Source organism: Panthera onca, chromosome B3, assembly GCF_046562875.1.
Source record: "Panthera onca isolate mPanOnc1 chromosome B3, mPanOnc1 haplotype 2, whole genome shotgun sequence".
NCBI classification, from domain to species: Eukaryota; Metazoa; Chordata; class Mammalia; order Carnivora; family Felidae; genus Panthera; species Panthera onca.
Genome location: NC_138344.1, coordinates 94,154,767 through 94,298,945, shown reverse-complemented (window position 1 = coordinate 94,298,945; position 144,179 = coordinate 94,154,767). Strand labels below are relative to the sequence as shown.

Below are 144,179 nucleotides of genomic sequence, written 5' to 3'. Positions count from 1 at the left end.
TGGCCATCCGGATGTCTTCTTTAGAGAAGTGTCTATTCATGTTTTCTGCCCATTTCTTCACTGGGTTATTTGTTTTTCGGGTGTGGAGTTTGATGAGCTCTTTATAGATTTTGGATACTAGCCCTTTGTCTGATGTGTCATTTGCAAATATCTTTTCCCATTCCGTTGGTTGCCTTTTAGTTTTGTTGGTTGTTTCCTTTGCTGTGCAGAAGCTTTTTATCTTCATAAGGTCCCAGTAATTCACTTTTGCTTTTAATTCCCTTGCCTTTGGGGATGTGCCGAGTAAGAGATTGCTACGGCTGAGGTCAGAGAGGTCTTTTCCTGCTTTCTCCTCTAAGGTTTTGATGGTTTCCTGTCTCACATTCAGGTCCTTTATCCATTTTGAGTTTATTTTTGTGAATGGTGTGAGAAAGTGGTCTAGTTTCAACCTTCTGCATGTTGCTGTCCAGTTCTCCCAGCACCATTTGTTAAAGAGACTGTCTTTTTTCCATTGGATGTTCTTTCCTGCTTTGTCAAAGATGAGTTGGCCATACTTTTGTGGGTCTAGTTCTGGGGTTTCTATTCTATTCCATTGGTCTATGTGTCTGTTTTTATGCCAATACCATGCTGTCTTGATGATTACAGCTTTGTAGTAGGGGCTAAAGTCTGGGATTGTGATGCCTCCTGCTTTGGTCTTCTTCTTCAAAATTACTTTGGCTATTCGGGGCCTTTTGTGGTTCCATATGAATTTTAGGATTGCTTGTTCTAGTTTTGAGAAGAATGCTGGTGCAATTTTGATTGGGATTGCATTGAATGTGTAGATAGCTTTGGGTAGTATTGACATTTTGACAATATTTATTCTTCCAATCCATGAGCAGGGAATGTCTTTCCATTTCTTTATATCTTCTTCAATTACCTGCATAAGCTTTCTATAGTTTTCAACATACAGATCTTTTACATCTTTGGTTAGATTTATTCCTAGGTATTTTATGCTTCTTGGTGCAATTGTGAATGGGATCAGTTTCTTCATTTGTCTTTCTGTTGCTTCATTGTTAGTGTATAAGAATGCAACTGATTTCTGCACATTGATTTTGTATCCTGCAACTTTGCTGAATTCATGTATCAGTTCTAGCAGACTTTTGGTGGAGTCTATCGGATTTTCCATGTATAATATCATGTCATCTGCAAAAAGCGAAAGCTTGACTTCCTCTTTGCCAATTTTGATGCCTTTGATTTCCTTTTGTTGTCTGATTGCTGATGCTAGAACTTCCAGCACTATGTTAAACAACAGCGGTGAGAGTGGACATCCCTGTCGTGTTCCTGATCTCAGGGAAAAAGCTCTCAGTTTTTCCCCGTTGAGGATGATGTTAGCTGTGGGCTTTTCATAAATGGCCTTTATGATCTTTAAGTATGTTCCTTCTATCCCGACTTTCTCGAGGGTTTTTATTAAGAAAGGGTGCTGGATTTTGTCAAAGGCCTTTTCTGCATCGATTGACAGGATCATATGGTTCTTCTCTTTTTTTTTGTTAATGTGATGTATCACGTTGATCGATTTGCGAATGTTGAACCAGCCCTGCATCCCAGGAATGAATCCCACTTGATCATGGTGAATAATTCTTTTGATATGCTGTTGAATTCGATTTGCTAGTATCTTATTGAGAATTTTTGCATCCATATTCATCAGAGATATTGGCCTGTACTTCTCTTTTTTTACTGGGTCTCTGTCTGGTTTAGGAATCAAAGTAATACTGGCTTCATAGAATGAGTCTGGAAGTTTTCCTTCCCTTTCTATTTCTTGGAATAGCTTGAGAAGGATAGGTATTATCTCTGCTTTAAACGTCTGGTAGAACTCCCCTGGGAAGCCATCTGGTCCTGGACTCTTATTTGTTGGGAGATTTTTGATAACCGATTCAATTTCTTCGCTGGTTATGGGTCTGTTCAAGCTTTCTATTTCCTCCTGATTGAGTTTTGGAAGAGTGTGGGTGTTTAGGAATTTGTCCATTTCTTCCAGGTTGTCCAATTTGTTGGCATATAATTTTTCATAGTATTCCCTGATAATTGTTTGTATCTCTGAGGGATTGGTTGTAATCATTCCATTTTCATTCATGATTTTATCTATTTGAGTCATCTCCCTTTTCTTTTTGAGAAGCCTGGCTAGAGGTTTGTCAATTTTGTTCATTTTTTCAAAAAACCAACTCTTGGTTTCGTTGATCTGCTCTACAGTTTTTTTAGATTCTATATTGTTTATTTCTGCTCTGATCTTTATTATTTCTCTTCTTCTGCTGGCTTTAGGCTGCCTTTGCTGTTCTGCTTCTATTTCCTTTAGGTGTGCTGTTAGATTTTGTATTTGGGATTTTTCTTGTTTCTTGAGATAGGCCTGGATTGCGATGTATTTTCCTCTCAGGACTGCCTTCGCTGCATCCCAAAGCGTTTGGATTGTTGTATTTTCATTTTCGTTTGTTTCCATATATTTTTTAATTTCTTCTCTAATTGCCTGGTTGACCCACTCATTCGTTAGTAGGGTGTTCTTTAACCTCCATGCTTTTGGAGGTTTTCCAGACTTTTTCCTGTGGTTGATTTCAAGCTTCATAGCATTGTGGTCTGAAAGTATGTATGGTATAATTTCAATTCTTGTAAACTTATGAAGGGCTGTTTTGTGACCCAGTATATGATCTATCTTGGAGAATGTTCCATGTGCACTCGAGAAGAAAGTATATTCTGTTGCTTTGGGATGCAGAGTTCTAAATATATCTGTCAAGTCCATCTGATCCAATGTATCATTCAGGGCCCTTGTTTCTTTATTGACTGTGTGTCTAGATGATCTATCCATTTCTGTAAGTGGGGTGTTAAAGTCCCCTGCAATGACCACATTCTTATCAATAAGGTTGCTTATGTTTATGAGTAATTGTTTTATATATCTGGGGGCTCCGGTATTTGGCGCATAGACATTTATAATAGTTAGCTCTTCCTGATGGATAGACCCTGTGATTATTATATAATGCCCTTCTTCATCTCTTGTTACAGCCTTTAATTTAAAGTCTAGTTTGTCTGATATAAGTATGGCTACTCCAGCTTTCCTTTGGCTTCCAGGAGCATGATAAATAGTTCTCCATCCCCTCACTCTCAATCTAAAGGTGTCCTCAGATCTAAAATGAGTCTCTTGTAGACAGCAAATAGATGGGTCTTGTTTTTTTATCCATTCTGATACCCTATGTCTTTTAGTTGGCGCATTTAGTCCATTTACATTCAGTGTTATTATAGAAAGATACAGGTTTAGAGTCATTGTGATGTCTGTATGTTTTATGCTTGTAGTGATGTCTCTGGTACTTTGTCTCACAGGATCCCCCTTAGGATCTCTTGTAGGGCTGGTTTCGTGGTGACAAATTCCTTCAGTTTTTGTTTGTTTGGGAAGACCTTTATCTCTCCTTCTATTCTAAATGACAGACTTGCTGGATAAAGGATTCTCGGCTGCATATTTTTTCTGTTTAGCACACTGAAGATATCGTGCCAAGCCTTTCTGGCCTGCCAAGTTTCAAAGGAGAGATCAGTCACGAGTCTTATAGGTCTCCCTTTATATGTGAGGGCACGTTTATCCCTTGCTGCTTTCAGAATTTTCTCTTTATCCTTGTATTTTGCCAGTTTCACTATGATATGTCGTGCAGAAGATCGCTTCAAGTTACGTCTGAAGGGAGTTCTCTGTGCCTCTTGGATTTCAATGCCTTTTTCCTTCCCCAGGTCAGGGAAGTTCTCAGCTATAATTTCTTCAAGTACCCCTTCAGCACCTTTCCCTCTCTCTTCCTCCTCTGGGATACCAATTATGCGTATATTATTTCTTTTTAGTGTATCACTTAGTTCTCTAATTTTCCCCTCATACTCCTGAATTTTTTTATCTCTCTTTCTTTCAGCTTCCTCTTTCTCCATAACTTTATCTTCTAGTTCACCTATTCTGTCCTCTGCCTCTTCAAGCCAAGCCATCGTGGTTTCCATTTTGTTTTGCATTTCGTTTAAAGCGTTTTTCAACTCCTCGTGACTGTTCCTTAGACCCTTGATCTCTGTGGCAAGAGATTCTCTGCTGTCCTGTATACTGTTTTCAAGCCCAGCGATTAATTTTATGACTATTATTCTAAATTCACTTTCTGTTATATTATTTAAATCCTTTTTGATCAGTTCATTAGCTGTTGTTATTTCCTGGAGATTCTTCTGAGGGGAATTCTTCCGTTTGGTCATTTTGGATAGTCCCTGGAGTGGTGAGGACCTGCAGGGCACTTCCCCTGTGCTGTGGTGTATAACTGAGTTGGTGGGCGGGGCCGCAGTCCGACCTGATGTCTGCCCCCAGCCCACCGCTGGGGCCACAGTCAGACTGGTGTGTGCCTTCTCTTCCCCTCTCCTAGGGGCGGGATTCACTGTGGGGTGGCGTGGCCCATCTGGGCTACTTGCACACTGCCAGGCTTGTGGTGCTGGGGATCTGGCGTATTAGCTGGGGTGGGTAGGCAAGGTGCACGGGGGCTGGAGGGGCAGGCTTAGCTCGCTTCTCCTTAGGTGATCCACTTCAGGAGGGGCCCTGTGGCAGCGGGAGGGAGTCAGATCCGCTGCCGGAGGTTTGGCTCCACAGAAGCACAGAGTTGGGTGTTTGCGCTCAGCGAGCAAGTTCCCTGGCAGGAACTGGTTCCCTTTGGGATTTTGGCTGGGGGATGGGCGGGGGAGATGGCGCTGGCGAGCGCCTTTGTTCCCCGCCAAGCTGAGCTCTGCCGTCTGGGGGCTCAGCAGCTCTCCCTCCCTTTGTCCTCCAGCCTTCCCGCTTTCCGAGCAGAGCTGTTAACTTATGACCTCCCAGACGCTAAGTCGCGCTTGCTGTGGGAACACAGTCCGTCCGGCCCCTCTGCTTTTGCCAGCCAGACTCGGGGGCTCTGCTTGGCCGGCGAGCCGCCCCTCCGCCCCGGCTCCCTCCCGCCAGTCCGTGGAGCGCGCACCGTCTCGCCGCCCTTCCTACCCTCTTCCGTGGGCCTCTCGTCTGCGCTTGGCTCCGGAGACTCCGTTCTGCTAATCCTCTGGCGGTTTTCTGGGTTCTTTAGGCAGGTGTAGGTGGAATCTAAGTGATCGGCAGGACGCGCGGTGAGCCCAGCGTCCTCCTACGCCGCCATCTTCCGGAACCTCCCTCCTTACTGTGTTTTAAATTTTACTGTGAAGTAATTTATTACTTTTATGAAAGTAATTGAGTGTTTACCTATCTATTATAGCAAAGAAGAATAAAGTACCAACTGTACTGTTGGCTTGATACCAACTGTACTGTGCTAATTTGATCCAGGCACTTCTTTAAGAAACATCTGGTAGCTTTGGCTAATTTTGGCAAGAAAGAATACCTTAGCTTCATTGACACTAACATTTCCCAATGTCAAATAGAAAGTATACCGTTTAATAAATCAATTCATTCTGCAGTATCACAATGTGCTTATTCATTTCCAATTCACCCTGGAAGCTTTTTAATATCATTTCTATTGAAAGTCAAACAACCTACAGAGTCTTAGAGATTTTTCTTTTTTTTTTTTTTTTTGACAGATACATACTTTGGTAAAATCTAACCTTAAAATTTCTTAAGCACCAATGCATAAGTTTTATAATGTGGGGCCCAAACAACTGTTTTCTTATACTTGTTCATGTATTTGAAAATAATGATTTATGTTTTTTGAATTTATGTTCATGTATTTTTTTTAACTTTTTAAAATTTATTTTTGAGACACAGAGAGATACAGAGTGTGAGCAGGGGAAGGCAGAGAGAGAAGAAGACATAGAATCTGAAGCAGGCTCCTGGCTGTGAGCTGTCAGCACAGAGCTCAACACGGGGCTCGAACTCACGGACCATGAGATCATGACATGAGCCGAAGGTGGACGCTTAACTGACTGAGATACCCAGGTGCCCCCCAAATTTAAATTTTTTTATAATTAATAATAAAAATTGTTTTCTGCTTTCAATTCTTAAGGAATAAGTGTGACCAGACTTTTTTTTTTCTTTCCTCACTGTAAACAACAATAAAAAGTAGAAAAACCTATGAAAAAAACAATCTTCAGATGTTGGACAACAGTCATTGCACAACTATGATCCATGAGAGAAGGGAGAACACATAAGAGGAACCTTATAAATGCCAACTTTCTACTGAGATAAAAATTCTATTCTGCTAGGAAGGGAGAATACTCTTAAGAACCTGGAAGTCTTGAAGAGGTGAAGAGACTTATCAGAGCTTGAGGCGGGCTAAGGAAGCTGGAATTTGCACATAAAAGTATCGGAAATAAGGAAACTATGTTGGAAAAAAGTTTCAGAAATTCACATCATATCTCTTTTGAGTCTTACACTAAATATTAATCTGTATACAAATAGGATAAAACTCCAATGAGGCCAAGAAAATATCAATTTCCAGGGAATTATAAACTAAACAATTGTCTTAGTTACACAGGTGTAAGAGCTGTTCAGATTTCCACCAGTCCGAGGAGAGATATGCTGAATACTTGGAACAAGCAGTAAACACCCAAGATCAGGCTGTAGGAGGAGGCATAAATTAGCCCTAAAGTAAAAGCTATTCTCACAGATCCAACAAAACTCACCTATAAGTAACTACCTGTAAAACAAACTTCAAAACTCTTTAAAAGAAACAGATAATGTGACACATAGCCAGCCAATAAAAAAAGACATAGACATGACAGAGATGATAGCTGGGAAACTTGGTCAGGTAGTCACAGCTAAGTTTAGGGATTATTTCTACTGATTCGTTCACTGAAAATGTTTTATTTATCTTTCTCATTTCGTTTTTATTTGGTGACTGCCTCTTATAAAATTTATTATTGTATGTGTTATAATAAGCCAAATCAAATCAGTTTTTTCTCAGAGAAGAATTAAGTGGTAAAGAATGGTTTTATAAGATCTTTTATCTTATCAATAGGGCTAGGCTCTGGGGCAGGGATAGGTTTCATCTTGTATCATCACCAACTTAAGACTGATGAGAAAACATATATTAACATTAATTTTCTCTGAGAAAAAGGTCTAAAGTTTTTAAAGTCATGTGAAAAAATTCTATACTAAAACAACAGAGAATTCTCCCTACAATCATTTTTTTAGAAATATTGACTTTTAAGTTCTGAATGTTTTAAAAATCAATTTCAGTTGATTAATAAGCATACGTGTTAATGAAGATAATTTTCCACTATTGAAAATGAGTTCTGTGGGTAGCTAAACATGTTTAATTTTGGTAACTACTGAGTCTTGCTACTAATTTATCATTTGAGTAAATGGGTATAAATTAGCTAATAATCCATACAAATCCTACCATCTACAATAAAGTACTAGATATCAGGGAATTTATTGAATGCATTAGTTTCTTAATATTAGGATTTCTAGCAGCGTTCAGAAGGATCTTTTAGAAAGTGAGCTATAATTTGCATATATAGTCTCATATCAGTGTAATTACTTATTAATGCCATTTTGGCATTTGGCTCATGTCCATGCATTAATATTACTAAGTTGTTTCATTTTTATAAATATAAATTTAGGAATGATTGCTCCCAAATAATTATTGCTCCTGATAAATTCATAAACAACCTACTGATATATTTGTTAGGATTAATAATGACTACATTCAGGTTTATTTATCAACTCATGATAAATTAAAAATATGATACTGAAAGCAACAGGATCATTTGAAAAATTATGATAATAATTCTATGTAAAGTTTTCACTTATCAAAATACTACAGAATATGGGAACATTGATAAACTTGCACACAGTGGATGCCATTCATACATGCATACACTCCTTTAGAGACTAGAAAGGATACAAGAAAAAATTCTAACTCTAAAATTGGATTTCACTTTCATTCAAGTATCACTTATCACTGTCCAGATGAAGTCAGGCACTTTTAAGCAGCAAGTGATAATAATGGTCTGAATTGGTATATAATTTTATTCAAGGGTCCATTTTCAAGACCTTTATTAGCACGTTTTCTTAACAACATTTTCAAGTATTATAGGTCAAAATCAATTTGAAAATGTAATACTCTACCAAAAATTTCTAGGTGGAAAAAATTTTAAAACTTAATAATGGTCTACTTTCCAAGGAACATAATAACAATCAGGAGAGAGGAAAAAAAAATAAATTTGTTGCAGTAGGATTTAATTTTTATTATTTGTTGCTGATAAACACAGTTTCCATTTTAATTTCCATTTCTAGTCCTAGAGGAGTGTAAAAATAAACATCACTAAAAAAAGTCTTGGGAAAGACTAGACTTTTTTTTTTGAGAGGTGAGTTTTTTCCCAATTTTTGGTGTTATTATTTATTGACCTAACCACGATAATAGATGGTAATTTTTTTAAGTTTATTAATTTTTTTTGAGAGAGACAGAGAGAGAACAAGAGGGGAAGGGGTAGAGAGAAAGGGAGAAAGAGAATCCCAAGCAGGCTCCGCACTGTCAGCATGGAGCCTGATGTGGGGCTTGAACTCACGAACCGTGAGAACATGACTTGAACCGAAACCAAGAGTCAGACACTTAACTGACAGAGCCACCCGTGTACCCCAATAGTAATTTTTTAATAACCTTATTTAGGAAAGTATAAACTTTAATCCTGTAACAACTCCCTCACCCCTATTAAGACATCTTATTGATTCACAGTATCACAGAGATCCAATATCCAATGAAGGTAGAATATATGAATTGAAATAGGGAGAATAAAGTCAAGAAGATAATTTAGACAAAGACTTAAAAAGGCCAAATCTAAGGTAGGGGTGGTAAAATTGTAGAGGAAGAGAGATATTTGTGAGGCATAGAAATTTCAACTTGGAGGAAAATCCAAAATATGAAGAGCATGACTGATTAATCATAGAACTGATTCATTTTGGAACCAGACGATATCATAGAGTTCAATTATCCAAACTCTCACAGAGTCACAGGTGAGAAAGGTGAGGAATGACTTAGAGAATCCTGCACAATCTAATTTAGCTACTTAGAATCAGAACTGAACTATCAATGAAGTCAAGTGTCTGGTAAGAGTTCTAGACCTAGCCTACTTAGAACTCTCTATGTCAAACTTAGTTTTTTATATACTTGAAAATTTACTCACTTAAACACATATTTTTTAGTTTAACTCATCACTTTTTTAGACAGTATACAGCATTACAGAAAAAGTGCAGCTCTAATAGGAATTTTTGGTTCATACTCAGCCATTAGCCAGTAGAGTGACCCTTATATGACCTACTAACAGTCCATATTTTTTTCATGTGAAAAATGAATTTAATGAACTTATAAGGCCATGAATTACATGGAAGTCTAAGATTCAATGCATAGATTTTATAAAATTGTATAAGTAAAAGCCTCTGTTATATAAATGCCCATTGCACATCTTCTTCACAAGAATATAATGTTCTAGACACAGAGTGTATTTCTAGTAACCAATGCCTTCTTAGGTGTCACCACCAATAAATGATACCTCTGAGATAACAGACATTAATTATACTATCATAAAAATAATCCACAATAGGAAAATCATTATTTGTATCATAATCCTAACATATGAGCAAATATTGTAGAAGTACTTCTTTTTTTAAAGGAAATTGTTTTGCAAAAATAAGCAAATTGGCTTCTAAAGACTAAACAAAAGCAGAAGAATCTTTCATCGGATAAATGGTAAAATGGCATGGGCAATGGGGAAATAAACCGCATTTTTATAGTTTTTGTTTCCTCAAGGTAATGGAAAGAGATAATCTCAACGTCATTATTTTGAAAGCATCGGCCTGGCAGGCACTTTCCCAATATTTAGATTTCATGACTTGACTACTCCTTGAAGGATTAATAGGCAACTGTTACATGATTTTTTTTCAAAACAAAGACTACAGCCGCTTAGACTAAAAAAGGAGGGAAACATAAAAAGGAACCTTTTCCTTTTTCCTGTAGTGTATGGTTCAGTCACAAGGGATACACCCCCATAGATGAGGCATTTTCTGAGCAAGAATATTTCTATAAAATAGGTGAAAACTGCCTATGGATATAGTGGAATTACTTATTCAAAAGTGATAATGATAAAATCTAAACTATGGTGTCCTTTATAACTGGAAGAAAAATGCCATTTTCCACATGGAATTTTATCCCTAACATTTTAACAATATTGAGGAAAACAAAACAAATCAAAAAGGTGAAAAAAATAAAGTGACACATCATCATGTTGACAACTACTGCAGGTTCTTTAAATTTTTTTTAGTAGAGAAGCTAAATGTTTCTACATTTTCTCTAAAATAATAAGAGGAATAAAAAGTACCTTCCATTTTAAGAGCTGGAGGCCATAAGGCCTAGTGAAAGGCAGTGACATAGGATCAGAGCTCACTGTTTAGAGCTCAGGCTCTGGTATCAGATGGTTCTAGATTCGAAAACAGTTCTTCCCATTTATTATTGTGCAACTTCGGAGAAATAATTTATCTATAAATGTCCTCATCTACAAAATGAGAACACTGCTACAGAGAAGATTAAATGAGATAAGGTAGAGAGACTTGGACAGCACATGCACTTAATAAGTGTTTGATATGATAATGATGATGATGATGATGACAAAGGACAGTAATATTGATATAGGTTACCCATCCAGTAAGGAAAATCATCTTGAGGTTAAGAAGGCAGCTGCAAAAAGACTAAAATTTATGCTCTATAATAAGGAGTACCATTTTTCCTCTGTCTACTCAGATACACATTTCACAGGAGAAACCTAACGTCAAAGTGAAAGAATAAAATGACACATGCTGTCATTTTTATATGCATGACCTATCTAGCATTATTAGAATTTGTGTGCGATGGAGGGGATGTGATGGGGAAATAGAATCCCCTTCAATCAGTGCACCATCATTTGAATGTAACCTTCATACCTCCAAATACTTTTTACACGTAATTTCAGAGGCACTGGATTTGTGGAGAAACTATAGGCTGTAGCTACAACTGGGTTACACGCAGACTGGCTGCAATGTTTAAAACTATAGTCACAAAAGGAACTGGTGCTAAAGAGGAGAGGGCAGGCCAATTGTATGCCAAAGTTAAAGGTTCTGTGACACAGAGGGGAACCGATAACCTGGGAATGTGGGTGGCTGGTAATTTGGGGTGGGAAGAAATATGAACAAGAAGAAGAAGGATACCTAAGGGACATAAAATTTCTAAGATTTGTCTCCTCAATAAGTGAATCCTAGTTTCCTTAACTTGACCTGTATTCAAGGTTCCCTGTAATCCTGGTCTTTTATATCCTTCCAATGCTTGCTTGGTCTACTTTACTTATATTCCAGACAAATGAACTAATTTTATTCTCTAAAAAGCACCTCTTCTCATGCCCTCTCTGCCACCAGAAACTGTCTTCTCTCAATGGTGTGTGCTCAAATCCTATCCAAGACTGAAGACTTAGATCAGCTATTACCTTTTCTATGATCTTTTCTTTTTAAAGTTTATTTATTTATTTTTGAGAGAGAGTGCATGCGTGCAAGTGGGGGAGGGGCAGAGAGAGAGAGAGAGAGAGAGAGAGAGAGAGAAAGAATCCCTCTGCGCTAACAATGCAGAGCCCCACTTGGGACTTGATCTCATGAACCATGAGATCATGACCTGAGCCAAAACCCAGAGTCTAATGCTTAACTGACTGAGATACTGATGAGCCCTGATCTTTTCTATGGTCACTTCCCACTCCCTTCTTTTTCCTTGTCCCCACGGTGACCAAAAAGTTAGCCAGGAGGACCAATTTATGCCTTTGTTAAATCCACGGCATTCCACTTAACTTTTCTTAAGATACTTAACATCTTTTACCTGTTCTGTCCTTGAAGACCATTTTTACATAGATAAATTGATAAGTTAGTAAGTTGATAAATAAGAAAAATAAGAAATGATTTGGGAGGATCAAAAAAGCTCCATAGAAGAGTTGTAACTTGACCTAGGCCTTGAAAAATGAAAATGATTTGGACTAATAGAAATGAGAGAGAAGGTTGGTCCGGGTGAAGAGAACAGAATGAACAAAGCAAATAGGAAAGGCCAAGTGGTTGCCAGAGAATAGTTAAAATAACCTAGAGTATTGGCTGGAGAGCCATGAGATACATTAAAATAAGAATTTAGGGTTAGATCTTGCTCTTTAATAACAGAACTGTATATTTTGTTCAATCTTGCTTGCCCAGTGCTTTGCAGACTGTTGTCTCACGTCTCTTATTTGCTGTCTCAGCATCCATTTTCCTTTAGATCTTCCCTTTTTTTTTTTTTTTTTTTTTGGTTCAGCCATGATCCACTGAGAATGAGTGATTATCTAAAACACAAATCTGATCATACCATTCTCCTGTATAAAACTGTTTATTCTTTGTTGAAAATTTCATTGTATCAATTTAAACCCAAATTCCTAAATGGTACACACATTAAAATATTAGGTCATGCATTATTTTCCAGCTTACTGATTAGCATTTCCCAAACTACTGGTTTTAGATACTTTGCTTTTGAGCAGTCTCCTTCTGTGTCACAGAAATCATATTGATTATTCAAAAGTCAATTCTTGCCTTTTTTTCTTTGCGAAGAAATTCCTGATACTTTTACCCAATTAATCCAAGAGCCATTAGGTGCTCCCACTTCTGTCCTTAAAACCCTGCATATGCATCTGCTGTTCAACACATTTTAGTACTTATTTACTAACGTTTTCTTCTTTTACATTCTTCTTCACAAACATAACAGTTGTTTGTATTTATTTTTGATGTTCCAGCACTTAGCACAGACCAAAGCCTCAATATGGTAATAAATGTTTGTAAGAATTTCTTTTAATTTCATAAAATTACCCTTAAAAATTTGTCATATAATTGACACATTAAATACTGAGGTTGAGGGAGATTTTCCTGGCAGGTGAAAATAGAAGCCGCTAGCCCAGTTATAGTAGTGGAGAGTCTGGGAGAATCACACTAACTAGCTATTCTGTTGCTACTTCGGTGGGAATGTAAATTGGTGCAGCCACTATGGAAAACAGTACAGAGGTTCCTCACAAAATCAAAAATAGAACTACATATGATCCAGCAATCCTACTTCTTTGTATATATACATAGGAAATGAAATCAGGATTTTGAAGACTTATCTTCACTCTCATATTCACTGTAACATTACCCTAAATAACCAACATATGGAAACAATCCAAGTATCAATCAACAGATGAATGAATAATATACAATGGAATATTAGCCTTAAAAAAAGAAGGAAATCCTTTCACTTACAACCACATAGATTGACCTCAAGGGCGCCATTCTAAGTGAAATAAATCAGAGAAAGACAAATACTGTATGATATCACTTATATGTGAAATCTAAAAAAAAAAACAAAAAAATGTTTAATTCATAAACAGAGAGTGATGGTTATTCAAAGTGGTTGTTGAGGGCTACAGGAGGCGGGTGAGGAAAATGTTGGCCAGAGGGCACAAACTCTCATTTATAAGATGAGAAGTGTTTGGAGATCTAATGTGGTTGTATGGTTATTATAGTTAACGATATTGTGTTATATACTTGAAAATTTCTAGGAGAGTAAACCTGAAATGTTCTTACCAAAGAATGGAAATGATAATTATATGAGGTGATGGAAGTATTAGTTAACAGTATGGTATAATCATTTTGCAATTTATAATTGTATCAAATCAATGCATTGTATACTGTAATTTATACAATACTATACCTAAATAAAAAAGAATTTAAAACATTTGAAAGAGAACATTTGTTTTCACTTAGATATAGATGAGTGTAAAAAATTAACATCTATAATGGCATTATAAAATGGAAACCTTTTTGAAGTTCATCAGTCCAACAGAGTACACGTTTAGGTCCAACTACATTTATTAAACTTAATAATTTAAAATACATTTACTGTTAGTGTATTTGGGCACATACCCACAGGGATGATATGCAAAACTCCTTTTAATTACCTGAAAGAAACTTATTCAAAAAATGAATATTGAATGATTTTCACTTTTTCTGATAGCTTGCTTTTACATAGTGTCCCCCCACTACAAATCAAGAAATAGTCTAGACAGAACACAATTTTTGTCACACAGATCACAGTTTTTGACACTTTTGGTCAGTAAACATGTGGAGGTTTTCCCCGTGCAAAACAGTTTGCCAGTTGAGTATCCTACAATTCAACTTAATTCTGACACTCTCTACCCAGATATAGCATCAGATCCCACAGGTAAACGCTCTGTCCAGAAGACTGCCCACTGCCAACCTTCAAACATTAGTTACTTGCTTAGGTTCTTACCTGTGCTTCTGACCAACCTGCTATAAACCGAGGTTCCCATGAACCCTCTCCTTTGTTTTGATTAATTTACTAGAATGGCTCACAGAACTCAGAGAAATATTTATTTACTAGTGTCAGAGAGAAAGAATCCCTGTTCCCTCAAAGGTCCTTCAAGCTTATCTAAGAATCAAACTGACATGAAAAAAAAAAGAATTAGATTGACATGAAACAGATTAATAGGAGAAAATAAAATATATTAGGCATATGTACATGGAATCTACAAAAGACATGGAAATTTCAAAAACAGGCAAAATGAGGTATATATGTTATTCTGAACTAAGCAGAAGTGGGTAGGGGTCTGCAATTTCAGAGGAAAGAAATAAATCTTACAGGGCGATAAGAAGAGCAGATGTTTGGTAATGAGACATTTGCCCTACCATACAGATGGGTCATTCAGATAAAATTTATCTGTTAATACCTTTTATTCTGAGAAAGAGCCCCAATTTAGATTCTTCTGTGCAGTTAAGGGAAGGACAAAAGTTTCTCTTGAGTGCACACAGTCTCAAGTTCCTTCAACTCAGAATACTCTATGTGTCAAAGTGGCGCATTCTGCGGGGGGGTGGGGGAGGCGTCTGTCCTGAACCCCTTCACTAGATCACCAGTTTGTTATAAAAGGATCTAATTCAGAAACAGCCAGATGGAAGAGGTTGTAAGGTTGGGAAAATATCTCTTTCTTCCCTTATAGGCTCTTTGGCTGGTCTAATAATTAAATTGATATAAGCTAGATTAACAGGAAAAAAGCAAATGTCATACATACAGGAGCCCTATGAAAATATGAGACCCAAAGGGCAGTCAGATAATTGATTGAGGCTTATCTAACATCCTGAGCTAAGGAAAGCAGTAGTGGTCTGAGAATACCAAAGGAAGGAAGGCCCTTCATAGAAAGGCAGAGGAGATGTTTGTCAAACAAAGGTTGCTTTGAACAAAGGTTCAGCAGATAAGTTTTTTAGGTAAAAAGGTATCTCTGGTAATAGCTCTCTTTTGGGTACAGGTCCAATTTCCAATATAAATGTAGTCAGTTGAAAGCAAGGTAAAGAGCTTTCCCGGATGATTTTTTATTTATTTTTTATTTTTTTATTTTTTCTGGTTCTGATTGCCTTTAGCTCAAATAGTCTTTATGCCAAAGAGACATATTTTGGGGAAGCAAAATCTGTTACCTATTAAGATGCATAGGGGAGAGTATATGGGAATGGGCATGGAGCTTTTTTGCCCTCTCCAGGTACACCATTCTTCTAGCACCTTCCAGGTTGTGTTCACCAACCTGGAAGCTCTCTGAACACGATCCTTGTGGGTTTTTAGTGGAGGTGTTATTACACAGGCACGACTGATTAAATCATTAGCCATTGGCAACTGGACTTAATCTTTAGCCTCTTTCCCTTCCCCAAAGGTTGGTGGGGGGGGGGGGGGCAGGGACTGAAAGTTCCAAGCCTTTAAGCATAGCTGATTCACTCTGACAACCAGTCCCTTTACCACCCTCTCCCCTTCTTTAGGCTACCTAAGGGCTTTCCAAAATTCACCTCATTAATGTATCAAAAGACACCTTTATTGTTCTTATCACAGGTTTTTAGGAATTGTGAGCCAGGAACACTGAACAAAAACAAGATAGGTATGAGAAATACATTTTGGTCATCTGAATGACCAGATATGCATTTCTTACAAATCTCAGTATTATAGTCCGGTGGCTGGTCTTCAAACACAGATCTTTCACAGTAAAATAATCACGAAGTGAAGAGATACTGGTACATTACTAGAATCTCAGTCGTTAATAATTATCCAGTCCATCATCATATCTTACAAAAATATCTCCCATGGCAAGGCCACTCAGATTTGCAAGTTTGATCTGCTCAGTTTCCAAAAACAGGAGTGGTCTCAGCAATATAGAGCTTCGTGCCTTCAGGAATTTGGTATCACACTCGAGCTAAAAGACAATTTCATCTCTTGCTCTGAGTCTCTTTGGAAGTATAAATGGAATATTCGATTTTTCTCTTGACATAACGTGGAACTGTAAAAAATTTCTAGACATAAGAGATTCCACTTTGAGAAAAGCTCCATTTTCCTTCCTAAAGCAAATGGCTAATGAATTCTTGAAGTGGGCCAAAAGGCCCTTGGATGGGTCAGAAGCAACAATTGTTTATAAGAAACCAGGCAACGGGCATTTTGATCATACAACTGTTGGTTGTGGACTTTCTGAAGACAAAATAGTTAACTAATGCAAACCAGGAATAGTTTCTTTAGTTAGCACCAATAGAATAGTCGATCAACATGCAATCAGCAGGTCAGCCTCTTAGTACCAAATGACAATATTTTTTTCTTTTCTATTCAAGTCACATAATTGCCCCTTTCCTTTTTCTCATAAAAATCCCTTGCTTTCACCCCACAAGTGGGACACTCTTCTGGTTAAGTTTCCGCTGACAGTTGTGCTCCCTGAACTGCAAACAAATGCCTAGGTAAACGCCTTTGTTCTTTTTTCAGTTTTGTTTTGTCCTTTCTTGGTTGACAATAACGTAGGGGCCAAGGGCAGGCCGCCCCAAGTTGGGCCTCTATGGCACAAAGATTATTTTGAATTTGAAGGGATTCAGGTCAGGGCCCCTCAAAATATGCCACTTTGGTATGTGGACTATTTTGAGCTGAAGGCAATTGCAACTCTGCAGGCTGAAAAGAAATTTTTGCTCCTCCTTTAACTACATAGAAGAAATTGGAGGTCTCTCACTGAATAGGGTTATTCCCAGAGATAAATTTTATCTGAGTGACCTCACCTGTATGGCAGGGCAAATATCTAATTATCAAACATCTGCTCTTCTTCTTAGTGCCCTGTGAATTGCATTCCTTCTCTTTAAAGTCCCAGACCTCTGCCCCCTTTCTTCTTAATTCAGACTGACATATATACCTCATTTTGGCTGTCTGTGGAATTTCCATGTCTGGGTGGATTCCCTGTATGTACAAAATTAAATTTGATTTTCTCTTATTAATCTGTCTCATGTCAGTTTGATTCTTAGTCCAGCTAGAAGGACCTCAAAGGGGAAAGGAAACTCTTGCTACCCAAAAATAACATAACCCAGTTATTCATTCCCTTCCCTTGGCTACTATTTTTCCTTCTCTCCATTTATATCCAAACTTTTCCACCTTTGGGAGGGACATTCAGTTCAGCTGCTATGCTGGTCTAGGTTACAGGCAGCAATTAAAAGCAAGTGCCTTGCCCTCTGTTCAGTCTTCTTCATAAAGAATAAGATTACCTAGATACAATTAGTGGGCTATTTTTACCACCAGGCAATATAGCTGAATTCACTGTTAATTCCAATTTGACATGGGGTGAAAGCACATCCTGTCCCATAAAACCCTTAGGAATTGTGACATTAATGTTAAAAGTATAGTTAGTGTTTCTTGCTTAGGAAACATCTTTGCTTCTAAACCCTTATAGCTGCAACTCTGGTCCGATGACCACTGCATCAGTTAGGAAAAAAAGAAGTTGAGATGATGTAGGAAAGAAAGTATGAAAGTATACCAGCACATTCCCCACCCCTTCTTCCTCAGGAAAAACAAACAAACAAAACAACAAAAAACCAGAAATCTATCCAATGGGGAAACTCTTTACTCCTCTCATATTTGTGTTGGGTGTGAGCATACACTCATGAAGGTGTGTTAGTCAGACCTTTAAGCTTTTATCTTCCCCTGTTTCAGACAACCAATGTTTTAATTGCCCATTTCAATTTTCTGTCAACCTATCTAACTAGTCTGAGGAAGACATTTCTCTGCCAAGTGTTGGATATTTATCCACTGTAAAGTGAGTTCCTCAATCTGAAGAAATGACAGTGGGCCATCCCAATCATTATGGTATCTTCTATTCCACTTCTTTCATAATATTTTGAGTATTTGCATTATCACCAGGTAAGCAAAGGCAGTCTAGAGTCAGCATCTATTTTAGTCAAGGTCTATTTGTAGTCCCCTTTCCCCACCCCAGGGTTACCAGCATCAGTCTGACTTTCCAGCCATGGTCAGACCCTTCCCACCAGCTATCTGCAGTTTGTCTCTTTTGCTCGAAGATGGAACTGTTCTTACTGGTATTTTGTGCCTTGAGAATGAAAGAGGACTGTCTAGACTTAGCCCATCTCTGCATTGCTGCAGCACATCCATGCCAACTCATGTCATGAAGCAAGGTGGCCAACTCAAAGGAGCACAGGGGAATAATTACTTGTTAATTCCAGTCACCTTCCAAACCTGGAAGGGAGTTCTTCTGATGGGCATTGACATGTTCTATTTTAATGTTCTATTTTAATATCCACAGTGATTTCCATAGGACAATGCCCCATATGGGCATCCCTTTAACAGGTCAGGTTTCATTGCCCTCTTGCCTTCACTGACTGACCATATGGCCAGGTCATTGGTCACTACACATGAACAAGTAAAAACCCAAACATATGGGCTTTTACCACTGTTCATCTTTCTACTGCCGCTAGGAACACAGCATGAGATTCAGCATACCAGACTGATTTGTTTTTACCTTCTTTGATCAGAGTGGTGGCCTTCCAAACAGTATGTCATCTGTTCAGTTTAGAACCGCCATCCGTAAACCAAGCAGCTCTTTGTTGCTCAGTTGCAGCTGTTCATAGCTGTCTATGTGGCAGTCAGTTCTGGCAGCTCCTCGTGTAGCTCCAAAGTCAGTCTGAGGGGAAAGAGTCTCCCTGCTTCTGAGTATCTATCTGCTCCTTACATGCTCCAGGCAGCATGATCCTATATAAACCATTTCCATTATGGAACTCCTCCGGGTACTGTCAATCCCATTAGAGCCAGTTTCTGACATCCCTCAATACATCATGGGTATTTCAGGTTTCGAGATCATTTTATGCCCTTCAGTCATTGGGGTAGCTTCAATTGAAATCCAATAGAAAAGTAGTAAATATCCTTCAAATGAAAATTGTCTAGGCCAAAGTACCAGTATTTGTTGTAGGAGGAATTCGCATGCTCTTGCCACAAATCCCAATCTATGCTCTACACAGGGTTATGGTACAGAGAATTTGTCCCCACAAACACTCCAGCTTCTACTGTATACTCTGTGGGTTCAAGCAATCTCACTGGTTCCTATATTCAATTAATATTGCTGGAAGGGCAAATTTATATGCCTTCTATTTTACAATACTAGGTAGGGGAAACTTTCCCCAGTCAGGGAAAGTGTCCATCCCCAAAATACAATCAGGTAAAAGAGACACAATTTCTTTACATAATATCTGCTTAAACATTCCAACTATCATAATCTTACCAAACATTACATTTGTACATTCTCTCAATCTAATTATAGCACCAGTGAGGGCTTCACCAATGGGCTTACTTCAGTTCACGGAAGTCCCATATCAACAAGTTCTGGAAACTTTTCTCATCCAATTCTTGACCATTTTACCCAATCCTGTGCAAAAAGCTTTGTGTGCCCAGTAAGATGTGGAGCCAAGGGACTTTGGCCCTGTTGTTAAGCTTTATCTTGATTGGCCTTCCTAACCAATGCCCCAGACGATTGCTGGTCAGTTTACTCATTGTAGTTCTTGCCTTCCTGCTTTTTAAATTTCTCTAAACTGTGGTAAATAGAGCTGACTTGTTTGGGGCCTTTTAGTGGGAGGGGACCAGCAGGAGGTCCGTCTGGCCCACACAGCCTTTGGTAATAGTGTTTTAAAACTTTTACTTTAACCCCATCAATATCTGTTTTATTTATCACCTTTCTTAATAACCATTTAAAGATTTCCATTCTATTAGGATGAGTCTTGTGACTTTTCCCCTTCTGTTTCCTCTTTATATTACCCCATCAATATTTGCTTTATTCATCTTATTTCTTAATAACTTTAAAACATTTTCCACCTTTTTTTTGGAACAGTACCTTGACTTTCTCCTGGACCTCTCATGATTCTCTTGTTAACTAACCTAGTATTTTTATTTTATTATTTTTAACCTAGTATTTTTATTAGCACCTGCAAAACTCTTGAGGGGAAGCTGAGACACTAAATATGACCCGTTTTCAGTTTTGCAGCAATAAAGTTACATGGGGATGCGCATGTGAAAGAAGCTCCTTTAAACCACAGTATTTACCTTGACCTGGGTAATGGATATTTTCAATGGATGAATATCCTGGTCATCATAAACAAATCCTGCTTGGCTTGCATAGGAAGCATATCAGCTGCTTCATCTGGGATATTCCATTTGACATGTATAGAGGGAGTTGGGCAGTCCCCCTTTCTCAGGAGAAACATAATCTACATGCATTTTATCCAGCCTACCAGGCTGGGTGTTCCCTTGGGAACTATCCCCCAAATTATTAGCCCCCAAATTAGTGCAGGTAAATTAAGTATCTGATGATCAAGTGATAGAAAAGCTTGATGGCAGGTATAAAACCTGGCTTTTGAATTGAGTATAACCAGGATAGCAATTGATAACCTTACTACGGTCTATTCACTGAGTCAATACAGAATATTTGAAAACACATGATTGCTATTTTCCCAGACATTTGAGGGATTTTCTAAGTGTGAAATAGAAGGATATTCTACAATGTGCTATTTGCTCTCACTAAAATGGGGTTGAATTGGTCAAACATATTTCCATTGAGATTTAGGAATAGCTACTATCAAAAAATGGTGCATTACTGTTTTTTATAGCTCACTTTTATTCAATAAATTATTTGCTATCTACTAAAATCAATTATAGGAATAAAACAATAAATAAAACTTACTCTGTTCCATGAGAGTTTACACTTGAGTGAACATAATGTTGATACAATACAGTAAACAAAAAATGCAGCTGATTTTCTGGTTTAATCAACTAAAACCTAAAATGGATTTCCATCAAAACTATTAAAATAAGGTTTTTTCTATTATGCTTCCATTTTACATAAAACAATGGACCATTGAAGGAGATAAACAAATGACATATCTTTAGAAATATCAGGAGAGGGGCACCTGGGTGGCTCAGTCAGGTAAGTGTCTGACTTCAGCTCAGGTCATGATCTCACGGTTCGTGAATTCGAGCCCCACATGGGGCTCTGTGCTGACAGCTCAGAGCCTGGAGCCTGCTTTGAGTTCTGTGTCTCCCTCTCTCTCTGTCCCTCCCCCACACATGCTCTGTCTCTATCTCTCAAAAATAAATAAACATAAAAAAATAAAAAAAAAATTATATTAGAAATATCAGGAGAAAATAAAAATTAAGTAGACATTTAATGTGTGCTTTTTCAAGACTTGTGGTATTGTATTTGACTACATATAGGATTGTAATAATCATTATCATCAGGGTAATAGAAAAAGGAAAGAAAAAAAGAAAATGAAAACCTTTGGCTGAGTTTCACAATTGAATCCTACAATATGATAATCCCTGATTCTGAGTAGAGAGTCCACAATACTTTATTTTTTCTCCTAGTAACACAGGACAATTATAAATCTCAGAGGAAATGCATGAGGAAAAAAATGCGTCATTATTATTTTTGTTCTTATGGTTATCCCCTGATTCCTGCACTTCTAGGATTCCTTTCAAATTAGAGCAGATACTCTACCTGTGCCCATTCCTTCACTGCTTCTTCCTCACCCTCCATGAGCTCAGAGAAGGAACTCTGCTTCAGCCGTAGAGAATGAGCTTTGATTAATCTCAACTAATCATGGTTGTCTCACTCCTGTAGTGAAATTGTTGGTTTGGACATGTTATGTCACATAATTCTGACCAACGAGCTATGAAGGTTGGTCTGTTAGAAGGCTTCTTGTAGGTTATCCTTGTACTTAAAAAGTATTCAATATGAGACAATCTCTAAGTCTGGACATTATGATAAGGTGATGGTTGCAATTATTGAAACCATCTCTAAAGGGGCTAATTGAAGAGGAAACATCAATTCATTGTGGTCGGCAGCATGTAAAAACAGGAATCACCTGATTTCTTGACAAAATTTTTGTGCCATTGAATGTGTGACTGCCCTTCTTTCAGATCTCTTGTTATGAAAAATAATAAATTCCTTGTGTCTAAGCAGCTTTTAATCAGAGTCTCTTATTTGCAGCTGAATGAATCCTATATCATACTAAAAGATCATTTTTCAAGCATGGATAAACTTTTCCAAATATATAAGTCTCTCATCTTCCCTAGTTCTGAAATTAGTTATGTATCAACCTTTTTTCTACATTCCTTTTTTTTTCCTGGTCATGCACATTATATTTGGGAAATCTTAACTCGATACAGAAAACTAAATTATTTTTATACAGTACAGAAATTCTACCATGGATATCATCATTACTATTCACTTATAACATCTGATTCATTGCAGAATTATTGATTTTAGACGAGATCTATATTTAAATAATCCATATCTTATCTATAAAGCTTTTTGCAGTAACTTAAATTTAGACATGGCAGGTTAAAATCTGATAATCTACTCTTATCCTCAATGATACTTGCTGTAAAAAAACACACACACACTTCTTTAAATTAATATATGTGACAGAAATCCTTTAGGTTTATCATGAACTTATTTTTTTCTTATAATTTCAGAGAAGGAGCACATCTGACCATGATATTACAGATAGATTTGCATACTAAAAACCATAATTTAATTATTTAATTATTTTTGTCTGAATTACTTTTGTTTAAATTAATGAAGCATGAACTGATACAAAACTATTGCTATGATTCCCTATGTATGATTGGTGCTTTCAAAAATTAATTATGTTCTATGGGCGTCTAGTTAAGCTTCCGACTTCGGCTTAGGTCATGATCTCATGGTTTGTGGTTTTGAGCCAGCATCAGGATCTGTGCTGAAGTCTCAGAGGGTGGATCCTGCTTTGGATTCTGTCTCTACCCTTCTCATGCTTGCACTCTGTTTCTCTCTCTCTCAAAAATAAACATTAAAAAATATAAAAATAAAGAATTTTAAAATTAATTATGCTCTAAGCATGTACAGAATATGTCAAAATCCCTGGAGAATCAAAAGGCAGGAAATCACCCTCTTGCTTACCTATTTATCCTCAACACAAGTTACAAAGATGACATCACCTTTACTTTATTGAAGAATTTACACAAGAAGGGGGAAACCCTCTTAATTTGGGATTTTTTGCTATGAAATTTCTGACAATGAATATTTACAAATTTACTATAATTTGCATTGCTTTGTATTTTATTCCTATATTAAAAATACATCACACAAGATACTCTTCAACAAATGAAAAATATCTCTAAGAAAAAATTCTAACATCATTAGGCCATTGGTATCTTTTTTGTTGTTGTTGTTATTACATTTACTGTAAGGAAGCAATTATACTGGCCATTATAAAACAAACCAAAAAAAAATCATTGTCTCACAATTAGTTGCACTAAAGATCCTATGGGAAAATGCAATTTTAATTCAGACTTTAATACTCACATACAGAATATTTTCCCTAGTCATCTCTTAGAAATACATTCAATTGAAAATTATGTCTGTGTGCATAAGCCTTACTTGCTCAGTGACCTCCTGGCTCCATGTTAAACAACTCTCTTTGCAATGCTTATACTATTTTACTCTCTCCAATATCACAAACAATGACAAGATATGTTTTGCCTTGAAAAAAAGGAAGAGCAGTCAAGGCAGATAAAATAATACATGCAAATATACCAAATAATCAAAGAGCATGGAGTGTTTTGTTTGGTCATGCATGCACTATTTTAATGTGAATTATATTTTATATCAAATGTGTGCAATAAAACTCCATATTTCTATTCTTGAATACTTAATCATGTATCAAACTGTAACTTTTTTGATTTGATATATTACATTCCCAACCAATAAGAATATCTAAAATTATAGCAGTCATAACAATTGTCCTCTTCTTAAAGCACAGAATGACATAGTGAGTCTTAGGAAATAGCTACACTCAAAACTGCCATACCTACATATTGAAAATTCTTAGAAAGCACTTTCAAGAGCAAATTTGATGCCCTTGGAAATGTCAGGCATATGTGTTAACTCTAGAAGTCATAGCTGCACGCAGATGATAAAAGCAAACATGAGAAAAAGCATTCAAAGTGTAACAACATACATAACTTTTCTAGCCATTTTGAAATGGTAATGAGCCACGACTCACTAGCAACTTGGAAATTCCCTTTTCTTGTTTTATTTCCTTCTTTCTTTCTTTCTTCCTTCCCTCTGGCCCTTCCTCCCTCCATTCCTTTCTTTCTTCCCTCCTTCTTTCTTTCATTTTTTAAATTCATTCTCTTTCCCTTTCATTCTTTCTCTTATTGTTTCTCCTATTTCATCTTATTTCAAGATGCACTGAAGGTAGATCTCAAACATTCAATGAACATATGAAAATACTTCAAACAAAGTAATTCAACATTGATTTACACACACAATGAATATTTACTTGGAGACTGTCTTGTCCCAGATAGTTTGTCACTGGTGCTAACATAGTGATCAAATACAGGTGGCGTCCCTTATGAAAATTTCAAGCTAGAGGGGACAGATGTTTGTTAACCTTCTAATTAATGTCTAGTATCACATTGATATAATGGTTCTTAAGGCAAGGGACTCTGTGAAAGTATATAAAAAAGAAATCTGACCAGACTCATGGGTTATTGGCTTTATTGAGGAAGAAATACTTCAACTACAAACAGTAGGCTTTAAGTAAAGAGACATGATGGAAAGTATCCAATCAGTGGTATAGTACGTCCCAAGCCCTGTGCTTCTGAAGGAGATGAGTGGGCATTTGAGAAAGCAGTTGCAAGAGAGAAACAAGATAACGCTTGAGGAATTTTGCAGGCAGATTAGAGAAGAAGGTATACTATTCTATGAGATAATTCTAAAGTGGCTAGCACCAAATATACCTTTTGGGGTTCTTGCTGATTTTCTCATTATACTCCTTCATTCAAGAATGCTAAAGCAATTGAGAAACATGCACATAAGTATGACAGGGATAAAATATTAACTCCAATAACCAATTGGAGAACACAACTGGAAATTCCTTCTAACTCCTTGCTATAATGTGGAATTGTGCCATTCAAAAAGAGATGCAGAAGTCTTAACCCACCACCTCAAATATGAATTTATTTGGAAATAGGATCATTGCAGATGTAGTTAAAATGATGTCTTATTGGAGTAGAATCGGTCCTTAATCCAATGTAATTGATGTCTTTATTAAAAAGAGAGACAGAAGACAATGCCATATGAAGACACAGAGACACACAGAGAGACCATCATGGGATGACAGAGGTAGAGATTTAGAGTGATACAGCTGTAAACCCAAAACTCCAAGGATCAATGGCCACCCCCAGAAGTTAGGAAGAAGGAAGGAAGAATTCTCCCCTGCAGATTTCAGAAGGAACATGGACCTGCCAGCACCTTGATTTCAGACTTCCAGCCTCCAGAATGGCAAGGCAGTAAATTTCTGCTGTTTGAAGACACCTGATTTGTGGTAATTTGTTACAATGGCCCTGGGAATCTAATTCACTACTCTTGTCTGTCAGGTCTCCACCTCTCACTTCCCCTTGAGAGGAACTTGCATTTATTTGTTTGTGGGAGAACTAAAGAAAGCGTACAGATGGTGTGCAATATGTGTACTCAGTTTTATTTCCAGTCTTCTCAAACAGATAAATACATCATCCTTGGTCAAGAGCAAGGGAAAGAGAATGAAGGGAGGGTAGAAACCACCCTCTTGTCTTCCAAGAGGACGGAAGTTTCCCTTTGATGGCCTTGGCTAGTAATAAAGAAAGGATGGGAATTGTTTCCCTTTGGTGTTACAGTCTTCAAGGATTTTGTGGTTTTACCTAAGGTAATTAGAAGAGTTTGAAGATTTTTTATGTATGTTTTGTTTTGTTTTGTTTTGGGAGAATTACAGTGTAGAAGCACACAATTAAATTTTCATTTTGAAAATGGTTATTTGTCTGCAGTGAGCATAATGGATTAGAGCACCCAGAGGGAATGTGGATAACTCAGTTTTAACAGAGAGATACTGGGAAACTGTCCTAAGATCATTTTATTGGAAATGAAACCGTTTAAGAGAGATTTAAATGCAAAAATCTTCACAATTTGATGACAGATTGAATATGACAGTGAGTTGGAGATATTAGGTATGATAAATTAGGGAGGAAATTTCAGCCCCTCCCCCCAAAAGTGGTAAAAACAAGAGCAAAACAACAAAAAAAGGAAACAGAGCATGAGATTAATTACACACAGATTGCATGGTCCATGACTCACTCTTTCTTTCTTTCTTTCTTTCTTTCTTTCTTTCTTTCTTTCAATTGTTTAATATTTATTTATTTTTGAGACAGAGAGAGAGAGAGAGAGCGCGAGTGCATGAGCAGGGGAGGGGCAGAGAGAGGGAGACACAGAATCAGAAGCAGGCTCCAGGCTCTGAGCTGTCATCACAGAACCTGACGCGGGGCTTCAAACTCACAAGTCATGAGATCATGACCTGAGCCGAAGTCAGATGCCTAACCAACTGAGCCACCCAGGTGCCCCCATGACTTTTTCTAGATGTGGGCCATATTACCTCTGAGGTTTCTAGGAAATTACACAGAGAAGGAACCACGTAATTTCTTATAGGTTGAAAGTGAATCATTTGTTTGAGAAGCCTAAGAATTCCCAATATTGAGACCCAAATGATAGTTTCTCCATAGTTCTCCATAAAAAGAACATTTTGTAACTCAGCAAATAACATCCTAGCCAAAATCTCAGCAATAACTATATCAGCAAGAAGCCTATGCTCAGTTCAATCCAATGGTATAATTTTAAACAATCTTAATGTATGAATTTTTTTTGCAATGTTTTGTCAATTTGCATTAGCATTTATTCTGTCAGTGAAGTGTTAAGTTACAGTGGGGTTGGAGGTGATGGCCTTGACAAGAGAATTGAATCTAACTCTCCTGTGTGATTAAGTGACTCACCAGACAGTTGAGCTGGATGTAATGCTGGCCATTTGCTTGTGAAAGTTGAGAAGTTTAATAAGAACATGCATTGAGATGCATAACAAGAACAGTTTCTAGGTAGAAGAATGTCATACCACTGTTCAGAAGATTTTTAAGATAACATCTTTGTCTGGGGAAGAGATTCTTAAAAAATAATAAAGAAAAAAGAAAGAATGAAAGAAAAGGTCATTCTTCAGAACACAGATTAAACAAAATGGAGGCCCTAATGTTCTCTGAATGGTAAAAAATTGTACCTCCAAAATAAATAAGTAAATAAATAAATAAGGCAACTTTTGTGTAAAAGAAAAAAAACAAATAATTACCAGGGAAGGCAGGTGACAATGAGGCTTAGATAAATGGGACAAATATTTTTGGTAGTTTGAATGCTTAACTGGATATGTAAATATTTCCAAAGAATAAAATAATCTGATTTTCTAATATAGGGGCCCAGGGTAGTCTACCCCAAAATGTTACACTTTGGAAAATTGATTATTTTTATTTATTTATTTATTTATTTATTTATTTATTTATTTAATGTTTATTTATTTATTTTGAGAGAAAGAGCATGAGTGGGGGAGGGGCAGAGAGCGAGGAAGAGATAGAATTCCAAGCAGGCTCTGCACTGACAGTGTGGAGTCTGACTTGGGACCCGATTTCACGAAATGTAAAATCATGATCTGAACTGAAATTAAGAGTCAGATGCTTAACCAACTGAGCCACTCAGGCACACTCCCTTATTATTTTTCATGAATTTATTACCCCAGCCAGAATTGTGTTTAAAATTCCTTATTAACTGACACTCCCAAAGTTCAGCTTCCTTTGTCCTACTAATTCCTTACAGATTTACTGTCTGTCTAAAAATTATTTAAAAATCCCTGCCTCAGTCATTTCTTTAGGTCTTAATTTCAATATTGGGCCTCCATAGACATGTAATAAAATTTGTTTATATTTCCTGTTAGTTTGTCTTAAGTCATTTTAATTCTTAGTCCAGTTGGAAAACCTTGAAGGGTAAAGGAAGAATTTTTCCTTCCCTTATAAAGGTAAGGAAAATGAGAAACTGTTTTACATATCAGATAACTTGATTTCATACAGTAACATCCCAGTGCTTGAATGAATTTGGTTTGTTTATTTTTAATGTTTATTATAAATTAATAATATTCTAATGGTCATTATGAGTAGACAAATATATTTTCAAAACCATCTATATAAGACAGTTGGATACGTTGGATAGATTTCTTTTAGTTACAACTAAATATTCAAGTAAAAGTAGGTTAAATAATAGGTCTTTGCTTTCTTATATAATGAAGTCCGGAGGAAAGGTCATTGCAGGGTGAGTTAATTCAGGGCTCAATGGCGTCCCAGTGTTTTTCAACTTTCTTCTCTGCCATACTCAGGATGTCAGTGGTGTCTCACTGTTAATGCACTATGACTTCCCTGGCAATTCCAGGCATCACATGCAGATGTAACACCACCCAGTGGAGTGTTGGGCATTTTCCCCCTCATCTGTTTCTTTTATCTAGCAAGAAAACCCTTCCCAAGAAGATTTCAATCTCATCTCATTGGTAAGGATCGTGACACCCATCCATGCATAAACCAATCAATGGCTGGCTAGACTAATAAGAACTTTATGACTGACTTAGATAATTCATTATTCACTCCAAGGCCCCAGGGTAGGTGAGGGCTATATATGTCTCCTGAGACACTGATTGCATACCAGAAGACTACTCACATAAAATTAATGTGTTTCCAATGAGGAAGAATAGAAGCAGAGGATATACCTACTGGGTGGGCAACCAGACGTGGCTGCCACAGTGTGTGAAGGCATTCATTATAAGAAGTAAGGTAGAATGCAAATTGAAGATTTCATAAATGTTTTATTTTTTTCTGTTGCAGGGGAAAAAATTTGACCATACCTGCTGGTTTGAGGAAATAGAGAAAGAATGAATGAAATCCAAAGAGAAAGAAAGAATGAATCCAAAGGAGAGAAAATGGATTAACTATTATTCTAGGAGAGTAGCCAGGACTTTGAAAAAAAACTAAAAAGCTCTTTGGTGATTGCTATTGTGTTGCTGTTGTTTTGCAGTACACAGGGGCCTCTTGCTGATGGGAGGTCAAATTCAACCAAGAAGGGGCAGAATGTATTCTTTGTGTTTCTAGGAGTTGTTAGAAAATTGCCAAAACTCTAAAATGAATCCAGAAAGATTAGGAAAAAGGACGATGATAGGAAATCTCATTAAAAGTTGATTACTGAGCCTTTTAAATTAAGCTTCTCTAGGATGTAAAAACCTTAAAGACAAGTTATCCTAGTCTAACCTATTTTATATTAAATTATTTATTTTCATAGAAATCCATTCAAAATTAGAGTTATTGCATGACACAGTTTCTCTGGATATGTCTTGACTTATACGGGCTGGCCTGGTATAATTACTAATAGCTCATATTTTCTTTCTCTTAATTTTGTCCTAATTGGATGATAAATTTTATGCTTACCTTATCAAACCAAGGAAAATGTTCAGATGCCTATTAACTAAAAACATGACAAATGTCCACTATGCTGTCAGTGAAAATGTTACTATAAGTCAAATCAAGTTTCATATCCTGACAAGGGATTAAACAAGAGTCAAGAGTCATGCGGGCTGCCCCACTGGGCAGGAAGGAAATTCAGTGCAAACCATCATGTCTTTTTTTCTATAATGGATGTCACTTTCTAATGGGTTACTTTGGTATACTGACCATTACTGCCTCTTATCAATAACATAACATCCTTCTTTTTGTTTCTGAGATGTGGAATGTTCTCAGAAATCATTCATATTCCAGTCTCATGAGATTTTCATCAAACTTTTAATCTATAGTAATCTGATTTATGTATTAAACTAAATTTCTCTGTTGAACTGCAACCTAAAAAAACCAAAGGCTATGTAATCTAAATATATCCAACTTACTCTTGCATATCTCAACATGGATGTCTTTTATTATTCATTCACTGTTTAGAAAAATTCCATTCCTTACAATTGTAAAAGTGGTTCAAGATTTTCTTGCCGCCACCACTAGAATACAGAAATGGTTGTATTTTTCTCCTTCTTCAGAAAGATTATTCTGGTGGCAATGTGGAATTTAGACTACTAGGTATTTCCAATCTGAGAGAACCTGTCTTCTCTGAAGAAGAAAAGTTGTCTGCCAATGGGTAAATAAAGTAGAAGTTGGTTAGAAGGCACAAAGAAAACATGCATCTAGAAAAACTAGTAACAAGAGTGGAGGAGGGAATTAACCAAGAATAAATTTAAAAACTTTCAGAGGATAACTGGTAATATCATAAATTTGTGGTGGCAATAAACTACTTCTTTGGGGGCATATGATTGTGTGTGTATATATGTATATATATACATATACATATATACATATATACACACACACCCAACCTGGAATAAAAGTGATCCAGACAGATCCTGAGATAGATTTAGAGTGAGTTGTTTTCAGAGTGGATGTGATGAAATCAGGAAGAAAGGAATTTGAGAGAGATCATTTAAGTGGTTGATAATAGTATTGGGCTCTAGAGAAGGTAGTTTGCTCAAAGGTGGCTAATCATGAAAATGTGTAGAGATCAAAGGACTCGGGTCCTGCAGAACACGGTGAAAGGGATGAGAAAATTGGACTTGGAGGAGATTATTGTTGGTTGTTGGACATGGAAAAAATTTAGAAAAGCAATACTTCTAAGAAAATCTCAGTTCATCTCAAGAATGGTGTGGGCATGTACTGCTGAAGTTAAAGGAATAAGTTTACTGTTATTTGATGTGTTAACAGAACTAAGATTATTCTTAACCTTGGGTTCAGCTTTGGATAGACTTTGGGATGTGTACTTTCTGGGGAGAGTCCATAGCTATCATCAGCTTTTCAAAGGTTTTTGTAAGCACCAAAATGTTGAGACTGAATCAGATTTTTAAATGAGGCTACATCTAATGAAAAATGTTATTTCCAAAATATTGTGGTTTTTCTACACATGGGCTATAAGTATCTTATTTCTTGCCTGTGACATATTACCTGCTCTAGCTTTATTAGTTACTCCTAACAGGTTTCTGGAAGTAATTTTGAGCACAGTCTAAGACATAATTTGCTTTGCTCTTTTTTTCTTCAACACACAATTTTATTTTTCCAGAAACATGGCATTAGACTTGTTAGAGAAAAACAATCACCTTTTTTGAAACATTAAATTTTAGTGAGATATGCAATAAGTTTATTTATGTGAATATACTTAATCAGAAACTATCCAAAAGTATCTTATTGAACATGGATCTGAATCAAAGAATTTATGTTCTCCTCTACTTAAATTAATTGCCTAAAGAGTTAATTCTGAAATAAATTAGATGTTTATAAGATGATATAGGAAGAAATATATTAATTAGAAATTTCCTAGAGATATATCCTCTTCATCTGATTCTAGAACTTTTAAAGACTTTCCTTCAAGTTTCAAAACTTGGTTTTATGTTATTGTAATTCACTAAAATAATAGATGAAAATGAAAACCTAGATGAATATGGAATATTACTTGAAAATATCTAAGACATTTCTTATTGTCTACCTTTGTGGAAGAAGAAATTTAGGATGAATTTGGATTTTATAAGCTGTTTTATAATGGGAAGAAAATGATTCTCATAAAAGGGAATGAAGTGATCATTTGTAAGCTTGAAATGAAACATTTAGAAAGCTTACCTTTTGCAACGAAAATGTAATCCTAAAATTGACAGTTGATTGATTTTACAAATACCTCAGTGTATGGAAATCCATCAGGAAAATGACAAAATGATAAAAGAGAATGTTGCACAGGAATATTAGTGAAGATTGAAACTCCTGCTAAAAAAGCCATCCTACCGCTGAGAACATCATTAGAGCTATTAACCAACCAGTATGCAATGCCAAACCCACATACTTGCAGTGATTGATTACAAAGTAACTGAATTTACACTTTGTGCACTGGGCCAAAAGAACAGAAATAATATAAACTTGCTACAAAGTACCAAGTTCCTTATATAAAATATATATCAAGGAAGCTTGTATATTTAATGCAATGGAAAAATGAAATCCTTCCAAAAAAAAAAAGTCACCAAGATTTTTAAAGAAGAGGAAATAAAGTAAGACATAAACAGGAATAGGGACCAGTGATGGGGGAAGGACAAGAGCACCTTATATATTTTATTACTTATTATTACTTTGATTGTAATACCTAAAATCAATTGAGCACTTTCTACTTGTCACCATTCTAAATATTGTGTATATGTTCATCACCACAATTCCACAAAGTGTTAATGTTGGCTCATTCTACAAATAAGGAATCAAAGGCAAAGAGCAGATAATTAACTTTCCCAGTGGCATATGGTCAGTAAATGGCAGAACAAGGATGTGATGCCAATCTAATTGCAGGACAGATGTTTTTCACCACTCTACAATGATGGGCCTGATCACTGTCTACCCATAATATAACCTTATGTTTCAAATATTTACTGTCTCCTAATCTAAGAAATTTAGGAAAGAAGAATGACTATAAATTGTACATTACTGGTATGTTTCTAGATGGTGTTCTTGTTCTTTCCAAGGATACAGAAAAAAAAAGTGTATAGTAGAAATAATAAATTCATTATAAAATATCAAATTCTTGTAAAGAGTTATGCATCTATGAGTAAGGCAAACTGGGTGATATTTACTAAGAAGCAATACAAGAATTTCCTACTTACATTAAATAGTCCAAACCCAGGTCCTGATTTAAACCCACTAATCTCAACTTTGCCACTTAAAAGTTGTGGGAACTTAGATGAACCACTTAACTTCAATGAGCTCGTGTGTTAAATGAGAACAGTAAATTAATTTATGTAACAGGGTTGCATTGACAATTCCATGAGTTAATCTATGTTGAAAGGTTAGCAAAATGCCTTACAAATAGTAAGCAATTAACACAACCACCATAATTACAAACAATAAAATTAGTCGTTATTTTATTTTTCTGTTGTAGTTAAATATGCATATGCAAATAATTAGGTTCCTTCATGAGGTAAAGGATGTCTTTTACAATAATATATCAAATTCACTAATTTTTATCATTTGTATCTTTTAACATTAAGATTAAGAGTAGTATAATAAAATGGTCAAAAGAAAAGAGCTCTAGACTATTAACATATTGCTAACATGCACAAAACGTACACAATTAGATTATTATCATAGACTTGAGGAATTTTTGTACCAAAAAAGAAAAATCTTTTGTGCCAAATAAGAAAATTTGATATTTAACTTTTAATGAAATGCGTATCTCATTTTACAACATAGATAAATAGATCTTGCCAAGTCATTCTACAAATTGTTCTACAATACAGACTTAATTAAATAAACAGACTTGACTGGAAGTTAATGTTTCCCCAAGCTAAGCTTCATTTTTATGCTTTTTAGGCTTATTTTAAGAGTATTTCAATAAAAAAATAATATTTTAATCTGTACATAATGACAAAAACTGACATCAAGTAGATCAATTTAGTTACATTTCTTTTACATTGCTCTAAACATTTCAGCCTTTGAGTTCTACTAAAATTAAATATTAAAAATATTCACTTTATTTATTTATTTTGAAAGAGAGAGAGAGAGAGAAAGAGAGAGAGAGAGAGAGAGAGAGTGAGTGTGTGTGTGTGTGTGTGTGTGTGTGTGTGTGTGTGTGTGTGTACCAGTGGGGGAAGGGCAGAGAGAGAAGGAGAGAGAGAGAATCTCAAGCAGGCTCCACACTGACAGTATGGTGCTTGAACCCATCAACCATGAGATCATGACCTGAGCCAAAGTCAGACACTTAACCAACTGAGCAACCCAGGTGCCTTGAAATATTTAAAATTTTATCGAACATTAGCTTGAAAGAACTTTGTATAAAAAATGCCTATACAGGATATGTCCTCTAGCCTATATTTTAATATATTTATTTCAGGCTTTTTGCCTTTTACTTTCACTAGTGGAACATCAGACCAAGTTTTGCAAATATACAAGTAAACAAAATACCATGCTCACACTATAATAATTTATTCTTAATCCTAAACCCTGCTTAATCTCTATTGTACCCAAAGCCATCCATGAACTGTATTTTATATTTTCAGTTTCTTAAAACCTGAAATGCTTCAATGCAGTTTATGCCTAATATCAGTTTATGTTTGGTGCTAAATTTACACTAAATCTGAGAATATGACTCAGTTTTAGCAAATAATGTCAATCTACACATCACAGAGAATTACAAAGCATTTTTATGACTCATGTTTCTAAAACATAATTTTGTCCCATAAAATTATTTTGTAGTCACATAGATACAACTTTAAACTTCCCTTGACCAAAACAGAATGGTGTGAGTAGCACAATGACAAAGGTGATAAAATTTGATCCAGCAGGTAATCTATTTTTTTCTATTTCATAATCAAAATACCAAAATATATATTGTTATACTTTTCTACAAAAATGTTCAAACACTGTCTAGTTGACCTAATGTGTACATGGTGGACAGAAAACACACTAGGAAGTGTGGCTCATCATTAACTTATGTTTTCCTGTCATTTCCTAGTTTTAGAGTAGCCAAAGATAAACATTAGGATTATGTATAGTTTTAGTTAACAAAAAATCCTGTCAAATTTTTATTCAATTTAGAGTTAAATGGAATGAACAGCACATTGATGCTTAATAAGATAAAATCACCCACCCATGACATTAATGAAGGTTACAATTGAAATGTATGGTTTTTATTTATCTTGTAGTTCATTAATTTAATGAGTGAAAATCAAGTTTTGAGCAAGATGTCTAATTTTTATAACAAAAACTACCCCTAATTATTAAGAAGTAAGTAGAGAGTTAGACAAACAACTAATATGCATAGAGATATGGTAATCACTCTTCCAAAATAAAAAAAGGAAGTTGTCTAAATAATCTGTAATTCTATTCCTTAACGTTTGTGTTCTTTTTATAATATATATTTAATGCTGACATTCCTTCCTAAGAACTTATGCTGCACTAATGAATATGCCCTCACCATGGTATAAAGACATTGGTATGCATATTCTTTTACATTATTTTAATAGACGTCAGTTATTTTAAATGGGGTAGGCCTTTTTAGAAGCAATTATGAAAAACAGCAGTCAAGATGACAGAAAAGGTCTGCTAGCCAGAAATAAAATGAGTAAATCATTCTTACTGTGGGCTAAATTTGTATGCTATACCAAAGTCAGGAGGCTTGGATTTCTCTTCTTTTTATGATGGATCCACCTCATTTCCTTTACATTTGCAGGCTTCAGTTCCTCACTGGGGGCCCACTGAAGGGCTCCCACTCAGCCTGCTAAGTCCCAGAACTGAAAGGGGATTCCTACTGGAGGAAGGCAGTATATGAATGAGCTGCAAACATCCTCCTCTCCCCATCTCAGGTACTTTGCTCCTCAGCCAAGGAGTCAGTACACCCAGGAGGCACAGTCTACTGCCTTTCCAGGCCACAAATCTTCCTTCCATTAAATAACACATTGTCCTGGGGACGCCTGGGTGGCTCAGTCATTTGAGCATCCAACTTCAGCTCAGGTCATGATCTCATGGTTTATGAGTTCAAGCCCCACATTGGGCTTTCTGCTGTCAGTGCAGAGCTCTCTTTGGATCCTCTATTCGCCGCCCCCCCCCCCCCCCCCCCGCGCCCCACCCACTTCTCTGTCCCTTCCACTCTCATACTCTCTCTCAAAAATGAATAAACATTTATTTAAAAAAATAACACACTGTCCTCAAAAATAAATTATGTAACAGAGAAGTATAAATATTACTTCTAATCCTACCGTGCGGAGAAACACTTACTATCTTGGTGTATATTCCAATTGCCTTATACTACACACATGTGCATGCGCACGCGCACACACACACACACATGCCATATAATACGCCCCAAAATATTGCTTTAGGTTGGATTCTCCTATAAGCAGACCCTTAGTGAGATTGGGAGAATAAATTGTTTTATTTTGAAGGTGAAGCCAGGAGCACCCACAGAGGAAAAGAGACATGCAGACCGGAAAAAAGCCCATGGTGGGGAATTCATGGATAAGTTACCACTGTGGGAGACCAACGCTCAGTCCTGCTAGGAACCAGGTCCTGGAAACGATAGTAAATGTAGCTTAGAGTTGAGCCACCCAGTGTGCGAGGAACCCATTGTTGGCTGTAGGCTACCCTCCATGGTGTGAGCTTCCTGCACTTCAGACCTGCTCTGCATTTTCTAGACCCAGAGAAGGCCCTCAGGGAATTGGAAAAATCAGTTGGACAGTGTCCATGGATGGTGTGGAGGGTGAATCCACTATTCCGATAGAATAATCCAAATTGTTCTTACCTTGCTTTATTTTATGAGCCCTCATCTCAATGTAGTCTTATCTTTTTTAACATAGCTTTAATATTCTTATCAATAGAAGAACTTTATAACAGGCTATTACTATTTATTTCCTAGTTCCTACTATAGGAGATATAAATCTTCCAAACATTTACTATTTTAATTAACAATACACCAACTTTTTTATCATTTCTTTAGAATAAAACCTTAGTAGAATAGTGGAGTCAGAGTTTGCACATTATAAATTTTGATCAATTTTTCCATCCTAAAAGTTGTACTGTTTTATTTCCCACAAATAGAATTAAATGCATGTTTCCCCAAATCTTTTCCATTTTTGTGTTTTATCAACCTAAGTTTTGCATTCTTTTTTCTTTTAAATGTGTACTACTCATCTGATGAAAGACCAATTGTTCACTTATTCCTTTACCACATTATCAATCAGGACACTAGGTCTGCCTTTTTTACAAACTATGAAGAAATTTCTGTGCCTTCCCTGATAAAATCCTATAAAATTTGAGTAACTTAATACCACAGTTCTGATATTCAGTGTCTTCAGCTATAAGATGAAAAGGTGCCACCACACTTTCTCCAACTAGATTTTTCCAAGGCAAATATTAGTGACTGATCTTGCTGGTTGGGCTCTTTTGCTGAACCCAGAAGTGCCTTCAAAACTTTTACTCAAGGTGTTCAGGCTTCCCCATGTTGCTGAGGCTGACTCTACAGATAAAGCTTAGATGTCACCCTCACATAGATAACACCCAAAGCACATGTGTTGTTTTCAGTCTTTCACCTTTTATAATTGTACACATTTTTTAAACAAAAAGTACCTTTTATAATTGCATATGTTTAAAAATCCAATGCAAAATGTGTCTTCCTAGGCATTAACCAAAATTCTGCTTTAAGATTTTATTCATGAGTATTATGCAGAAACATTTCTAAGCTGCTAGTGTGAATATATGCCACTTTCACTGGGATGTTCGTAAATAGCATCTAAGCAACAGTTACTTGCTTTAACATTTTTAAACTCTAACATACCCCTAAGCTTTAAGAACATGCAGATGTTTTGAAAATAATCTGTTTTACTGTTTCTGGGTAGAAACCTATCTGGGGATAGGTGTTAAAGTTATACTTTGTACCCTAGGAATTATTTTATTAATTTAAGTTGCATGATCCAAAATATCCTGTGACAGTAAGGAAGTTTCTGTCAAAATGTTTGTTTACTATTCATTTAAAAAGCCATAAATTCTACTAAACTGGTGTTACTTTTGATGTCACTAAAATTAAATAGATTTAGTTAGGTGCACTAAGAGACAGATTAGGTTTTACTTGTAGATCTTCTCTGCCTTTTGTACCTGGGTTAAGTACGAGAGCAAGGCAATTGGCGTAAAGCATTTATCTGAGTTAATTAATACATAGCTCAAAACTTTTACAATCCAACAACATAATGTATGACCATTCATATAGATAGGTAGGTAGGTAGGTAGGTAGGTAGGTAGGTAGATAGATAGATAGATAGATAGATAGATAGATAGATCCTCCATTTCAATCAGCTAACACATTCTCTCCACAAAATAAGCTCTAAATTCAAAAGTCAGAGTACACTCTCATTATAAAACTTAACTCAAATAGTTGAATTTCTTATCTCTTCAATTTTTTTTTCTTTTTAGTTCTCTAAGGTTCAGTACCTGAAGCCTCTCCAGTATCAGTTAAAATTTTAAATTGATTTCTCTTTTTCCTGAGTAAGAACTCTTTGAAGCCACTCACTCTAAAACAGCCAAATGACAGAATAAATACTGTCCACTCCTGAGCAGAAGTACTTGACTTTATCAGAAATAGATAACTATAACCAATAAGAAAAAGTCTCACTCTCCCTGGTAGTGAGGTCTGAATAATCCGCAGAGCCCTTTCCCGGCCCTGCTCTTGGTTCTACCTAAAACGGAAACTTTCTCAAATATGTCACTCCACCTGTCACTCTTCCTTTAACAGGGATGACCTAACACCCATCTGCTGTATGCCAGAAATGCCATGTTATTCTTCCATTGCCAGCATTCCTTTGGAGAAAAAAAAATGTCTTTTCTTAAAATTCTGTTTGTGATTATCTAAGCTCGGTTGAAATAAAAGACATCAATTTGACAGAAGGGTCAACCTGTATATGGAAGATTTTTCCTCTATTAAATATATTATTGTGTTATTTCCTTTGTAAAATAGCTCAGATAATTGTGCTTTAAATAAAAAGATTTACAGATAATAAACACTCAGTACTAATTAATACAATCTAACCAGAATAATGTTTTGATATTGTTCTGTTTTGTTTTAGCTACTACAAACTTGTCCCTCTACATCACACTCCCCCCCCCCCCCACACACACACACACATACACTGTGAGGCATTGGTTCATGTGATTATGGACGCTGAGAAGCCCTAATATCAGCAGTTGGCAAGCTGGAGACCCAGGACAGCTAATGGTGTAGTTTCACTCTGAGTCCAAAGACTTGAGAACCAGGAGAACCCATGATACATGCTCTGGTCTGAAAGCTGGAAGGCTTGAGAAACCAGAAGAGCGAGTGTTTCAGGTATAGTCTGAAGGCAGGAAAAGATTGATGTTCCAGCTCAGCAGTCGGAGAGGAAAAGTTCCTCTTTTTTCTTTTTTCTTTTTTTTTTTTTTTTTTTTTAATTTTTTTTTTTTCAACGTTTATTTTATTTTTTGGGACAGAGAGAGACAGAGCATGAACGGGGGAGGGGCAGAGAGAGAGGGAGACACAGAATCGGAAACAGGCTCCAGGCTCCGAGCCATCAGCCCAGAGCCTGACGCGGGGCTCGAACTCACGGACCGTGAGATCGTGACCTGGCTGAAGTCGGACGCTTAACCGACTGCGCCACCCAGGCGCCCCTCTTTTTTCTATTCTTGGGAAGATTAGCCCTTTTTTGTTGTGTTTTGTTTTTCTGTCCAGGCCATCAACAAATTGTGTGAGGGTCACCTACATTAGGGAGAGCAATCTGCTTTACTCAGTCTACCAATTCAAATGTTAATCTCATCCAAAAACACCCTCATAGACACACCCAGAGTAATGTTTCAAAAATATCTTAGCACCTTGTATCCCAGTCAAGCTGACACATGAAATGAATCATTGTACCATATCTCATCTGACCTGAATGAATAATCAAGTGGAAAATAAGGACCTCACTTTTTTTTTCCTGATGTGAAGAAAGTTTTGTTATTGTTGCTGTTGTTTTTTTGGTAGTTTCAAGTTTTTGTGTAAATTCCAGTTAGTTAACATATAGTGTAAGATTGGTTTCTGGAGTAGAATTTAGTGATCTATCATTTACATGTAACACCAGTGCTCATCCCAAGTGTCCTCCTTAATGCCCATCATCCATTTAGCCCATTCCCCTGCCCACCTCCACTCCTTTAGCCCTCAGTTTGTTCTCTGTGGTTAAGAGTCTGTTTTAAGGTTTGCATCTCTCTCTTTTTACCTCCTGTGTTCATCTGTTTTGTTTCTTAAGTTCCACATATGAGTGAAATCAAATGGTATTTTTCTTTCTCTGACTTATTTTGCTTAGCATAATACTCTCTGGCTCCATCCACATTATTGCAAATGGCAAGGCTTCATTCTTTTTTTATGGCTGAGTAATATTCCATAGTATATCTATACCACATCTTTATGCATTCATTAGTTGATAGACATTTGGGCTCTTTCCATAATTTGGCTACTATTGATAATGCTTCTATAAACATTGGTGTGCATGTGCCCCTTCAAATAAGTATTTTTGTATCCTATGGGTAAATACCTAGTAGTATAATTGTTGGGTCGTAGGGTAGTTCTATTATTTACTTTTTGAGGAACCTCCATATTGTTTTCCAGAATAGCTGCACCAGTTTGCATTCCCACAGTGTAAGAGGGTTCCCCTTTCTCCATATCCTAGCTAACATGTTATCTCCTGGGTTGTTAATTTTAGCAATTCTCACAAGTGTGAGGTGATATGTCATTGGAGTTTTGATGCAATAGCACTTGTAAGACAGGGTCAAAGAGAGCTTCACTGTAATATAAAGGGCAGGAGCTGGGCAGAGTGGAGGTGGGGGAGACGGTGGGATGGAGGGGTGGGGAACAAAAAAGAAGCACAAAGCTCAGATCCTGGTTACAGAATGCAGCTGCTTAGACTCACCTTAACTTCACGGGGTGCCCATGATTAAAAACAACTACACCCACAAAACAATCTAGATGCAAATTACAGTACTCTCTGACCAATCTGAGGTTTCAAATATGTACTGCAAGGCAGATCTCCTTTGAGAAGGATGACCCAGTACTTAAAGATATCCTTGTTTGGTACCATGAGTGAAGAAGCATCAATGTCATCACTGTAGTTAATTTATCCACCCAAGCCCCAACACACAATGGTGAAGCTTTCTCCACATTAGTGTTTAATTACGTACCAAGAATGCTGACATAGCTAACAGTATGAAGCATGGAGAAGGGCTGGGGAGAACTGAGAGAGGCTCTCTGTGAGCTAGTCTGCTAGTGTGGAAGCTGTTTTCCTGCACTGGCTCGCCCTGCAGGGCTTGAGAGCTACCTACAAAGCCATTCACTTAAAGTAGATGCACTGCTAAAGTGACTTTCCTTTCAAATCTACGGATTTCTTACTGTTAGAAACTTTTTATTAAGTACAATATTCACATTAAAAAGTGCACACCTAGTAAATATAAATATGAATTTTTCACCACCTGTGCACATCCCTGCAAGTGCATTCAGATCAAGAAATAGAACATTACCACCCTACACAACTCCTTATGCTTCCCAGTCACTAACCGCCCCCTGACAAGGGGGCAACCATTATTCTGACTTCTAAACAGATAGGTTAGTTTTACCAATTTTTGTATTTAACTTAAATGGAAAATATGCTAAATAATTAAAAATGTTTAAAAACTTTTTTAAATATTTACTTTTGAGAGAGTTAGAGACAGAGTGCAAGCAGAAGAGGAGCAGAAAGAGGGAAACACAGAATCTGAAGCAGGCTCCAGGCTCTGAGCTATCAGCACAGAGCCCAAAGCAGGGCTCAAACTCACAAATGGTGAGATCATGACCTGACCTGAAGCCAGACACTTAACCCACTGAACCACCCAGGTGCCGCTAAAAATGTTTTTAATAGTGTATTAAGAAATCAAATACCGTATTTTGAACCTGCACCCTATCACAGTCCTTCAACAAGCTTCTCAGCCCAGATTATTTTCCTTGCTCTTACATAGTGTTCTCTTCCTGCAGACTCAACACAGCATCCTAACTCTGGTGTTTCTTTCCTTTGTCACTTGCCTATTGCAGTTCCTGTTTCCTAAAGGGCCAACTGGATCTCCCCAGTTGGTGAAAGTATCTCACTAACATTAAAATTGATCTTTGTCCTGATTTGACTTTAAGTCTACTGATAATATTTCTTAGTTGGCTTAGTTGTAAGTCCAGACAACCCTTTCCCCTCACTCATTTCATCCAACCCGAGGGACATGAGCCTGAATGAAATGGGAGGAATCTTGTTCATCTGAGACTGAACATGAATCACTCCTTCCACACCTGATTAGGGTATATGGGACATATTTAGTAGTTATTAATAATGATCATTAAAATCACCGTGAGTTGTTAATGGCACATTGATGTGATAAAATAGCAAATAATAATAATTTAGGGTGATATTTATCCAACCCATCCTCCTCATAAAGACTTGCCTATAACGCCAAAGTTCTTAAAAGCATAAGGTATGTTAGGCAAGACCAAAGGCAGGTAGTAGTAGTTTACAATCCTTCATTAAGAGGTGATGTGCTGAAATGAAAAAAAATTACCATGAGCTACAGACCTTCATGCCTGTCAAACAAAGAAAGTACTATTTATCTAGATGAGGTAGTTCCAGAAATGATAGAAAAGACTCATAAAAGACCTATATTTGCTCTCTCGGAGCAAATAAAGTATAAGAAAAGCTGACTTTCACTTTTCTTCCTATTAGAGTTATGCCTTGCTAAGTGTCTCCAATCTAAGCTTCCAGGAATAAATGGATCAAAATGTGTATATGTGTGTGCCTGAACAATCGTTTATTATTAAAATGTTGAAAATCTAATTTTTGTGTTTCACTGGTGACTAATAGCAAGACTTGTCTAGGCACTTCTATTGTAAAAGAGGCTCTCATTCATTCCAGCAGATAGTAGGAAACTGGGACATGTAGGGAAGAAAAAGAAAAAAAAGATTCACAATACAGAAAGTTAAAAAAAACTTTCCTGTCAGGTATCACTCAGACATGGTATCTTTGAGAAAGCAAAAGGAGACTATGCTTGGATTCATGATGGTAAACTTCTCCATAATTTTCGCCATCTAAACTTATGGAACTGCCACTTTCATTTGATTTTTTTTTTTTATTTTTTTTTTCAACGTTTTTTATTTATTTTTGACACAGAGAGAGACAGAGCATGAACGGGGGAGGGGCAGAGAGAGAGGGAGACACAGAATCGGAAACAGGCTCCAGGCTCCGAGCCATCAGCCCAGAGCCTGACGCGGGGCTCGAACTCACGGACCGCGAGATCGTGACCAGGCTGAAGTCGGACGCTTAACCGACTGCGCCACCCAGGCGCCCAATGATTTTTGTAGCATTAGTTGTGCATACCAACTATTTGGCAATTATCCTACTGTGTCTTAAGTTTTTAGTTATCATTTCATGTGCACACATCCTTGTCTCTCAAATTTTATTTCCCCACATCTATTTTCATTATATCTTCCCATACATCTGGCACAGAGAGCAGAGTTGAGTATTTGGTGAATTGACTGGATCATTTTTAATTCCCTAGAAAAATGTTTATTGATTTTTAATCTGATCCAGATAAAGTCAACTGAAACCTAGAAAACATATTTTCAAACAGAAGGTTGTGAAAACACTTCTGTTGTGAGGACTTCTCTACAGTATTAATTTAGTAATGTTAGTCCTCTGCTCGTTCAAAAATTTCAAAACTATTTTGCCTGCTGCCTGTTGGCTAACTAAATTAGGTAAAAAACATGGAAGCCACAGTCTAGGTTTTACTTGAGTTTAAATCTAAATTAAAACTGAGGATGGTGCTTAAGAACTAGAGAAAAAAATCACCATTCAGAACAGTGAGATTTAACAAGTTTGGGGCTGACAGATCCATGCAGTTGTACTCAGGAGATAGTGCCTGATCCTCTCTGGGCCGCTGATTGGATGAAAAATGGCCACTGTTATACTTAGGAAAGAATGTGTGAACCTTGATGTACCAGATAGTAAAATCCTTTCCATGAGCCATTTTCCAGGAGTTCTTCAAAATACGATTTTTTTGTTAAATATTTATATATTATTTCTATTAAATATGTCAAAGCAGAAAGGAGAGGCAAAGTATCCAGGCCAGCTCCTACTATAAAATACTAGTCATGAAGACTTTTTGTATATCTTCTACATTGTTTTAAAACCTGCATATAAGCAATTTTTAGAATTCCAATGTACATTTAGACACATTTCCAATATGCTAACATTTGGTTTAGTTCATTTAAAGATTTTTTTCAGGGCACATTAAATTGTTAAACCTATCATAAAATTAGCCAGAATATGCTGATTAGTGTGGATGGATATATATGTAAGAAATATTTTCTCCTATTCTATAGATTATCTTTTCACTGTCATGAAGATGTCTTTTGAAACACATTGTTTTTTGTTTGTTTGTTTGTTTGTTTTTTTAACTGATGGGGTCTAACTTATCTAGTTTTCTTTTTATCACTTGTGTTTTGGTACTGTATAAAAGAAACCATAAAGCTTTACTCCAATATTTTCTTCTCTAAGAGTCTTATTTTTAGTTCTTATACTTAGATATATAATCTATTTGGAGTTCAATTTTTATATGGTTTGAGGTAGGGCTCCAACTTTATTCTTTCACATGTATATAGCTATTGTCCCAGAACCACTTTACCAAAAAATCTGTCCTTTATTTCTAATGAATACTCTCGACACTTTTATCAAAACCCAGTTACCCAAAAATAAAAGAGCTTATTTTGGAGTTCTGTTATATGCCATTGATCTATATGTTATGCCAGTTCCACATTGTTTTGGTTACTGTAGCTTTATCAGAAGTTATGAATCAGAAAGTGTGAGCCTTCCAACTTTATCTTCTTTCAAGGTTATAAATGGCTATTCTGAATCCCTTGCATTTCTATATGCATTTTAGGATAAAAGCTTAAGAATACATGAACAAAAAAATAGCCATGATTTTGATAAGCAGTAGCATCAGATTTTTAGATTAACTTGGGGAGTATGTTATCTTAACAACTTTAAGTCTTCCATTTCATGAACATTTGTGTCTTTCTCTTTATTTAGACCTTTAATTTCTTTCAACATATTTTGCAATTTTCAGTGGATAAACCTTAAATTTTTTGGTTAATTCTATTCCTTACTATTTATTATTTTTTAATACTATGGGATGTTTAATGCTTGGGTAATATTCCTCTTAATTTTTTAAAATTATTAATTGCTAGTGTAAAGAACCACACTGATTTTTACAAGTTGATCTTGTATGTTGCAACTTTACTGATATCCTGTATTGTTCTACTATTTTTTTTTATTCCTTGGACTAGTTAGGATTTTCTATATAGAAGGTAACATCTGCAAATTAACATAGTTTTACTTCTCTCTTTCGGCTGTGGATACCTTCTATTCTTTTCTATTCTATTCTATTCTATTCTATTCTATTCTATTCTATTCTATTCCATTTTTGCCTATTGTTCTGGCCAGGATTTCCACTACAATGTTGAGGACAAGTGTGAGAAAAAGCATTCTTATTTTGTTCTGATCTTAGGGGAAAATAATTTATTCTTTCACTGTTAGTATGATGTTAGCTATAGGTTTTCATTGATACCCTTAGTCAGATTCAGGAAGTCCCCCTTTGATTTCTAGTTGGTTTAATCTTTTGATATAAAAGTATATTGGATTTTATCAATTTTTCCTGTGTCTATTGGAATAATCAAGTAGTTTTTGTCCTTCATTCTATTAATATCATATGCTGTATTGAATTAAACCAATCTTGCATTTTAGGGTCAAATCCCATTTGGTTATAGTATACAATAATTATTATATGTCCCTGGATTTGGGTTGTTAAGATTTTGTTGAGAATGTTTACATTCATATTGATAAGGGATATTGATCTGTAGTTTTTATTTCTTGTGATTTCTATGTCTGATTTTGGTATCACGGTTAATACTGGCCTCAGAATGAAATGGTGAATGTTTCCACTCTTCCACTTTTTGGAACAGTTTGAAAGTGACTGGCATTAAGTCTTCTTTGAATGTTTGGTAAAATTCACTATTTGAGCCTACATGTTCTGTGTGAGAAGTTCAGAGATTACTAATTCAACTTATTTACTAATTATATCTCTTAACTGATTACAGGTACTTTTAGATTCTCTCTTACTTCATGGGGTCATTTTTGTAGCTTGCGTCTTTCTAATAATTTATCGTTTTCTCTCCTTCCACTTCTAAGATCAGCACCCGTAAGTCGGTGTTCTTAATGATGTCCTATAGGTCTCTCAGAGTCTGTTCAGTTTACTCTACCTTTTTTTTTCTTTCTGTTACTCAGGCTTAACACTCCCAACTGACCTAATTTCAAGTTGCTGATTCTTTTTTCTGTCAAGTCAAATATATTGTTGAGACTTCTAGTGATTTTTTTCATTTCAGTTATTACATTTTGAACTCTAGGAATTCCATTTGGAATTCCATCCATTCCATTTTATAATTTCTGTATCTTTATCGATATACTGTATTCAATGAGAAATGTTTCTCATACCTTAGTTTGTTAGATATGGTTTCCTTTGATCATATGTGTAGAAGATGATTTGAAGCCTTTTTCTAGTAAAATCAGTATCTGGACTTCCTCAAGGACAGTTCTATTAATTTTTTCCCACCTATAAACAGTATTTAACCTGATTCTTTGATCATCCATATTTATTATTAAATTATTATTTATTTATTGTTGCTAAAGTTTGGACATTTTCAATACTATCATGAGGAAACTCTGGAAATCAAATTGCTGCCTTCCTATTTGTCGTTACTGTTTATTGTTTTTGTTGCTGCTGTTTCTATTTAATAGCTTTTCTGAAATAATTCTTTCATGTCTTTCTTCTCTGTTGTGTGTGCCCTTTGAAAACTCTGCTCAGTTGGCTTAGAGGTCTGCTAATGACTGGACAGAAATTTTAATTGTTTTGAATCAATATGCTGTCCACTCTTGACTAAGGGGTTCCATGTGTATCCTAGGGCATTTCTTTAGTGTCCCAGCAGTTTGTAACTCTGTATGTGGCTTTTCTTCCACTTGAACAGGGTCTCAGGGCCAGTTGATGGCAAGAAATTAGGGCCTTCTTAGGAATTCCCTGGGCAGGTGCATAGTCCTATAGATGGATGTTCTCTTCTATATACCCAGGATTGTGTTAGAGCTTTTCAAAGCTCCCCTAAGGATAACTAATTCCCAAGATCTTCCTTTTAAGTTTTTGGCCAGCCTTGGGTTTTTCACAATGGTTGTTTCTGCCTAGGATGGCTGCAATGTTAAACAATTGCTGTTGGTTACTTCCAACAACTTAATGGTAGGGCTTTTACTGTTGAGCTAACTCTGAATTAGGTCAAATAACAACAGCCCTGTAAATAAGGTTTTTTTCCAGGGAGCTATCAGACAAGTCAAATAGCGGCAAATCTCTGGAGATGGAGCTTCTGGAAGAACCCCTAATCCAGTCCTCTTTCCAGCAGCTGCTTGGCTACTGCTTTTCACAGATATTATGGTTGCAAGGATGCTGATTTTCAAAACATGTATGGATCTGAAGAAAGGGGAGTGGAAACACAGCAAGTTAAATTGCAACAAATTTCATATATCTTAATGAGATACAGACATCTTTCTAGAATAAATCCTCTTTGGAGTACTGAAAATCTTAGGTCACTTTCCAGAGTTCTGAAAAAGATTATTTTGACATTTTTTGGGTCATTGTGTCACTTTTATGGAGGAGTAGAGTTTCATAGATTCCATCTTTCCAGAAGTCTCCTCAGTGACTAACTTTTAACTAACCAAACAGGGCAGCAGTTGTGCTGCATGCTTTCTCAAGCAGGTCACAGAAGGATCTGCCTGATGCTCTCTTGGATGCCATCCTTTGGAACCAAGAAACAATATTGTGAGAAAGCCCAGAACCCATAGAGAGATCAAGTATAGAAAATCTGGCCAATGGCTTTAAGCGAGACTCCAGCTGGCAATCAGCAGCAGCTACAATTATGTGTGTGAAAAGCCTTCAAGTTGTTTTCAGCCACCATATCACTACATTTGCATGAAAAACCCCAAACAAAGACCTCTTATGAGCCTAGTCAACTCTCAGAAACTTTAGTTATAATGATAATAGTAAGGAATTATTGTTTTATGCCACTGAATTTGAAGTTACATAGTTACAGATTATCAGAACAGAGTTGGATACTAGGAGTAAGGCTATGAAACCAAACTTTAAGTATGTATCACTGGCTTTGAGACCTGGTGGCAGAAATGCTGGTAGGTATTGAAACTGTTGGTAGAATAATCCTAAAGGGACTTGACAAGGCTTTTGATGGGTACCTAACAAAAAGTGAGAAAAATTGCTATTGGAATTGCAATGGAAGAGTCCGTTGTTATGTCCTGGCAGAAAGTTCAGCAACACTGTTGCCTGTGGTAACACAGAAAATGTACTTAATGAACTGGACATCTAGCTAAAATAGATTTCCAGGCAAAGTGTTGAATGTGCCACTTGGCTTCTTCTATTTGAGAATAATAAATTAATTAAGAAGGAAAGAGATTATTTGATGAACAAATGGTTAGACATAAAGGAGCTGAAATTCACTGGTTTTGAAATAAAACTGTTTCTCATTCCAAGAATCTCCAGATGGCAAACAATTTTCAAATTCAGAAATAGCTTCCTGGCAAAGATCAAATCCAGGACACTGCCAGGAAAACATAATCTATAGGCAAAGCCAAGATAGTGTGACTGTGAAATCCTTTGTTAAGATCTAAGAAAGACTTAAATTGGTGCCTGAGACTCAACCAAAGGACAAAATGCCCTCTACGGATTTTGAGGGTTTCCTTGCAGATCCCCTCAAACAATAGGGCCTCTAAGAATCTTAAGACTATTGTCCTTTACAGCCTTTCAGGGAGTCCAAGGTAGAATAGGGTTTATTTCAAAGAGATTTGTGAATGGGGTTTTCACCAATGACATGAACACCAATACAATTCACAGAACCCTACAAAGTATTTAAGGCAATTGTATCACTGGAAACACTACCGTATTGGACTAAAGGAGACAGAAATGGTACAAAATGAAAATAGGCCTTTAGATACCTTAACTTCAGTGGACATGAAGCATATTTACAATAATACTCAACTGCAAGCACGAGAGTCTTTTGGTGGGAAATGAAACAATATTCTAAAAGCTGTTAATATTAAGACCCCCATAGAGTGCAGCCAAGACGAGTCTTGGTGGGAAATGAAACAATATTCTAAAAGCTGTTAATATTAAGACCCCCATAGAGTGCAGCCAAGACATGTAGAAAATTTTTATCAAGAAGTAGGGCTGAGCCATAATCTAGGAACTGGAAACATGTGTTTGAATTCTTTTCAGCAGAATTCTATTTTCTGTGGACCACTGGTCTCCAATTTTCATCCTTTATGAATGCCAATGTCTTCAGTAGTTGTGTTATGCCTGCTCCAACACTGTACTTTGGATATTTGGGGGACAGATTAGTTCTCTCTTAGTTCATGAATCTTCATACGGAGAGGAATAAAGTTATCTACACTTGGACATGATTGAGATTTAAAAAGCCTGGACCTCAGGGGTGCCTGTGCCGCACAGTTGGTTAAGCATCTGACTCTTGATTTTGGCTCAGGTCATGACCTCATGGTGTGTGAGATCGAACCCACATGGGGCTTTGTGCTAATAGTGAACAGCTTGCTTGGCTTCTCTCTCTCCTTCTCTCTCTTTACCCCTTCCCCACTCATTCTCTCTGTCTCTCTCTCTCTCTCAAAATAAATAAACATTAAAAAAAAAACAACCCATGGACCTCAAATCTGAACCTAATGCCACCATAGATGCATATTTAGGGGGCTATAGTAAGGTAAATTTTGCTTACAGGAGAATATGAATTATTTGTGGCCAGAAGGAAGATTATGGTGGATCGAAAATATGTCTATCAAATTTTAACACTCTTTCTTTCACAAAAAGGAGTCTAATTCCTCCTCCCTTGAAAGTGAGGTGTCATTAGTGACTTAATTCTGATGAAAAGCATGCAACGAAATTGTTATATAATTTCTGAGACTAGGTGATAGATTTTTTTCCACCTAGATTTCTCCCTTATGATGTGTGCTGTAGGAACCCAGTCATCACACAGTGATGAAGTCCAGGCCACATGGGTAGGCATATGTCATTGTCTGGCTGGTAGTATCAGTTGAAATCCCACCTAGCAGCATTAATTATCAAACATGGAAGTGATGTAGACTTCAAGATGACTCTAGTCACAGTAACCATCTGACTGCAATGTCATGAAGAGACCTCAAAAAAGAACTTGGGGTGCCTGGGTGGCTTAGTCAGTTAAGCTTCTGACTCTTGTTTTTGGTTTAGGTCATAATTTCACAGTTCATAGGTTCAAGCCCTGCATCAGGCTCTGTGCTGAAGCGCAGAGCCTGCTTGGGATCATCTGTCTCCCTCCCTCTATCCTCCCTGTACGTTCTCTCTCTTTCTCTCTCTCTCTCTCTCTCTCTCTCTCTCTCTCTCTCTCTCTCTCTCTCTCAAAAATAAATAAAAATAAACATTAAAAAAGAAAGATGGGGTTCCTGGGTGGCCCAGTCAGTTAGGCTTCTGACTTTGGCTTAGGTCACGTTCTCACAGTTCATAGGTTCAAGCCCTGCATCGGGCTCTGTACTGACAGCTTAGAGCCTGGAAAAACTTGATAAAACTAGTCAACACTCAGAACTGTGACAGACAAATAAATGACTTTGTAAATTTAACATCAGTAAATTTGGGGTGGTCTGCATGCATTAACAGATACCCAGAACTCTTTTAACATTACTTTTTCTATGGAACCTTTGCACAACACATATCCTCTCTCACTTTCTCCATACGTTAATGTAGTATATGTGCATGTGTGTGTATGTCTATACAGATACATACATATACACTTATGTACTTATTTATTTTAATCTTACAAAAGTTTAAATTTTTTATGAAGTAACAAGTTTTCCTTTACAGGTTCTATCTTTGTGTCTTGCTTTTTAACAAGTCTGTATCATTTCAAGACTGTAAATAAAGTTATGTGTCCTCTCTTCTAGTATTTTATTTTATCCTAATGTTTAAATCATTGATCCATCTGGAATTTATTTTGTTAAAAGACATTTGGTAAGGATCCAGATTTTTAAGAATGACAAGGCAACATGTACTGAATAGTTTTATTCCTGCCAGTAATAAGATTGTAAGCCATGAATTTAGAGGCACCTGTATAATCCCATGCACTAAAATATTCTTCCCAATTCTTTATTGCTTCAAATTGTATTATTATTACTCAATTCTTTTCTTATAAGGTTTTGCTCTTGGAAACCTGTGAGAGAAAAATGTAAGTTGGAAGCTACAATCTACATGTTAGTGTGAATAAAGGATGTGAGCATAGTTATGGTATAAATATTGTTAAAAAATTTTGAAGCCTTGGGACTGTAAAAAGTAAATGGGAGAGGGAAACCACTTGGGGAGTAAAAGTGAAAACAAGTATTAAGAAACAGAAAGTGGGGGGTGCCTGGGTGGCTCAGTTGGTTAAGCATCAGGCTCTTGATTTCAGGTCACATCTCAAGGTTTGTGGGTTTAAGCCCCATGCTGGGCTCTGTGCTGGTGGCACGGAGTCTGCTTGGGATTCTCTCTCTCTGTGCCCCTCCCCTGCTCATGGGAGCATATGTTTCCTTTCTCTCTCTGTTCCTCTCTCATAATAAATAAATTAATTAAAAAAACACATTAAAAATTAATAAAACTTAAAAATGTTTTTAAAGAAAGAAAGTAGTATCACCTGTTCAGAAATGAAAAGGCTTCTAATAAAATTAATGAAGCTTCAGATTCACAGACATTCACTTATACAGGCAGCATCCAAGTCCCAATGACAGGGCCTAGCAATGAGTTCACACATTGTTTTTATACAATTTGCAGTCTCTTTTGCATTTCTACTTCCCATCTTTCACACTTTCCCTGAGGTCACACTTTCCCTAAGGTTAACTTGTTGATTCTTTTGATGAATCAAGTGATGTATGGGAAAATATTTTTAAAGATTAAAGAGATAGATGTCATCCTTGAGCATAGCCTTTTTCTTAGTTTATATATACAGGATGTGTTGTGGTATCATGGTGAACTTCCACACGGTGATCTTGAAAACTTACTAAATTTTCTAGAAATAACTTGGTAATACCATTTAATTATGTTAAAATGACCTATTCAAATGAATTTTTTTAAGACACTAGCTTTTTTTTTTATTAAAATGCATGCAAAAATAATTTACTTCATTCCATAAAGGATATAGGTAGCTTTCAAGTAAGACGGTGAGGAAAGTAACGTATGCTCTGCTCCTGAACACCTTTAAATTGTCTTTAGAACTATTTTAAAATAAGAGTTGATGCCATTTCAAGGAGAAATAAAAAAACAAGCATCTTTTAGAGTTAGTCAGAATTTTACAAACCCCCTTACTATCCTGTAAATAGTTAAAAATTCCTATTTCTTTGAAATTAATACTTACCAAAAATTGGAAGGTCATGGGTTTATTTAACTTATTTTAATTCATGTTGCTTCAGGCATCATAGATTTTTTTTTTTTTTTAATGCTGGTCACTGGCACTATTTGTGGCTAATTCACATTTTGCTGCTTGAGTGACTGATGGGAAGTCTTATTGTAAAAATATTACTTTGTCAAAAGTAGCAAGCTTTTATGACCAATTAGCTCCTGGATGTTGATCTCCAGTTAAATCAATAAGTAAGGTTGCAGCTGCTTTTGCTATAGCTCTATAGTAGTAGTTCATGAATATATAAAATAGAATAATAAAATGGACAACCAGGAAGTAAATCTATCTGTCCATATTAGGATATAATGTGTTTTTCATTATTAAAGTAATACGAAGTATATTTATTCTTATGGCAAATGCTTAAGTAATACAAAAATCAGAACATAAAAATGGTATATATAAAATCATTAAGAAAACAAATCCAAAACTAAATAGACTATATCTCTATAATTTTGTCACACCTATATGCTAATTCAATAAATATGCATTATATATATATGTATATATATGTATATACATATATATACATATATATATATATTAATTTAGCACCCTAACAAATTTTTTAAGTTTATTTGTTTATTTTGAGAGAGACAGAGACAGTGCAAGTGGGGGAGGGGCAGAGAGAGAAGGAGAGAGAGAGAATCCCAAGGAGGCTCTGGGCTAACAGCACAGAGCCTGACATGGGGCTTGAACTCACAAAGCTGTGAGATCATGACCAGAGCTAAAACCAAGAATCAGACACTTAAATGACTGAGCCACCCAGGTGCCCCACGCATTCTATTTTGTAAGCAAGAAAAAACAATGACTTTTTGAGACAATCTTTAGTTCTTGTTAACCTATTATATTTCAAATCTACTAGGCACTACAAACTAGATTTCCATTCTGTTTTATGTTGCAGTGCCCTACTATATATACATGGCTTATTAGGTCAGTGAGGGTGAAGAATGGAAATTCCAGAGAGTTTGTGATAACTACAAAGTTAGAAGGCACAGTCCCCAAGATTTTCCTTATTTCTGACATCAACTCCAAGTTTGGGGGATTCCTGCAACCAACTTCACGTTTGATATTTCACTATAAATACTCACAGAACTCACTGAAGGCAATTATGTTCATGGTTACGGTTTATTACAGGGAAAATGGTTATTTTTGTTACAGATTAAAATCAGCCAAGGAAAGAAGTATATTGGATAGAGTCAGGGAGAATTACCAAACCATGGAACTTCCACTGTCCTCTCATTACTGAGTTAGGATACATTACTCTTCTAGCATTAATTTGTGACAATAGGTATAGGAATAAACCAGGAGAACTTGTCCAAGCCCCAGTGTTCAGAAGTTTTCTGAGACTCCATTATGTAGCCATGATTGATTGACTGTGCATATGCTTAGCGAAGTCTCCAGGTCAACTAATACCACTTACTCAAAGACCTACATCGCATTGTTATTCTTTCTGGCATTGTCAGCCCTCAACCTAAATCACATTGCTAGACCATCTACTATCACCAAATTCCCCAGGCAAAGAGAAGACACAAGAGATTACTTCCAAGAAGCTTTGACCAAGACCACATTCTTTACACAGGGACTAAGGTGATCAATCATATAGTGATTTACTATGTATTCCAAATAATAGGGCATTTTATTTCTGATCTAGTCTTCAATATTCACTGATATACAGTAAGGCCAAAATATGAATGGGTTAAAATGTTTGACAGGTGAGGCAAAGCTTTTAAAAAAGCCTTCCAAAGCAGTGCTTTATCAATTAGAATACTTAATTCATAATTAAATAACCCCTACAGCTAATTCCTAAGGTTGACTGTTCATTTTATTTAAGAAAAAAAATCTGTTCAAGGGATAAAGAAGTTGTCCATTAAACATATAAGGTTCGAAATTCATTTAACGTGAAATACAATGGGGTGTTATGATGTAAATTATTAAATAATACCAACATTTAACTAAATATTTGCTTCATGCATGTCTGTAAACCTAGTAAACCACATAAGCTACGTGCTATTGGCAAGCAACTTGGTCAGTAGGGGAGATAATAACATTGCTTCCAATAATTATGTCTTTTAAATACATGGACAGGGACTTGAAACTAAAGTACAGGAAGCCCATGTACTCAGTACGTGGGAAGGTAAAACTAACACATGAACCCCAACCTCAGATCAGCGTTCCTAAAATTTTCAGATTGGACTAAGCCCTTTTAAGACAGAAGGGCTTTTAAATACATATATAGATTGTTTGTATTGATTCATCTTTAGTATAGCAATTTTATTAGTATGTTTTATTATAGCATCTTTATTATTTATTATAAATTATATTTTTTATAAAATTACTTAAATATTTATTATTATAAAATTACACATCAATTACTATATCAAACTGATTAATGGCTTGTAAATTTTGCACAAGTATGAATCCTAAACATGTAAACAAGTAAAAAGTTACTAATTAAAGTCAATCAAATTATAATGCACATATTTATGTGTTATTTCTTCCTGATTTAATCCTCACCCATTTTTTCCAATTTTCTGGAACAATGTAAAAAAATCAGTCATTTGCAGGGAACTCATCCTATGGTACCCACGCATGAAGGTAAGTGTACATACTCAGTTCCTATATCCAAAAATAAACACATACATACATACATACATACACACAATCAGCCAAAAAAGTAAATGCATTAGATACCTGGGACTAAACATTTAAAATCACCTGACTATATTTGTATTCAGAAAATGTGCATTTGTCAAATATATAAAGGCACCATTGTGAAACAGGTGCATGAGAGACAGGCAGCATGACCACTTATTAGCCATGACAATAGACACAATCAGCTGACTTTGAAGACAAGGCCAGCCATAACCATGACTCTTACATTCACTACTCAAGTCTAGGAAAATATCAAGTTGTTCATCTAGGCTATCAAAAATTTTGAGCTTACAGCTCCCAATGTGAAGTTACTAAGAAACACAGATGAAAATGACTGTTCATCATCAGTGGATGCTTCACACCTCATTGAAAGCCCTAGAGGGAACATGATTTCTGAATCACAATATACTGTCAAATACAAAGTGATGAAACACTACATAATGACTCAATGATCAACAATGCAGACAGTTTCAGCAGCAGGAGAGGACATCGAGAGCGCATGTCAGTATTAGTATATTAGACTCCAGTGCATAGTCCTCTTTGAGAACAAAGTCCAGGATTAGCTCTTTGTGTAATGTATGTATTATGATACTAAAGAAGGAAAGAAAGTGCTGCATTGAACTGATACATAGGACTGTTCTTTTCCAGTCTTTGCATGAAGGCAGAAGATACTGTAATTTGATTGTCTAATGTTAATTCTAATTACTGCTTTGATAGATATCTAATTAACAAGTACAGGGGTATATTGTTTTATTGTGCTTCATTTTATTGTGTTTCACAGTCAGTGCATTTTTTTTTTTTTTTTTTTTACAAATTAGAGGTCTGTGGCAACTTCATGTTAAGCAAGTTTATTGGTGTCATTTATCCAACAGCATTTTTTCACTTTCTGTCTCTGTGTCACATTTGGGTAATTTTCACATATTGAAAACGTTTTAATTATTATTATATTTGTTATGGTTATCTTTGATCAGTGATTATAATTCGCTGAAAGCTCAGATTATGGTTAGCAATTTTTAGCAATATTTTTAAATAAGGTTTGTACTTTTTTAAGACCAAATGGCATCGCACACTTAATAGTATAGTGGACACATAGTATGCTATAGTATAGTATAGTATAGTATAGTATAGTATAGTATAGTATAGTATAGTGTAAACATAACTTTTATATGTACTGGGAAGCTAAAACATTCATTTGACTCACTTTATTACAATATTCACTTTGTGGTAGTGGTCTGGACCTGATCTCCCAATATCTCTGAAGTATGCCAGTATAGTATATTGCAGACCTCTTACATAGAGGTTGTGGGATAAGAAAAAGAAACCATGGAGGAAAGAATTCTTCACAAAGATGAATCATGAACTCTAAACATATTTGCCTCCTTTCTAAGAGCTGTCTAAAATTCTCTCCCACCCATCCCGAAATTTATTCTTCCAGATTGTGCATTATTAGCTTTAGCCAAGTTTGTCACTTCTATTTTTCCTGGGTATGCACAGCTAAATGGTAGCAGACTGGAGTCAATTAATACTGGCTCATGAGAGCTGATTATGTGCATCTGTCTCCATCTTCATGTTCACTGATGCTACATTGGTGACTGGAATTAATGGTGGAGCAGGAAGGTAGGGGGATACTCAAACGTTTGGAATTGATGGAGGGGAATGCTTTTAACATTTAAATAGAATATTGTGGCTCATGCGTTTTTCACAGGGTCTCCTCTAATATTCAAAAGGCTAGGGAAATGGAGAATCTCAATCCGGCTCCCATCTTCTCTTCCCACCCTCTGATTCTGTCCTACAACTGTGAGGGGCCCCACATATAAGTGTGGTAGGGTGATCAACATTTCCACTTTGGCTGGGACTAAGGGTTTTGGAGGATATAGAACTTCAATGCTATAATTGGTACAATTCCAGAAAACCATGATTGGTCGGTCACCTTTTGGATGAAGGAAAAAGGATTATGCAAGCAGGCCCTGAAAACAACGCAACTTCTGTTGGTCAGAGAGTTCTAGGGTTTTGCAAACCCAAAGCATGACCTAGACAAGTGTGAGTGACTGTGTGATGGCACATGAACTCTGTTTGGCTCTATTCCTTTTACTTCACAGACTCGTTTTTCCCAGAATTATGATAGATTCGAGGCATGTCACAGTAGAAGCAGATACAAAGATGTTTATAAAGTAGCAGATATTGAAAGTATGTTCAAGCCCTCCTTATTTCTTTTCTTCAGTCTTCCAAAGACTTTCTTCCTGACCTCTCTGTGTCCATTTTTTGTCCTTGCCAGTCTGTGGACCATATTACATATAACACGATTGATAAAACCTGTGTAAAGCTCTTTAATGGTCTTGAGCAAAAGAGGAGAATCCCTAATTTGGTAAAATGAGCCCGGCACGATATACCAGGCACCCCTCACACACACACTACATTCACTTTATGCCACCCACCCCATCACTCATAGTCGTACAGGCCTTACTTTTGTTCCTTAAATGTTTCAGATTCTTCCCTGCTTCAGAGCCTTTGCACATGCCAAGCCCCATGTGCCACAGTAACTATATTAAGTCTCTTTCCTAATAAAGTTGTCCCTATCCATTCTTCAGTCTAGTTCATGGCCTCGTCCCAGGCTGTCAGGGCTCACTCTGCTTTTCCTTCTGGGCGCATTTTGTACTTAGATATGATGATATATCATTTGAGGAGCATCCAAATCCTCTCCTGCACCTATAAACTCAGTGAGGGCAATATAACCTTTTTTGCTGCTTCTTTTCCATATTCAGGCTTAGATAATAAATAGTAACTATTTGAGGAAAATGGGAAGGTAGAAATAAAGGAAGAAAGTAGAGGTAAGCAAGCTTTAACATAATGTGGGAAAGTTCTCTAAATTGGGAGTTTAAAATTTTTTTAAGTTTATTTATTTTGAGAGAGACAGAGCATGAGCTGGTGAGGGGCAGAAGGAAAGAGGGAGAATCCGGAAGAAGGCTCTGTGCAATGACTGAAGTGGTACTAGAACTCATGAAACCATGAGATCATGATCTGAGCTGAAATCAAGAGGTGGACCCTTAACTAATTGAGCCACCCAAATGCCCCTAAATTGGGAGTTTTAATAGTTCTATCTGATACGGACATTTTGTAAAACCTCAGTCATTTTGAGGATAGGAGTTGTTTTGTCACAACATATTTGATTCCCTTTTAAGGAGAAAGCATTAGCAGATTAGTATATTTACACTGGAAAGACTTTGTTTCATGATGTCCTGGATTTATGAAATAGCACTGAGGAATCATAACAAAACTACGGAAATTCAAACAGAAATTATAGAGTATTTGAAAATTCTCTTCCTTTCATTTTCCTCCTTCCCACATTTTGATCCTGATCATAATACTTTTATAAAACCCCATACCAGAAGGTAAAAAAGTATTACACTCATCCTCAGTAAGATGTAAAAGATTAATAAAGCACAGTTATTCTTCCATATAGTTTCTAGCAGCTGTAATATTTGAAAATGCAAATTGCCTTAAGTTGAAAATTTCAGTTGGTATTTCAATTTTGTGGATACCATTTTGATAATAAGATCATTCCATATGGCCAAATAAAACTGCCCAAGTTTTGTGTTCCTAAGGCAATTATCAAGCAATATATACAATAGTTACCTCTTCTAATGAGAGTTACTCTACTCTCATCTCTTTGAACCTTATCAGAGAGTTTATGCCAAGAAACCATTTTACCTAGAGAAGGAAACCACATACCCTTTGAGAAATAACAGTTCATCTTTAAATGCTGGTGGGAAATAAGAGCTGTAAAATCATTTAGACAAACTAGACAACAAATATATTGTATAGCTGGAGACACCTTTCTTATATAAACTCTAGAAAATATGTCTTTTATACCTACGACAAAGCCTAGGGCAAAAGATCTATGCCTAAGATGGGCAGCGGGGAAAGAAAAGGGCCTCTAGGCCCAAGTGGCAAACACAATTCATTTCCAGGTAGCCCACAGGAGAATATACCTAACCCTCTGCTCTGCGCATGTGCCAAGTTGTGCCCACAAAGGCGTACACTGTTGCTGTATCTATGGTGGGGACGTCCTGAAAGAGAGTCTTCCTGCTGTCAACGCGCCTCTATGGTTCCATGCGGGAAGATGGACAATATTACGAAGGCGCATGCGCAGGTGTGAGAACGTGCGCTTCCTTCTCTTCAAGGTTCTCCGAGTTCTTGCTGTTGCCATGGGCCGCAGACCAGCTCGTTGTTACCGGTACTGCAAAAACAAGCCGTATCCAAAGTCTCGTTTCTGCCGTGGTGTTCCTGATGCCAAGATCCGCATCTTTGACCTGGGTCGGAAGAAGGCAAAAGTGGATGAGTTCCCACTCTGTGGTCACATGGTGTCTAATGAATATGAGCAGCTCTCCTCTGAAGCCCTGGAGGCCGCTCGAATTTGTGCCAACAAGTATATGGTGAAGAGTTGTGGCAAAGATGGCTTTCATATTCGAGTGCGGCTTCATCCCTTCCATGTCATCCGCATCAACAAGATGTTGTCCTGTGCTGGGGCTGACAGGCTCCAGACAGGTATGCGAGGTGCCTTTGGAAAGCCCCAGGGCACAGTGGCCAGAGTCCATATTGGTCAAGTCATCATGTCCATCCGCACCAAACTTCAGAATAAGAAACACGTGATTGAAGCCTTACGCAGGGCCAAGTTCAAGTTCCCTGGCCGCCAGAAGATCCATATCTCTAAGAAGTGGGGCTTTACCAGGTTTAATGCTAATGAATTTGAAGACAAAGTGGCTAAGAAGCGTCTCATCCAGGATGGTTGTGGAGTCAAATATGTTCCCAATCGTGGCCCTCTGGACAGGTGGCGAGCTCTGCACTCCTGAGGTCTTTGACAGCACTGATTCCTTTGGCCATGCTGGCCTCACATGCTCACCAATAAATTTTATTTGCTGACAAAAAATAAGTATTTTTTGGTATTTTAAATATTTTTAAATGTTTGTCCAATTTTTAGAATACAGACCATGAGAGAAATAGTTTTATATTAAAGGCGAGTTTTAATAGCAAATGATGCTTTTCCTCAAGTATGAATGAAATAATTTGTATGCAATTTACAGAGAAAGTTACTGCAATTCTAATCCAAACACTTTTAATTTGGAAGAGTGTAAGGAAATATGTCAAAGGTTTTGTTTGTAGTGACATAAGTTATGCTGCTATCCTTACCTGGAATAAAAAAATAGCTAGAAAACATCCAAGATTTGTAGAGAAAAAATTGTTATTGTTTATGGAAAATAAACAATAGGGATGACAATAATGATATTTATTAGTGATACTTCAACTGCAATCTCTTTGAAACTAAAAAAAGCCTATTCTTAAACTTGTTGTTTATGTTTTCCTTATAAATTTCTGCACATTGATTTTAGAATTTCGTATCACCTCCAATTATCACCATTTGGACAGTTGGTTGTGACTGCAAAAGGTTTCCTCAGACAAGCCTTACATTATTTCACACTCAGGAGACAACAGTCCAATCTTTTCTTCATTACAGAAAGGTCATAGGTTGACAACAGAGTTCACATTGCTTGTATCGAAGTCCCAGTAGAACCACCAGAAAAGAGAAAATGACACCAAATCAACTATCTGTGCTTTAAAAGGACCCTAGAGAGACTTTACAATCTATAGGTGCTTGCTCTACATTAGAGTTACATTGATCATACAGGTGGTTTTGTTGTTTGTTTTGTTTTATTTTTGAAACTACATAAGCTAAAATTACTGGGTCTGTGTTATATTTTAAAATTCTGGTTCCTTATTTAGTCTTCTGAATCTCAATCTTGCCAACAGTGACCTCACCTTTTTGAAACTAACCAATCGTTTTCAGGGTCAACATACTGAATGAAAGCAACAAAGGGAATACTGAACAGTATTGAGATATGCACTTATTAAAGTATTTCCATTTACTTAAAAACTTCCTTTGTCAATCCTAAAATTTTGCATATGGCAATATTTTTTTCAGGGTCCTGCCGTAAGATATGTCCTACTTGTATATTTTAAAGCAAGGTTGCTGTATTAAGCTATAATATTTTCCATATTATATATAAATGAGGAAGATAAATAGTAAGTAATATGAATATACATACAGTGTTCTTTCACCTAAGAAGCACTTTCCTTGATGTGTTTTACTTGATGCTTTAAAATTCCTCAAGGTTTCTAGGAAATAAAGTGCTGTGCATATCTTCTGACTCCTATCCAGTCTCGTTTACTTTTTGCCACACAGTCTTTCAAAATGAAAACTTGTATTGAAATGTGAAACACAACACAACGAAACAGTCCCTTAGTTACCTGTTTGTTTGTTTTTTTTTAATTTAAGTTTATTTATTTTGAGATAGAGGGAGAGAGAAAAAGCACATGTGTGAGAGTGAGTTGGGGGGAGGGGCAGAAAAAGGAGAATAATTCCAAGGAGGCTCTGCATGTTCTCAGTGCAAAGCCAGATGTGGGGCTTGAACTCAGGAAATGTGACATCATGACCTGAGCCGAAATCAAAAGTCAGACGCTCAACCAACTGAGCCACCCAGATGCCCCAGTTATTATGTTAATATAACAATGATGCGGCATTTAAAATATTTTCCAGCTTCATTATTCACCCTTCTCTTTGACCTCAAACTTCTCAAATGTCTTGACCTTCAAACTTGGAACTCTGTACTTGCTAAATACAGGGAGGGAGCTAAGGAAAAGCCAATAAACATCTTTAGCTATGATTACTTATGCATATAGATAGGTAGATGAGAAGAAAGTGAAAGATTAAAAATTTTATACTAAAACCTGGTAGGTAGGTATCATTAAGACTTATTATTTGATTTCTCCTACAGTTTTCTATGATAAGCTATTATATACATTTTATTTCCTTTAATGTTGATAGAAGAACACTTTCACTTTTTTAAGCAACAATGCTATTATGTCTCTAAGTCATGATTTTATTTTTTCAGTATTTTTCTGTTTTCTGGTCATTGTAGTTATTGACAGATTGATAAGACAACAGTTGAGGTGAAGGATGATTTGATTATATTTTTTGCAGAGCTCATCATTATTTCTAAATTTCTATTCAAAATGTAAATTTTAATTTGGGAACATATTATGTATTCATATATTCATGCACCACTTCAATGAAACAGAACTATCTGCTTTTTTCAAAAAAAAAAATACAAGTACAGTTAACTACATTCAAGTAAATGTTGCTCTCTAAAACTCTCATTTGGTTAATGGAGTTTCCAGGTTTTATGGAAAATAGTGACTGTATCAGAAGATGATGAAAACTTCAATTGGACCATGCATCATTACCAACTCAGTTTTGAAAATGACCATTATATAATCTACCATTTCTCCCCCTGCTTCAAAATATCCAGTTCTACGAAGCATACATAGCCTGAAGTCCTTAATTTTTATAAAAATAAACACTGTGGCATGAATTGGATGTCACTAACACTGGCTTTTAATTTCCATTTTAGCAGCTTGCCTATCCTGACAAAATTCAAGTAAGTCTTTCTGATTCTTAGAGTGTCACCATGGACCTAAGGATTAAGCTGGGAGATCATTAAGCTCCAATCACCTCTTGCTTTATATAAATGACATAGGTTTGGGGTATTTCTTAGAGTAGTGACTTTGGTGTTTTCATAAAAATACCTACTTGTTTTTAATAAGGAATGCAGAAAATAATGAGTAAAGTCAAAGTGAATTAAATTACACCATCAATAATAATTCAAAGTGAAGCCATTGTCATGCTTAACAGTGGATAATAAGGGAAGCTCTGACTGGATTTGAATCTCAGTTTCTCCACATACTTGGGCAAATTACTTAGTATCACCATTACTTAATTTTCTCAACTGTAAAATGAAGTTAAGACACTATAGATTATAAGGTTGTTTTAGGATTGAATTAGATAATTCACCGAGAAAATGAGTAAGATTATGTCTTGCACATATTAAGTATACAAAATTAGTGTCAATTTATAAGTTAATATTCATGTTATCATTACTTCATTTGCTCCTGCATCACTGCTTCTCAGCCTCTGATTTTTGCTGCTTGTAGTGTTATTATTTTTTCATAATTTACAACACTAATACTATTTGGCAACCATTATTCCCTCTAGTCGTCTGATCTGAGTTCTTGATTTAATTGGATTCAATATTCTGATTTTAGTTTTTGTTAATTTTTATCTTTAGTTTTGTAATTTCCACTTTCATATTCTATTTGGGTGTCTATTCTTGGGGTCCTTTTGAAGAATGTAATTGGGCTCTACCCATTATCCTTTACTATTTATTACTCACTTATGGAGATTTGCTTTATTTCCTTTTTCTTCCCCACAGATTGTATTTTTTATCTAGTTTACCCACATTTTCCATTCAATATTTCTTTCTTCCTTCTTCCTCCTTCTTCTTTTTCTCATTTTTTTCAAAAGAATGCTTATATGGCTTATCGTGCCATTATTTTCATACTGCTTACGTGTGATAATAGACTGTTCTACCAGACCTCCTATTTAATCTGACAGATTATTAAGTAAATTTCTCTAGTCACGCTTTCACAAAGCTTTTGTTACTTCTTTCTTCATTTAGTCTTCTTTTTGGGTGCCGTAGTTTGAAAACTGGATATTGCTACCTACTTTTCCATGGCTTCAGGGTGAGAAGCTAGGGGAAGGAAGGAACTAGAAGGGTTAATTATATCCAATAATGGATGCTGGACTCTGATTCAACTTCTGAGATCCGATTAAATATTCTGCACCCAAGCTGACTCCTTGAAGTCAGGTGTGTAGCCCACCTTTCCTGCTGTGGTGTATTTCTTATACTCACCCCTGCTGCTGTTCAGTGCTGAACACTGGAAAATGGTGAGCCCAAGTGTGAGCATCTTTGGTGTTGGTTGGGGTTCCACGTGTCAATAGATTTTCATATAATTTTCTTTTGTGTATTAATTATAACCTTAGTACACTTCTTTCCATATTAGGGCATTAGTGAGACATTTTTGAATTTCATGTTTCTTTAGAAATGTTTCTAAGAGTTTTGAGACTTTTGAAGAGGTGAATTTCATTAATGGTCATTAAATAGTTCACTATTTCTCTTCACTCCTCAAAATATGAAATTATAGATAATTATTTAGCTAGAGTTCTTTAATTTAAAAAATACAGCTCTGGGATATTAGATGAGAATACCATCTCCATTTTATGTCATCTTTTCTCCTAAATTTATGATATGCATATGACATGACCTTTTTATTGGTAGCTTTTGACTGTATTTCTTCTCTCCTGCTCTAAGAAGCTGAAACTACTAGTCTAGGCTACACTAAAGGAATATACAGGAGATTTGAGTAGGATAGGTGACAATTTTAATAATTATAAGTGAGAAGTTATGGATGAGCCTTATCTATCATTAAGGAAATGCGCTACTAAAAAACAGCAACAGGGTAACAAGGGAGCACAGGAGGTAGTTTTTCTTGGAAAACAAAAATTTTTATGTTCACTTCAATGTTTCTCCCGTCAAACCAGGAGAAACCATCTTGATGAAAAACTCCACAAACCATTCTAGTAAATGCCTGAATTACTGAAACTTAAAAGACATTGAAACTGCACCAAAATAACAACATAAAGAAACTTCTATACCACTTTCAAAAAACTTCTTTACCACTTAACTGTGATCCATCTACTTTTCTACCCCATATAAGCACCTTAAATATGAACATACTTTAAATTTCCATTACACACACACACACACACACACACACACACACACACACACACACTATACACATTCTCCAGTTGGTAGGAATTTAATTTATACATACAATGGACTGCTTCAATTTATAACAGTACTCTGCAATTGCATGCCAATTTTTGAGACAAAACTGGATTATTAATAAAATTGTAATTTTCTCAGTTTCATATGCTTTTCAACATATTATAAAATAATTGAAAGTTAGCAAAATAAAATAGTCTAGAAAGTTCAAGCCTACTTTATCTCAAAGAAAAGTTGAGATTTTGGAAATCTGATTCTTAACTACAGATAATGACATTTTATCTGGCAAATATCACCAGTACTTACTTACTGACTTAGTGAATTTGAGTTATATGGAGCTCTAACTTCAGAAAATCATTTGAAATTACATAACAGATTTGAAGAGGCTTCTGCCCTAAGACCCAGTATTACTACTTTTATTATTTTTTATTTTTAATGTTTATTCATTTTTGAGAAAGAGTGCAAGTAGGGGAGAGAGAGGGAGAGAGAGAAGGAGACACAGAATCCAATGCAGGCTCCGAGCTGTCAGTGCAGAGCCCCACACGGGGCTCGAACTCACAAACCATGAGATCATGACCTGAGCCAAAGTCAGATGCCTAATTGACTGAGCCACCCAGGTGCCCCCAGTATTACAACTTTTAGATATCTATGTTAGAAAACTATGATGATGCATATGCAAGAGCCTTCATATCACTGTTAAAAATAAGAAAAAAAAAAAAAAAAGAAAACCAAAACTAATTTCCATAAAGAGGACAATGAATGTATCTATTGGGGTATATTTACAATGGGAAACACCATAAAGAGTGAAAATAAATAACCTACCACACAGCCAACAACATAGATAAGTCTCAGAAATAAAATGTTGAGTGAAAACAAGAAAATAAGACTCTAAACAGTGTAATGTCTTTTTAAAAGCTCAAAACAAATATAACTAGAGGAAATATTGTGTGCATATGAAGAAATATGTGATAAATCTAGTTTTCTAAGGAAATACTAACTCACAGAAATAAAGGCTAGGTGTTTGCATGGGTGAAACATCGCACGGCACAGAAGGATTTAGGATGGTCTGTAAAGGATACTCAGATTAGATTAGATTCAGTAATACTAGTGTTGTTCTCATTTACATTTAGGAGTATAAGTTCGAGGATACTTCACTTGCTTCCAACTAATAAAATATGGCAAAAGTGATGGGCTGTCACTCTCAGGACGATGTTACAAAGAAAGTTCTTGCAGCTCATTATCTTCAGTATGTCAGGGCTAATAAAGGAACTTTCCTCTTCCATATTTATTTGATAAACAATTTGTCAAATCACCACATTCAACTGCCCTTAAAAAATCATAATGTGATTTTTATTGAATTTATATTAACTCTACAGAGCAATCTGGTGAGAAAAAACATCTTTATGAAAAGGAGTCTTCCTGTTTATGAAGTAAATCTGTAAATTTATTAAGTCTCCTTTAATGTTTTTCAATACATTTTTATAATTTTCTCCATTATTGTTTTGTACATCTTTTGTTAGATTTGCTTTTAGATTCTTTATGGTTTTTTGTTGACATTGAAAAGATCATCTTTCTTATATTTCAAGTGTGCTCTTTTATTAACTCTTTCTGCTAATTCGCTTGCATATTTCTTACAGACATATCATCTGCTAATATTAATGATTTTGTCTCTTAGTCTCCAATATTTATATTTTAATACGGTTCTTATTCTTTTTGTACTAAAATCTTCAATATAATGTGAATAGAAATGGTAGGAGCAAACAATGTTCTCACATTAATCCTGAATTTAAAGGAATTGCCTCTAACATCTCATCTTTAAAGATGATATTCCCAGGGTGCCTGAGTGGCTCAGTTAGTTAAGTGTCTGACTTTGGCTCAGGTCGTGAACTAGCAGCTCATGGGTTCAAGCCTAATGTTGGGCTCTTTGCTGACAGCTCAGAGCCTGGAGCCTGCTTCAGATTCTGTGTCTCTCACTCCCTCTGTCCCTCTCCTGCTCATGTTCTGTCTCTCTCTCTCTCCTTCAAAAATAAGTAAACATTAAAAAAATTAAAAGATGATATTCCCTCTGTTTTTAAGAGATACTCTTTATGGAGTAATGGAAGCTTCACCAACGTTCTTTTTGGCAAGAGTTAGTTTCTTCCACTTGTTTTCTTCTTTTTCTCTTTCAAATCTAGAAGTTGAATATATTGAATGGTTTTGTATATCTGGTGACATTCAGTTTTCTACAGTAATAAATAAATATTTATTACACTACTTTTTTGTCATGATTAACCACCTTGCATTCCTGGAATAAACCTAATTCTGTTGTGTAATTTTTTATATGCTGCTGAAGTAAGTTTGCCATTTTACTATTATTATATTGGTTTCAAGGATAGTCTTGCCTCATACATAGAGCTAATATGTGTTGTTCTCTCTTTTCTATTTTAGAAGAGACTTATGATACTGAAATCATTTTCCTGGAAGGTTTATTAGAATCTCCTTTTAACCATTTGAGCCTGGTGTTTTTTTGTTTTGTGTGCATGTGTTGGGAGATGATTTTAACTATTGATTTAGTTTATTTAGTGATTTCAGAAATATTCTGACTTTTAATATTTTTGTGGTGCTACATATTTTGTAGTATTTTTATTTTTATTTTTAACCATTTGGCTACTCTTCAGAGAATTGAAAGTACCAAGTAGCAACATGATATAGACAACAGAGGCACCAGCTCTCTTGTCACAATAGAGCAAAGTAATGCACTATTTGACAGAAAAGACCGCAGAAGTAAATCACTGGAAGAAAAAATATCTAAGGAAATACAAGTTGAAAAATTTCCATTTACCAATAACCAAAGGAAAGTGGTACTCAATGTGATATAACAATCCCCCAAAATACCTTTCTATTGAGTCCCGTTTCTGAGCATGGAATCATAACACAGATGGGGTTGTCTACCATAGACTGCCCAGGCTGATCCTGGGCCACTCTCACTGACTTTAGAATGAGAAATGTTCTCATCATTATGGAGCAAAGATGAAAAGCGAAGCCTGCTGTTTGGCCGCTGTGACATACGGATGCCACAAATCCACCATGAAAAGCACTCATGGTCCATCCTCTACTGAATCTCCATGGAATGCAGGATGCCAGAAAGAATCATCAGAGAAGAGGCAGCCTCCTTCTTCCCAACATTGGGACTCATTTCTCACCACCAGCTTACAGCCTCCTGGGGTTTTCAGATCAGATACAGATGTCAGTGGGTCCCTTGTCTTCTGTTATCACAGTCTCAGGGCTCTGTCTATATATCACTTTTAAACTTCCTCTGTGTTATATAATCGTGGTTGCTGTAACCTTTTACTTCTATATTTTTGATTGTAGAGATTCTGCTCTTTTGTCAAAGCTGGAAAATTCTCATCTATTATTTCTGCAGACATTGCTGTTCTAATTTCACTATTCTCTTTTTCTGGAACTCAGATTAAACATATGTTAGATCTTGTATCCCCCATGTCTCTTAATCTTTCTTTCATGTTTCTGTATCTTTGTTTCTTTGCATGGTATTTGAATAATTTCTGCATATCTATTTTCATGTTCATTATTGTTTCTTTTGCTGACTTCAGTCTGTTGTTGAACCCACCCATGGAGATTTTAATTTCTGCAATTGCATTTTTTATTTTCAGAAGCTATATTTAGTTTCTTCTTAAAAGAACATTGCTCTTTTTCTTTACATTGCTCTTTTTCTTTATTTCATATTTATTTCTTCATGATTATTATATATTATTACTTTATATTTTAAAATTAATAATTTCATAAAACAGAAATCATAGGTGGATCTAAATTTATTATTTGTGGTTTTGTTTTCATTCATTCCTATTTCATAGTGGCTTGTTTTCTTTTCATTTTTTCTTTTAACAATTCTTTTTATTGTTGGATTATATATTTTTTTTAACGTTTTTATTTTTGAGACAGAGAGAGACAGAGCATGAGCAGGGGAGGGGCAGAGAGAGAGGGAGACACAGAATCTGAAACAGGCTCCAGGCTCTGAGCAGTCAGCACAGAGCCCGATGCGGGGCTCAAACTCACGGACCATGAGATCATGACCTGAGCCGAAGTCGGATGCTTAACTGACCAAGCCACCCAGGCGCCCCTGTTGGATTATATTTTGCTTAAATTATTCTGTGGTATACTAAAGTATATGTTGGATATTTTTTCTACCAGAGAAGATTTATGGTAGATTTTGCCTATTCATTGGGATGTTACCATCCTAAAACCAATTTCTTTCATCATGAGGAGTCAAGAACATGAAGTTATCAGGTTAAGCTTTCTGTCTTTTATATGCAGTAGGCTCTGTAAGGATTATATATTGTTTTATGTTATACTCCCTTTGCATGTGATAACCATTCACAGTTCCCTGCTCCAATTTCAACTTGATCTTGTTTGTTTGTTTCTGTTTTTGTTCTTTTGAGATTTCTTTATTTTCTAGTGAACTTAGGAATGTAACTAAAGGTAAGAATACAGACAGAATCTAGTTATATTTCAGTGGGAGGTTCACTTAAAGTACATAGTCTTCCTTACTTAAATGAAAGTCTTGTGATATTTTTTGATCTGGGGTATGTCCCTCGAAAAATACAATTGTTGGGGTGCTTGGGGTGGCTCAGTCAGTTGGGCGGGTGACTCTTGATTTCAACTCAGGTCGTGATCTCACAGTCATGAGATGGAGACCTGAGTCAAGGTCCTCACTGAGCATGGAACCTGCTTGAGATTCTCCCTCTCTATGCCTCCCCTGCTCGCGTGTGTGCTCTCTCTCTCTCAAAATAAATAAATAAACTTAAAACAAAAAAGTAAAGAACAAAAAAGATACCTATCATGGTAACTTGACCTATAATCATATTAATATATACAGGCCTCATAAAATATTATAGTCTTTCTAATTTCATCACCTACTTACAAAATTATATCTAAAATACTGTGTACAACATGATGGGTTTTTATTGCATTGTCGTACATAAGCAGAAAATGTTGTCCAGAATTCCCGCCTTCATAGGGTCTTGATAATAGGGAAATTTGCATAGGATTTGAAAGGCAGAAGTGAAGCAACAACAATTATACTCACAAAGTTGGTGCAGAGCCCCGGGCATCACTGAAGTTCATTAATGTGACTGATCTGCTGACTCACCTCACTGAAGGATGTCAACAATCTAACATCAGTTCTTCCAGCCTCTATAGATCTTGCCTTTTACTTTCTCTGGTACCAGACCAGGCATGTGTACAGCTGTGCTGAAAGGGCAGTGTCCTCTGTTCAGTTACCTTGTTGGAGTTTGATGCACTGACAGACCTGGATTCTAGACTGTTCTTGTAGGATTCAGTTGTCCTCGTGGGTTCCATTTGTCCTGTGGGATCAAGTATATCCTTACTTCTCTTTTGCCTCTAGGTTGTCCAATATGTTGGCATATACTTTTTTGTAGCATTCTCTTATAAACCTTTATATTTCTGTGGTATCAGTTGTTACCTCTTCTCTTTCATTTCTGATTTTTTTTTTTTTTTTGGTCCTCTTTCTTTTCTCTTGATGAGTCTGGCTAAAGGTTTACCAGTTTTGTTTGTCTTTTTGAAGAACCAGTTCTTGGTTTCACTGAACTTTTGCACGAAAAGTTTCTAGTCTCTTTTTTATTTATTTACAGACTGATATCTATTATTTCCTTTCTTCTACTAACTACCCATACTTCTCTTCACTATGCATTTAGATTTTTTTCTGCAACTGCCTGACTTTCTGACTCATTGTGACTTTAGGCCCACACAAGGACAGAGACAACAGCTTTCAGTAAATATCCTCATTGTCCCTGGTCAGTGACTTTGGTGAGTTTTATCTAATCACCCACTACCTCCCTCAGAACTATTTTTCCAGCCATTCCTATTAATATAATTTTTATAGTACATTTCTTATTCTATATTACTCTTAGTGTTTCTGCTTCCCTGAGCAAACTCTAGCTAATACAGAAATAATCATTAAAATCAAGAAAATACTGAAAACTATTTTGGCATAGTTGTGGAAAAAATAAAATGTTTTTGAATATATATTCTTGTTTGGATCCTGGTTCTGCCCTACTCTTTCCCTTTCACCTAGAGCAGTTGATTGAAACTTTCAGAGACTTAGTTGCCTAAACTTCAAAACAATTCCAACTGTAAAATGATTATTATAACAATTATGAGAACATGCACTGAGCACAGTTTCTGGGGCACAGTACGCTCCGAATGAATGTTATTTATTATTATCATCATTTATTATTAACTTATTAGAACTTGAAAGGATTTCGCTGTATTATTAGCTATGCTCATTAATATAATCACTCTGGCTATGAAGTGAAATATAAATTGTACCTAATTTTAATTGCATAATCCCTAAATCTCTTGATGTGATCTTTAAAATTTATGTTTAAAGTATACATTGAACCTACTTTTTCTATGTATGTCCAACCATGATGAAGTATCTGATTTCCACGTATGAAAATGTTTAATGATCATCATACTATGATAGGTTAATTATGATTTTCTATATGCGAAGACACATATAATTTCTGTGAAATAATTATTGCAGCTTATGCCATTGGGCCATATTTTAACTTTTTACTATCTGTTAATCTATTGCTTAAAATATTTAGATATAATTTAAATTATATAAGTGATTATTTGTATGTATTAGAAAAGGAGCATTAAAAAGTATTTATTTTTATAGCAGTATAAAAGATAAAATAATTTACTATCTCCAACTTATAAGTTGCAGCAGCATATTGCTATATATTATTTTAAATTTAATAAATCACAAACAGTTGCGATTAAGCTAGAGGAAGCATTTTTACTGGTGATCAGGTATTTTAAAGAGATACATTAAAATGTAAGAATGAGCTGCATAAATTAAAGCCATAAAAAAGCATAGAGTCCATTCACAAGATCATTGTCTTTCATTCTGGACTTTAAGCCTACCAATGCAACTAACTTACACAAAATTACAAATTTTCATGCTAGATTCTTATTTATAAACATCTTCTCCCTATCTTTCACACAAACATTTGAGGTTGTCAGCAAGTCAACAGTTCTGCAAATTTAGTAGTTTCATATTGCATCCAATCTAATCACTTGCCAATCAACTAAGAGAATAAAAAAAGAGAATCACTTCTGGAACAAAACTTTTTACATATGAACTATTTTTCCAAAAATCTTTAATATTTGACAAATCAAGCATTATGTTTTGAACTTTGAGGACAAGAATTACTAGACTGCTAAAATGTTACCATGTAACAAGAAGGAATTAGAATTTATTTATAGAAGACCTGGTTAAGCTTACTCCTAACTGATTACAATAATGCCTCTGAGGAGTCTTATAACAAAATGCAGTTTGAATTATATAAAGAGGCTCATTTTTAACCAAGAAAAACTAATGCATGTTAAAACTTTATGCAAATATGAAGTAGGTATGTGGAAGCTAAATTGTATTATGTCTTAAGATAGATGTGCTATTAGATCAAATATTTTCAATTTATAGGTAAAATCTGCACAGTTTGAATACCTGAAGTGGGATGTGGCAGACTGACACAGAATGAAATCTGAAAATAGAATCACTTAAATGGGGTTCCAGTTCCATCAAAAAAGTAGAACACTATAGAGAATATGGAGACAGGTAATACTTAGGAAGCAGGCATTATAAATGATACAATTTTAAGAAAGTTTAAGCAACATTATAGGCTGATGGAGAGAGGCTATGGAAATTTCAAGACCAGTAAGATTTAGTAATCTCAGTGCAAGAAACATTGATCAAAAGACATCAGGACACAAATCCTGAGTACTGGAGTTAACCACAGGATTTCAACTCCTGAAAGTATTATCAAGACTAAGAACAGACCCTCAGGTCTAAAAAAAAAAAGTAATAGACTGGGTATCAATATGGAGATTGATCAACTTGTCAGAAATGGTATAAATGATTAAAATGGTGTTCATGATCATGGAATGTATTCTTGCCCGTAAACTTGGATAAATAGAGGTCCTTGCTCCAGTCCACATATTGCACAGATTTCCTGGTTATACAAATGCAAGAATCTCTTTAGTGAAATTATCTCAGAATAGAATGGTAGGGAATGGACTTCTGGGGAAGATGAGAGTAGAAAGATTCTAAATTCACCTTGTCCCATGGATACATCTAGATTACACCCACATTAGCATAAATAACCCAGAAAATTACCCAGAGACTGGCAGAACACTCTCCACAACTAAATGTAGAGAAGAGGCCATATTGAAAAGGGTATGAAGGGTGGACACAGGAGATAAACTAACCCATATGACTGTGGGAGGGAAGGACACCACAAGCATGGAGAAGGGAGGGGTATAGACCCCATACCAGGCACCGGGAAGATGAATCCCCATAACATTTGCCTGCACTGGTAAGATGAATCCCCATAACATTTGCCTTTGAAAAGCAGAGGGGCTTAACTTCTTGAGTTTTTATAATCAGTGGGGGCTTAACACCTGGAACTTTAAAAGTCAGCAGACTCAGCTATGGGAGAGTCAGAGGGTGATGGGAAATGGATTCTTTGCCCTTATGAGACAACATAGTAAACAGCCTTGCTGAGATGCAGTAGAAAAGCAGCAGTTTGAAAAATGCCTGGGGTACATGGGAGGGAGATTTGTTTATTAATCTCAGGGCTGTGCTGGAGGAGATGTGATCTTTAGGAGACTTCTCTAAGAACAAAAGAGCTGGTGAGCACCATTTCCCTCCCCTGCCTAACTGCCCAGACTAGAAACATGGACATGTGTGGGAACCAGTGCAAACTCTCTCCACCTAGCTTGTTAACAGCACACTCGGTCTTGTGCTCTTCTGCTGACACACCCCCTCCAACAGCCCTCAGCATGAGTCCTTCCAAAGTGGTGCCACAAGTGTGGCAGTTCGCAAGCAGCACCATTCCAAAGTGACTCCTGCCCTGGACGGAGGGGAAGATAACCACAGTTCCACTGTGGCTCCAACAGTGGGCTGGGGTTGGCCATCTGTTCTGACTCCAGAACCCCCTACTAATGAAAGCTTCTCAGGAAACAACATAGGGAGAGCACTGTCAGTTCCATGTGACCAAAACCCTGGCAAATGCCTATTCTGACCCACCTCAAGACAAAGGAGATTCTGATTGGCCCATTAACAACACAGGGACCAAACTCTGCCCACATAAGGCAAAGAGAGCCATTGTAGATAAATGAACTAAAGGCAAATCCAGCTTAGCCACAACAGTAGGGCACCTACAACAGCACAGGAGACACCTTGAAGCTCCAGTTTCTGGTGAACAGTGGACACTGTACTCCAGAGCACTATAGAACTTCTCCATAAGGCCAATACTTTCAAGAGGAGAAGGCATAGCTGACTTTCCTAAGACAGAAACAGACACAGATAGTTACACAAAATGAGGACACAAAGGAGTATGTCACAAATTAAAGCAAAGACAAAATACAGCAAGAGAGCTAAACAAAATGGAGATAGGTAATATGCCTGATAGATCATTTAAAGTAATGGTTTTAAAGATACTCACTTACTTGAGAAGGGTGGAAGATCTCAGTGAGACCCTCAAAATAGATAGAAAATAGAAAAAACATCAATGAGAGTTGAAGAACTTAATAACTGAAATTAAAAATACACTAGACAGAGGTGCGCATGGGTGGCTCAGTCACTTGACCATCCAACTCTTGATTTGGGCTCAGGTCATGATCCCAGGATTGTGGGATTGAGCCCCACATTGGGCTCTACACTGAGCAAGAAGCCTGCTTGGGATTCTCTCTCTCCCTTTGCCCCTCTCCCTTGCTCTCTCTCTCATTCTCTCTCTCAAAAGGTAAAAAAAAAAAAAAAAAAAAAAAAAAAATACACTAGACAGAATCAGTAGCAGATTAGAGGAAACAGAAGAATGGAAGAATGGATTAGTGACCTGGGGGACAGAGTAATGAAAATCAATCAAGCTGGACAGGAGGAAGTAAAAAGACTAATGAAAAAAGGAGATAGATGCATGAGCGGTTCAGTTGGTTAAGTGCCCTACTCTTGATTTCGGCTCAGGTAATGATCTCCTGGTTCATGATACCAAGCCCTGCATCAGGCTCTGTGCTGACAGCAGAGGGAGAGAGGACTCTCTCTTTCCCTCTCTCTCTGCCCACTCGTGCTCTCTCTCTTTCCCTCTCAAAATAGATAAATAAGCATTCTTAAAAAATGAGAATAAATTAAGGGAACTCAGTGACACCATAAGCATAGTAACATTTGCATTATAGGGATCTCAGAAGGAGGGGAGAGAAAAGGGAGCAGAAAATCTATTTGAAAAATTAGTAGCTGAAAACTCCTCAAATCTTGGGAAAGAGACAGAAATCCATATCCAGGAAGCAGATAGCTCCAACAAAATCAACCCGAGGACATCCACAACAAGACTGATAGTAATTAAAATGGCAGAAAGTAGGGATAAAGAGAAAATTTTAGGGGCGCCTAGGTGGCTCAGTTGGTTAAGCGTCCGACTTCAGCTCAGGTCATGATCTCATGGTCTGTGAGTTTGAGTCCCGCATCAGGCTCTGTGTTGACAGCTCAGAGCCTGGAGCCTGTTTCAGATTCTGTGTCTCCCTCTCTCTCTCTTTGACCCTTCCCCATTCATGCTCTGTCTCTCTCTGTCTCAAAAATAAATAAACGTTAGGGGCGCCTGGGTGGCTCAGTCGGTTGAGCGTCCGACTTCGGCTCAGGTCACGATCTCGCGGTGTGTGAGTTCGAGCCCCGCGTTGGGCTCTGTGCTGACTGCTCAGAGCCTGGAACCTGTTTCAGATTCTGTGTCTCCCTCTCTCTCTGACCCTCCCCCGTTCATGCTCTGTCTCTCTCTGTCTCAGACATGAATAAATGTTAAAAAAAATAAATAAATAAATAAATAATAAACGTTAAAAAAAATAAGAGAAAAATTTAAAAGCAGCAAGAGGAAAGAAAACAGTTACATACAAGAGAAATCCCATAAGGCTATTAGTAGATTTTCAGGAGAAACTTTGGCATGAGATATTCAAGGGCTGAAAGAAAAAATTCTGCAAGCGAGAATAATCTATATGTCAAGGCTAGCATTCAGAATAGGTGAAGAGATAAAGAGTTTCTTTCCCAGACAAACAAAAGTTAAAGGAATTCATCACCATTATATGAGTCCTACAAGAAATGTTAAGGGAGATTCTCTGAGTACAAAGGAAAGACCATAAACAGGAAAAAGAAAAGTAGGAAGCATAAAAGCAATAAAATTAGGTATATCTCTAAGAATCAGTCAAGGGACTAACAAAAAAAAAAAAAAAAAAAAAAAAAGAACATAAAGTATGACAACATCTACCCAAAATGTAGGAGGGTGGGAGAGAAGTAAAAACTTAGTGCTTCTAAAATGGGTTCAAACATAAGTGCATATCATCTTAAGATAGACTATTATATGCATAAGATGTCATATATGAACCTAATGATAACTACAAATTAAAAGTCAGAAACAGACATGCAAAAAACAAAGAAATCCAAGTGTACCACTAAAGAAACACAGACAGCAAACATGAGAGAAGAGAGCAGGAGAAGGAAGGGAAGAACTATAAAACAACCATAAAACAAAAACCAAAATGTCAATAAGTACATATCTATCAATAATTTCTTTGAATCTAAATGGAGTAAATGCTGAAGCAAAAGATATAGGGTAATGGAATGGATAAAAAAAAAGCAAGATCCATCAATACAAGAGACTCATTTCAGACCAAATACACACGCAGATTGAAAGTGAAGAGAAGGAAAAGCACTTATCATGCAAACAGAGGTGAGAAGAAAGCACTAGAATAGCAGTACCTATATTGAACAATATAGACTTTAAAACAAAGCCAGTACTAAGAGACAAAGAAAAACACTACATAATTTTAATGGAACAATCCACCAGGAAGACATAACAATTGTAAATATTTATGTATCCAACATGAGAGCACCCAAATACCTAAAGCAGCTATTAACAAACTTGAAGTAATTGATAAAAAAACAGTAATAGTAGGCGACTTTAGCAGCCCACTTACATCAACAGATAGATCATCCCAAAAGAAAATCAACAGGGAGAGTGGCTTTGAATGACACAATGGACCAAATAAATTCAAAAGGTATTTCAGAACATTCTATCCCCAAACAGTGGAATACACATATGTTCCAAGTGCACATTGAACATTCTCCAAAATAGATCATGTTAGACCAAAAAACAAGTGTCAACAAATTAAAAAGTTTGAAGTCATACCATGCATCTTTTCCAACAATGCTATAAAACTAGAAATCAACTATAAGAAAAAATCTAGAAAGAACACAAATACATGAAAGTTAAACAACATGCTACTATATAATGAATGAATCAACCAAAAAATCAAGGAGGAAATCAAAAATTACATGGAGACAAGTGAAAACGAACACAGTGATCCAAAATCTTTGGGATTCAGCAAAAGCTATTTTAAGAGGAAAGTTCATAGCAATAAGACCTACCTCAAGAAGCAAGAAAAATCTCAAATAAACAAGATAACTTCACACCTAAAGGAGGTAGAAAAGGAATAACAAAGAAAACCCCAAATCAGAAGGAAGGGAAGTAAATATTTCAGCAGAAATAAATGATATAGAAATTAAAAGACCAATAGAATAGATGAATGCAACCAGGAGCTGGCTCTTTGAAAAGATGAACTTAGTTGATAAACTTTTAGTCAGACTCATTGAGAAAGAGAGAGAGAGAGAGCTCAAATAGATAAAATCAGAAATGAAAAAGGAGAATTAACAACTAGCATCACACAAATACAAAGGATTATAAGAGAATATTATGAAAAATTATATGTCAACAAACTGGACTACTTAGAAGAAGTGAATAAATTCCTAGAAACATATAATCTCTGAAAACTGAATCAAGGAGAAATAGAAAACTTGAGCAGACATATAACCAGTAAAGAATTTGACTCAGTAATAATAAAAAAAAAACCCTCCCAAACAACAGAAGTCCAGGGCAAGAAGTTTTCACAGGTGAATTCTAACAAATACTTAAAGAGGTAATAACTATTCTTGAACTATTCCAAAAAATAGAAGAGAAATAATAGCTTCAAAATTCATTCCATGAGGCCAGAATTATCCTGATACCAAAACCAGAGAAAGACACTACAAAAAAGAACTACAGGCCAATATCTCTAATGAAACTGGATGCAAAAATCCTTAACAAAAATATTAGCAAGTCAAATAAAATATACATTAAAAAGTAATTTACCACAATCAAGTGGGATTTATTCCTAGGAATCAAGGGTGATTCAAAATTCACAAATCAATCAATGTGATATAATACATGAACAAGAGAAAGGGTAAAGAACATATGATCATTCAACAGAAGCAGAAAAACAATTTGGCAAAGTACAACATCCATTCATGATAAAAGCTCTCAACAAAGTAGGTTTAGAGGGAACTTACCTCAACCATAATAAAGGCTATATATGAAAAAGCCCACTGCTGACATCATCCTCAATGGGGAAGAACAGAGAATTTCCCCTAAAGTGAGGAAGAAGACAAAGATGTCCACTGTCACCACTTTTATTCAACAGAGTACTAGAAGTACTAGCCACATCACTGGGACAAGAAAAGAAATAATAGGCATCCAAACTGGTAAGGAAGAATTAAAACTTTCACTATTTATAGACGAAATGACACTATAAATAGAAAACCCTAAAGACTCCATCAAAAAACTACTAGAACTGATAAATTCACTAAAATAGCAGGATACAAAATCAATATATACAAATCTGTTGCATTGCTATACACCAATAATGAAGTAGGAGAAATTAATAAAACAATCCCACTTATAATTTCCCCTTAACTAATAAAATACCAAGAAATAAACTTAACCAAGGAGGTGAAAGACCTATATTCTGAAAACTATAAAACATTGATGAAAGAAACATAAGAGGACACAAGCAAATAGCAAGATATGCCATGCTTATAGACTGGAAGAACGAATATTTATAAATGTCCATATTACCAAAGCAATCTACAGATTTAATGCAATCCCTATCAAAATGTCAAGAGCATTCTTCACATATGTAGAATAAATAATCCAAAAATTTTGGGGTCCAAAAGACCCCAAACAGCCAAAGCAATCTTGAAAAAAAAGAGTGAAACTGGAGACATCATAATCCCAGATTTCAAAATGGACTACAAATCTGTAGTGATCAAAACAGTATGGTACTGACACATAAACAGATACACAGATCAATGGAATACAAGAATCCAGAAATAAACCCATAATTATATGGGCAATTAATGTATGAAAAAGGAGGCAAGAATATGCGATGGGAAAAAGTCTCTTCAACAAATGGTGTTGTGACAACTGGACAATAATATCCAAAAGATTAAACTGGATCATGTTCTTATACCAAACACAAAAATAAACTCAAACTGCATTTAAGATCTCAATGTGAGACCTGAAACCATGAAAATCCTAGAAGACAGGACAGGCCATAATTTCTCTGACATTTCTCTAGAAATGTTTCCTAAGGCAAGGGAAACAAGAATAACAAGTAACTATTGGGACTACTTCAAAATAAAAAGCTTCTACACAGCAAAAGAAACAACCAACAAAACTAAAAGACAACTAATAAATGGGAGAAGATATTTGCAAATGACATATCCAATAAAGGCTTAGTATTTAAAATTTATAAAGAATTTATACAACTCAATACCAAAAAACCCCACAAATAATCCAATTAAAAATGGGCAGAAGGCATAAGCAGAAATTTCTCCAAAGAAGACGTACAGATGGCCAACAGACACATGAAAAGGTGCTCAACATGACTCACCATCAGGAAAATGCAAACCGAAACCACAATGAGACATTACCTCACATCTGTCAGAATGACTAAAATCAAAAACACAAGAAACACCGAGTGTTGGTAAGGAAGTGGAGAAAAAGGAACCGTCATACACTGTTGGTGAGAGTACAAATTGGTTCAACTACCGTGAAGGGTATAGAGGTTCCTAAAAAAATTAAAGACAGAATTACATTAGAATAAGTAATTAAGCTATTGGGTATTTACCCAAAGGATGTGAAACAGTAATTTGAAGATATATGCACCGCTGTATTTATTGCAGCAGTACTTACAATATCCAAAATATGGAAGTAACCCAAGTATCCATTTATAGATGAATAAAGAAGAGGTAGTATATGCACAGTGGAATATTATTCCACCATAAAAAAGAATGAAATCTTGCCATTTGCAACAACATGGATGGATATGGAGGGTATAATGGTAAGTGAAATAAGCCAGTCAGAGAAAGAGAAACACCATATGATTTCACTCATATGTGTAATTTAAGAAACAAAATAAATGAACAACAACAACAAAAGGGACAAACCAAGAAACAGACTCTTAACTACAGAGACAAACTGGTGGTTACCAGAGGGGAGGGTCAGGGGATGGGCAAAATAGGTGAAGGGGATTAAAGAGTACACTTACATGAACAGTACTGAGTAATACATACAACTGTTGAATTACTATATTGTACACATGAAACTAATATAACACTGTATGTTAATTATACTGGAATTAAAAACCAAAAGGATTGTAGGGAATGGATTGGTTCAACTTTCCTAGATAAAGCTAAATTCTTTTTTTCAAAAAGACTTCAATGTGCACTTCCACCAGCAAAGAATAAGTTCCCATTCTCAAGTGTTCATCATTTCTTGACTTTTCAAAATTTTAGACCATCTCATAAATTTTGAAATAGTACAGAATTATAATTTTAATTTGCATTTCTCTGAGGAGCTTTTTATATCTTGTTTTTCTTTAACTATTTTATTACCATAATTAATTATTTTAAAAATTCAAATTAGTTAATATACAGTGTAGTCTTACCTTCAGGAGTAGAACCCACTGATTAATCTCTTACATATGACACCCAGTGTTCATCCCCAAATGTGACCTTCTTATTTAGGGCACATTTAACCCTATTTAACCCATACCCCCATCCACCTCTCCTACAGTGACCCTCAGTTTGTTATCTGTATGTAAGAGTCTCTTATGGTTTGCCTCCATATCTCCTTTTACATTATTTTTCCTTACTTACTTCTATGTTCATCTGTTTTAAATGCTTTTTGGCCATTAATTTTTCTTCGGTGAAATGACATATTCTCCTTTTGCCAGTGTTCTGCAATGCTGTTTGTATTTTCCCTTTAAATTTAGATTTTTTCTAAATACAAGACTTTTATTTATTTAAATGTTGCTTTTGTCTCTTGCTTATTTGTGGATTATCTGTTCCATCACTTCATGGAATTTTTTGGTGAAATAAAGTTTAGTGTATTTAGATTTATGAGTCATTTCCTTTATTGTTTTTACTTTTTATATTTTCTTAAGAAGTGTTTTTTATTTCTTGATTCTAAACATATCTATATTTTTCTTCTAATAGTTTCATAAGTTTGCCTTCATTATTAAAGTATGCATTAATCAGTCAGTGGACATTTGGGTTCTTTCCATAATTTGGCTTTTGTTGATAATGTTGCTATAAACAGAAGGGTACATGTGCCCCTCTGAATCAGTATTTTTGTATCTTTTGGATAGATATCTAATAGTGCAACTTCTGGATCATAAGGTAGTTCTATTTCTAACTTTGTGAGGAACCTAGAGCACATCATGGTAAGCGAAATAAGTCAGCGAAAGAGAAATACCATATGATTTCACTCATCTGTGGAATTTTAAAAACAAAATAGATGAACATAGGGGAAAGGAAAAGGGAGAGAGAGAGAGAGAGAGAGACAGGCAGGCAAACCATTAGACTCTCTTAACTATAGAGACCACACTGAGGGTTGCTGGAGGGGAGAAGCAGGAGGACATATGTTAAACAGGTGATGGATATTAAGAAGGGTGCTTGTGATGAGCACTGGGTGACACATGTAAGTGATGAATCACTGGATTCTACTCTTGAAACCAATATTACACTGTATGTTAACTAACTAAAATTTAAATAAAAACCTGAAACATTAAAAAAAATAAAGGATGCAATCTGGAGTTAACTTTTGTATGTGACATGAGAGGAATCTAATTTTGATTTTTAAAATATGAATTATCAGTTGTCCTCTATCATTTACCAAATAGTCTATCATTTGTCATTAATTTATGTACCTAATTCTGGGTTCCTTCTTCTCATCCATCAAACTATCTTTCTTCTTGTGACTTTATAATAAATCTTGGTAACGCAGGTCTCTTCACGTTTTTACTTCTCCTAAATACCCTTGCACTTCCATATTATTTTTTTTTAATTTTTTTTAATGTTTATTTATTTTTGAGACAGAGAGAGACAGAGCATGAATGGGGGAGGGGCAGAGAGAGAGGGAGACACAGAATCGGAAGCAGGCTCCAGGCTCTGAGCCATCAGCCCGGAGCCTGACGCGGGGCTCGAACTCACGTACCGCGAGATCGTGACCTGGCTGAAGTCGGACGCTTAACCAACTGCGCCACCCAGGCGCCCCTGCACTTCCTTATTAAATGAAAAATCATCTAGTCAATTGTGAAGAGAACAGGTTGGGATTTTGATTAGAACTGCATTTACTCTATAAACCAAGATAGATAAACATGTATGTTATAAGTCTTTATTCCATGCTATATATCTCCACTTATTTTTATTTCTTAAGTCATTCAATGAAGGTTTATGATTTTTCTATTAAGAAAATGTATATTTATTTCAAGAAAACATACTTGTATTGCTATTATACACTATATCTTTTAGTTTGCATTTTCTAATCTTTTATTACTTATATGGAGAAACACAACTGAATTTCATATATTGACCTTTTAATAAGTGACCTTGTCCTCTGTTTATTCTAATGATTTAAACTTTGGTTCTTTTGTACTTTGTATTTCATACATAGGCAGTTCTATCTTCTGCAAATTATGATGGCTTTTTTTTTTTTTTTTTTCAACGTTTTTTATTTATTTTTGGGACAGAGAGAGACAGAGCATGAACGGGGGAGGGGCAGAGAGAGAGGGAGACACAGAATCGGAAACAGGCTCCAGGCTCCGAGCCATCAGCCCAGAGCCTGACGCGGGGCTCGAACTCACGGACGGCGAGATCGTGACCTGGCTGAAGTCGGACGCTTAACCGACTGCGCCACCCAGGCGCCCCTATGATGGCTTTTTAAACAATCCAGTCTTTATATATTTTCCTATTCTTAGCGTGCTTACTAGAGTTTCCAATGTGATGTTAAATAAAAGTGGAAAGACGGGATGCTTTAGCTCAGATCCTTCAGAAAGTAGAGCTTGGGAGGGTACTCCTTATGTAAGGTGAAAGCTCACAATGGAAGAGTGACAAATAAAAGGAAATGAAGCAAATAAGAGGATAACCAACAATAAAACAAAACAAACAAAAAAACAAAATGATGTGTTACAGTGACCCACGAAGAGACCTAGTAGATTAGTCATTAGATGCGTTAGCTTGATAAGTGGGGTTATCCCAGAAAAGGAAAACTACATGTCAGAATCTTGTCCAGAAGAGAGAGAGAGAGAGAGAGAGAGAGAGAGAAGAATTTAGCTCCTTTATGTTCTTCAATTTTCACTGGCCAAGGTCCATTAATGACTGAACTTCTCATGTGTATTATCTGGTGGCTGCACTGGAAGCCAGATCCCATGTCTTATGCTACGTGGTATTTTGCCTAAGTCTGAAAATGGAGAAGTATTAACCAAGAGGGAAGAAAAGGGTCAAGGGACTCTGAGAAACCCCACAGGCTTGTAACTTAGTAGAGCAAACATCTTTATTCTGTCCTTGATTTTATGGTCTGATCTTAACATTTACCTTTGCCTTTATATTTGCTGCATGATTCAACAGATACATCATATCAGATTAAAGAAGTCCTTTCTAGACAAGGCCGCCTGGGGCAGAGGTACCACCTATGGTGCTGGCTGCTGCTTTTTATTTACTAGTAAACACTGTTTCCCCACGGGACAGTCTGGGAGCACACAGCCCCCTCCCCCCCCCCGGGCCCCACACACACTCAATCACTGACACACGCGCTCACGCACACACATATACATACACGCTAGTGCTCTTGTCTTCACAACTGCATCCCCAAATCGACAGCGCGAAGCTACTGCGGTTTCTCTTAACCTCAGCATCATGGAGAGAAGCAGAACCGTTGTGCATCAGGGAGCGCCTGGTGCCTGTGCTGCTGCCTTGGGTACATACATAACGCAGCAGACTGCTCACCCCATCAGATATTAAAGTGTGTCATACAGAGTAGCAACGTGAGGAACAAGGAAGCCAGTAGCAGCTGAAGATATCACAAAAGGGCAGTAATATCTTCATTAGAAAATGAAAAAGAGGGGAGGAGCCAAGATGGCAGAACAGCATGGAAGCTTTTTGTGTGTCTCGCGTCCATGAAATACAGCCAGACCAACACTAAACCATCCTACACACCTAGAAAAGTGATTGAAGGATTAACACGACAATCTGCACAACCTGAACCACAGAATAAAGCAGGTATGTGGCACGGAGAGGTGAACTTGGGGAAAGAGAAGCCAGCGGTGGGCAGGGGGCCACTTTTGAAGGCGGAGAGAGGATGGAGACTGGGGCTGGGGAGAATACGGGAAAGCACCCCTTGCCAAAAGCAGCTGGAGAGAAAGTGGAAAATTGGAAACAGTCGCAGGGACTAAACTAAAAAGGGAGAAAGGAGAAAGGAGAAAGGACAGGGTTTAAATTCCATTAAGGGAATTTAATTTAATTTCCCAATTAAATTTACAATTTAAACTGTAAACAAGGGGAGCGCAAAGGCTGTAACTCTGCAGCTCCATAACTGGCGATGCTCTGGTGGGAAGAGCGAATCCTGAGGAACAGAGTGGGGTCCGGGAGGTTCTCAGGCCACACGAGGAAAAGCGGTTCCACTACTGGAAGGACACTTGGTAGAGACTGTTGAAGCCACCTGGTCCCAGCAGACCCCAGAAAACGGCCACATTCACTGGTGCTGGAACAAGGTCATTAAAAGTGAACCTGATGCCAGATGTGTGTTGTGATTTTCCATAATCCCTGAAAAGCTGCTGCTACACTCTCACGAACGTTTTCTGGGGCGGGCTGGCACATGGCCGCAGTCTTTGCGCACCAGCAGCAGCAGGGTCCAGCAAGTGTTCCTGGGTGCAGCTGACATTCAGCCATTGCTCATTCAGCCACTGATTGGTGAGACTCTCCTGCAGAGGGACAGAGCAGGTCAACTGCAGTCCTTCAGAAGTAAGGGGCCAGGTAAAACAGTCGCATCTGAGACAAAACGTGGGAGAGAGGTACTGCCTAGGGTTTGGTCACGGACAGTGAAGAAGCAGGGATTGGACAAAAGCTGAAGACAGAGGACAAGTGTCCAATTGCTGGTCGGGGAAAACAGACTGGGTAGCTGGGTGGCGCCATTTGCACCGTTCCCACGCATGCGCATACGCACCTAGAGTGCTGCAACACTCCACCCCAGTAGGCTAGCAGCGCCATCTAGTGGAGAATGGAGCCGTTACACTGAGCCCCACCCAACTGGGCTAACCTGGCTCTTCAAGAACACAAGTCTCACCGCCTACTTAGTTTATGGACTATAAAGTGCTACATAGTCTGACTTGTAGGGAAAATGAGGTAATTTCAGTCCTATTTCAATCTGTTAGCAGGTCCATCTATTCAATTTTCTTTCCTTTTTTTTGGTCTCTTTTACACTACATTTCTTTTTCTTGAAACAGAAAGAGAAATAATTGATTTTTATTTTCAATTTTTATTAAAAATATTTTTCTTTAATTTTTTTACTATATTTTTCACTTTTGTGTAAATTTTTTCAAATTCTATCTTGCTTCCATCATTTTGTTTTAGTCTACTTCACTGTATTCATGTTTTCAAATTTTCAAATGATTTCCTTTTTTTCTTTTTGATTCTTTTCTTTTTCTTGAATACACCAAGAGAAAACTCATTTTTACTCTCAATTTCTATTAAAATATTTTTCTTTAATTTTTTACTATATTTTTTGCCTTTATCTAAATTTTTTCAAATTCTATTTTACCTCCATCATTTTATTTTAGTCTACTACAGTATATTCACTTTTTAAATTTTCAACCAATTTCTTTTCTTTCTCTTTTTTCTTTTTTGTTTCTTTTCTTTTTCTTGAATACAGAAAGAGAAAAATTCATTTTTATTTTTAACTTTTATCAAAAAATCTTTTAATTTTTTTCTACTATTTTCTTTACTTTTGTGTAAATTTTTTCAAATTCTATTTTACTCCCATCATCTGATTTTAGTCTACTTCAGTGTATTCATTTTTCCAAATTCTCCAATGATTTCCTTTTTTTTCCCCACTTTTTTTTTCTCTAATCCATCAAATCACTTTCAACACCGAGACCAAAACACACCTAGGATCTAGCATCATTTATTTGATTTTTTATTGGTGTGTGTTTTTAATTTTTTAATTTTAATATTTTTTAATTTTTAAAAAATTTTTCTACCTGATTAATTCATTTTTCTCCCTTCAAAATGACAAAATGAAGGAATTTACCCCAAAATAAAGAGCATGAAGAAACGACAGCCAGGGACTTAACCAACACAGACATAAGCAAGGTGTCTGAACCAGAATTTAGAATCAGGATAATAAGAATATTAGCTGGAGTCGAAAACAGATTAGAATCCCTCTCTGCAGAGATAAAAGAAGTAAAAAATAGAAAGAAATTAAAAATGCTATAACTGAGCTGCAATTATGGATGGGTGCCACAGCGGCAAGGATGGATGAGGCAGAACAAAGAATCAGCAATATAGAGGACAAATTTATATAGAATAATGAAGCAGAAAAAAAGAGGGAGATTAAGGCAAAAGAGCACGATTTAAGAATTAGAGAAATCAGTGACTCATTAAAAGGGAACAACATCAGAATCATAGGGGTCCCAAAAGAGGAAGAGAGAAAGATAGGGATAGAAGGGTTATGTGAGCAAATCATAGTGGAAAACTTTCCTGACCTGGGGAAAGATACAGACATCAAAACCCAGGAAGCACAGAGGACCCCCATTATATTCAACAAAAACCGACCATCAACAAGGCATATCACAGTCAAATTCACAAAATACTCAGGCAAGGAGAGAATTATGAAAGCAACAAGGGAAAAAAAGTCCCTAACCTACAAGGGAAGACAGATCAGGTTTGCAGCAGACTTATCCACAGAAACTTGGCAGGCCAGAAAGGAGTGGCAGGATATATTCAATATACTGAATCAGAAAAATATGCAGCCAAGAATTCTTTATCCAGCAAGGCTGTCATTCAAAATAGAAGGAGACATAAAAAGTATCCCAGACAAACAAAAATTAAAGGAGTTTGTGACCAGTTAACCAGCGCTGCAAGAAATTTTAAGGGGGACTCTCTGAGGGGAGAAGAGATGAAAATATGTGTGTGTGTATGCATATATGTATACACATACATATGTATGTATATATATACACACATATATGTACGTATGTGTATACACACACATACATATATATCAAAAGCAACAAGATTAGGTAGGACCAGAGAACACCACCAAAAACTCCAACTCTAAAAGCATCATAATGGCAATAAATTCATATCTTTCAGTACTCACCCTAAACGTCCATGGACTCAATGCTCCAATCAAAAGACATAGGGTAACAGAATGGATAAGAAAACAAGATCCATCTATATGCTGTTTACAAGAGACCCACTTTAGCCCTAAGGACGCCTTCAGATTGAAAATAAGGGGATGGAGAACCATCTATCATGCTAATGGTCAACAAAAGAAAGCCAGAGTAGCCATACTTATATCAGACAATCTAGATTTTAAAATAAAGACTGTATCAAGAGATGCAGAAGGGCATTATATCCTAATCAAGGAGTCTATCCACCAAGACCTAACAATTGCAACCTTTTATGCACCTAATGTGGAAGGACCCAAATATATAAATCAATCACAAACATAAAGAAACTCATCGATAATAATACCATAATAGTAGGAGACTTCAACACCCCACTCACAGCAATGGACAGATCATCTAATCAAAAATTCAACAAGGAAACAATGGCTTTGAATGACACACTGGACCAGATGGACTTAACAGATATATTCAGAATATTTCATCCTAAAGCAGAATATACATTCTTCTCCAGTGCACGTGGAATGTTCTCCAGAATACACCATATACTAGGACACAAGTCAGCCCTAAGTAAGTAAAAAAGATCAAGATCATACTGCTCATATTTTCAGACCACAATGTTATGAAACTCGACATCAACCACAAGAAAATATTTGGAAAGGTAACAAATACTTGGATACTGAAGAACATCCTACTAAAGAATGAATGGACTAACCAAGAAGTTAAAGAGGAAATTAAAAAGTATATGGAAGTCAATGAAGATGATAATACCACAACCCAAAGCCTCTGGGACGCAGCAAAGGCAGTCATAAGAAGAAAGTATATAGCAATCCAGGCCTTCCTGAAGAAGGAAGAAAGATCTCAGATACACAACCTAACCTTATGCCCTAAGGAGGTGGTAAAGGAAGAGCAAATAAAACCCAAAACCAGCAGAAGACAGGAAATAATAAAGACTAGAGCAGAAATTAATGCTATCGAAACCAAAAAAAAAACAGCACAGATTAATGAAACTAGAAGCTGGTTCCTTGAAAGAATTAACAAAATTGATAAACCACTAGTCAGTTTGATCAAAAAGAAAAAGGAAAGGACCCAAATAAAATCAAGAAGGAAAGAGGAAAGATCACAACCAACACAGCAGAAATACAAACAATAATAAGAGAATATTATGAGCAATTATATGCCAATAAAATGGGCAATCTGGAAGAAATGGACAAATTCCTAGAAACATATAAACTACCAAAACTGAAACAGGAAGAAATAGAAAATTTGAACAGACCCATAACCAGTAAGGAAGTCAAATTAGTAATCAAAAATCTGCCAAAAAACAAGAGTCCAGGGACAGATGGCTTTCCAGGGGAATTCTACCAAACATTTAAGGAAGAATTAACACGTATTCTCTTGAAACTGTTCCAAAAAATAGAAATGGAAGGAAAACTTCCAAACTCTTTCTCAGAAGCCATCATTACCTTGATTCCAAAACCAGACAGAGACTCCACTAAAAAGGAGAACTATAGACCAATTTCCCTGATGAATGTGGATGCCAAAATCCTTAACAAGATATTAGCCAACCAGATCCAACAATACATTAACTAAATTATTCACCATGACGAAGTGGGATTTATACCTGTGATGCAGGGCTGGTTCAATATCCGCAAAACAATTAATGTGATTCAGCACATCAATAAAAGACAGGACAAGAACCATATGATCCTCTCAGTAGATGCAGAGAAAGCATTTGACAAAATACAGCATCCTTTCTTGATAAAAACCCTCAAGAAAGTAGGGATAAGAAGGAGCATACCTCGAGATCATAGAAACCACATATAAACAAGCTAACGCTAATGTCATCCTCAACAGGGAAAAACTGAGAGCTTTCCCCCTAAGGTCAGGAACAAGAAAGGGATGTCCACTTTCTCCACTGTTATTCAACATAGTATTGGAAGTCTTAACCTCTGCAATCAGACGACACAAGGAAATAAACAGCATCCAAATCGGCCAGGAGGAGGTCAAACTTTCACTCTTCGTAGATGACATGATACTCTATATGGAAAACCCAAAAGATTCCACCAAAAAACTGCTAGAACTGATTCATGAATTCAGCAAAGTTGTAGGATATAGAACCAACACACAGCAATCGGTTGCATTCCTATACACCAACAATGAAGCAACAGAAAGAGAAATCAAGCAATCGATCCCATTTACAGTTACACCAAAAACCATAAAACACCTAGGAATAAATCTAACCAAAGAAGTGAAAAATCTATATGCTGAAAACTACAGAAAGCTTGTGAAAGAAATTGAAGAAGACACAAAAATACGGAAAACGATCCCATGCTCCCGGATAGGAAGAACAAATATTGTTAAAATGTCAATACTACCCAAAGCAATCTACATATTCAGTGCATTCCCTATCAAAATAACACCAGCATTCTTCACAGAGCTAGAACAAAAAATACTAAAATTTGTAGGAAACAGAAAAGACCCCGAATAGCCAAAACGATTTTGAAAAAGAAAACCAAAGCAGGAGGCATCACAATCCCAGACTTTAAGCTATACTACAAAGCTGTAATCATCAAGACAGTATGGTACTGGCACAAGAACAGACACTCAGATCAATGGAACAGAACAGAGAACCCAGAAATGGACCCACAAACGTATGGCCAACTAATCTTTGACAAAGGAGGAAAGAATATCCAATGCAATAAAGACAGTCTCTTCAGCAAGTGGTGCTGGGAAAACTGGACAGCGACATGCAGAAGAATGAACCTGGACCACTTTCTTACACCATACACAAAAATAAACTCAAAATGGATGAAAGACCTCAATGTAAGACAGGAAGCCATCAAAATCCTTGAGGAGAAAGCACGCAAAAACCTCTTTGATCTTGCCCGCAGCAACTTCTTACTCAACATGCCTCTGGAGGCAAGGGAAACAAAAGCAGAAATGAACTACTGGGACCTCATCAAAATAAAAAGCTTCTGCACAGTGAAGGAAACAATCAGCAAAACTAAAAGGCAACCGACAGAATGGGAGAAGATATTTGCAAATGACATATGAGCTAAAGGGTTAGTATCCAAAATCTATAAAGAACCGATCAAACTCAATACCCAAAAAACAAATACTCCAGTGAAGAAATGGGCAAAAGACACGGATAGACACTTCTCCAAAGAAGACATCCAGATGGCCGACACATAAGAAATGCTCAACATCACACAACATCAGGGAAATACATTTCAAAACCAAAATGAGATATCACCTTACACCTGTCAGAATGGCTAACATTAACAACTCAGGCAACAACAGATGTTGGCGAGGATATGGAGAAAGAGGATCTCTTTTGCATTGTTGTTGGGAATGCAAGCTGGTGCAGCCACTCTGGAAAACAGGATGGAGGTTCCTCAAAAAACTAAAAATAGAACTACCCTATGATCCAGCAACTGCACTACTAGGCATTTATCCAAGGGATACAGGTGTGCTGTTTCGAAGGGACACATGTACCCCCATGTTTATAGCAGCACTATCAACAATAGCCAAAGTATGGAAGGAGCCCAAATGTCCATTGATGGATGAATGGATAAAGAAAATGTGGTATATTTATACAATGGAGTATTACTTGGCAATCAAAAAGAATGAAATCTTGCTTTTTGCAACTATGTGGATGGAACTGGAAGGTATTATGCTAAGTGAGATTAGTGAGTCAGAGAAAGACAAAAATCATATGACTTCACTCATATGAGGACTTTAAGAGACAAAACAGATGAACATAAGGGAAGGGAAACAAAAATAATATAAAAACAGGGAAGGGGACAAAACAGAAGAGATTCATAAATATGGAGAACAAACAGGGTTACTGGAGGGGTTGTGGGAGGGGGGATGGGCTAAATGGGTAAGGGGCACTAAGGAATCTACTCCTGAAATCATTGTGACACTTTATGCTAACTAATTTGGATGTAAGTTTTAAAAAAATAAAAAATAAAACAAGTTATTAAGAAAAAGAAAAAAGAAAATCAAAAAGAACCCCAACATTATGTGATCCTAGCTCTTGTGCATTGGGGAAACAAGGATTGATAAAGGAAGACTTCTACTTCATTCATTGTAAAATATCAAACATGATGGATTTGACAGTCTTTTTCCCCTCGACCTCCCCCACAGTATTCTGAGATTCATCCTCCAACTTCTCGAGCTCACCCAAGCCTATTGACTGAGCCAAGAAAACAGACTCTACCCTCCTCCTCTTCTGACTCATGCCAAAAAGTCATGTAGAAATTCAAAACATGTCTCATATCACAAAACTTAAAATGGAAAACTTTCTTGTCCCTGACTTTGAAATATTCTTTAGTATTCTGACATTTGTGTAATCAAGTGAATACTATTTAAAACAAAATCAGGGGGGCCTGGGTGGCTCAATCGGTTGGGCGTCCGACTACGGCTCAGGTCATGATCTCGCGGTCTGTGAGTTCGAGCCCCGCATCGGGCTCTGTGCTGACAGCTCAGAGCCTGGAACCTGCTTCAGATTCTGTGTCTCCCTCTCTCTCTGACCCTCCCCCGTTCATGCTCTGTCTCTCTCTGTCTCAAAAATAAATAAACATTAAAAAAAATTAATAAAAAAAATAAAAATAATCTGACATTTGTATAATCAAGTGAATACTATTTAAAACAAAAACAAAAACAAAACAAAAATAAAGAAGTCCTTTCTATTCCAAGGCAGAGTTTTTATCAAGAATAAATGTTACAGAATATATAAAGATGCCAATTAAGCATATAAAAAGATTCTCCATATCATATGTCACCAGGGGAAGGCAAATTAAAACAATGAGATACTACTACACACCTATTAGAATGGCCAAAATTTGGAACACTGACACCAAACACTGGTGAAAATGTGTAGCAACAGAAACTATCAGTGGTTGCTGGTGGGAATGCTAAGTCATATGTGACTTTGGAAGACAGTTTGGTGGTTTCTTATAAAACTAACCATACTCTTATCATAAGATCTAGCAATCATTATTATTATTATTATTAACAGAACAATTATTAAAAACTTATGTTCACACAAAAATTTGCACATGATGTTTATAGAAGCTTCATTCATAATTACCAAACTTTGAAGCACCCAAGATGTCCTTCAGTAGGTAAATGGATAAATAAAACTGCAGTACATCCAGACATTAAAATATTATTCAACATTAAAAAGAAATGAGCTTTCAAGCCATGAAAAGACATGGAGTAAACTTAAATGCTTAATACTAAATGAAAGAAACCAGTATGGAAAGTCAACACAGTGTATAATTCCAACTATATGACATCCTGGAAAAGGAAAAAATATGCAGGCAGTAAAAAGATCATTGTTTGCCTGGGGTTGGGTTTGGGAGTTGGGGTGAGGGGGAATAGGTGGAGCACAGAGGATTTTTAGGGCAGTGAATATACTCTGTATGATATTATAATGATGGAATCATGTCATTTTATATTTGTCCAAACTCACAGAATGTATAATAACAACAGTGAAACATAATTTAAGCTAAGAACTTTGGGTTATTATGATGTGTCAATGCAGATTCATCAATCGAGACAAATATTCTACTATGGTGGTTCTGTTGATCATGGAGGAGTGTATGTATGTGGGAGCAGAAAGTTTGGGGAAAGCTCTGTAGTTTCTGCTCAGGTTTTCAGTGAACCTAAAACTGCTCTAAAGAAACAGTATTTTAAGAAATGAATGTTGGGTTTTATCAGATTAAGTTTACATTATATGCATATTATTTGGGGGCACTGATTTTTCTTCCTCTGTGAAATGAGTATTTCTGTCTTTCGTCATTTTTCTGTTGAGCTAATTGTGAAAGGTTTACTGATTTGGATTAATTCTACGTGTATACCAGATATTAATCCACTATCAAGTTGCCAGTTGAATTTAGCATCTCCTTTCAATTACATAAATACTAGCTATATTACAAAAGTGGCATCACTGACTAAATGATGGATTGTTGAATACATGGCGCTAGAACAATTAATAGCATATAGTCTAAAAAAATTAATTAACTTTTCTTAACTGGGATTTATTCATAGAAGATTACAAAAACACATACAGAATTTGAAGACTAATTACAAAGAGAAAACATCACCCAGATTTAGTCATAAACACTGCATACCAAATTCAACTCCTGAAACCAGTACTACACTATGTGTTAACTAACTAGAATTTAAATAAAAATTTGAATAAAAAAAAAGGAAGAAAGAAACACCATCAGTGTCTTAGAAATAACCTGTTCATCATTAACAGATCCCATCTCTTCCTTTCTTCCTAAAGGGACCCCATCTGGATTTTTTGTAATAATTTATTTCAATTTTTCTATCAATATTTGTATCTATAATCATTAAACTACATAGACTTGCCTATTCTTATTTCTGTAAACAAAATGTTGATGCTTCCATTGTTTACTTTCATTCATCAAACCTCAGGTCCCCTTTCTTTTCCTTGAATTGTTTCTCATGAAAGAACACTCTCCCTACTATAACAGCCTGAATAAAATTATCTCCTTAATGCATTTTGCCTTTCAACACACACACACACGTCACCTTAAAGGATGACAGGGGAGGAAATGTTTTAGGCAAGAAAAAAAAGTAGATTTAGTTATACCAATAATGGCTTTGGGTGGTTAATTGTGTGTGGCATTGGTGTTAAGAGATAGTTTGCAAAAATAGGTAAAAGTATGATTCCCATCAGATATAAATATGAATGCATGCTAGATATATTATTTAATTCTTAATGAGGAAACCAAGAAATGTTATAATGGGTTCAACATAGAATCTAAGGAACAGACACATTTCTAGATCAGGAGTATTAAAATGAATGTATAAATGGAGGTAAAATGAACTTCTGCGGCGGGAAAGGGAAATCAACTGAACTACTGCTTGACAAAGCCGAGTTTCCATGGGATGTTTTTCCTTGCTCATGGTTATCTACAAATCATGGATTTGTAAAATAGCTCCCATAAAAGTAAATCCCATAAAGCTGAATATTGTCCTATAGACAATGCATAATTTTTTCATTGAACCAGTTATTTTTCCTACAGTGACATCAGTCCTTTTGTCCTGTTCACTTACAGGATCAATATTGTCACATTTAACACAACAGATGACTACTGTGATGAACACTGCAATGTTATTTTTCTTCCTTTTTGTTATTATGTCTCCTTTCAAATCACTGGAATGTCTATGTTAGTCTTTTTCTATTACATTTTATGTTCCACTCCCTGTGCAGCATGTCCAACTGCATTCTTTCTTTTTTTCTCATAAACCTATTCGGACTTGAAGTTTCCTCACACAAATGAAGAGTTTGTAGTGGTTCAGTAGCTCAAAGAAGCAGAGAGAGCCCCTCTTTGCTTGACAAACGATGTATTTAAAGAACAGACATGATATCCATTATTGTCTGATTGCTATGTGAATTTGTGACTTGGGCATTTAGAGGTGGTATTTTTTTTTAAATAATGACATACCCTTGTGCTGCACTGTAGGGCTTCTGTTTCAAGACTTCTCTTGTTTATCATTATTTGAAAGCCCTGTTTAGAGCTGAAGACATTCAGGGAAAGGTTTTTGTATAAGCAGTTAAAGCCCGCTTCTGAATTTTATTATAAGTCCTCATTAACTGAAAACACCAGTTTTACTAATTTGAGAACTGTGTAGGAACAGATTCCACTTCCTATTCACCATACATCTAATACCCTTCCGAGTCAATTTCCTCATATTTTAGTTGTTTTTATTTGTTTGTTGTTTTAAATATTCAAAATCCGTTTTTATCCCTGTGTGGCAACAGAAGTCATATGCACAGAGCTCATGAATTTCTAGGTGCAGTTGGATAATGCAGGGATTGAGAGACAGCATGGATAGCATGGATTTTATTTCCCATGTCTACCACCTAGTAGTTATACAAATTCTTGAAGTGTTATTTTCTTCTTATATAAAACTAGAAACAAAGCTAAATGAGACAGTTCTTGTAAAGTGCTTCATACAGTGGGCATTTAATAATAAATACTAAATAATTATTAGCTATTATTATATCATAATTCCCTGCTTTCCCCTTTCCCTTGCTCTTGGGTCCTTCTATATGCTTGAAAACAAACTTAGAGGGTGAGTGCTACTGGAGAAAATAATAATAATCGTTGATATTTACTGAGAATTAACTAAACACAATTCAACATACAAATTATTTTTATGTCTCTAAGTGGAAAATTTTCCCTGAGTAAAAACAAATCTTTTTCATAATATTTTAAAAATAACAACTTGAAAAATAACTCACATACTGTATAATACACACATTTGAAATACAATTCAGTGGCATTTCAAATACTGAGTGAGTTATGCTGCCATTACCACAATCAACTCTACAACATTTTCATCACCTCCCTGAAAACCTCATACTTACATTTCTTCCCAAACCCCAGCCCTGGGCAACCAGTAATCTACTCTCTCTTTCTCTATGTATATAGATTTACCTATATTGGATGTTTCATATACATGAAATCATACAATATGGGGCCCTTTATGCCCAGTTCCTTTCCACAAAGCATAATATTTTCAAAGTTCATGTATGTTGTAGTAGGTATCATTACTTCATTTTTTATTAATGGATATTATTTCATGGTAGGGATATACTACATTTTGCTTATTTACTTATTAGTTGATAGACATTTATGTTGTTTCGAGTTCTGGCTGTTATGAATAAAAATGCTGCAATGAATATTTGTGTACAAGGTTTTGTGTGGTCATATGTTTTCATTTCTCTCAGGTATATGCCTATGAGAACTTCCAGATCATAAAATAAATCTATGTATAACCTTTTATGTTTTATTAAAAATATTTGACATACAAAAAACTGTACATAACTAATGTATACAACTTAATTAATTTGGAGATAAATGTATACCTATGAAACTATCATCACAATCTATGCCACAAAACTGTCCATTACCTCCAGAAAGTTTCCTCCCACCCTTTTATTTATTATTATTGTAATAATTATTATCATTATTTGGGGATCAGAACCCTAAACATAAGATCTACCTCGTTACCAAGTTTTTAAGTATACAACACATAGGTGATGTTAAATAGGAAGAAGAAGATGAAATAAAGTTCAGTTAGATTAAGATTGCTAATATTTGAATTTAAAATTGGGAGTTTATCCTGAATTTTTCAGGATTCTTATATGGTTCATAAATGAAGAAGAAGAAGGCAGGAAAGTCAGAACCAGAGAGATGGCTTTTCCATGAGAAAGATTAACTGGCCATTGCTAACTTTGAAGAAATGGGGGGGGTGGGGCTCTAGAAGGTGGAAAGGTCTAGAAAATGGGTTATCTAATAGACTTCTGGGGAAAAAAACAAAACAAAAACAAACAAACAACAACAAATAAACCAGTTCCAGCACCTTGATTTTACCTTGGTCAGATCCAGTTGAATTTCTGACCTTCAGAATGATATAGGATGATAAGTTGGTGTTGTTTTAGGCCACTAAATGTGTACTAGTTTAGTATAGCAGCAATAGGAAACTGATGCATATGGCTTGAATTAGAATAGGGCTAGGTGTATAAAAAGGAGTGAAGAGTATGGGGAGATTTTTTGGAGCTAGGTTCTATAAAGCATGGTGATGGATTAGATTGGGTGGAGGTTGGTGAACAAGATATAAATAAAAACTTTCTTCAGGATTGGGCTTTTAAAAAATCCAAATGTTTAGCATAACCAGATGTTGGCAAACTTTTTTTTTAAGTTTATTTATTTGAGAGAGACAGTATGTGTGTGAACAAGGGGAAGGGGCAGAAGAAGACAGGGAGAGGGAGAGAATCCCAAGCAGGTGCCACACTGTGAGTACGAAGTCTGATGTGGACCTCAAACTCAGCAACCATGAGATCATGACCTGTGCCAAAATCAAGAGTCATACGCTTAACCAACTGAGTTACCCAGGCACCCTGGCAAACTTTTCTGTAAAGGGCCAGACAGTAAATATTTCATGTTTTATGGGCCAAATGGTCTCTAGCTACTCAATACTATCATTGCAGGTGGAAAGCAGTCATAGATAATATGAAAACAAATGGGCATGGCTAAGTCAGAATGAAAGTTGATTCACAAAACCAGGCTGCAAGTCAGATTTAGCCCACGCTGTGTAGTTTTTCAACCTTTGATGTAGACTATCAGAGCATTATGTGAAATTTTCCATTTTCTTAAAAAATAAATGTATGCCACTTCATAGAGATGGCACCAACATCACAAAAGGAGAACAAACCCTTCATTATGAAAGACGTTGTGAGGTAAACCAACGGATTGTAAGTGTGATTTGTTACTATTACTGGTAGTAGCAGTAGTTCTAGTTAACATTTGTTGCACATTTAGCCATAAGAATTTTTTATGTACTATGTTGTTTAAGCTTCACAAAACCCAATGAGCTACTTGTTATCATTATCCCTGGTTTTACAAACGAGGTAACTGAGGATTAGGGTATTCGTGAATAACAAAGGTTGAGGAAGAATATCTATTTCTTGTTAAACAACATTAATAAGCAGTATTGTGATTTCAATCCAAATGTGCCAAACTGAAGTCCAACCAATCCCTTCAACATTGCACTGTAGTTTGTGTCAATATTACAAGGCCTCTTGGTCAATCATCACTGAGAATTGTGTCAATGTTTATTATAAAATATATAAATTTTTGAATGCTCAAAGGATGTTTAGATAAGGACCTAATAAGATTTCCTTTTAAAATCACCAAACCTGGACTTGTGAAAGCCTCATATCTGACTCAGGTATATTTTTAAATAGACCTAATTAGGATATAATTACTTCTGGTCTGTGTAAAGGATGAAAACACATTTATTTCCACTGTGTATAAAAGACATACCCATGGGGCACCTGGATGGCTCAGTTGGTTAAGCATCTGACTCTTCATCTCAGCTAAGGTCTTGGTTTCAGTGTTCTGAGTTCAAGCCCTGCACTGGGCTCCGTGATGGGTGTGGGGCCTTCTTAAAAACAACAACAACAACAACAACAACAACAACACAACAACAACACACACACAAAAAAAAGACACGCACGTCTGGGAAGTATATTATAATCCTAGATACTGTTTAACTGTCAGGAAAAAAGGGAACATATCTTAGCCTGTATTACCATTTAGTGCCCTCAGAATCATTTCATCTATTTTAAGAACTATTCTGCTTTAAAACATTTCCCTGAAGAGAGCCAAAGCATAAGAGACTCTTAAAAACTGAGAACAAACTGAGGGTTGATGGGGGGTGGGAGGGAGGGAAGGGTGGGTGATGGGTATTGAGGAGGGCACCTTTTGGGATGAGCACTGGGTGTTGTATGGAAACCAATTTGACAATAAACTTCATATATTGAAAAAATAAATAAATAAAAAGAGAAAAAAAAAATAAAACATTTCCCTGCTTACCTCTTTTGTTTAAAAGAAGACATTCATGTATTTCTCAACTAAATGTTTCAAAAGCCTCTCTGAGAAATCAATCTATTACCCAAGTGAAACTTACAATTAATATGGCTGATTTTAGATTAAAGGATATTAACCCTAACTGTCCAAGTGTATTGACTTTTAGGAAAAATTTATCAGTGGAATTGATTCTTCTCTACTCATCTCTTAGAATAATATTGAAAGAATAAGGTAATGTGCCTGGGTGGCTCAGTCTGTTAAGCGTCTGATTTCGGCTCAGGTCATGATCTCACAGCTCATGAGTTTGAGCCCTGTGTTGGGCTCTGTGCTGACAGTGCAGAGCCTGGAGCCTGCTGGGGATTCTGTGTCTCCTTCTCTCTCTGCACATCCCCGCCCCCCTCTCTCAAAAATAAACATTATTTTTTTAATTGAAAGAATAAGGCAATGTAATCATATATAATTTTTAGGTGAGCAGGATTATGACTTCTAATATTAAATGAAGTAGCAACATGAGAGGCTGCTGACTAGTCAGGGCTATAGCAGTTTATAGAAATCTGGTATACAGATTTTACCTACAACATCAACACAAAATGCTTTCCCAAGAATTTTTTATGAGGAAACAAACCTGTGAAAGAGAAAATCTAAAGCTCAGTATATTGTGATTAGTGATGTTAAAACAATTACATAGTTGCCTTCAGTGGAGTTTTCCTATTTGCAAACTTTTAGACCCAAATGCTTTAGCATCTTATTCATTTCATTGAACATAGAAATCCTGCATTTGTCTCTTTTGCCAGAACAAATTCCATTGTTTTTAATAAATATGAGTAAGTGCCAGAAATTTCTGTGCACAAAGTTTTGGTTTTTTTCTGTTAATATCAAAGTTTTTTTTTTTTGTTTTTTTTTGTTTGTTTGTTTGTTTGTTTGTTTTTTGAGAGAGAGAGAGTGAGCATGAACAGGGGAGAGCAGAGAGAGAGGGAGAAAGAGAATCCCAAGTATGCTCCATGCTGTCAGCACAGAGCCCAATGCAGAGCTTGAACTCATGAACTGTGAGATCATGACCTGAGCTGAAATCAAGAGTCAGATGCTTAACTGACTGAGCCACCCAGGCACCCAATACCAAAGCTCTTATACACAAGTTTTTGACATCATTAGCATAGTACAGGAAAGAACTTTTGATAGAATAAAATCAAAGAGTTTTCTTTCAAAGCGGTATTACTATTTTAAAGAATACCTTTGCTTTGAGGTCAACTGTGGCTTCTGTCTATAATATCTTTCAGCTAAAACCTTTAAATCATTTTTTTTCAGTTTAAAGTGTAAGTTTGCTTGTGCAAGTCTTTTATAAGAACAAGGGAATTGGAGTGGAAAAAGTAAAAAAGTGAAGATAGGTGACAATACTTCACTCTGTAGTTAATCTGAGGGTTAAAAACAAAAACGTAAAGCAGCCTGTATTCCTACAACCTAAAGACTGGGTGGCCCAGAAGGATGAAATATGGTGAAGTGGTCTACAGTGAAGGTGGGTTTGAGGGGTAAGTTAGATTTTAGTTCTAAAAAGATCTAGGTCAGGGTTATTGTGAAAGTAACTAAGTGAGAAATATCAATCAGACAAAGAGTATTTGATAGCTAATATGGAAACAGCAAAACCGCTAGATAAGCAGAGGAGGAAAAAACATTGTTCTTGTGCACAGTAATGGCTCAGCAGCTTTCTAGTACGCTAAAACTAGCTGTAATCACACATTTTCGTTTGCTACTCTCTATCACCCTGATGGCCAATTTATCCACAGTAGCATATTTACAGGCCTGTTTACAGAATTGAAATTCTTCACCAGAGCCGATGCTACATTGCCTTAGAGCACTATAGGATTTAATTGAACCAGCACGAAAGAACTGATGAATGGCTTTGCTTTGCAATGAAGAAAGTCGTGCAGGGCAGAATTTCAATGGAAGAGTCTAGCCAATACTTAGTAGCTGGGATACAAAATTGCCTACTATTGAAGTGTTATCTTTTCTCTTTCTCTCCAAGCTTACATGTGCTTAATTATTATTTTCTTTGCCACATCCTCTTGTTTTTCTTTCTGTTACGTTTGCATTGGCCCTCAGTTCAAGTCTATGTGGCAGGGCCAAATCAGAGATAATTGCAGACCTCAGCCTTTTTACTTTACTATGCCTCATTAAAATATCCCCAAAGAATAGTATTTTCAGATGGCTGCCGCTCATGGAGTTACTGAAAAGGAACATTGTAACACAGCTGTAACCAAATTATGCATACCTTATACATACCTTATCGTTGGACTGCACAAACAGTACACAATTCATTTGTATCCTCTTAGGTTCCTTTTTTATGCCTGTTTCTTTTGGCCATTTGTTTATTTAAATCTTTTGTTCTCCTCTTCAGGTTGTTTTCTGTATTAAATATTTACTATTTCATTGCACTTTTCCCTCCTTACCCATGCTCATAGGCACAATCCCCCTCTTCTTATCCCTGATATTGTTATTTTGTCTTGCTTCTCTGTAGTGATATTTATTTATTTATTTAATTTTTATTTAAATTTTAGTTAACATACAGTGCATAATTGGTATTGGGAGTAGAATTCAGAGATTCATCACTTACATACAACACCCAGTACACATCACAAGTGCCCTCCTTAATTCCCATCACCCATCCAGCCCATTCCCCATCCACATCCCTCCATCAATCCTGTTTGTTCTCTATTAAGAGTCTTTTATGATTTGTTTCCTTTCCTCCCCCTTTCCCCCTTCCCATATGTTCATCTGTTTTGTTTCTTAAATTCCACATGCGAGTGAAATCATATGGTATTTGTTTTTATCTAATTGACTGATTTTGTTTAGCATGATACTCTCTAGCTCCCTGCACGTCATGGCAAAGGCAAGATTTAATTCTTTTTGATGGTTGAGTCATATTCCCTTGTATAGATACACCACCTCTTCTGTATCCATTCATCAGTCAATGGACATTTGGGCTCTCTCCATAGTTTGGCTATTTTTTTTTTAACGTTTTATTTTATTTTTGAGACAGAGAGAGACAGAGCATGAACGGGGAAGGGGCAGAGAGAGAGGGAGACACAGAATCAGAAGCAGGCTCCAGGCTCTGAGCCGTCAGCCCAGAGCCGGACGCGGGGCTCGAACTCACAGACCGCGAGATCGTGACCTGAGCTGAAGTTGGAGGCTCAACCGACTGAGCCACCCAGGCGCCCCAGTCTGGCTATTTTTGATAATGCTGCTGTAAACATCATGTGCATACACTCCTTCAAATCTGTATTTTTGTATCCTTTGGGTAAATACCTAATAGTGCAATTGCCAGCTGTTAGGGAGTTCTATTTTTAGTTTTAAGGAACCTCTATACTGTTCTCCAGAGTGGCCACATCAGTTTGTATTCCCACTAACACTGTAAGAGGGTTCCCCTTTCTCCACATCCTCACCAACATCTGTTGTTTCTTGTGTTGTTAATTTTAGCCATTCTGAGGTGAGGTGGTATCTCATCATGCTTTTGATTTGTAATTTCCCTGATGATGATGAGTGATGTTAAGCATCTTTTCAAGGGTCTGCTAGCCATTTGGAAGTCTTCTTTGGAAAATTGTCAGTGTCTTCTGCCGATTTCTTAACTGAGTTATTCGGTCTTTATAGATTTGTCTCTTGGTAAGGTCTTTATGGATTTTGGATATCAACCCTTTATCAGATATGTCATTTGCAAATATCTTCCCATTCCATAGGCTGCCTTTTAGTTTTGTTATGGGGGTATTTATTAAAAATCTCATAAAATGCATATTTGTACAAAGTATCTCCTGAAAATCAACCATTTCCCAAAAATGTGTTTCTAGTCTAGGGGATTCAAATTTTGATCATCTTCCTTTTCTTCCATTATACTTTTCTCTTTCTCTTATTCAAAAGAATTGTTTTCATTTTATTTCACTTGTTACCATGTAATAAAAACTAACTAGTACTTATATATATTTTTTTAATGTTCTAATACTCACTTGTTGCTTTTATTTATTTTTTAAAAAAAATTTAGAGTTTATTTTTGAGAGAGAGAGAGAGAGAGAGAGTGTGTGTGAGCATGAGTGGGGGAGGGGAGAGAGAGGGAGGGAGACACAGAATTTGAAGCAGGCTCCCGGCTCTGAGCTGTCAGCACAGAGCCTGACTTAGGGCTTGAAGTGGGGAATGGCAAGATTATGAACTAGGCCGAAGTCAGATGCTTAACCAACTGAACCACCCGGGCGCCACCTCACTTGTTGCTTTTAATCTTGCCTCCTCGGATTTTACTGAATGACTTAAAAAGTGATTAACAGAAATGATATTCCTCAATTTGGTGATTACATAACTAATTCATATGTATTTGTTTTCTCACCATCTCACTGATCTTTCTCTCTCTCTCTCCCACTCTCACTCTAACTTCCCTCTGCCTAATTTTCTTCTCCTAATATTTCTTGGTCAATTATGATTTTCTTCTACCCCTTTACTTTTATACTTGTCTCCTACCAGTTGTATCTTGATTTCTCTGCCTTTTCATTTACCTGCCTACACGAGACTTCACAAATTACTACCATGATTTTATCATGCAGTTTTTTTTTTTTTTTTTTAACATTTTTTATTTATTTTTGGGACAGAGAGAGACAGAGCATGAACGGGGGAGGGGCAGAGAGAGAGGGAGACACAGAATCGGAAACAGGCTCCAGGCTCCGAGCCATCAGCCCAGAGCCTGACGCGGGGCTCCAACTCACGGACCGCGAGATCGTGACCTGGCTGAAGTCGGACGCTTAACCAACTGCGCCACCCAGGCGCCCCGATATCATGCAGTTTTTATGTATGTGTTGTTCACATCACACTTTCTGTTTTTAGCACACAAATATTCAATCAAGACATAGTTACTACTGAACATGTCCCCTAGTCATTTATATGACTCAATGGAGCCTCGTGGACATTTCCTCTTTCATATTTATAAAGACATCCATCTAATAATCTGGTCAACTTTAGGAGTAGAGGTAAGCATGATCAAAATGACATATAATGCAAAATGCCCTTTCTCTTTGACTTGGAGATTATAAAAATTACTTTTGAAGATTGTTTGATCTAATGTTAAGAAACTCACTTTGTATGTAACCTTGGGGATTTCCTCCTAAACTAGCCTATTTTTTTTTGATGTGGCCCTTGATTTATATCTTCCCTGCAACTTCCTTTACTTCTTCCTCTATTTTTTTTTCTAGAGGAATGAACCAGAATATGATGGATGCAAAGCATCAGCTTAGGGAGAGCTGGCATCCTTCAAAGTTAGGTGTTTTATTTTGTTTTTCATTTTTGTATTGTTTTAAGAAACATATACATCTGAAAAGAAAGAGAACAAGTGAAAAAGTGAAGTATGATTTTAACCAAGCAAAGAAATATTTAAGATCATAGAGGCAAAATAGATAAGAACTCCAACATGTTAGAAATTGGGGAAAAAGCAATGCATGATGATTGAATGTGGAACAATACTTTCTCTTGATTACTTCTTTCCTACTCAAACTTGCTTGTTTTTCTTGGAATGTATTTTTATTTCTTACTTTACTTCTATGTAAAATTAAAAATCGATACATGTTTCTCCTGAATCTTGTTACTTGTAGTAATAAGATTTTTAGTCAGGATATTTCTTGGCTAAAATATCCTACCAGGAAAATAGGATAGTCAGTACCTGTGAGATAACAGAAAATATAAATATTGGTCTCTGCCCCTGGTTCCTGGCACAGAGCTCCTAAAACCCTTATAAATTGCTAAGTGATAAGAACTCTAAAAGCATCTCTTATTTTAATATTAGGTATTTGGCCCTGTCCCTGAGTCAGGGCTCCTAAACCCTTGTAAACTCCTAAGTGATAAAAACACTAGCAGCATTTGGTTCTAATGACTTGACTCTGGGTGGGCTGTGGGATGGCTCCCAGATCAAGGATGGTCACCAGAAAGACCAAGCCATGATTAGAAGCTTAGAATTTTCAGCCCTAACCCCAATCCTCTAGAAAGGGAAGAGGGGCTGGAGATGAAGTTAATAATTGGGAGGGGGAGGCACCTGGGTATCATAATTGGTTAAGTGTCTGACTCTTGATGTCTGCTCAGGTCATGATCTCGTGGTTTGTGAGTTCAAGCTCCACATCGGGCTCTGTGTTGACAGCACAGAGCCTGCTTGGGATTCTCTCTCTCCCTCTCTTGCTGCCCACCCCCCCACCCCCACTCAAAATATAAATAAATAAATAAATAAATAAATAAATAAATAAGACTTCAAACAAAGAATTGATCATGCCTACATGAGGAAGCCTCCATAAAATCCCAACAGTACGGGGTTCAGAGAGCTTCCAGCTTGGTGAACACACCCACTCTGGGTGGGTGATCCACCTCAATTCCACAGAGACAGAAGCGCCTGTGCTTGAGACCCTCCTAGACCTCTCCCTCTGTATCTCTTCATCTGGCTATTCATCTGCATCCTTTATTATATCTTCTTAATAAACTAGTAAACATAAGTGGTTCTCTGGGCTGGATGAGCCACTCTAACAAATTCATTGAACTGGGAAGAAGGTGGAGGGAGCCTCTGATTTATAACCAGTTGGTCCGAGAAGATAACCTAGGCTTGAGACTGGTGTCTGAAGTTGGTGTGTATGGTGGCGTTGGGAAGGGGGCAGCTTAGCGATGGGAATGAACCCTCTGCTTGTGGGATCTGCTGTTATTTCTGCATAGCAAGTATCAGAATGGAGTTAAATTGTAGGACACCCAGCTGACAACTGCCGACAACGCTTGTTGATGCAGGAAAGAACATCCATGTACTTAGTGTCAGAAGTCAAGTGTTCTCTGTGAAGGTAAAGGTGACACACAAGATGAAGAAACACATAGTAAGAAAGAGCTGCATTTTACCTAGGAGGAAAAAAACCGAGAGTTTTTACTTTGTAGTACCACAATAACAAAAGTAACAAAATGAGCCAAACTTAACTTCTGATCCCACAGCAGTGTGTGTGTGTGTGTGCGTGCATGTGTAAAGGGATGAGAAAGGGATGGCACAGATGAACCAAAGACAGTTTTCTGAATGAAGGATGAAGCTCCAATGGAAACTTCGTGAATGAATGGAAAACAAAGCAACAAGCTCAGTGTGATTTGAAGGGGTGTGGTGGTACCTTTAATACAGGATATGAAGCAGATTTCAGTTGGATACAGTGAGTGAGTTCATGGCGGACAGCATGGAAAGCCAAGAGATTCCCCAAGGTATGGAGAGAGAACAAATCACCTTTAATTAAGGGGAGTTAACACATGTAAGAAGAAACTGTTACAGGCACTATGCTACTTTGTATATTTTTTTTTTTTTTACATTTTTTATTTATTTTTGGGACAGAGAGAGACAGAGCATGAACGGGGGAGGGGCAGAGAGAGAGGGAGACACAGAATCGGAAACAGGCTCCAGGCTCCGAGCCATCAGCCCAGAGCCTGACGCGGGGCTCGAACTCACGGACCGCGAGATCGTGACCTGGCTGAAGTCGGACGCTTAACCGACTGCGCCACCCAGGCGCCCCTACTTTGTATATTTTATATGTCATTAAATAACTCAGTGAAACAAACATCCCATGAGTGCCTATTAAGAACTGTGCTGGATAAGGGCACAAGGATAAATGAAGCAGCTTTCCTACACTTGAGGACTTTGTAGCTTCCTACAGGGAGCTAGACATACATGCAGATAGTGAATACATGACATAATTTGATAAATTCTACATTTCAGATAAAGTGCACAGAATACTTTGGTTTGTTTCTTTTGTTTCTGCTGAGATAAAGATGGAAAGCTTAAAGCATGAGGTTGAACATGAGTTAGATCTTCAAGGATGGGTTTCATCTTGGTGACAGAGATGAAACAGTACCCTAAGTTAAAGGTATATAGAGCACTGAGACATAAATGGTCAGGATCTAACTGGAAAAATGGAAGTAATTACCAGTGTGTTAGTGAAGAGTTTGTTGCAATTTTGTAGAAGGAGGTGACTGGGACTAGATTATTATGTTGCATACTTTATTTGGACTTAGAGTATGACTTTGATCATAGTTATGTTTTAAGAAAGTTACATATATGGGGCGCCTGGGTGGCTCAGTCGGTTAAGCATCCACTTTCAGCTCAGGTCATGATCTCATGGTTCATGAGTTCAAGCCCCACATTGGGCTCTCTACTGTGCACACAAAGCCCACTTCAGATCCTCTGTCCCCCTCTCTCTCTGCCCCTCCCCCGCTTGTGTGCGAACTCTCACACACTCTTTATCTCTCTCAAAAATATATAAGTTAAAACTTAAAGAAAAAACTTTAAAAAAAGAAACTTTTATATATGGAGTAAAAGAAAGTGACTCAGTGTGTCCAAACTTAAATGGATCAGAGATGTAGTCTCAGGCTTAGACATTGATTGCTTCAAATTACTCTTTTATTTAGATGTATATATAAATATGCCTGTGTGGTTCCCAGTAATAATGTATTTTCCAATTCCTGTGGGAGAATACTCTGCATAATATTTTAATATAGTCTTGTGTATACTTTACATAGACTTTATGCAAGATAGTAAGTACAAGGAATTTTCTTTCCTTGAAAGGAAATGGATATATTTTAAACTTTAATAGAGGTTTACTTAGAAAATCACAGATGTGTTGGGACTCCCTTTGAATTATGAAATTCTATGAGACATAAAACTATTTTCTCTTAAAGATCAGAAGAAAATCTGAAAATCTTTTGAGCATTTCTCAACCCAAATGTACATACCAAGCAATATGGCAAATTGAAATACTTAAAGTTTTCATATATATTTGCTTGGGATGTATGTGATTGCTAAGAAACATGTGCAATAGTTTTGGGTTGAATTTTCTCACAGTTTTATTTCATGGCTGTTATGCACCCCTCCATCTGAATAGAGTACTTTCTTGTGGTTAAGCAATATAGGGCAGTTTGCAGGATAAGTATCTCATCAAGATCCTGGCATGAAAAGAAGACCAAAAGGGGGCAATGCCTTGAATAGAATAACTCCCAACAGATAGATATTGATTACCAGAGAGCCAATGAACAACATGCCAAGCAGCAAAAATAATTCTCTTACAGCTGTGTCACACACAAGGCTGAAATACAAAATCCAGAACAGAAGTTGCTTTAAACCATAGAGCCTGCATGTAAGCAGAAGGCATTTTTACTGAAGTGCTATCATTGGCCTGTTAGAACTAGAAAGGGCAGACCAGGCTTTGGCTTATGAACCAAGATATGAGAGGGACTAAAACAAAATCTCTCTCATGTGTGTGAACAACTGTAATGATAAGCAGGCTGGACCTGAGAGAAGTGACAGCTGTGCTCTGAAGTCCTGGAGGTCGTGTGAGGTACAGAAATGACTCCAGGAGGCACAGGCAAGAGGGTGAAACTCTACTAAACCCTTTCCCCTTCCAAGAAATGCCACTCAATGCCTTCTTTGCATTTGGTTTCTCTAAAGATTTTGTTTGAAGAAAGGCTTCAGAGGCTAATTGTTGTTTCTTGGAGAGCACTGGTGTAGACGGGACAACGCCCAATGCGGGAAACCTAATTCAAAATATTATAATGTAAAGAGGTGACATTTTCTCACCTCTTAGGTTTACACCACTGGGACTATGAATTCTTTGGAGAGACAAATGAAGGACACTTGAAGAGAAAGTCATGCCTGATCTCCTTACCCTATATTGCACTTTTGAAATATTTACAATTTTGTACAAAAGAAGAAAAAAAGTTATTAACTTGTAGAGGTTTTTTCCCCCACTCAAAGTAAAAAATAATATCCAGAATTACAGAAGTAAAGCTAAGGCACTTGTATTTGTTTCTTTATTCAAAAGTAAGCAATAGAATCTTGTCAGTTTTTATCCCATGAAAATGTTCGGGATCCTCTTTGTCAATTACAATTTTTTATAGACACACACACACACACACACACACACACACACACACACACACACCCTGCACACAAGCACAGACACTGACAGAGGGGGAATAGCTGAAGTTAAAGCCATAGTCTTATAAAAAAAAAATTACAGTTTATTTCCTTCTCAAAAGAGCACTTTTCAGGCATGCAGCAGGGTACTAGGGACATAGGGAAATAATGGCAGAAAAATATTTGGTCCCATGAAAAATAATTTAAGACAAATTTGTAAATATAAAGCATGTGAAGCATAAAATATTCCACACTATTCATTTTATTCATTGAGCAAAGCTACTCTCATGGTTTGATGTTAAATGTAGGGGAAAGGGCAGGAACCTAGAAGGAGTCATAGTGAAGACATGCATTTGCTCTAAGGGCATGAGCAAGGTGGGTGTGGCAGAAGGACAGGAACAGCTCTCGAGGGAAATGGAAACGGGAAGTAGATGAGGTCTGTGCTTCAATCCCATGACTCCAGTCCCTCAGCTGCTGCCCTCCAGACCTAGTTTTCTGCTACAGCTTTTCAGGTCTGATAAAATTATTACTATTATTCAGATATACATGGAGGAAACCATGGGCCTTTTCCCCAAAAATGTATTTGTTGAATGCATATTCAAACATTGGTGAGAAAAGGAACAGGAAACCTATCTCCTCCGCACCTACTCTGTGCCAGATACTTCTCAAGAGCCATTTCATCTTATCTTCAGAGTTCCATGAGATATGTGTTCTTGTCGCGATTTTACAGATTAAGACTTTGAATTTCAGAGAAGTCTCTTGCCCAGTGCCACACAGTTCATAAGAAGCAGAACCTGGATTTGAGCCAGATAGAAGGTTCCTGTTTTATGACACAGGGCCAGTCAAAACCAAATACAATTAAAAACAAGAATAATTCTAATAACCGGTGACCCAAGCACTGTTGGTGGCCGGTTGTAAGGACATTTGGTGACAGAGCTATCCCTCTAATCATGTTATATACATTTTCATCTCTCCGCCTCATATACTGTATTGCTCTGAGGAAGAGATGTGTTCACAGAACAACTGGTAGTGGGCTACACTTCTAGAAACATCCACTACAATTTTTCAAAGTCTCAGTACAGGAGAAAATTAAAATGGCATGTTGTTCATATTGCTATTTTATTCTTAAATTAAGTTTATACATAATTGGTGGGTTGAAAAAATAATAATAATAATAATAAATAGTAATAATAATTAAAGAAACAATGGATTAGGCTTCTGTCAGGACAGGATTCTTGAATGCTTGGTGGTTCTCTCTCTGGTACAAAATTGAGCTGACATACTTTCATTAAATATAATAATTTCCTTAAATTAAAAAAAAAATTTATGCAGTTCCAAATTACTTTCCTGGGTGTTTTCATCTTGAGAACAGCAGGTGAATAAGAACAAGTTCAAGCCTATTTTTATTTTCCAGTAAATCCCAAATGCCTTAGCTTTGCAAGCTAATAGAATCCAAAAAACATGCTGATCTTGGCAGGAAGGAGAGTCCTGAGAGAGACCAGGCTGAGTGAAAGAACACAGCTCTGGGTTTTTACGAGAAAAAATAAAAGCAATCAATGTAAATATGAAAACTTTAAGGCTCTTATATTCCTAATTCCAAAATTTGAAAGATTATGTTCTAAATAAATTAACCTGGATTTCTTTTTAACCTGGATCAAGATGCATGCCAGAGTAAAACCAGTTGAAATGATATAACAATAAACACCAGGCACATACAGTACAATGAAGAAATAAATAAAATATGGTCATTGAAATCAATATGTATATTTAAATCAAAGCCATGACTAATTGTGACACCATAGGAATAATGCAAAACCATTCTTTATTATGACACTGACAGTCCAATTTCTGGAATGATGCTACTTTGTTGAGAATGGTTGAGAATGTGTTGCTTTGATTCTGCAACACCAAGAAAAACAATCTTCCAAAAAATTATTTATTTATTTTATGCTCCTTTGGTTTTATGTTCCTAAAGGTAATTGTCATTGTGAATAACCCTTTTTCCTCATTTTGATATTTGCTTGTTCAATTATTTGAGTGCAAGGAAATTTCTTGTAATTACAATATAAATAATAGATTTTTAGAATGAACTTAATTTCCCACTGGAGTATTGAATGAATGATTGATATTGTGGGTTTTTGCCTCATATGTAGCTTGGAGCCCTGAAATTCTATGTTCTTGCTATACTAGGAATAATTCATCTATTAAAAACAACACATGACTTTTAAATGGCAAGGGAAGTCTACCCATTACATATTTTTAAATGCATAGCAGGGAACCATTCAAAAGAAACTCCTTTACCTTTTGACAAAGATGACAATGATGATAATAAAAATGAAATTTCTCTTTGGAAGAGCCTTGTGGGCTCTTATAAATAGATATGTCTTTAATAAAATACTTATAGACTAAGTAATATTATAAGTGTCCATAAGAGTCACGATAAAGCAAATTCTACACCAATAGCCAGATGCAACATGGAGATACTTCAAGTGAGACAATGCATCTCGTCTCTTCAACCTGTATTTGGGGCATATTTCAGGTTGTAAAGAAAAGTGGGGAGCTCAGCTCATAGCTCATGTTTCAAAAGCTGAAGTCTCAGCTCAACTTGGGGCTGATCCTTACCTTTCAGACAGATGACAGGGGAATAAGCAGAGAACACAACAGAATGGCCTCTGAAGCCAGGGAGGTACAAGGGTTCATGGTGCTTCTCCAAATAGAAGTTACACTTTTATTATTATCTTATGTTTTTCAAAAACAAATGAACCAGCGAATCTCTTTTTGTAGAGTTCCATGGTACACATTCAGAAATTTGCTACATATATACTATCCCTGCCATCTAGAAGTAAAACATTAACATTTACAAAGGGATTTTCACAGCACAGCAAAGTAAAAATTTTTCAATGCACCAAGCTACATATGAAGTAAAAGTCAGTAACAGCAATCATTCATTCAATAGTCCAATGGGAAATTAGGTTTACTCTAAAATTTTTATTTATTATTATTTAGGCTTACCTTCAAGAGAATTTCTTGGAGAAATTGCAAAGAAAATTTATTGCACCCAAATAATTTCACAAGCAGTAAGTCCATGAGAGCTTACAGAGATAAAAAAAGGGATATAATATTTGATTTCTGGATTTATGCTTTTTTAGGCTTTTGGGACATTCATATTGATATTTGAAAATGGTTATAGATGTTCAGTTATAGAACTCAAGATTTGGTTCAACAATCAGTTAACAAACATAACTGAATGTCAGAAATGTGCCTGGCAATCTGAAGGACACTGATACACTGGTGAGTTGAATAGACTTGGAACTCTATATAGTTTACAGGCTAGTGGCGAAGGCAGGACAGTGAACACCAAACTTGAGCAAAGTCCTTAAAGTTTTAAAATAATTATACATTGTAAAATTTCTGACAGATTGTGAGGCCTACTTCATCTAGGAATTATGAAAAGGCATCTCTGAGACTCTAACATTTATGGTGGGACCACAAAGAGACAGACATGGATTAGTAGTGTTCATATGTATGTTACATGATGAGTCCCCAAGCAGAGATGGGATCATCCAGTGATAATGTTCAGTGTGAAGGAAAATAAAGGGCTAATAACAGATTCCTTGACTAATACCAGTATTGCATGTTGGACAAACAGTAAGTACAGAATTAGTGGTATCACCAAATTTAACAAAACAAAACAAAACAAAACAAAACAAACACTACTGAAAAGAGACAATGGGGTTTTACAAATAGAGATTGGAAAATAATCCTAACAACACTCAACAGATAAGTATGGAAGGGGGGTGGATGCTAAAGCTGGATAGCAGTGAGTTGAAGAGATGAGAAAGATAAGATGGTGAGTACAACTATTCTTTCCACAAAATTGATTCTGATGACAGCGACGTTGCTGTTGGTAGTAGTAGAAAAAAGATTGACAGGGGCGCCTGGGTGGCTCAATCGGTTAAGCGTCCGACTTCGGCTCAGGTCATGATCTCACAGTCAGTGAGATCCGAGCCCTGAGTCGGGCCCTGTGCTGACAGCTCAGAGCCTGAAGCCTGCTTCAGATTCTGTGTCTCCCTCTCTCTGACCCTCCCCCATTCATGCTCTGTCTCTCTCTGTCTCAAAAATAAATAAACATTAAAAAAAATTTTTTAAAAAAGAAAAAAGATTGACAAAATCTTATTGTAGTCCTTAATAGAGAACAAACTCTTTAACTTACATGCATTAATTTAATTCTCAAAGATGCAGTTTGTTCACACATGAGGAAATTAAGACATAAAGAGTTTAAGCAATTTGCTCAAAGGTCATAAAGTTAGTAAATGGAGGGCCAGGAATTTTATCCAGGCAGTCAGAATCCATAGTCTATGTTCATAACCTTCTATGCCACTATAGAAAGAAATGTATGAAATAACAATAAGTTGAATTCACAATATGCTATGCATTTTACACACAGTATCTTAATTGATATTCAAAACAATACTACATGGAGGGTAAAACTGATATTCCCACTTTAGAGTCAAGGAAACTAAAGTTTAGGAAGGCTAGATAAGTTAAATAAGAATGGAAGTCATATTAAGGTCCATCTAATTTCTTATCCATTCCTATTTACTGTGTCTTCAGACTGTCTCTTAACTCCAACTTGTTTTTGACATGTGAACAAGTTCAAGTATGGCTCATATTTAACCCCCCCCCCCCCCAACACACACACACTCACTCCCATAATGTTTATTTTCTTTAGCATGATATTTAGTGTTTATCTTTCCTAAGCTTTGGTTTATCTAACTGAATTGCTGTACAAGTATAAATTATGATTCTCTGAATGGACATTAAGTCTCCGCATACCATCATGTGTCAATTACTCTTAGACACTGCAAGGCCATTACAGATGTGTAGTAGTTACCATATTATCAAACATGCAAAAACAAACCAACATAAATGAGGCAATGGCTATGATGAGTGACTATGTAACACATTTCTGAGCATACAACCATGAGGTATTACTTAGTGCAGTATTTTCAAATTGGATGTTAATAAAATCTTAGAGAATTCTACTCCTTCCTTGTAATTTTGAAATGAAACCTAATAATCAGGGAAATTGACCATAAATTTCTAAATGGAATTTACTTTGTTCTTTGAAACCCAACCATCAGTGATAAAATGTAAGAAAAGAAACTGATATATACGGAATTTATTTTCAATAGATGAACCTTTGGCCATTGAAAAAATCCCCTGAAAAACTGATCAAAGCCCTAAATTCAGTGTTAGCATTGAAATAATTTGGTTTGACATGAAATTATTACTTGACTTTTTAAACAACCTATAAATAAGTCTGTATTTCTACCCAGACAACAAACAAGAGAGATAATACAGTGTATCTGTCAAACATAAATATGCTAGTGATAATTAAATTGTCAAATGCACAGTTTAACAAGGTCATTGATTTCAGATCTGTTAAAATGGCATTCTTTACGAGAACATTTGGACAAATACTTAAGCATAGAAATTATAGTACTGATCATACGGTATATATTTGTCCTAAAGGTTTTATATATTTATAGGTATGGGAAAGGAAAGTCTACAAATACAGACTCCACGAACTCCTGAGGTCCCACATTTGTTAAGCAACTGTTCATTGTTGGTTCATTCCCACTATTAATTTGAAAGTCAAGTATAACAGAGTCATTACAAGGAACAGGGTGGATACTGTGGAATCTTTAACTTCTGTTTTTTGGATGAACAGGGTGAAATAGTGTAGAGTCACATTCGAAAACGTCACTGAGTGGTGAGCTAGACAACCTAACCTCTTCAATCAAAACATAACCAAAATTTCATTAGACCCAACAGTTTACAGTAGAAATGGCATGGGTTTTAACTTTGATATTTTGCAGCTGTATACTCTCAGCTAGAAAAGCTTTTTGAGCTTCAGTACTCCTATCAGTGAAATGGGATAGCAATAGCCACCAGAATTGTTATAAGATTTACAATTTTGATAAAAACCTAGCACTGAGGTTTGAATATTAAATGTTCAAGGGTAGCTACTATTGTATTTTAACCTAGTAGTTTAATAATTTCAATGTTACAATTTTTCAGTTACACATACATATTTAAATGTACTCTCATACTGAGATAGAACATTAGAACCCATTTTTAGCTGCTGTTTAGGATTTTGAATTGACTTTTTAAAAATAACCTTTACATTTTGAAATAGTTTAAGACTTAGAAGTAACTGCAAAAATAATACAGAGTTCCCATGTACCCTTCAATCAGCTTCCCCAATGTAATGTCTTCCATAGTCAGAGTACACTGTTACGACCAGGAAATTGGATGGTGTTACAATATCATTAAGTCAGGTAGCTTTGAATTTACTTTTAATGTGTATCAGTTTCTGAATTATTCTGCAAAATATAATATATTCCAAATGCATGACCAATTGTATAAATCAAGTTATCAGCCAGATTAATATATGTAAAGCAACTATAACCAAGCTGCAGCCAAATATTAAGCCTACTTTGTAAGAATCTAACCAGATCAAATCACGAGTCAAAAACATTATTTTGGTGTTTCCATTTCAATAAATGATGCTTGGTATCAAATCTCAGCATGGTACTTACCAGCTGTATAACTTGAATAGTTGTCTTAACTTCCCTTTGCCTTATTTTCCTTATCTGTGAAAAGAAGATCATAATAGCATACTAAAACATATTGTTCTGTTTGTAAAATTAGTCAGCATATGAATGCTGATAATTTACCTATTGTCTTTACACGCCATACTATTATCTCCTCTGCTCTGTGATGCTGAGACAAGAAATCTACAAGGTACACGTCCTGAACTTTCATGCCAAAGAAGGCCAAACACACCCGTGCCTATTGTTTCACCAATGAGCATATGGTATATACTTCTCCTGGAGATTTTATGTATTTATGGGTACGGGAAATGACAATCGGGTAATCTCCCCTAGGAGATTAGAAAGTGGAAATGTGGCACTGCTAAGGAAGATACTCCCTTTTTGTTTTTAAGTCCTCCTCAGTATCACTTCACCAGCCAGCTGATAGCAGTATTATCTTTCATTGTATCCCTTTGTTAATCAGAGTGACATCTTACTCCTGCCTCCTCTCCCAGGGTGTGACGCAGCCTCACAGTAAACATCTGATAGACCACATCTCTTTCTCCAATGTCTGAGCTCCTTGCCAATGAAAAATAGGATTCTAGTAATCTCCAAACCTCAAGTAGTTGCCTTGCATGGGGATGATTATTTTGCCCAAATATATCCCCATCATCTCTCACTGCCTTTAGATGTATAACTAGTGTTGGATCCCATCATGTTCTAGGAAGGACAAGTGCAAAATTTGACTTAGAAGGAAATATCTTATACCCCAGAAGAACTGTACAACTTTATAATCTTTTATATGCAGAATCCTGAAAAATATATGTGGGAATGTTAGGTAGAACAGGAACAAATATACCTTTGATTTATCCAATTTATAGATTTACAGACACGTGAACAGAGATTTTGGATTTAATGTATTACTCTGAACAGGTCGCTTAAACGTTTGACTGAAACTGTGGGTCAAAGGGGCCTAATATTAATAAGGCTAAGATGCCAACACTTCCCTGGCATACTATAGAGGGAATAATCTTAAGGCTCATTTTTTAATGAGACTGCAGAAGTGGATTTTATCATGTGCATTCTGTATATATACTCCAAATCATATCCCCTGAGGGAAAGAAGAAACTTTCCCTTCCATAAGTCAGTAGGAATTAAGGAGGCACCAGTATCCTTGAAAAGCTCTGTGGATGTTTTAAGTTCCTCAACTTAGATATGGTGAGAGTTGTTACCATTGAGATGAGCTCCTTGGTTTCAATGAGGATAATGAGACCTCAACTGATAAAATATGCAAAATGTCTAGTAGAATATCTGTCATAAAGCAAGTGATCTATAAATGTTAACTAACTTTAATCTTATATTCTTTGCTCCCTGATTGAAGAATATCACCTTCCATTATTTTTGCAGGAATGCTATTATGGTCCAGTAGTATGACCAATAATAAAGATATTCATTGGATGTATAATGTACTTTATACAAATTAAATTATACATCCATATATTAACATTTCCAGTTGAAAAATGAAAAATGTTTTTGCCAAGTTCAGGTAAAAGAACTGAGTATTCAACTATATGTTTTCTTTTCTATGTTTTGTCAAAGTAATAGATACTTAAATAACAATCACTTATATGACTAGTTGAATTTCCTCCCTTGATCTATGGACAAAAGACCTCTTTGTTTTCACCTATATGAATTGTTACATTGGGGGCATCTTGAAAATGTGTGAGGGCATCTTAGTGGATACAGTGACAGAAGTGAGGTACTACTGGAATTTAGTGAGCAAGAGCTAGGAATGTTATACCTCCTCCACAGCAGAGAACTGTCTTATTTTCAAATATCTTCCCATAACTATAAATCAGTAACTCTTACTTTTTAAATAAGTTTTATAAAAATTCCAGGATTATAGGGGGAATTTGTTATAAAGAGAACATTTAAATGGAATAAAGGATAAAATAGATTGAAGACATTTTCTCAAAATTATTGGACAATTTATCCACTCGGAGCATACTATTTATTTTATGTATGGTAGCATTAGCAACTATAAAAATTGAGAAGATTTCAGCCTAGTAACTGTTACTGCAAAAACAATAAATCCTACTGAAAATATATTTAACAGAGAAACGTAACTTTGCTGTAACACACTTAAAACCAAGTATTTTTAAATTGGCAGGGACACATAAAACCTAGAGATATCTTTGAGTTTAATCAGTTAATTTTATTGTAAAACATCTTATATTATTTATAGCCTATTTACTTAGCACTGTGACTATGATGAGAAGATTATTTATTGAGATGATCCTTTAAAGTATACGCACTGGAGCTTTATGTTTTTAATCATAGAGGCAGATTATATTATTCATAAATTTCATTTAGAGTAGCGAAAGATGGTATTTGTGTGATTGTACATATACAGATGTACATGTAATTTATATTAATGTTTGTAAGGCCTTAATTATGTATTATGCATAGGGTTAATAACTGCATTTATAATCTTTGTTGATTCTCATAACCAACATTTTGAAATTGATACTTCTATTGCTCATTTAGTTGTGGGTCCTCAAGTATTGGTAATCAAATAGATATTTTAACATAATATCAAAACTGAACTCCTATACATTCTCCTCAAATTGACCAGCTCAGTTAAGGAAACTCAATGCTTCAAGGATGAATGTACAAAAATAAAACACCAAAACCAACAAACCAAACATACAAAAAAAAAAAATGTAACAACACTTCAACCTATCTTGACATCGGTCTCACTCTTATAACCCATAATGCTATTGACTATTGACTCTGCCTTCAAAATATATGCAAAATACATCCAGAGTCCAACTCTTTTCATCACCTCCAGTCTACTCTGGCTTAAGAGTGTCTGTCTTTTCTGTCTGTCTCTCTCCTAAATTATTGCCATAACCTTTTAACTGTTACCCTTGCTTCTACTCTTTTCTCTGAATGTCTATTTTCAATATAGCAGTGACCCTTTTAAACACAAGTTTTAAAGTGCCTGGGTTGCTCAGTCAGTTAAGCATCCAGCTCTTGATTTTGGCTCAGGTCATGATCTCATGATTTGTGAGTTCGAGCCCCACATCAGGCTCTGTGCTGGCAGTGTGGAGTCTGCTTGGGATTCTCTCTACCTCTCTTGGCCCCTCCCCACTCACTCTGTCTCTAAATAAATAAATAAATAAATAAATAAATAAACAAGCTATTAAAATTTTTTTTCAGTGTTTCTTTATTTTTTGAGAGACAGAGCATGAGCGGGGGAGGGGCAGAGACAGAGGGAGACACAGAATCTGAAGCAGGCTCCAGGCTCTGAGTTGTCAGTACAGAGACCAAGATGGGGCTTGAACCCACAAACCATGAGATCATGACCCAGGCCGAAGTCAGACACTTAAATGACTGAGCCACCCAGGCGCCCCAATAAATAAATAATTTAAAACACAAGTCAGATCATCACCTGTTCTTGATCAAAATCCTCCAGTGGCTTCCCATTCTCTTTATCTTGGGATAAAAGCAGAAGTCTTAATAAAGTTTACAAGACCCTATATCATTAGCGATGTGGCCTCTGTGATTTCATATTGGATTCCTCTTCCTTGTCCTTTTGCCATTTCACTATGACCACACTGACTGCACTTCACTATGACCACATACTATAGTTCCTCATCCATATTTTAGAGCCTTTGAATTGACTATTCCATCTATCTGGAACTCTCCTCCCACAAGGATTGTTCCTCACCATCAAGTCTTTGTCAAGAGTTTGCTCAAATGTTCTCTTTTCCTTGGAGGGCCTGGGTGGCTCTGTTGGTTAAGCATTCGATTTCCGCTCAGGTCATGATCTCACGGTTCATGAGTTTGAGCCCCATGTCAGGCTCTGAGCTGTCAGTAGCTTGTCCTGCTTGCCCTCTGTCTCTGTCTGTCTCTCTCAAAAATAAACATTAAATTTTTTTTAAATCTTCTCTTTCCTTGAATCTTATATCGACTATTCTACTTACAAATGTAAAGGCATACTCTTCCCCGCAGCATTTCTCACAATACTAGTACCCTAGATCCTGTTTCATGTTTTTCCACCCCATAGTATATACTTAGGTTTGTCAGAGCAAAACTTGTACTGGACAAAGTTAAATAGGTATGAAAGACTTTATTCAAGGCTATTACAATAGGAGAGAGGGACCAGGATGCTATCTGAAATTCTATTGAAATAAAGGGCTTGAGAGTCTTGAAGAACTGGGTTGGAAAGGATCATAGGCCATTTGTGTTTGCTAATTGACTTTACATTAGAGATAAGTAAAACTTCTCATATCTTCATGACAGGAGGTAGTTTTACAACTTAGAGCAAAGTATCCACTAAATATAGGCTCCTGCCCTATCAGGACACTAGGAAATAAAGGCATTATCTTCCTTGATTATTATGATGATAGTTCCCAGGTCTTTAAAAAAGACAGTCCTCTTCAGGTGTAAAACTCCTCAGCTCTTAAAAATACTTACATATCAAATGGGAAGAGAAAGAATTTACTATGAGAAATTTTCTAAAGCGAATGCCCTAAGGAAAAAAGGAGTGGGACCTTAGTGTTTAGTCCATCTGGATTCTGCAAGCGCCTGAGTAAGAAGTAAGTCAGGGTCCTAGAGACAGAAAGATGCCTATCTAAAGTTTAGCCAAGCTGAAGGAAGCATTAAGGTCATCCTGATAGGGTTTACATTGTTGGTTTTGGTTTTGGTTTTTGTTTTTTCTCCACCTAGAATGTATATTCTCTAAGTGCCATGTTTTGTGGTATTCACCTCTGTTTACAAAAAAAAAAAAAAAAAAAAAAAAAAGTCCTGGAGAAAATTACTCCTGCTGGATGGGCCTAAGGCAGATATAATTTGTCCACTTTAATATGTCACAACAGTTAAAGCAAAGAAAAAAAATTTTATTATGAAAAGATATTTAGGTAATAGACTAATGTTACAAAGGATCAAGTTAGGTTAAGTTTATAATGGTTGTAGACTAGATATGCGTAAATATGAGCAGGCATGTTTTTCTTAAAAATCTTTTCCACCTGTGTGTCCTGCTTTTCTGACCTACACATATTTCCCATCATACTGGAAATTTAAAATGAGTGTGTATTTTTTCTCCTGCTATAATATCTTTTTGTCTTTTCCTTATATGTTTTACAACTATTGATGATCTGAGCACACTGATCTAGTGATGGAAATGCTTTTATACATGCCAGAAGATTTTATTAGTGCAACTCATATAAGCAAATGTAAACATTGCAGTTTTATCCTACAGTGTGGCCCTATGTTTGGACTGTGCAGAATGTGGTGACAGAAGACAAGGAGGGGTGATTGTGAACTGTGACTTAAACTTATCTTTAAAAAAGGCAAGATATAAATATTAAGGAAATTATATATTCCCACAAGATTCTTTTATTACTGAATGAAAAAAGAGATATCTAAATCAACTAAGCTACACTCAGTTCAAAAGAACTCAATTAATATCAGGAAAGAAGGAATTATGTGACCCGACTATTTTAGGTTTTCTTTTGAAATCTTGGTATTTAGATTTGCTTAGATTTTCTGTGGTCATCTTGGTATCATCATAACATGTAAGTATTAACAAATAGGGTGCAGGGGCGCCTGGGGGGATTCAGTCAGTTAAGCATCCGACTTTGGCTCAAGTCATGATCTCACCGTTTGTGGCTTCCAGCTCTGCCTTGAGCTCTGTGCTGAGAGCTTAGAGCCTGGAGCCTGCTTCAGATTCTGTGTCTCCCTCTCTCTCTGCCCTTCCCCTACTCATTCTCTCTCTCTCTCTCTCTCTCTCTCTCTTTCACTAAATAAACATTTTAAAAAATTTAAAAAATAGGGTGAAAATAATATTTTATTAAATAAAGTATGTAGCTTCCAATTGTTCTATTTATGAAAAACAAAGGTCTATTGCAAATATTTATATTTTGACAAGCACCAACTGTTCTATGATAATTTGAGCTTAGAATATATGGAAAGTGTTCACATTAACAGAATTGTACCTTTATTATTATATTTTAGAGTTTAAGGCCTGGGAGGAAAACATCATGTGTATTACAATTTTGAAACAAATGACATTATTAAACCTGAACAAATCTTCTTCGTCAAAGTTCTTAGCATTTTACAAAAAAGAAAAATAAGACCCCAAAGGTTAAATAGTTTGCATAAGGTCATATAACAAATGGGAAAAGGGACTAGAATAAATGTTTTCCAATATAGTACTTGGGTAGTTATTGGATAAAGCTCTTGATAAGTGCTGGAGTACATACCAATGTGTGACCCAAGCTTATATCAGTAATAACTTTTCATTTATTTTGTGCTCCATATTACTTTTAAAACCTCTCTCTGGTCCTCAATAGAAGAGCACATTTCTTTCAGAGAAATTCATATTACCATTGTCATATAATATTATCTTCATGAAACAAAGCCATCCCTATTATTCAAATTTTCAAATGCTTATATTCAGAGTAAGCATATTCCAATTACTAGAAAATGGTTAACATAAATGTTTCTTTTTTAATTGGTCTTAATTATTAATTGATGATCTATAAATACTCAAAAGAGCTTTTATTTTTATTTTTTTTTAGAGAGAGAGAAAGATAATCTTAAGCAGGCTCCATGCTCAGTGCAGAGCCTGATGTGGGGCTTGATCCCACAACCCTGGGATCATGACATGCCCCAAATCAAGAGTCAAACCCTCAACTGACTGAGCCACCCAGGTGCTCCTCAAAAGAGCTTTTAAGCGAGAACTACACTTCTCCTTGAGAAAGGAGGGATTACAATATAATTTGACCTTTCATGGAGTATTAATCAGTAAAGTTGCCTCTTTGCTACTAAAAACAAAAAGAAGCTAAGCTTTTAATTCCGTAATTTAGCTTGAAATGAATTTCAAGCCCATTTTGAAATGCCTCGTTTTAACTTTTTTTTCCTTCTCAGAAGCCTCTTAGAGAACACCCTATGTGACTGTTATGAGGAAAACTTCAAATCATAACATTGATTTGGAGTTCAGGAACCAAGAAGACCTTCCCCTGATGCTTTTTGATTGTGCAAGCTACTTTCTCTCTAATCCACCACATTTTAAAAGGACAGACATATGGAATACTTAAGAAATCTATATATTTTTTCTATAAAATTATTTTAGAAGTGATTTCTATTTTTTGTATTTTGAAAAACAAAATTATATCTAACAGGTGATAAGACATATGGAAACAAATTAAATAAAATCTTTGGAACTGAATGAATTTTTTATTAGATATATAAATCTTCTGTTCTTTTATTAAGTACTGCAAAGATTTATTAAATTTTGCTTGATTTGAGAAATACTTCGGAATTGTAATAAAAAAGATGGATGGATTTTAATCCAGTTTTCATAATGATCCAATGGGTTGGTACAACATTTTGATGTAGGGAATGTAGAGATATTATGAAAGAAGATTTATTTTTAAATTACAATTTTTGAAAGTTATAATAGTTTCTTCAGTACATTCAATTGCCATCAGTCACTAGGTTTTCTCCTTAATATCTTTGTAGGAATGATCAATTCTTAATTCATATGAATTATAAGGGACATATTTGTAAAAAAAAATTATCAAAAAACTTTCAAAAATCACTAGAAAAATAGAATGAGATGAATAGATGAATGAATAAATAACAAATAGATAAAATGTTGCTATGTTTACTGCAATTATATTTTTGAGATAGTTCTTTGATATACTACATAATATTCTCTTTATTTGGTCCCATTTTATCCATTTCAAGCCACAATTAATTGTGCTTTTCAGTGGTCTCTCATTTCTTTTACCTCATTAACATTGTGTATTGTTTGTGCGTGCGTGCGTGTGTGTGTGTGTGTGTGTGTGTGAAAAACACTGTTACCTTTATAACTCAATTCTAGAAACAATAAAAGGCTGCAGTATATACCATGGGAAGCAGGTATCAAATCACTCATGTTCCAGATTCCATCTAGAATATTCTCTTCTCTTCCCTAGTAGCTCACTAATTAGTAATATGGACTGAACTGGTTCTGTCATCTGTTTCTATCCATCTCCTTTCATTCATTCAACAAATATAAGCTGGAAGCTTCCTCCATGTCAAGCCCTGTTGAGGGTCTTGCATCTACACAAGTAAACAAAGTCTAGTATCCCTTCACCTCACAAAGTTTACATTTAGAAGAAAGACACAAAAACAAATAAGTAAATATATATGTCAAGTGGTAATAAATGGAATCACATTTAGTAAAGAGGCTAAGAGATATGGGAAATTATTACACGTGATATTCAAGAAAACTTCTCTGATAATGTGATTTAAGTAGATACCTGTTAGAAGTAAAGGTTTGAACTATGATATCAGGGGGGATATGCTTGGCTTATTCAAGGAAAACAAGGAGGTCAGAATGGCTAGTACGAAGTGCTGTAGGTGACAGTAATAGGAGAAAAATAATTAGGTTATATATGTTTTTATATGCCATAAAGAGTACTTGGGTTTTCCCTCTGAGTGATATAGTGATTAGAAGGTATTTGAACCATGGAATGTTACATTTGCTGAGGCTCATCCTCAGTGCTGTTTGGAGAACAGATTTTAGGAGTGCCAGGGTGGAAAATGGGGACTAGTTAGGATACTACTGGAATTTCCAGATTGCAAGAAATGAAGGTATTGAATTATGGTTGAGTTTGGGGTATATTTTGAAGCTTTGTTGACCGATTGAATGTGGGATATGAAAGATGTCTCAAGAAAGAAAGATGATGTCTTGGGGATCACACTAGCTTTGAAGCCTGAACAACTGGAATATAGGAGTTGCTAAATATTGAGATGGGGGAGGCAGGGGAAAGAGGAGGTTTGGGAAGGGTATTGAGAGTTTTTCTTGGGACATACTAAATTTGAAGTGTCTACCAGAATGCCAAGTGATTTCCAACAAGTATCTGTGTAAAACGTCTGGAGTTCAAGGAAGAAGTGCCAACTGGAAATGTAAATTAGAAATCACTAGAGCACAAATGATTTTTAATGACATGAGAATACATGAAATCATCCAGATAGTATAGATAGAGAAGACATGAAAACCACATCAAAGTTTAGAGCTGGTAAAAATGAGAATATGCTCATTTTTTTTTTAACATTTATTCATTTTTGAAAGACACAGAGAGACAGAGCATGAGCGGGGGAGGGGCAGAAAGAGAGGGAGACACAATCCAAACCAGGCTCCAGGCTCCGAGCTGTCAGCACAGAGCTCGATGGGGCTCGAACCCATGAACTGCAAGATCATGACCTGAGCAGAAGTTGGACACTTAACTGACAGCCACGCCGGTGCCCCTTGTTTTTGTTTTTTTAAGTGACTAGGAGAAGAATCAAGAGAAAACTAGTTTCCTAGATAAAATAACTCATCAAATGATGGACATTTTAGTTTGGATTCCCTTGAAGGCAGAGCCTGAGGTAAGGATTAAGTAAGGGTGGTTTACTTGGAAAGTCGCATGAAGCCAGAATGAGGGAATGGCAAGAATGAACTAGGAAAGATCAACATAAAGGGACATTATTAAACTAGTCACCACTGTGGAAAAATGGGCTTCTAAGAATGAAGATATGATGGCTAAGACATTTATTCACCAGCTCTCATTCTCTATTGATGGAGGATTGCTCCCTGGGATACTGACTCTCCTATCTTACTAGGCTGAACATGTATGTAGGTTCCTATGTCTTCATGGAAAGTTTTGAGAACAAAAGTAGAAAAAAATTGGATTTTGCTCAAGGGGTAATGTCTGAGCTTGCACAGAAAAGTCCAGTGCTACTGCAGATGAAATCAGAAGTGGCCATGGGAACTGGACATGGGGATAGGACATATGGCCAAAAGAAATTTCCAAAGCAACTGACCCGAAGTAGCCAATATTACTACTTTACCCCCATGACCACAGTGATGAATTTATGATTGCGTACACAACCCAACTTGAGACAGAGTCTGTCTCTAATTTTGTCTTAATTTAGCCTGTGGGAAATCTTCCCTTGTTCTCTGATTGTGGATTTGTAAGGATGTAAGCCCTTGACCACCTAAAGCCATTCTCCTAACATATGAGAAATTCTATGGCTGTAGAAAAAAATATCAATAAAAAAGAAACAAATATGAGCTTAGGATAGTGCTTAAAGTGTTCTTATCTTGTGATCTATCAGCTGAGGATTTCAGTGCTACCTTTATCCAGATGCTACATAATGCTAATTTTCTTTAGTCTCTCACCTATTATAGTGTTCTTATAATAACTCTCATTTATGATTAACTTAGCTTGAGCTGTGTTTCTGTGATCAACATACCCTGACTTACACACAGGTTTCTGGGATGCATTATGTTAAAATATTTTTCTACTTTCATTTTTACCTTTATCCCGATTTCTTAGCTACTCATTCTTATTTAGTTTCAGTGTTGTGTTCCAAGAATTTGCATATGCCATTTTAACTTATTTGTGAAATACATTTACAAAATGTATTTGTAAATAAGATCCATAAAGTTGATTTACACAATCAACGGTTTCCTACATGATAACAACTTTAAATTAAGATAAAGCACAACAAAGTATAACTCACACATTGTATTAGCTATAGCTTTATATTGAATCAATAAAAAAAAGCTACAGCTTTATATTGAATCAATGAAAACAATAAGTGATTGGTTCATTCATAGGTGATGTTTCATTATAAATGTTTTTAATGTGTATTTATTTTTTTTAATGTTTATTTATTTTTGAGAGAGAGACAGAGTGCAAGCAGGGGAGGAGCAGAGAGAGGGAGACACTGAGTCTGAAGCAGGCTCCAGGCTCTGAGCCAACAGCACAGAGCCCAACGCAGGGCTCGAACCCACAGACAGTGAGATCATGACCTGAGCTGAAGTCAGAGGCCTAACCAACTGAACCACCCCGGCACCCCAAATGTTTATTTATTTTTGAGAGGGAGTGAGAGAGGGAGGGAGGAGAAGAGACGGAGGGAGAGAGAGAATCCCAAGCTGACTCCCTGCTGTCAGTGCTTGATCCCATGAACTGTGAGATCATGACCTGAGCTGAAATCAAAAGCCAGTGCTTAACCAACTGAGCCATCTAGGCACCCCGGTGATGTTTCATTATAAATACTATATGAATATATCATTATACAGATTGTGAAATATATAGATTACGAATGCATCATTATATAGATCTATGTAAATTATATAGATAGGTCTCTTCTTGAATGTGCACAAATAAGTTTATTCAGTGATTAGGTGGTAAAAACAACAACTCATAAGCAGTCTCACAGGTTAGACCTGAAAACTGCATAATGTTAAAGTTTCCAATATGGGAGAAACAAGTGTGGTATACAAGACATTATCCTTCCATAAAAAAAAAAAAATTCTTTCCCCATGGGTAACATGTTTGTGTAGTTGGATAAGCAAATTATTTCAATGTAATGACTTCTATTTTTCTAGTTAGCTAAACCAGAATTATATGATAAATATCTTTTCAGTTAAATTAATTTTATTTATTATTCCTTTTCTCTCGGAGTACTTATTTACCCCAGGTGACTTTGGATGAATCTAAATGATACACCAGATCCTTGATGATGTTGATGTAGGTGCCTTGAAACTTAGCCGGTAAGAGTGTGCTTTCTGGCATCACACTGCCTGGGTTGGTAGTATGGCTCCCCTTCTTGTTGTTTTCTTTGGGAAGCCTCCTTACCCTCAATGGTATTCATTTTATGTGACTGTGTATATATTTAACGAGTTAACATATGTAAAACAATGTCTTGAATAGAGTAAGTGGACAATAAAGTTTGCTATTATGTACTAACGATGGTGATTAATGATCATGGTAATCAAGAACATTTTAATTATTCTATATCACACTGGGCTCTGGGACTTTTCTTCACTAGACTTTTGGCAAGGATTCAGTATTTCCTAAATCCTATCCTTTCTCGCTCTTGATTTACTCCCTTATTATGCTGCATATCTTCTAGCAACTTATTAAGAAAAAAATATATGGGTGGTAAATCTTTCTGAGAATTAGTATGTCTGAAATGAGTTAATCTGTCTTCTCACTTGAGTGGATGTTTGCTGGTTTTAAATCCCTCTATCCATGTGCTTTCTGGTGTTTTGGAATCCCTGTAATAGGGTTCTCCTCTGTTCCATGAGATTGTCCAAATTCCAATTTACCTCCCTTGTTACCAACTTTTCTGATAAGAGTAAAGTTGGCTCACCAAAAATGCAAAAGCAAACTAGTGCCGCCACTCTGGAGAACAGTACGGAGATTCCTCAAAAAATTAAAAATGGAACTACCTATGGCCCAGCAATTGTACCAGTAGACATTTAACCAAAGGATACAAAAATGCTGATTTGAAGGGGCATGTGCGCCCCGATGTTTATAGTAGCACTATCAACAATACCCAAATTATGGAAAGAGCCCAAATATCCACCAACTGACAAATGGATAAAGAAGACACGGTGTGTGTGTGTGTGTGTGTGTGTGTGTGTGTGTGTGTGTGTGTGAAATGGAATATTATTTGGTGATCAAAACACATGATATCTTGCCATTTGCAACAATGTGGATGGAACTAGAATGTATTATGCTAAGCGAAATAAGTCAAAGAAAAATATATGATTTCACTCAAATGTGTAATTTAAGAAACAAAACAGATGAATTTAGGGGGAAGGGAAGGAAAATAAGACAAAAACAGAGAGGAAGGTAAATCATAAAAGGCTCTTAAGTACAGAGAACAGAGTGTTCTTTGCAGAGGGAAAGAATCACTAAATTCTACTCCTGAAATCACTATTACACTACATGTGTAATTAAATTTAATTTTGATTAAATAAAATAAAAATAAATATAAAAGTTAAAATATAGGGGAAAAAGAGAATAAAGTTGCTCCATGTCCAAACTTCATTTGTCACTTGTTTAGAACTTAAGTCAGAGAAAGGAAAACATGGATATATATTCAGTGAATCTGTCCTCTAGCATTTACACCACAACTGACACGTAGCACAGAAATAGAGTCTAAATGAAATGGCTCAGGTGTTTGATATAGTCTGTGAATATTCCAGATCATGTACCTGGGAGTTTCTGATGAGTATTTTAAAATTCTCTTCCTTTAGTTCTTGCAGTACTGAAATTCACTCAAAAAATGGAAACTGTATCTCAAGTCATAGTTTACCATTATGGGGAGATCAAATTATGTTATTTCTGCAGAAATCTCAGACTGAATGTTAGACTTGTTCTAAGCATAGCACAGATGACATAACCCTCTGTATTTCAGGTAATGATACTTCTTTATAAAATACTTCTTATTTTTAAATCTTTATTCATTATTAATTATAATGATAAATTTATATATAATTCATATAAATATATATTTATATAAATTTAAATATAATTATAAATTATTTATAATTATAAATGAATAATTAATTATTAAATAAATTCTTTATTTTTAAATCTGGGCTCTTCTAGATGTGGATCTAATAAAATGGTGCTGTAGGTTGGGATTTATTTACTTGAAAAGTGCCTCAATCTCTTGTTCAGGGATGGAATACTTCCACTGCTACTATGTGTTCCATATATTAGATAATTACTCTGACACTGTTCTCAATATGGGAAGTCTCCCTGGATAGAGAGACTACTTTTAAAAGTAATATAACAAGAAGGAGCAGTTCCTCAGGGTCTCAAAATGTCCGACCTTTGTTGATCACCTACTATAGTCAAGCCTATAAGACAATCCACTAAAATATTGGAGGAGTATCTATATGCTGATTGAAAGAAGTTCCAGAACCTTTAAGACTACTTTTGTTCAAACTCCTTGGAAGAGAAAAGATTAATGATTGGTTAAATTTCACTGTGACTCAAAATATGAATAATAGTACCCCTGGGAGAAAAAGTTGAAATGATGATTTGGGGACACAGACACATTTTTAAATGAAATATCATTAACATGTAACACTGTGTAAGTTTAAGATGTATGACATGTTGATTTGATACATTTATGTAATGCAAAATGATTATCACTGTAGCTGGAGCTTATGTCACATGTATCATTGCATGCAAGTGATATACAACAAGAGAATAAAATGACAAAAAGATTTATATGCAAAGGTGATAAAAATAGCTTAAGACTATCTCAAGCTAGGCTATTTACTCAAAGATAATTATAAAATACCAATGAAAGACATAAAAACAAAGACATGAATAAATGCGGAAGTTTTGATTCTTGCTGAAATACTAAACACTGTAAAGATGACACCACTCCTAAGTTAATACATACACAGTCTATTCTAATTAAGTGCCTATGGGGTATTTCATAAAAATATCATTAAAGAAAGTAAACTGTCTGGTAAAGTCAGCAAAAGTATTTTTCAAGGTACTGATGGTAACCTTCTCCTTCAAAATATTTGAAGTGTATCATAAATTTAATCTATCTAGCATGTGTGATATATTTAAACTGAAATGGCAATAATCTATGTTTTCTAAAAATTAGTGTTTCCAAAAATTTACTCAAAGTTTTATACTAAAATTAAATGAAGAACTAAAAGTAAATCAACAATGAGAAGTTTCACTAAAGCAATATTATTATAATTAAATGTAAGAAGGAAGACCACGTGAAAGATATCTCCTACCACATGTCATCATATATATTGAGTGAATAATGATTTGTATCTTAAAAATAACTTGTCAAAAACTTCCTATAGCGGCTGAATGGAGATACATATAATATTTTTTAAAAAATGGCTATACATTATTACATTCTGGTACGAAAAATACATACAATAAAATATAATGAAAATAAATTGTAAAAGGAAAGCAAGAAAATGAGAAAAATAGGTTACAAGTATAACAGAGAATAGCCATTATCCAAATGTAAAAAATGTATCCAAATGTGTTAGCATAAAGGACAAATCATTTTTGAAAAGTAGAAAAAGAAGTATTTAGTTTCAATGTACTGACATTATTATATATTTTCATTCCTGACTATACAAATATTCTGTAAGCTTCCTGAGTCAGAATTTGTATCATATTAGTGGTTTTATCTTCAATTAATAGAATGTTGTGTCACACTAGGTACCCAAAATAGACTAACTGAATTGAGTAAATAAAGTGAAAAATTCAAAGTATAAATTATATTCATATCCTCACTAGCAATAGCAATTCAAAATAGAAATACATATATATATATATATATATATATATATATATATATGTACACACACACACACACACACACATTGCTGTATAAGATTAAGTAATTTTCTTTCACGCAATGGAAAGTTACTCTGACAATTTAAGTGAATAATGAATTGTATTTTGTATATTCAAAGAAATACTTGTTTATGAAAAAGAAAAGTTGCTGACAGGCTCAGCAAAGGCAGGGTGATGCAGCTCTGGGGATATAGGGGTCCAAACCAAAGCACAATCTTACCAGAGTGTGCATCCATCAAGATGAATCAACTGAAGTCATTTGTAGTCTTTAGGTTAATGTTTAATGTTTAGAGAAGACCAGTGGTAGGTCTGTCCACTCATGGACTCAGAGTAGGAGAAGAATGATTCTGCAAAATATCTATGACTAGAACAATGAGAAGGATAATGGATAGCTCCAATCAAGGTCAAGTACAGATACTATTACTCACTTATTAAAATTATAAAAGTAAATTACATATAATTTAGTGTTGTGATGTGGAAGAATATGTACACTTGTATGTTGGTAGTAAATTGCCTCAGTCTTTTAGGAGAGCAGATATATTATATGTATTATAAGCTATAAAATCACTCACATATTTCACTAATAAAATGCTACTTGGGGAATGCACTTCAAGGAATTTATCCCCCACTGCCTCTGTCCCTTATTTTATTGAAGCATTCCTAGACAAGATATTTATCATTGTGAATATTTTTAAAAAATACACTCAAGTGGCCAATAAGATGTGAGTGACTAAGTAAATTAGGTATATTTTGCATAATATAAAATGTTAATGATTTAAACAGTCAAAGCCTCTCAAAAAAGGGACTTCATTTTTGCTATTTTATTTTCTTCTTTTAAACAATTTCTTGTTGTTGTTGTTGTTGTTGTTGTTTTTAATTACATTGGTAATACAACGTAGTCCCCACTTCCAGGATGACCTAATAAGCTTCTCAAAGACCAATCCCTACATAGATAAGAGCCATACAGTGGACAAATTATTTAAAAAAAAAAAAAAAAAAAAAACTACTTGAAGGCATTATAGAATAAACAAAACCAGTAGATACTGAGAATAATTTACTCTTGGATAAAAGGAATGACAGGAATTGGATATCTTTATTTTTTATAACTTTTATTTTGAGGGCAGTTCCCAGTCTGTGCCATGTGGGATATGTAAAGCTCCAATGAGAACCTGTGGTCTTAATGGCTTAAAGAACCACAGGGCAAGATTTGGAAAAACACAACCACTAGAGTGGCAGGGTTCTGAAATAAAACCTTCTTGCTTGCCTTTTCTAGCTTCTAGAGGCTGTCCATATTCCTTGGCTTTTGCCCTTCTTTATCCATCTCTAAAGCCATCAATACTGTATATTTCTAACCATTTCCCCTGTAGTTAATCTCCCTTTGACTTTGACCTCAGCTGGGAAAAATTCTTTGCTTTTAAGGCCATATATTATTGGGTTGGGCACACCTGGATACCCAGGATACCATTTCCCGTCCCAAGATCCTTAATTTAATCATATCTGCAAGTCTTTTTTAAAGAAAGAGAGAGATTGAGGGAGTGTGCGCATGAGCAGGGGAGGGGGCAGAAGGAGAGAGAGAATCTTAAGCAGGCTTCACACACGGGGCTTGATCTCACCACTGTAAGATCACGACCTGAGCTAGACACCCACGCCCCCTTGCAAGTTTCTTTTCTTTTTCTTTTCTTTCTTTCTTTTTTTTTAATGTAAGATATCATGTCCACAGGTTCCAGGGATTTGGACATGGATATCTTTGGAAGGCCATTATTCTGCTTACCACATCACACAGGTTAGGTGCAGCTCTAAGCACATAGCTAAGATTAAAAGGAATACACTCTAATTTGAGCTTCCAACTACCACAGGGAAAATTTTTATATGTTGAGTCCAACTAAGTTAACTGCCTGCTTCAAAGAGAAAACACACTTACGTGGTACTCTTCAAGTTTCAAGATAACATCTAATATTACTTAAATTACAAAGAAACTAGAAAACATGATCTGCCTCTGGAGAGAAACAATCAATGGAACCAAATGTGAGATGACTCCAATGTCGGGATTAACAGAAAAGGATTTTAAAGTGATTCTTAAAACTATGGTCAAGGACACAAGGGAAAATATGCTGACAAAGACAAGATAGAAAATAGAGGTATAGAAATTATATAATAGGGCCAAATAAAAATTCTAGAAATAAAACATACAAATAACACATGTTCCTTTTTTAGTATTCAAAATGACAATTTTTACCTTCTTTACTCCTCTAATCTCATACAATGACAAAAAAAAAAAAAGATTAAAAAATTCTGTTCCACTGCTGAAATTAGGACATGGAATTTTTCAGAAAGTTCTGTAAAATATCTGTAATACATGAGGCAGAAGAAGTCAAGATGAGGGAGTCATGCTGAAATACCTATGATGTCATACCAGAAAAGGAATGGCTCCCAGAGAAATATGTAAATAATTTCTCCCCAATATAACCCAAGCTAAGGGCAGCAGTTGTTGACAGTAAGGACTTTGGGTGGGGAGCTGTGTGACAATTAGGAGGGGAAAATCTGAAGAATGTTGTGTGACCTCAGCAAATGCACCTCAGGGGCTGCTCATTCTCAGATTTTACTGAACCACTCAACAGCTAAAGTGAGAAATTAGCTGTTACAGGCTCCTAATATTGCTAGTATGAAAATAAGAGGAGGTAGAATCTCCAATTTCATCTTGTTGAAACACTAAGGGGTGAAAGCCACTAAGGCGATCAACTTTTAGTATAACTCTTTCCTATGATAACCCTAGCTCTTGCTGAAGGCAATCACTAAAAAAACCACAGCAGAGACTATAGGTGCGTGCAGGTGGTGGTGTAGGCTGAGAGAAAACTGAATGACTTTAGGAAATTCCTCAGAACCTGGCCACCAGGGGACCTGATTAGAGCATTTGATCTCCAGTTTTACCTGTTACGGACAGGACATTGAATGAATTGAATTTTAGTAGTAACAAGCCTCATGGCCATTCCCTGAAGATTGATGAAATGGTTTTGAAGCCCACAAAGGAAGATCAATGAAATAGTGATCTATACAATTGCTGAGAGAGTCCAAAGAAGCCATCAATATGTCAATATGACCCAGTTCTCCTTAATCAGAGGTATGCACAAGAATCCCCTGAGAAGCTTTCTCAAAATATATGCACCATAGACTATTCTGGACTTTCTGGTTCTGATTCAGGATATGTCAATTGTATCCAGGCACATACATTTTTAGAAAAAAAAAATCAAGATATGATTATGAAGCACAAGGTATTTTGAAAGCTATTGATATAGATTGACAGAGATTATCAGTTGAAATTGATATAGACTGCAAACTATTCATATAGATTACCATTTGCAAACACAAGCAGATAATGAAAAATCAGAAAACTCATGTGAGAAATGGAGATTCAAAAGAGAAACATTAAACTTAGCCAGTACAAAAGCTGCACTCTCCAGAGAAAGAGAGTCAATGCAGACTGCAGAAAATAGGGGCACCTGGGTGGCTCAGTCAGTGAAGTATGGGACTTTGGCTCAGATCATGCATGATCTCACAGTTGGTGAGTTCAAGCCCTGCATTGGGCTCTCAGCTGTCAGCGTGGAACCCACCTCAGATCTTCTGTTTCCCTCTCTTTCTGCCCCTCCCTCACATGATCTCCCCCTGCCCAAAAAATAAACATTTAAAAAATGCAGAAATAATTTAATAGATCAATATGTATTTTTTTTTGTGTAATTCAAAATGTCACTAAATTAATCCAGAATAGGCTATTGAGAAAAATAAACTCTTGGAGTATATTTTGAACAAAAGTAGTATAGGAAATTCTGATATATAGTTGAAAACCAGTTTAATAAAGATTAAAAGAGACAGAAGAAAAACTATAGGAAAAATTGTCAATCCAGAGAAGAGTTAGGAAAGGGAAAACATAAAGGGAGAAAACAGAATACTGAAGATTGGAAATGACAGAAGAAATAATACCATACACATGTGATTACAATAAATGTACACAGGCTAAATACATGTTCTTATAAAAATGTGACTCATATTAATTAGGGCTGAAGCACTCCTCGCAGCAAGAGAAGGAGGAATTCTATGTCAAGGCAAATTTCACCTACTTTATAATTTTGTCCTGGCTGGCCCAGATGACTGAAACTCAAAGACCTGGAGGAACAATCTGCCATAAGAGTATGGACACATTTGGCAATAATTGGATTTCTTAAATGCAGATAAGTAATGTTATTTTTACCCATATATATATTATTCATTGTCACCTAACCATGACAAGGATAAAACCCATTTCTGACATGAAAAAAAAAAAGTGACTCCTACTGCATAAAGAAACATAAAAAAGGATTTAAAAAAAGAGATAATCAAAGATATGAGTTCATCCAACATTAATAATTGATGAAGTAGTCAAACTTGCTTTTACTTGTTATTTTTGCAAAGTTTTATTGATAGTGGATAGATTAAATAATAAATGAAGTAATTGATTAATGAATAGAATACTATATAGCTTTCATTAAGATTGAGTTATAACTACATGTATAGAAATGGAAAGATATCCTTGACATACTGTTGAGTTTAAAACTGATTATACAGCAATAGGCATAGTGTGAATGGATTTTAAGGTATAAAACCAAAGTAATGTTATTTCTGGTTGATGCAGAATATGTAGAGAAACTTCTGACATTCTTTAACATATAAACCTCATTGTTTTCATTTTCATGACAGGCATGTAGCATTTTTTTTAAAACCAGTAAACACAAAAATATTTTATCATAAAAATAGCTAGACTGAAAATAATGCATAAATTATGAAGAATGAAGAGAAGCTGAATGACATAAAAATGATTTATGAATTCTACAAAAATAGAAGCACTAATAACATTTTGATGGACTATATTGTATTAATCTCTGTGTTATTAGGGCCTAATACAAGGCCTGACACATAGTAGATATACAACACCTATTTGTTAAATGAAACTAAGATGATACTGGAAATGTCTACATAAAATATCATGTTGAAAAGGTTCTACATACTGCTTACAATATTTTTACTTATTTCAATTCTGTAGCTGTATAAATATGTATTTTCTATTAAATCAATAAAGGCTGAAAGAAAATAAGTAGTGGAAATTTTTGGAATACCATATTAGTCTTATAAAAATCATTAATTATTTTTCATGTACTGGTAGTAGTAATTAACAAGGCAATCAGCTTCCTGCCTTCTTGGATTCTGCAATCTTATTAGGCATGTGATAAACAAAGAAATAATGAAGAAGATTCTTCCAAATTGATGTACATTCTATAAACAACCAAAGAAAGCCATTAATTACAAAGAAAGCCATTAATATGTGCTGAGAGAGGATTTTGAGGAATCAAGTACAAAGTCTCAGAGTCTGTAAAACAGTGGCATACTCAAGGAAAATTCAGTAGTAATAAATAGAGTGGATATCAGTGCTTTGGGAGAGAGTAAAAGGAACTGAAGTTAGACAAATGGACAAAGACCAGGTAATCCAGAGACTTTGCAGCCACAATAGAATGTTTGGATATTATTCAGTGTGTAATTGGAAATCACTGAAGGATTTAGCAAGGAGGGACATGATTAAATTTACATTTTAATAACATCCGTCTGGCTGTTCTATGGAAGAAAGGTTGAGGGGTAGAGGCAAAAGTGGAAAATGAGATTGGTTACGACAATTTTGCAATAGTCCAAGAAAAGATGCTGATTTGGATCATACGGAAGCAGTAGAGAGGGAAATACTTGGATGAATTTGATATGAATGTGGGAGGAGGACATATCCATTGGTTCTAGAAAGTGAGGGCTGGGAGGAAACAAGCATCTTGGACCGTTTGCTAAAATATAAAGGTGGGAAGAATAACATGTTTTGGTAGATGAAATCATAGTTTATTTTGGAAACGTTGAGTTTGTGGTCTCAAATATTCAAAAGAAATGTCAGTGAGACTGTTTCAATTTCAGTGACAATGTCTGGCCTGTGGGTATAAATTTGGGAGCCATCACTACCTAAAGTCATGTGAATAAAAAGCTACTCCTATAGACCTTTCGCTAGTGTTTAACATATTCCTTCTTTCCCCCATGGTTAAGAAAGTCTCCTTAATATGTATATACACATATATATTGTTAGTGAAGTTAAGATGTCAGATTTGAAAATTTTATTATTGGGCTCTTGTACATTGCTTCACACATATTGGATTGACAATAAATGTTTGTTTCATGAGAATAAGAATTAATTTTAATTTTGTAGAGAAGGCTTTTTAAGTCCACATGTGGTACTTTAAAAATATATTATTTTGCCATACACAGTCAACAAAAATAACTCCCTACAAATTATTTTCTGATACTTGTCTGAATACTCAAGTATATTTTGTTTGACTACAATGAAATAAATACTGAGGAACTTTAATGTTACACTCTATATTTGAAAAACTCAGGTAATAATATTACAGTTTTGACAGTTTCCTGCTTTACATTCAGTCAAATCTATTCCTGAGAACAAAGCCCTTGGATGGGTTCATCTGTAATCTCCTTGAGGGTTTTGAAGGACATCTCCCACCTAGCTTCTCAAGAGTTAATTCTTTATTTGGCCAGCACTCAGATACCAACCCAAATCAGTCCCATATCTCCCGCTGACATGCATCACCAAGCAGTCTGACACTGTATTTCAAATGTTGTTGCTGTTGTTGTTGTTGTTGTTACTGTTATGATTATTGAAAATTATAGACATTAAATTAGTTTCTTGGTATAGTTCCACCATATAGCTGCAGGTCTATAAATTAATCCTATTCCACATAAAACAATGACATATTTAGGTATTTCTATTCTGTTTTCAGAAAAAGATTTATTTTTCTTCTGTAATAGAAAAAGTCAATATCCAAGACAAAGTCAAAGCCCACGTCATTTTTAGCTTACGCAATAATACTAATACCTCCTTGACATGTTTGCTTGATGTTTATAGAAATATGCCTTGATTTATGAGGAATTTTAAACTAGCTTATCTTCACTGTTTTGAGTCATCTTTTTCATTTCAGATCTGAAAACCAAAATGCATATTCTAAATAACATGAGCCTTTCAATATGCTTCTATTCCATTCTTAGGAATGCCAGAACTTTAGTTTCAAAGAGGATTATTTCCCTTGATTTTTATTTAGTAAGACAGAAGAGAATCTTGTTACTGACATGTTACTATAGCAAAATTGGCAAATACTATTTTAAAAATTCATCAGTATAAACTTTGGTCATGAAGTTTAAAGGCCTCTGCTCCTTGTTGATTCAGAAAATAATATTGACATAAATATAAATCGACTTATCATGAAAAAGCTACCTGAATTATTCACCTGAGTGTTTTAAATATATTGTTATGGCTAAGTCACAGCTGACATGTACAAGCTTTCCCATAATATTAGATTTAACTGTTAATGGGCACGATGCATTATTCAGTTACAAACAATGAAGGATAAACTAGTAAATGATAGTAAGTATAGAAGTTGATATGTTGTGACTTTTCTTTGAAAAATTTTAAAAAGTTGAACTGTTAACTGTTCCAACACTGAATAGTTTCTTAACTCTCTACAGTGCTCAATGTGCCTACTACATATATTAGTTATGTGGTTTATCTTGCAGAGTTCCTTACTGAAGTGATCTCAAGTGCCTATAGCTAAATTAAATTTTTCACCCTCTGATGGCACAGTCATCAATAACTGTAACCCATTGATTTTATCACCTTTTCACTTCTCTCCTAAGCCAACTTAATTCCATGGCCAATTACTATAATAGCTCCCTTACACATACTCTCTCAACTGTCTTCTCTTGTTCTCACTTTGCCACAGTTGCTTTGCCAGAGGGTAAAACTCAAGGCCCAGTTTGTACCTACAATCTCCAAGCTGACACACACACACACACACACACACACCACACACCACACACCACACACCACACACACACACCCCCATGCTGATTGCTTTGCTTTAAATTCAAGGGCAATAGCCTCAAAAAGAGGCCTGAAGGCCGCCCAGCAAGCATACTGCGCTGCCCTCGCTCCATATTCTCTCATTCTCATAAACAGCTACACACCTTCTGCTCTTTCTTTTAATTGCTCACACGACCCCCACCCCATTATGATAACCTTCCAACTTTTCTAAGAGTATTCTAAATTCCCACCATCATAGCTACCAACCAGCATCTGCACCCTTTCTTTTCTGTACCATAGATGAACTATTATTTTTGTATAAGACTGACTCCTCCACTTGTGCCCTCTCATCTACCCAAGAACATTGTTCAGCAATTCCTTTTTCTCATGTATTGCCAATTGCTTCTCCTCTTCACTGGATCATTTCCATCAGCATACGTACATCCTGCAATTTCTTTCACCTTAAAAAAATACCTACTTGCGGTACCTAGGTGGCTCAGCTTAGGTTAAGGGTGGGACTCTTGGTTTCAGTTCAGGTTATGATCTTATGGTTTGTGAGATCAAGCCCCACTTCGGGCTCTGTGCTGACCATAGGGAGCCTACTTGAGATACTCTCTCCCCCTCCCTCTCTTTGCCCCTCCTCTGCTCACACACGACGCTCTCTCTCTCTCTCTTTCTCAAAAAATAAATAAACTTTATTGAAAAAAGTCTATGTTATCTACCATTTGACTACAGTTCCACATCTGGGCTCCTATTTACACTAATTCTCTTGGAAACAAGAGTCTATATTCGCTGTCTTAAATTTTTCTCCCCCTTCTCCCTTAAACTTATACCAGCCAGGCTTTCAACTTCACAACTCCACAGAAAAATGTCATTTTGGATGTCACCAATATCTTCCACACTGAGGAATCCAATAGTTATTTCCCAGTCTTCATCTGGTTTGATTCGGCAGTATTTGATGCAGATGATCAATCTGTTCCCTGAAATGTTTTCTTCACTTCCTGTACAGAACACACACTTTCACAGGGTTTTTTTTTTTTTTTTTTTTTTTTTTTTACTTCACAGACTACTTTTTTGCAATCTCCTTTACTGATTCCTCCTTATCTCCTCCAATCATTTCCTTTGTCATGTTTCAGGGCTCTGACTTTGAATTTCTTCTCTTTGTATCTTTAATGAATATAAAGTGGCTGATTGGCGACGGTCCCATTAACCACTTTAAATGTTGTCTGTACAGTGAAGACTCAAAAAAATTATAGCTCTAACCTAGACCTTTCCTTTAAATTCCAAACTTACATACCTATCTTCCTGCTTAGCATAACAACTTGGAAGTACAAAAGCCATTTCCAACTTAATACACCAAAACCCCAATTCTTGATATCCATTCCCATATTCTGTTTCTCCTCAAGTTTTCTCCATGTAACTAAATATTTTCTTTCAGTTGCTCAGGCTTAAAACTTTACTGCCCCCTTTTATCTTTTCCTACATTTAGTCTATCAGTAAACCCTGAAAGCTATTGTAAGGACAAATAAAAACTAAAAGGAAGAGGCTTAATCCTCCTTATGTAAAGTCAGCAAAGAGACTTTTCCCATCCCTACCACTTTTCTTAGCATTTACTTTAGGAAATCTTTAATTTTAAATATTTTTTGAAAGGAGTATACACATTTTGAAGACAAGGTGTGGGCTTATTATCAGTTTTGTGACCCAGAAATGTCTTTCTTAAGGACCTGGGAGCCATCTCTTTGAAATGTAAACATTTCTGTGGGAAGGTAGGAGCCTGACTTCAGCAGACACATTGTCTGAGTTGCAAAACTACTTCCTACAATGATAAAAGAATCTTCTTTCTCTTCCAGATAAAGCTGATTAACTACCATAGATGGTCACCTCAGTTACCAGGTACATTTAGGGTAAACTATATGTGATAAATGGTGCCGTCAAGTCCTCTTAACTTGAGGACTAGTTATTGTCTTGAGATCATGTATGGAATGGGTTGTATCTTCCTTATCATATAGAAGGGTGATATTTCTTTCTGTCTGTAATCTCTTAGCAAATTGACTATGATGTGTACCACATTCTACTTTAATGTTTTTTTCAATAATAAAACTGTTTCTTTTCTCTACTACTCCTGTGGAGAGGATTTCTATATTGGGAGAAGATTTTGTTTTCCATTTTATTTCCCAACATTTTATTTTCCAAATTGACCCAGAATGTGTAATTTCTCACAACCTGAACTTCTACGATCCTGGTCCAAGCTACTTGCTCATCTCATTAGAATTACTGAAACATCCATCTGATTAGCCTTCCTCTTTCAGTCTTCATCCCCTTAAATTTTATTGTAACACTATAGCTAGATCTATCTTTTAAATCTGAAATGAGATCATATTATTCTTCTCACATTAACTTCTTATACAAAATTACTGTAATCTATAGAAAAATTAAGGAAACATGCAATTTGTATAAAATTAGTCTAGATATACCAATTGTTAACTTTCTGCAACATTATTTTATCTTTCACTATATTTTACTCATATATATATGTATAAAACATACATAATAACATATATGACTAGAATATGTATATGGCTAGTATTTCTGAACCATTTTATTTTTTTAAAGTTTATTTATTTTGGTAGAGAGAGAGAATACAAGTGGAGGGGGGCACAGAGAGAGGGAGACAGGGAGTCCCAAGAAGGCTCCGCACTGTCAGTGCAGAGCCTGATGTGGGGCTTGAGTTCATAAACTGCAAGATTATGATCTTAGCCAAAGTCAGACACTTAACCAACTGAACCACCCAGGTACCACTGAACCATTTTAAAGTAAGTTGCAGTCATCATTATAATTCATCCCTAAATATTGCAGCATGTATCAATTAAGAGCAAGGACATTCTTCTACATAACCATAATACCATCAGCGCGCCCAAGAAATTTAACAATGATACAACGATATTGCCTAATAGTCTGTTTTCAAATGTTTTAAATTGCTTCAAAAGTTCTTTATGTTTTTAATATCCAGGATGTAATAGGAGATAATAAGATAATGCATTACACTTGAATGTAGTGTGTCTTTAGTAGAAAGAAAAGAGTTCCTTCTTTTTATTTGAATATTGCCCAATTTTTAAAATATAATATCTCTTAATCTACAATTGCTTGGCTATTTCCTTATGGTTAAATTAAGGTTGAATAGTTTCGCAAGAATACTAAAATAAGTAATGTTGTGGATTTCTCATTGAAAGGAGAAGACACATCAAGAAATACATTGTATCAGTCAGTCCCATTGTGGTGGTATATGCCAAATCTTTACAAAGATAACAACTTTAGGGGGCACCTGGGTGGCTCAGTCGGTTAAGCATCGAACTCTTGATCTCAGGTTAGGTCTTGATGTCAGGGTCCTGAGTTCTAGCTCTGTGTTGGCTCCATGCTGGGCATGGAGCCTACTTTAAAAAAATAAATAAATAAAAATAACTTTAACTCTTTTCATATAACACATAATCTATTGTATGATATTTTCAGATATGACAAATACCCTCTAACCCAATGACTTTGTACCTAGTGGTTTAATATTTGTTAATGATATTTCTCTACATTTGTTATTATCATGGCAATGGGAAATGGTAATTTTCATAATGTAACATTTATTCTACATTTATTAGTTAGCATAATCTGAAAACAATTGATTTTTCTACTACCTCTCCCTTTTGTTAGTAGAACTTTGGCTTTATGGATTGATGTTCTAAAAACAACAAAATGTGGGGGTGCCTGGGTGGCTCCGTCTGTTAAGCTTCTGACTCTTGATTTCAGCTCAGATCATGACCTCATGGTTCTGTGAGTTCAAGCCCCGTATCAGGTTCCCTTGGTATTCTCCCTCCCTCCTACCCTCTCTCTCTCTCTCTCTCTCTCTCTCTCTCTCTCAAAATAAATAAAGTTAAAAAAAGAATGCAATGTGTTATAATTCATGACTGCATCAGTCAGGATTTACACAAGATTCAGGAAACATCATATATTTTAAAAGAGATTTTAATATAAAGAACAATTAACCACATAAAGATGTAAGCAGGTAATTGAAAAGGCAAATAAAACAAACACAATAAAATCCTAAGGTATCATGGAAATAGTGACAATGAAGCAAGTAACATTTCAGGACCAAGAAAGAATAATGATAGTAATCAGATAAGAAAGCAGTTTAAGGGTCCAGAGTGATATGCAGAAAGGGGGTATGTTTAGGCAATGCTTTTTAGATGATGGCTTTTTAGTGAAAGGATCCTTTACTACAGTGAATTTTCTGGAGGTCCAATAGTAAAAGAGTGCCAGCTTCCCTACAATTTAAGCAACAGAGTATGTTTTCTAGCTTTTGAAATTTTAGTTATTTGACACGTAGAAAAATCGTAGAGCAGTTCTAATTTTGATTCCTTTTATTATAATTGAATTTTGAATATCTTCATGTGTTTAGCGCCATGTTTACAGATTTTTTTGTTCTTTCATCTCAGGATTTAGTTTTTTCATTTTATTCTCAATTTTAAAGACATAGTTTTTGCAGTTTAAAAAATTTTAGATGGTGCTAATTATACTAAAGGAAGACAATTTGTTCTCACACACTGGCCAGATATCTAAAGGAGAAACCCTCTGATCAGCTGCTCCCTTCCACATGGAAATTCTTGTAATAGTAAAACTGGGACTTTGTGGATGCTATTTATTCAAGAGGTTTCCCATGTAGATTCCAAACAGAGATATGTTGCATATAGCTGCAAACTGATTTAGTGAGTTGTTTGCTACAGATATTTATGTTGAGGATTTAGCTATTCTTTGGACAGTATCAGCAACTTTAAAAATAATACATTATATACTTCTCTGGAATGACTCATTGCCTCTGGAGAATACTGTGATAGTCCCATTTTATAGATGAGAAAATTGTGACTCAGAGAAGTTAAGCAAATTATCTAAGGTCTCACATTAAGAAATGGGCGAAACTAGAAATAGAACACAATTCTCTCATCTGTGATGCCAAATTTTAACGACTGCTGCCTTAATCCTTCTGCAATACCAGTTTTTAAAACTCTATGCCATTTTCAGTCTCCTTCTTGGACACTCCAATTACATCATTATACACCTATCATTACTAAAATTTATGGCTTCTCCTGTGGCCTTGCAAAGTGAAAACTACTTAATTTTGCTCAAATTCTGCATTTTTAAGAGTATTGTCCTAGTTACCTCTTGTCAGGTTCAAATGGTTGGTCCTCCACATTCTGTGGCTTTGAAGCTCATGCGTTAGTAATTCTTCTCACACCTGCCTTCCCTATAGTCTTTCCTTCATATTTATTGAATATTGTGGCTCTCACTCAAAATTGTTTTATTCATATAAAATGCTAATAGGAAAAATATGTAGCTTACTATGTACTATCTTACACTTATAGAGCACTTACTTGGTCTAGCCAGTAGATTGTAAAATTTTCATAGGTATTATCTAGTCCTTAACAACCTTATGAAGTAGGTGCAATTATTATTAAAGTTTTGCAAATGAGGACACTGAAGCAACAATGACCATTTTGGCCATATTGCAGAAATGATGGAGCAAGGATCTGACCTGGGTTGGGGTCTTCCTTCATTGCTTATACTCTACTGCTGTTGCAGTAGTTTTTACCTCGATACCCAGGGTTCATTGTCTCACTGCTTTGAAGAATGAAGAGGTGGACACAAAATCAGCAGCAGGCAGAAGTTTATTAGAGTATAAGATTAGAAAGCAAGAATAGTATGAAAACTC

At 36.0% G+C, this 144,179-nt stretch overlaps 1 protein-coding gene across 1 annotated transcript; it reads left to right on the top strand.

The window, feature by feature from the left end:
- Window positions 1-59,141: 59,141 nt before the first annotated feature.
- On the top strand, window positions 59,142-59,929 carry RPL10L (ribosomal protein L10 like). The gene has a single exon (XM_060617409.3). The coding sequence runs from the start codon at window positions 59,142-59,144 to the stop codon at window positions 59,847-59,849; it is 708 nt and encodes a 235-aa protein (XP_060473392.3). The 3' UTR covers window positions 59,850-59,929.
- The last annotated feature ends 84,250 nt before the right edge of the window (window positions 59,930-144,179 follow it).

Bases quoted from the DNA above. Each gene is read 5' to 3' on its own strand.
- RPL10L (XM_060617409.3), top strand. From the start codon at position 59,142: ATGCGCAGGTGTGAGAACGTGCGCTTCCTTCTCTTCAAGGTTCTCCGA.